The 144,179-nt window shown below is 32.4% G+C and overlaps 8 protein-coding genes across 11 annotated transcripts in view; 2 read left to right on the forward strand and 6 right to left on the reverse strand.

Moving 5' to 3' along the window:
• Nucleotides 1–292: 292 nt before the first annotated feature.
• LOC140059344 (plexin-A1-like) lies at nucleotides 293–25,951 on the reverse strand. Its single transcript, XM_072105229.1, has 37 exons — nucleotides 25,824–25,951; nucleotides 24,297–25,292; nucleotides 22,567–22,779; nucleotides 22,200–22,328; nucleotides 21,829–21,938; nucleotides 21,436–21,547; nucleotides 21,081–21,228; nucleotides 20,766–20,859; nucleotides 19,477–19,594; nucleotides 18,141–18,233; nucleotides 17,580–17,669; nucleotides 16,135–16,222; nucleotides 14,024–14,193; nucleotides 13,238–13,395; nucleotides 11,813–11,912; nucleotides 11,139–11,272; nucleotides 10,702–10,863; nucleotides 10,478–10,574; nucleotides 9,275–9,544; nucleotides 8,885–9,025; nucleotides 8,178–8,406; nucleotides 7,909–8,057; nucleotides 7,500–7,621; nucleotides 7,306–7,371; nucleotides 7,141–7,215; nucleotides 6,602–6,668; nucleotides 6,040–6,186; nucleotides 5,577–5,733; nucleotides 5,140–5,243; nucleotides 4,848–4,956; nucleotides 4,362–4,444; nucleotides 3,827–3,961; nucleotides 3,014–3,180; nucleotides 2,500–2,647; nucleotides 2,161–2,301; nucleotides 1,450–1,524; nucleotides 293–923 (listed from the first exon to the last, which is right to left on the reverse strand). The coding sequence occupies exons 2-37, from the start codon at nucleotides 25,272–25,274 to the stop codon at nucleotides 840–842; spliced, it is 5,463 nt and encodes a 1,820-aa protein (XP_071961330.1). The 5' UTR covers nucleotides 25,275–25,292; nucleotides 25,824–25,951; the 3' UTR covers nucleotides 293–839.
• A 3,525-nt stretch (nucleotides 25,952–29,476) lies between these two features.
• On the forward strand, nucleotides 29,477–77,499 carry LOC140059516 (calcium/calmodulin-dependent protein kinase type 1D-like). Its single transcript, XM_072105445.1, has 9 exons — nucleotides 29,477–29,710; nucleotides 39,636–39,767; nucleotides 40,576–40,650; nucleotides 60,660–60,798; nucleotides 61,485–61,684; nucleotides 62,019–62,131; nucleotides 62,589–62,667; nucleotides 64,142–64,229; nucleotides 72,969–77,499. Exons 1-9 carry the CDS (start codon nucleotides 29,643–29,645, stop codon nucleotides 73,077–73,079), a joined length of 1,005 nt encoding a protein of 334 aa, XP_071961546.1. The 5' UTR covers nucleotides 29,477–29,642; the 3' UTR covers nucleotides 73,080–77,499.
• Nucleotides 77,500–77,863: 364 nt separating this feature from the next.
• Nucleotides 77,864–79,664, reverse strand: LOC140059517 (NADH dehydrogenase [ubiquinone] 1 beta subcomplex subunit 11, mitochondrial-like). The gene is made up of 3 exons (XM_072105446.1): nucleotides 79,385–79,664; nucleotides 78,803–78,930; nucleotides 77,864–78,663 (listed from the first exon to the last, which is right to left on the reverse strand). Exons 1-3 carry the CDS (start codon nucleotides 79,640–79,642, stop codon nucleotides 78,513–78,515), a joined length of 537 nt encoding a protein of 178 aa, XP_071961547.1. The 5' UTR covers nucleotides 79,643–79,664; the 3' UTR covers nucleotides 77,864–78,512.
• A 3,188-nt stretch (nucleotides 79,665–82,852) lies between these two features.
• Nucleotides 82,853–91,877, forward strand: LOC140058572 (ATR-interacting protein-like). Of its 2 annotated transcripts, none has more exons than XM_072104251.1 (13): nucleotides 82,853–82,941; nucleotides 83,749–84,374; nucleotides 84,945–85,115; nucleotides 85,206–85,458; nucleotides 85,671–85,751; nucleotides 86,570–86,738; nucleotides 87,229–87,715; nucleotides 88,021–88,223; nucleotides 88,913–89,055; nucleotides 89,253–89,341; nucleotides 89,592–89,752; nucleotides 90,162–90,322; nucleotides 90,821–91,877. In XM_072104251.1, the coding sequence occupies exons 2-13, from the start codon at nucleotides 83,757–83,759 to the stop codon at nucleotides 90,919–90,921; spliced, it is 2,637 nt and encodes an 878-aa protein (XP_071960352.1). In that variant the 5' UTR covers nucleotides 82,853–82,941; nucleotides 83,749–83,756; the 3' UTR covers nucleotides 90,922–91,877. The 2 variants fall into 2 exon arrangements, with proteins under 2 accessions (XP_071960352.1, XP_071960351.1); XM_072104250.1 differs by lacking the exon at nucleotides 82,853–82,941 and adding an exon at nucleotides 83,070–83,167.
• A 6,567-nt stretch (nucleotides 91,878–98,444) lies between these two features.
• LOC140059397 (centrosomal protein of 83 kDa-like) lies at nucleotides 98,445–109,266 on the reverse strand. 2 transcript variants are annotated; one of them, XM_072105296.1, is made up of 12 exons: nucleotides 109,243–109,266; nucleotides 107,101–107,298; nucleotides 106,864–107,014; nucleotides 105,323–105,547; nucleotides 104,677–104,925; nucleotides 103,845–104,091; nucleotides 103,379–103,523; nucleotides 102,247–102,396; nucleotides 100,848–101,211; nucleotides 100,652–100,752; nucleotides 100,203–100,395; nucleotides 98,445–98,812 (listed from the first exon to the last, which is right to left on the reverse strand). In XM_072105296.1, exons 2-12 carry the CDS (start codon nucleotides 107,277–107,279, stop codon nucleotides 98,630–98,632), a joined length of 2,187 nt encoding a protein of 728 aa, XP_071961397.1. In that variant the 5' UTR covers nucleotides 107,280–107,298; nucleotides 109,243–109,266; the 3' UTR covers nucleotides 98,445–98,629. The 2 variants fall into 2 exon arrangements, with proteins under 2 accessions (XP_071961397.1, XP_071961398.1); XM_072105297.1 differs by lacking the exon at nucleotides 109,243–109,266 and adding an exon at nucleotides 107,461–107,565.
• Nucleotides 109,267–118,721: 9,455 nt separating this feature from the next.
• On the reverse strand, nucleotides 118,722–121,259 carry LOC140058954 (uncharacterized). Its single transcript, XM_072104749.1, has 2 exons — nucleotides 121,207–121,259; nucleotides 118,722–120,854 (listed from the first exon to the last, which is right to left on the reverse strand). Exon 2 carries the CDS (start codon nucleotides 120,852–120,854, stop codon nucleotides 119,139–119,141), a length of 1,716 nt encoding a protein of 571 aa, XP_071960850.1. The 5' UTR covers nucleotides 121,207–121,259; the 3' UTR covers nucleotides 118,722–119,138.
• Nucleotides 121,260–124,817: 3,558 nt separating this feature from the next.
• LOC140059267 (uncharacterized) lies at nucleotides 124,818–126,710 on the reverse strand. Its single transcript, XM_072105136.1, has 2 exons — nucleotides 126,688–126,710; nucleotides 124,818–126,551 (listed from the first exon to the last, which is right to left on the reverse strand). Exon 2 carries the CDS (start codon nucleotides 126,549–126,551, stop codon nucleotides 124,818–124,820), a length of 1,734 nt encoding a protein of 577 aa, XP_071961237.1. The 5' UTR covers nucleotides 126,688–126,710.
• A 13,446-nt stretch (nucleotides 126,711–140,156) lies between these two features.
• LOC140058476 (integrator complex subunit 13-like) overlaps nucleotides 140,157–144,179 on the reverse strand; it is a 5,275-nt gene continuing 1,252 nt past the window's right edge. For both annotated transcript variants that reach the window (XM_072104098.1, XM_072104099.1), the window contains exons 3-14: nucleotides 144,174–144,179; nucleotides 143,879–144,081; nucleotides 143,691–143,771; nucleotides 143,179–143,401; nucleotides 142,573–142,762; nucleotides 142,336–142,379; nucleotides 141,850–142,159; nucleotides 141,580–141,656; nucleotides 141,329–141,483; nucleotides 140,889–141,101; nucleotides 140,669–140,796; nucleotides 140,157–140,501 (exon numbers count right to left, since the gene is read on the reverse strand). The exon at nucleotides 144,174–144,179 is cut by the window's right edge and continues 69 nt beyond it. In XM_072104098.1, the coding sequence (XP_071960199.1) occupies nucleotides 140,353–140,501; nucleotides 140,669–140,796; nucleotides 140,889–141,101; nucleotides 141,329–141,483; nucleotides 141,580–141,656; nucleotides 141,850–142,159; nucleotides 142,336–142,379; nucleotides 142,573–142,762; nucleotides 143,179–143,401; nucleotides 143,691–143,771; nucleotides 143,879–144,081; nucleotides 144,174–144,179 (1,779 nt within the window). In that variant the 3' untranslated portion in view covers nucleotides 140,157–140,352. The remainder of the gene's footprint in view (nucleotides 140,502–140,668; nucleotides 140,797–140,888; nucleotides 141,102–141,328; nucleotides 141,484–141,579; nucleotides 141,657–141,849; nucleotides 142,160–142,335; nucleotides 142,380–142,572; nucleotides 142,763–143,178; nucleotides 143,402–143,690; nucleotides 143,772–143,878; nucleotides 144,082–144,173) is intronic.

Raw genomic sequence — 144,179 nt, forward strand, 5'->3', positions numbered from 1 at the left:
ATTAAAAACTATAATACCGATACGCGTTTGGTATTGATCAATGGTGCAAAAAACCCTGAGAAATAATGTTATAACGCGATTTGGTGATAGCTTAGCAATAATACAACCCATATACTATTATTATAAATACCTATTACAAATCCATTCATATAACTTTGATCGCGAACCGAAAATGTATAAATGTTACTCTACAGACAGTAATTATATATTCAAAAGCCATATTATTATTATTATCAATACCTAAATGCGATAGTAATAACCACATACATTATTCCCAATACAAGTTTGTGCGTTTAATTCTAGAAAGAAACGACTGTGCTGACAGGCCAATGACATAAATCACAAGTAAAGTCCCAATTGTTCACTTGCGTTTTGATTGGCCGACCTATTATATTAGATTAATGAAGACTGTTCTTACAACTGCCCAGTCAAAAAGTTACGCGTCGTTTTTTGTAAGAAATATTTCTTGTTCAATATGACTATAAGCTTATGTCCCAAAATATTTCTATAATTCAATTTGTTTATTTATATAATTAAATAAAACATACAAATAAATCTAATTATATTTTCTTTTTATATAAAGCAGAATGAATGTGCAAGTAATAAAACATTTATATTTTAAAAAAACTTTTCATTGATTTTATCTATATATATATCAACACTGTAAAAATGGTCGTAGCCAGCAGTACGGTTGGTAAGGTTTAAACCTGACCACTTTTTCCCTGACCTTTGACAGCCCAGTGACTTGAACAAAAATTGTTCCCTTTTCTTGCGAAAACCAGACCACTTTATTTTTCGTGGCTTCATCTCTGTTAACAAATCTAATTATCCTAAGAATGTTAGTCTTTGTCCAGTATCGCTCTCAGTTCATCAGTTATATCGTTGTTGCCTTCAAACTCATCCTCTTCCAAAGTCTTTATTAACTAAAGAAATGAAAAGAATGTATAGTCATGAAAATAGAATTGGATAATGAATAACTAATTAGTACAGTAATTCTAAAAGCATTCAAAAAAAAAAAATTCAATTCAAAAAGACATTTATTTTCCTCCATAGCAATACAATACAAAATAATAAAAGTGAGAATATATCTCAATCTTAAGTATCACACTCAAAACATAACACAAAATGATGATATATGAAAAAGACAACAAGATAATACAAGAAACTCCTGCCTATCAATGTTGCATTTACACAGACGAGCGGTAACGGTAAGCGGAAAACTGCATGCTTGTCCTACTTAGAATCTATCCTGAGCAGATTTCTGCTCAACCGCACATTCACTCTGCGTTTTGTGTAAATGGTCATAAGAAATAGCATAGATTCTATATTTTTGTTTTTGGCTTACGCTTACCATTTGTAAATTGGCCTTTATAAAAAAACTTTGACAAAGTTTAAGTAAGTTGTTTGGAAGTTATAATTGTAGCGGTGTTTAAAGAAAAGGAGACCTACCTCAGGGTAGTGTTCTTCGGCATATAAATGCAGGTGAGATAAGGTGCTTGACTTACTAAACAAACCACTGAAATTCTGTAAAAAAGAAAGAAAATATAAATAAATAAATTGACAAAACATAGTTATTAAGTATTGTTACTAGTATATTATTATATACATATATTGAATGATGTGTGCCACCAATAAAAATGAGATTTTACTGAATGAATAAATAAAAAATAAAAAAAATACTATAGGAAGAAATTAAGATAGTGATAGGTAAATTAAGATAGGGATAGGTAAATTAAGATAGTGATAGGTAAATTAAGATAGTGATAGGTAAATTAAGATAGTGATAGGTAAATTAAGATAGTGATAGGTAAATTAAGATAGTGATAGGTAAATTAAGATAGTGATAGGTAAATTAAGATAGTGATAGGTAAATTAAGATAGTGATAGGTAAATTAAGATAGTGATAGGTAAATTAAGATAGTGATAGGTAAATTAAGATAGTGATAGGTAAATTAAGATAGTGATAGGTAAATTAAGATAGTGATAGGTAAATTAAGATAGTGATAGGTAAATTAAGATAGTGATAGGTAAATTCCAGAAGTTGTAACATAACAATCAAAACCATATAAATTTGACAACACAACATAACGTCAAGACTATCTTAAATCTTACTTTTCTAAGGACTATATTAACAGAAGCATTTTATTGCTTTGACCTTACCTTGCCCGATTCTTCTAGTTCTTTGACAAGCTCGCTACGGGTGAAGTCTGGCATGTCACGTACACTTGAATAAAACTGATCAACAAGTGGACGGTAATTTTCAATCTCTTTGGTATAAAGCAGACGGTTTACAGGAGATTTCTGAAAAATGAAATGTTATATATTATAACACACCTGAGTGTATCTTTGTTATTTGATTGGCTAATTTCATATCACATTTCATTCAGTATCAAATAAAATTCATGACTGGTAACTGTTGCTGTCTCATTTAAAAGCCTGGCATGATTCAGCATGAAATAATTGAATGAATAAATAAATAGAATGTCTGTTATAAAATACCTTGGTAAATTTGATCTTCACAGCAGAACAAGAATCAAGGAACATACGAGAAATGATATCAAGAGCGACCTCTACCGACCTCATGGGAGCGATGTCGAAGATGAAATTGGGATGAGTGATTACTTGAACCCAGAACCGTGCAAGAAAACTGCAACAGAAATATCAAGATTCAAGATTTTTTCACTGATTTAATTTAATAATAAACTAATACTATGTTTATAGGCCCAAGTATTTACCTGGGTATGTTAGCAATATTAGTGTGCCTCTTAAACCAACTTACCCGGATAACTAAGCATTAACGGGCCCTATGTACCACTCAGTGGCATAGCACAGAGGCCCTCCCACACTGGATACTGAACGTTTTTAGATATTATATTTTGATATGTTTTAATGCCTGTTTTTTCTCTGTGCGCTGCTCAGGGGCCCCTGTGAGCTCTGAGGGTTTATCCAGAGAGCCATCATAGCCGTTACGCCACTCTGGTAATTCTAATATAAATGTCATATTCTAGCCCACCTGTTGTTCTTCCAGGTCTTCAGAATGCTTCCATCAACATCATGTGTTTTTCCTTCCTTGTCAAACAGGTCAAACAGGTACTTGATAGCAAGGGGAACTTTGTGTGCATCGCTGGGAGGCTTCATAATAGCTTTAAACATATCATCCACATACTCCTCTATAGTATTCTAATTTATAGGAAGAAAAGAAAACATCAGAAACAATTTCATTATGAAATATGTAATAATAATAATATGTAATAGTACAATGCAAACAAATAGCATAGTGAAAAACTGATTCAAAATAACAAGTGTCTTTATTTGGAGTCAGTTTTATACTATGCTATTTAAACATAATCAGTCCAACAAATAATCCAATAAAATTCTGGAATAATGGTGCAGAATTACTACATGCATCCACAGAAAGCACTCACTACGAACACAATCCACCAGTTTTTAGAATAATTATGAACATTATTAGTAAATATGCACCATTAATGTAAATATATCCAGCAGATTATCTAAATGATAAGTACAACCAGTTGAAAAAGAACACAGACAAGGCAGCATCATGTCCATCAAAGATGGTCATGGGGCCAGACTAGTTTGATTTAAAAAGTGCGATGTGCCCAAATATGGTAGTGATATGCCCAAATATGGTAGTGATATGACATCATCATGTCCATTATTATATGGACACATCACATTTTTTTGTCACATAAAGTTTTATTGTGTAGACAGAGCTTTAGGCTCACTACAGGTATATGGTAGATGGTAGGACAAAGAGAAGTCTTTACTGGTGTGCCATCTCTCTTTTTATATAGCCATTATGTACCTTTGTGGCCACCAGTTTTGGAAAATTAATCTCTTTCACCATCTTTTTCCTCTTGTACTGTATAGTCTGCCCTCGTTTGAATTCTTTTGGAGCCGCAGATCTGTCTCTGGTTTCAAGAAAGTCATCTTCTTTTACCTAGTAAAAAATAACAATAGGTAGTTTTAGAGAATTTTTTTTAGGTGGTAATTTATTTGGTGATGTTCAAGCCATTATTAACACCTAATAAAATGTGAATGTGTGGCAGTGTGTGGACATTGGACTTCTGATCTGCTTTTGTGCTAAAGCTCTGTCTACACTATCAAACTTTGTGTGACAAAAAAATGTGATGGGCCCATATATGGACATGATGATGTCATATCACAACTATATATGAACATATCACTACCATATATGGGCACATCACATTTTTTGTCCCATAAAGTTTGATAGTGTAGATAGAGCTTTAGGCAAGACATTGAGAGCTTGTCTATGCGCTATATAAGAATGAACTATTATTATTATTCTTATTATTAAATATTGAATTATCAAATCTTACCAGATGATAATATGACATGCCTTCCTCTGTTTGGAAGTCAAACTGTTTGGTATTTTCTGTTGTCAGTACAACGTTTTGGTACCCTAAAGCGCAGAAAGAATTGATTAAAACATAATTAATATCACTGCAACTACTTATATTTGCTCCAAGATTTTTTTACTACAAAAAGGAAACATAATAAAAAGAAAATACTGCATGCATTTACCAACCAGTGTGGTAGTAGGTCTGAAAACACAGATTACTTGAAAATTGCAAACTAACAAAATCTCAAATTTTATATTGTAGAAAATTCCTAATTCCTAGGTCCGAAGCGCTTCATAAATCTTATTATCTTATCTTAATTGACTGTAATAGAAAAGAACTGTTAAAGGCACTGGGTTTTCAAATGTGAAAAAGTAGTCAGGTTGAAACCTTGCCCACCATACTCATGGTGGCTACAGCCCTGTTAATACTGACATTATTACTCTGGCAAATATTTGAAAGTACCTTGTGATTTTGTACTGTTGTTACTAGTAGGACTAACTAGTTCAACTTGGACATCACAATCGATATCACTCTTCCTCATAACCAGTGCCATTATTGATCGATCTGTTACCTGGTTAAAAAACAAAGCAATTTTATTTTAGTTATTAACCTCTTTTTTTTTAAATGATGTCCTATCCGAAGGACAAACAATGGGAGTAAAACATAAATGGCACAGGTCTTAAACCCATGCCTTCTCAAGCCTGATGCGGAATTGATATGTGCAAACATTTTCTATCGTTAAATATCTACTTACACCAAAGTCCCCAAGAGTGTTTATTTTCTGCCAGCGACCCGAACGCTGTGATGTTGCATCTTTATCGTGTAGTACCAAATGACCATTTTTGCCGTTTCTCCACTCTAATAGTTGTAATAAACAATTTATTATTTATACATTAAGTTGTGAAGTTAAAGTGTTGCCTGTTTTTTTCTGTATTAATGTTTTTATGTATGTTTTAATATAGACAAGCCGAGTCTCTCATTTTATATGTTACAATATTATATAACAAAGTTTATCTATGTCTATAAATACTGTACTGCTAATAGTAAAAGGCCTTGATAAAGGCCTAGGATAATACAAGATAACATATGTGGATGTCTACAATCAATAAGTATGACTACTTTGACTCAACACTGTTTCATAGTCTTTAGTGTCCCATCATGCAACTAAAACGTCTCGCAAAGCATAATTACCGAGGTCAACTTCGCTTATCATTGGTCGGTCCGAATGGTTGGAATTCTTATACATTGCATCCAAAAACCTCATCTTTACTTGAGAGATGCTATCACATGTCAATACTTTGACCTCTATCTGTTCACCATCCTCATCACTTAGTACAACAACTAAAGTCTGAAAAAATGGATTTAGAATAATCAATGACCATTGGATAGCCACTCTGTTCAGTTTCATGGCACAGAGAAAATTTCTGTCCAGTATCATAGGCAAATACAGTATCACATAATATATCACACAGCGTGCCTATTAATTTTAAGGTTAGTTTAGGCTTATGTCCTATGATACATAAGTGACACTGTATTACAGGACAGGATACAGAACTTAGAGCCAGCTACTTATATTGTCAATATGATATATAGCTGTACAGCTTACAGTTTCTACATCTGCTGTTTGGAAAAATTTTTTTTAATTTGAACTTACAATTTCCTTATAATCAATTCCTGATGGCAAAATATGATCAATGCTGAGGGAGTAAGTGGAATAATGTGAAACAGCATCTACTGGTCCCATCTTGATACGGCATTTGATTGCTTGGAAGAGTAGATAAAGAGGGAATGCTGCGTGGTACTGCAAAATAAATACAAACATATCGTTCAAATAAATAAAGGTTTAGCTATAAATGATTGTGAAATTAATGTTCACCAAACAGGTATTTAGCTGTTAATGATATATATTATTTTCTGATCTTAAAATTTAGTCTTTACAATAAATGTTGTCTACCTAAAGAGAATGTTTAATTATAGAGCATCAACCTTATGGAATAATCTTCCTGTACATATCCGTAAAAATTATGAGACATTTAGTCAAGTTGAATTTAAACATCTTGTATAACTTCTATTGTACATAGTTTTAATATAGCTTTTACTTTTATTTTTCTTGTATTTTTTTCCAAATCTGGACCTCTTGGGAGACCAGTACTTGTGTATTGAAAGAGCTATTCCAGAATAAAGAAAGATTTGTATTGTATTGTATTGTATTGTACCTTTAGATAGTTGTACATAGATAATGCTATCCAGTTGGATAACAGTTTCTCAGTCACTGTCTCATTTCTGAAAAAAGTTGAAAATACACAAAATATTTATTTTCAGGAATTTTTGTGTAAGGTATACTGCTATCATTACAGTTCACGATCAAATACAATGCCACACGCATTGGCTACGAAGGATTATATGTGGGAACGGAGCAGTAATAGCTGTACTGTATGACAAAAATCTTATGAATGATAGATTTGTCTGTAGTACTCACAACACGACCAAAGCCACCAAAGAAAAAATGGGGCTTTTGTGTTATTTACATCTTTATGGAATACTGTGAAAAACTAATTTCTTTGTATCTTACTACAGTATTACAAACAAAAGGCAGTTTGTATAAAATATAAATATCATCATCTATCCTCATGATAAATTTAAGGTTATAATAAGAAAGCGTTCACAAAAAAATGCTTTATTTATAATAACATTATTTTACATCTTGAAAAGGTGGTAAAAGTATCACAAAATGCAAGCAGTTCTATAAATTTACCTGATTAAAACTTGTTTTGCTTTCTTGGAGTAAACATGATCTTCAATATACTCTTTCAGAAGAATCTCAAGTATTCTTTAAAAAAAACATATAAATCGATTAGTTTAAAAATAAATAACATTGCAGGCTTATTCATGATTTTATCTGAATTTTCAGTTTACTTACTCAGTCATATACTCCATCTTGTTCTCAATAATCATTGCAACGGTGAGTAAGGAGGCAAAATTACCCCTGTAATTTAACAAAAAAGTAATTAAAACACATAGTTAACTAAAATCTAGTTACAAATATATTTGCATATTCAAAGGATCTTTGATATCCCTTTGAATCAGAATCAGATAAGGTACATTAGTTCTTACTTTTCTCGGATTGTCATTTTTCTGTTATTGTTCATCATTCTTATGAACGCAAGTAAAAACTGCTTGTCTAACAACAACTTTGAGAATTTCAAAAGTGCGCTCGTTTTAACTTCATCTTCATCCTGGAATAAACAAAAATATTTATATAACAACATTTTTTGTGTCTTTAAAACAAATATTGACGGCATTGTATATCTTATTATCTTAGTGAGGGCAGGTGGCGCAGTGTGTTGGACGTTGGATAACTGATCGCAAAGTTCAAATCCAACTCTCGCCGCATTGCTTGTATCATTAGGCAAGACAATTTACTAACAATTAAATGCATCATATTGTTCTGGATATAAACATGTGCTCTACTAAGTCCATCATTTTTTGTGCCGAATTTTGAAAGTTCGCTAATGTCACCTACCCGTACATCAATTTCAAAAGAGTCGGGTACAATTTCAAAGCCGGTGAACAGCATACTACAAGCATAGTCACGATGGCTAAGAAATGGCATGCCAGCTCCCTTCAAATTGTCAGTAATGTCAGTCAAGCCGAGGGCTAGATCTGCTATGGCTGAAAATAAATAAAAGAAATGCTTTATTTAATGTGTATACCTGTACCATCACATTTTCACACACAAAACATTTTAAAATGTATTTATTGTAAAACGGAAAAAAGATATCAAGTACATACCTTCTCTGGCTTCTTCTTGCACTGCCATCTCTAATTCTTCCATCTCAAGACGAATGTTTTTAACTTCGCTTTTAATCCTGTGTGACTTGCGAAGATACCTAATAGTCAGAATAGCTATAATGATGATGAACACCACTACCGTACAAGCAATGATTATTGAAAGCAAATTTACTTTATTGGTAAGGTATCTAATCTCTCCAAACTGTACGTGAATATTATTATGATCTGCCTGTGAAACAAAAAAAAATACTATTATTTATAACAATTTAATATGAATATGAACAGTATGTACAGTGTTTTAAAAAAAAGAATGATTAAATGGGGTCTCAGGAAGCCGGGAAGGTTTGTCTTAAGAGACTTCTTTTTCAGTTGAAAAAAATTGGACCAGTTGAAAACCAATTGGCCCAGTTATAAACCTATTGCACCAGTTGAAAACCAATTGACCAGTTAAAAAACAATTGGACTAGTTGAAAACCAATTGGACCAGTTAAAAAACAATTGGGCCAGTTGAAAAACAATTGGGCCAGTTAAAAACAATTGGACCAGTTAAAAACTTATACTATGTATGCAAGGTTTAATGTACAGTTTCAGCTGCTCTGTTGGATAGGAATTTAAAATATAATTTGATGTTCATAAGGAATAACATAGATTCTATATTTATATTACCGTTATCATTCATATGTGTAAATTGGCCTTAATACTCTTACCGTGACCATGGTAGAATCAAGCCTTTCTTTAGGGAGAGCAACCCTGACATATGTTTTACCAAGTTCTTCGACCTTCAACTTGGTGTCGCCTACAAAAACGGTAACATCGCTTTTATCACTAGCCAATTCTAAATCAACACCCTGGGAACATTGCATTGAGAAAATAAAAAATTAATAAGTCAAATAGGCATACTGTATGAAACTTTGACTTGTTTATTTGTATTCTTTATAAATCCAAAAGAAAGTTACTGGAAAATGACAACGCTGTGAGTATCAGTGGCTGGATTTCAGTGGAGATGCAAATGTATTCTTCAAATCTTTAGTTAATTAAGTTTAAGAATAAATCGATCATTTGAAACGTCATTACTTTTATGTTTACTTTATACTTACAAATAGTAAAATATGTGTTTGATCTGACAATGTGTAAAAGCCATCATCATCTACAAGAGTATAAGAAAAATTCGTAAAAATATAGTATACGGGATCAGGAAAAAATGTAACACCACCAGTATCAGCACCAGAAACGAAAAAACCATCTAAGACGAATTTAACACTTGCTTCCTTCCCTCTATTGTCCGCTTGTCGTTTTCTGCGAGATGCGTTGAACTCAACAGCGGGAGAACTACATATCATTGATACTTGTGTTTTGTCTGTGCAATTCTGTTTAAGAGAAAATCAATATTATCATAGACTTCTTAAAAAACCGGAAACAACAAACAACAAGAAGATTGATTCAGAACACCTAATTGCAGACAATGTAACTTTACATAAATCATATCTCATATAATCAATGGCGTAATGACTATGAGCGCTCACTGGCTAAACCCATGGGCCCAGAGCTTATGGGGCCCCTGAGCAATGCCCAGAGGAAAACAGGCATTAAAATATGTCGAAAAAGGCCTTTAGGATTAAAGGGTGACTTTAGGATTCCTAAACCAGGGGCCTCTAGCCTCTGTGTTATGCCACTGCATGTAATCATCTATATAAACTGCAATCCCTCTATCCTTCTAGTTAGATTATGATGTTTGCATGTTATTGCTGTCCAATCATATAGTGACATTTCTTTTCATCAGTGGTGACTGTATGAACTCATCAGACAAAAATGGAGATCTACATCTACAATCCAAGAAGGAGTTGTTGATCATTTTGAGATACAACAAAAGGAAAATCACAAGGAGAGGAGAAATGCCAGGGCACCTTGTATCAGTTCAGTACTTAATGATACTGATGAGAAATGCCAGGGCACCTTGTATCAGTTCAGTACTTAATGATACTGATGAGAAATGCCAGGGCACCTTGTATCAGTTCAGTACTTAATGATACTGATGAGAAATGCCAGGGCACCTTGTATCAGTTCAGTACTTAATGATACTGATGAGAAATGCCAGGGCACCTTGTATCAGTTCAGTACTTAATGATACTGATGAGAAATGCCAGGGCACCTTGTATCAGTTCAGTACTTAATGATACTGATGAGAAATGCCAGGGCACCTTGTATCAGTTCAGTACTTAATGATACTGATGAGAAATGCCAGGGCACCTTGTATCAGTTCAGTACTTAATGATACTGATGAGCTTATGTAATATACTCACTGACTCAAAAATCTGGTTGTCTTTAAATTCTACTCTCATTTTGGCATCTTGTACATACTGAAAGTTACTACCATTCACTCTTACAATACGACCACCACTGTATCATTAATAGAAATTCAAATATCATTTTTTAAATTATAAAATCATATTTTATACCGTTTTTAAAATGTATAATAGCCTGTTTAACACCAGATTCAGAAATAGAAATTAATAAAATGTCTTACGCTTTTATGCTTGTTTTAGGGTTATAATCATAAATGGTTGGATTTGGCTGGTAGAAATACTTGACCGAAGAATTATACACAACGTTTCCAAATTTGACCATAATTGTGCCACTACCATTGACTTTAGTTCCAGTTTTACATTCAATTTCGTTGCTATCTTTTCTACATAGTTTGTAAAAATAAAAAGAGCATAAATTTTCATCTTGCAAATAATTAACATTTAGATATTGACAACCATGCAAATTAAGCAACATAACTAAGAATACAGAAAAAAACAAAAACATTTCAAAAGTTTTATAAAGCTCTGTTTACACTATCAAATTTTATGCGGACATGATGATGTCATATTAGTACCATATTTGGGCATATCACTACCATATTTGGGCACATCACACTAGTTTGATAGTTTAAACAGAGCTTTAGACCATTTAACATACCTTATAATATCACAGTCAGCTTTATCAATACTGACAGATGTGGAACTAAAGTAAAGGTTGTTGCCTCTAATCTTGATCACAGTACCTCCAGCCTCAATGCCTTCTGATGGTTGTACACTAGAAAATGTTGGTGTCTATAACCAATAAATGAGATGGTTTAGTGAAGGCAAAGGCAGATGTTGTAATGAGAAAGTTTGAAATAGTAATAGGGGTAAGGAGAATCAGAATAGTTTAATAGGGGTAAGGAAAACCATTTTATGTTTCTATTTTTAGCAAATTCTAGAAGATTAGATTGATTCAATTTTTTATTATCTACTGATGATAGACTTACTGTGTTTACTAAAGAAATACTCATACCAGAATAGGTACCTCTGACCTGACCCCTCAACCTACTCCATTAGTTACAATTCCGGTCATTTTTATACTCCAAAGTGAGGGCATTTAAATGCCAATTTGGCTGCTAAAGTGTATCCAAGATGGCGGATAATGTTCACATTACATTGCAGTAATTTTGATGACTTGAGTATAATTTTCATTATAAACTTAGAATATAAGTTCATTTTCCAGAACAAACAACATTCAACAAAAATATATTACTGAGAAGTAGATACTACTATCATTTTGAATAGGATTTCAAAATGATAGTTTCAATTTTAAAATTCTGAGATGGTTACCTGATATTTAAGATTTCCAATAATTGTTGAATGACCATTTATCATCACTTTAATGCTTTGAGAACCAGCATTAGGAAAACTTGGAGCCTCACAACAAATCCTATTTAAAAGAAAAATGTGGTTGCACACTTGATTGAGGATGACAACCTACAATTTTTAGTAATAAAATTAGAGAAACTAAAGATTGACTGAGCATTGTAGAAGTACATTTCTGATTATTTTAATCATTTGTCATTTACTAGATTTTTTTCTGGATTTTTTCAGAGTATAATATTTAATATACCATTATAACATTAAGCAATACATAAAATGCATATAAACTAGTTTGACAAAAAAAGTGTGATGTGCCCAAATATGGTAAAGATATGCTTAAATATGTAGTGATATGACATCATCATGTCCATATATGGGCACATCACATCTCAAACATGATAGTGATATGCTCAAATATGGTATTAATATAACATCATTATGTCCATATATGGGCACATCACATTTTTGTCACATAAAGTTTGATAGTGTAGACAGATCTTTTTTAAAGTAGTAGTATTTAGTAGCCAATAACCATATTTTGACATAAACTTATTAAAGAGGATATTCAAGATGGTATTAGACACCGTACACAATGCTGCATTGTGTTTACTTTTTAGTGTTTCCTTGTAGGTGTTAATAACTTCCTGTATATTAATATAAACCAAGGTTACCACGTTCTTCTATGATTTAAGGCAATTGAAACAGGTAATCAGGGTTTTAATGTTTTTACTATTTTAAATTGCTATTAAATTGAACTTTATCAGATTATGATGGTATAATGCAAGATGTTTCTATGTTAAGCAGGAGAGTGATAGTTCAAATCTTGATTGGAGTGACTTTTTTACCATCATAGATTTATCCCTTTGAGTTAATATTAAATTGAACGTCATTGGACTATGATGTTCTAATGTAGTAGTAGTGTCTCTATGTTAAGTTGGAGAATATTAGTTCGAATCTTTGTTGGGGTGATTATTTCATCACACTTATCCCTTTGAGTTGCTGAAATTGACCTTTATAGGACTACTATGATTGTCTAATGAAAGTGTGTCTGTATATTAGGCAGAAGGGTATTAGTATCAAACTTTATGAGACAACAAAATGTGATGCGCCCATATATAATGATGTCATATCAGTACCATATTTGGGCATACCACTACCATATTTGTGCACATCAAACAATTTCATCACATAAAGATTGATAGTGTAGACAGAGCTTGATTCACTCATGTTTATCTGTACTATATTAGAAGGGCTAATTACCAAAACCTCTTATATCCAGGGTGCCCTTTTATGGATGTAAAATGATTTGCATTACAAATAGGACAGGATATAAGTGGTTTTAGAACTAAACATTGTTTTTGATTATTACAAGAACAACAAATAACCACTAACTCTTTGGCAACTTGATATGATGTAGGCCTAATCTTGCATGGTTTTCCACCAACTTCAATATTCAGATCTTCAACTCTCTGCCCAAGATCTTGACCAGTCAGAGTGATTACATCAACATACTCATTGTCTGCTGACGTGGGAACAACTTGTGGTGAAATCTATGCAATAATAAATTTACTTCATATAGAATTATTTTTGTAATAAAACTGGTGAAATCTAGAGAAATGGAAAATGAAATAATTATGCAATAATTAATTTCATATAATGATATAAATAACACATGATTTTCTTGATAAATCAGTGCGACTTGATAGTAGCATCATAAATGTTTTGCCTTATTCTTGAATAGGATATAAAGAAATGATATACTTATTTATTTATTAAACTTTACAAGAAAAATACTAGAAAAAATGCCACATCAGGCGCAGATTTATGCGGGTGCTAACAGGCTTTGGCCCCCTAAAATTTAACAGTCATGTCTTCTAAAAATTTAATAATCACTATTTTCTTTTTGCACTGCCCGACGGATCGTTTTTATCATTTATGAAATATTTAGCTCCACTAATCTATAATGCTAGATCTGCCCCTGCACATGATGTTGTATACATATTAAAATACACGGGGAAAAAGCAATGGTGCTTTCCCATAAAAACACTGTGAATTTTAAGTATAAATAATTTGTTTGAATTTAAATTATTTAACTGTTTTAGTTGGAGCAGTTTATACCCCATCACAGAAAACACCTTGGGCCAATCAGGGAAGAGTGAAAATTCTAAAACTACTAACCTTGTTCACTATTGGAGGTGGACAAGAGGGTGGTTTTCCGGCTGAACATCTGGGCTCCAAAACACACATCGCTGGATTGCACCATGTACAGTTGTATTCAGGTGGAGTAGTTAGTGGAGATAGGCAACTACTGCAATCAGTTCGGCCCACTGAACAATCATACAAAGTTACTACAAAAATAATTTTAATTTCTAACTAGATTTAATTCGTCACTATGACGAATTATAGGTTATATGCATTGATTTAAATAAAGATAATTGATTTTTAAAAGATATTTTGATTCATTGATTTTCTCAGATTCTTTAATTATTTATAATATATGATAGGACCTTGCTAACGCGAATACAATAGCCAGTATCACAATCCGATCAAAGATCCCTCTGCGTATAATGTCATAAACCACATTTGCTGTTACATAATAATAAAGACATAAGTTATTTTTTATCTAGATTTCATTATAAATCATGTGTATAATATATACACTAAGAAATAAATTTGAACAAACAATACGGATAATAAAAAAAAAATCTTATTTCGTTTCCCAAGGTGAGACTCGATCTCGGTACCTTGAGTGCCATAGACACGAGCACACACCACCGAGCCATACACAACTGACTAAAAATTGTAGAAAAATTCCTCCGTGTATTTACTATGCAGTAACCACTTTGGTGCAGATAGATTATTACATACCGCAATGAATTATAATTTTTTACTATGATGACATCTCTAAAAATGTACAAAAAGGATGCACTGTCAAACTATATACTTTTAACTTTAATATATGAACTTTTGAAGGAAGAAAGTTAATGTTAAGTTTGTTATTTTGGCCTAAGAAAATGTCATAATTTGTTTGATTGTCGAAATGAATTTTTTTTAATTTAATATGCAATTAATTATGGCTTAATCAACTTTTGTTCCCTTAGTTTAATAATAAATCATACATAAGATACATACACTTCGATCTATATTAATTTTAAAATTTAGCATATTTTCACCATTTTGTTAACTTACACGTGCGTAGCCTGTCACTTTTGACGTGCTCGTATAAGGCAATTACGCGTTGAAAAGTGAATAAAATATGATGATATTATTAAAGAAAGGTTGTACAACCGAAATCGGACAAAAAGAGTGCGCATTAATGTATAACGCGCAGTGCGCGTGCAAAAATCTGCGCACTCATGGCAATTTTTTAAACGCTTAAAATTGCCTGAAACGTACTCTAATTTCATCGAAAATAAATTTTGACAATTTTGAACATTTTAAGCGCGCGTACGCAAGCGTTATATGCGCTACGCACGTAATTGTATTGCCATATGATGAAATATGACCTGAAATTTATGAGTACCAAATTTTGTTTAATTGAGAGTCATGCTTGTGAAGATGTGATTACAAACGTGATTTCGTAAAATCGCGCGTAGACCGCGTAATTTTTGATTACGCATCGTGAAAATATAACCACATCGATTCCTGGCCATAAGGAATATACTCTGAAAAATTGACTTAGATAGATGAAACTGATATCAAGATAATTCACGGACAAAATAGTGCTAAGGAAAGAATAAATAAATAAAGATTTTGACAGAATCAAGAGGTTATATGCATGATAATGCATATAACCTAATAAGTGAATATGTGAACACTATTTTTTTTTATTTTACGAAAATATACTGTATTGAAGGACGTGTTATTGCCCTAAAATGTTTCCAACTAATATTGCCATAAGTAGACACCCCTCATTTATTCTAGAATAGTAAGACAACCAATGTATAGTTTCATTTGACATTTTTTTCATTAAGTCAGTTCACCTAGAGAAATAAAAAATGTCACTCCATCTTACATACCAATACCATGACAGCATTCTTATTACACTGTGTTTGTTACCATGGTTACTAGTACACAAATATCATAACAGAAACAAACTCTAACTGCTTATTTTATCAATTATAAATGAATGAATAGTATTCAATCAATCTATATAATCAGTCAAAATATATAATCAACATTTTTGATTTCCATGAATTAATATTTAGAAAATTTAATTTATACTTGGTTGATAAATAAATGAAAGTAAATAGGCCCTTTTTGTATTTCATTGTTCTAGTTTTAAATACCTTTCCAACTGAAATCAATGTAGTTAACGTTATTCCACGCAACTTCAATTGTTACGTTTTCCTCCTGCGATACCACACCAGAAACATACTGAAAATTAGAAATCATAATTATTTATAATTGATTTCAATGTACACTCTCTTATCTATATAAATGAATTTTATATATAAATAAGATAAGATACCGTTGCCAAAAAACAATTATTTTATGCAATCAAATTAGTAAACTTAAAATAAAAGAAACTAATTTTCAGGTGATGTAATTCTTGATAGAAGATTAATTTCTAAGCATGCCTTCAGGGATCAGGGACTAAAGTTCAACTAGAAGGAAGTAGTGTATGATTACAATCATCTGGATAATTGATGAAATAAAACTTGGTTGTGTGTGAAGATAATAGAGGAAAAGGTATGGTAGAAAAAAACAGATCTTAATTCGTACGCCAGAGGAACATGGATATCTGCCAAGAAATGTTAATGCATACATCACATGATGTAGTTGGCACAAAGTTTGTTTAATAATAATTTAAACGAAAAATATTTGTATTCAATTCAATTAAAAAACATTTATTTACAAAATCTGAATACATAGGAAAACAAGAAACAGGATTGTACAGAATTATAAATTTAAAAAAAATATGTTTCAGAAAATGAAGGCAAGAGCCCTGAAAGATGTTGGGAAACATCTTGAGTTGGGCGAGTCTCGACACAAATAAAAAAGATGCATTGAAGAAATTAATAAATTTCATAATCTAAAATAAGAATAGCAGAAAAATCTGTTGGTACTGCAGATCGAGACATGACCGATTAATATATATTTAATAAGTAGAAAATGTGTATTTTTTTAATTTTTTAGAGAAGTATCTTTGGGGAAGCAGATTTTGAGATGGAGGGTGGTAGGTTGTTCCAAAGCATGGTATTATACTAGACCATGGGATTATACTCGAACATAGGATTGTACTCGAACATGGGATTAAACTCGAACATGGGAATATACTCAAGCATGGAATTATACTCGAGCATGGGATTATACTCGAGCATGGGATTATACTCTAACAAGGGATTATACTAGAGCATGGGATTATACTCAAGCATGGGACACGTGAGCATGGCATTATACTCGAAAATGGGATTATACTCAAACATGGGATTGTACTCGAACATGGGATTAAACTCGAACATGGGAATATACTCAAGCATGGAATTATACTCAAGCATGAGATTATACTCGAACATGGGATTATACTCAAACATGGGATTATACTCAAACATGGGATTATACTCGAACATGGGATTATACTCGAACATGGGATTATACTCAAACATGGGATTATACTCATATACTGTCATACAAAAGCAATACTAAAAATATAATATACTTAAATTGTTGTGAGACTTATTCATATATTATTTACAGTTTGTTAATAAAATATTCAAATTTAATTGTTTACCGTATAATTGTCACAGATAATGTTTTTATCATCAATCCTTGTAGCTGAAACCGAGTCAGCTCCATTAATGACGCAAATGTAATTCGAGACCTATAAATGATACATAAACAGACTTCTTTATCAGAGTTTTTTTGGGTATTACGAGAAAACAACTTATTTGTGTTCTTTTTAATAATATGATAATGATAAGTTACTATCACAGTTCACCAACTTTCCAAAACCAAAAGTAACCAGTTGGTTTGATAAATAATTGATATGTTAACATTAATAAAAGCATTAAATACAAATGTTTACTTTTACAAGATTGTATAGGCCTAAGCCTTGTTTTGAATTACATAGTGACTGTTACAATTAGCTCAGCTTCAGAACCTGTGTTTTTCCCATGATTAAGTCAATATCTAACCTCAGCAAAACTGAGCATATAGCTAAAACGCATAGCTACACCCTTGTAATAATTAAATAATTCATATATTGGATTTGATCAAACATTTAAAAACAAAATATTCAATAATTAATTAAATTAAAATAAATGTTACATACATTTAAATAAATGTTACATACATTTAAAAGATTGTTCGCATTAATCAAGATCTTCTTTGACATGTCAGTGTGAAAAAACTCTAGTTCAGTCTGTAACGCTATTTGAGGACATTGCTGAAAAATAAAATAACATTGAGAATATCATTAGCTGACATGAAAAAAAGTGGTTATCAGGTTGACTCGCAGTCAGAACGTTCCCAGAAAACTTACCTTATGTTCCAAAATAAAATTAAAGTATAGTTTTTGGTATAAAAATGTAACATGGTTGGACAACAATTTCAGAAAATGTTTAAGATGTTTTTTTAAATTTATCTCTATTGTTTCATCCATTGGCTCATGGTTTCCTCTTGGGCTATTTGCCAAGTTTTTAAAAAATAAAGATACTCTTCCAAAATTTACAGCCAAAATTCAATGATCTTAAAATAGATGAAAACTTAACAAAGATCATCTGTTAAACAAATTATTAAAACAAGTTTGAAACAAAAGATATCTGATATGGATATAGTTATCATTTTACAGAAATGTTCTTTGAAACTATGGCAACCAGACTCAAAGGTAAACAGTCTAAAACAAAATGAAACTAATATGACATTTTTTCCTTATGAGCGTTCATAACTTTGAGGAACTGTTTTTTGGAATCAAGATGAATTTCGAAAAAGTGAAGTATTTAATTTCGCATTAACAGCTCACTGACGATGAACAATGCATTATAGTTTGTTTAATTTTTGCTAATCTATGATAAACATTCAAAAGGAACTACTGTATGTAAGACAGGGTACTACCTCATTACTGAGAGGTTATAGGTCAGATTCTAGTCAGATCCATAAAATGGTGACAAATTATGAGACTATTTTACTGTATATTTATTGAGAGCTATGTTCTGCTAGCTGAGTTGATATTTTCACAGTGTTTTTTAGTTTTACATTATTTCCTGGTATAAACATATTAAACAATGCAGGAACTTCTAAAAGGAAACAATACAGTCTTTTAAATCAATTAGTCAGTTATTCAGATAAGGAAGCCGGATTTATACAAGTCTTGTAAAAAAACCTGAAACTTAAAAATATACAGACAATTCATTTTTCCTATGCCTAATGGTGAAAATGAAGTGCTACAGTTATCCTAATGTCTTATCTTTTGCATTTTAATTTGTACAATTTTGAATTTTCCTTTTTTGTTAGCCTTTTAATCAATATTAATAAAGTATATAGTTGATCTAGATATGTGTAGTTTTTATTTAAAACTTTATAAATATAAAACAGAAATATAAGATAAAAAGATAGTTGTAAATAATAAACCACTGTATAATCAGATTACATTCAAAACGTGTTTAGCTTCTATTATTATTCATTCATACCTGTTGCGAATTGACAGCAACATCTGCAATCATAGAACAGGACCCACTACCATAAGCACATGTGTGTTCCAATGGACACCATGAACAATCGAATGGGCTATCTGCACACTCGGAACATCTAATATCACAAATAAAAAATGAGGTAATATGTACATACTTCAGTTCAATTTTAGTGGGGAGATTGTTATATTGTTTTAATTACCATAAAATTAGTTTGTCAGGATCTCTTATTATTATTCCACTTGAATTGGTTTTTTTTTACTTTCAATACATTTGATAAAACTTAGGCCTAACTAGTCAATAAGAATTCTTGTGGTCTATGACTTAACAAATTCAATGGCTCTTACAAACTCACTCAAATTCTATATATTCAATCATTGTTAACAGATAAACACACTTAATACGAATTAAACTCCTATTGTGTTCTATGATGATTCATTATTTATAACTGTATAAATAATGAAGTTACCAATGTAAGTATTTATAATATCAATCTGTGTAGTAAATATTGCATTATTTATCTCCACACTGGCACTGTAAACACTATCAAAGTATAACAAGTAATTCTTTTTGTAAAAACCATAAAATTATAAGTGAACTTACAGAAAGTTTCAAAACCTGACAGGTTTCATTCTGTAAGCTCGCTTATAATTTGATGGTTTTTACAAAAAGAAATCCTTTTTATACCTATTGTAAAACCTGAATGAAACTATCTAAGTACTTCACCTATCTATTCATTATGGTATAATAAGAAAAAGATAATTATTGTTTTGTTAACATTCAGTTAAAATCTAATCATTTTTACAACTCTTATTACAATTACTATACTGTATTCAACTACAAAATATCTATAAATAAATTTTCTTTTTAATATTTTTATTTTTAAAATATCCATATATAGGCCTACATACAACGCAATTAGATAAAAGAATCGGCAACAAACAAACTTTAAGACAATAAATGGATATATCACATGGATAGGACACAAAATGTAAATTAAATCATTTTCATTGTGGTCTATCACCATAATATAGTATTTAGATAAACCATACTAACTGCTAAAAACAACATGATAGATAACACTTAGTATGTATTAAACAACGTATTATGCAAAGGTATTATGTCAATTAACCAGTCTTCTCAACAATACCGGTTTTAAGTATAAGGAAGTATGTATGTTTCCTTTAGGAATTGTAGTGGGAAGAAGATTTAACAAAGAAACGTTTTTTTTTCTGTAATCTCCACACCTTCTAAATTAAACCCAGAGCTTTAGAAAAATAGTTACTTACGATGTTATAGCACTGCAGTTATAGAATGGAAATTCCGTACTAATAATAGACAATCCAGACTGTATGTGAACAGATATTAATACACTTGTTTCGACTAAAAAAAATGTTTTAAATTTAGTTTATAAGTGATTTTATAAAATAATACACTATAAATGATTGACAAAACGACACAGTAAAATAAACATTGCGTGGCACTCTCAAGAAAATGAAAATTTTGAGTAAATGACACAAATTGAATAAGCACCACAATCAACTAATCAAATAAACACTAATAATACTACTCTATAAAGCAACAAAGTTTTATAATGAAGTTACCTTGTCCTGGAGGTATTACAGGTAGCTGTGTTATTGGGCCACACGCAAGCTTTAAATCAATGAAGAGTTTTGTTTCAACAACTTTATTGTCAAATTTACATGTGTAATTCTGGCCTGGTGGTAGTTGACTTATTGACAAGGATATTGTCTACAAAGTAAAACAAAATTATCTTGAGAAATCAGATCGTGTAGGATAATTAATTTTAATTTTTGTGATTCAATTTATATATTGTTTAAACTTTCAACTGATGTTGTAGTTTTTGGAATGCTCAAAAAAGAAAAACTGTATGAAAACTAAAAATTGACATTGTACAAAAAAATTGTCCTGGTGCATAGAAATATAGCAAAAACTTACATATGCCCTATTAGAGATTGGTAGAGAATCTGGAGCAGTTTGTATTGCAATACATTCACTTGAGCCACTTGCTATCCAGTAGCCAGTAGAACATTCACTAATACGACTACATCTGAAAACAGAGTAACATAATGCATAATAATATCATAATTGCCAACTATGAATGTAGTTTCCAAATTGATAATGATGAATGATTGTTTCGGTTGTCTAATGGTTATGGAACTTTATATTGCACATGTCTCTGGGTAATATATTTACTAAAGCATATTGAACACAGTAACAATGATGAACAACAAAATATAAATGTTAGAAGAAACTTGTGTTAAACTTTGAAATATTACATTACATCACATAACCATTGATCAATTATTTAGGTTAGATAAATGCCTCTACCTGCTTTCCAATGTACACCAACCACAGTATGGATCTGCCCCACCTTCAATCCCTACACACTCATCACAAGTCATATACTGGCCACAAATCTCACTTCGAATCTTTAACAACTAAAAGGGACAAAAATGCAAACTTTAAAAATATCATTCTATAAAAACGGTTAAATTTATACATTGAATAGGAAATAAATTTTGCCTTAAAGACAAATTATATATTATACATTAAATATTAATAGAAACTTATTACAAACATACTAATGAAAAATATGAAAAAAAAATACTATAAAAACCAGACTAGTTTGGCCCAAAATTGTTTTCTGTTTGGTCTGCTGGGCTATTCATGCCGGTATGGTATAATTATGGTGACTGTACCTTATTTTCAGTAAGAAAGGTAAAACTTGTTCCATTAGCATCAATTATAGTGTCAGGTTTGATGGGATAGCCTTTGTCAAGTGTCATTCTCTCATACTCTGTAGCTGTACTTCTGTTGTTTATGTGTACCTATACAAACAATTGCAGTTTTATAGTTTAATTATTCGTTGTTAATAAATACAGGAAATTCTACTCCAGTCATTCACCTTCCTCCACCCTGTTGTTACTTTACAAAGAAAACTACTATTCGAGTTATATCTCGTTCTTCGAGGAGAAAAGACTATCTTTGGTTTATCCAGGTAAGCTAGGCATGATGAGACTTAAAAATATGCTGTGTTTATACATGCAGTCAATGTGTATATTTTACCTTTATCAGATCTCCATTCTGTGTTCCTAGAATGCCTATTGTGTTATCATTCTCTACAGCCACTGAAACAGATGTTAATTCAGTGCTTTTGAAAGGCATTATGGACTGAGATGTGACAGCCTCACTTTCAATGCCTTGTGGGTACACAGTACTAATAAATGTAGTTGGATCACAGAAAGTTCGTTTAATTTCCACATCTGTGACATTTACTTCCTGTAACAAAACAAAAATTTATATAATCACATGCAAGCACACTACAACACAGCCTCTTTGGACCACTTATTTATATATTATTTTGTCGTATTCCATACATTGTCCGATTTAATATCATTATTTATTATTATTCAATAAGGAATGAAAGTGAAATTTTCAAAAGAAATTAATCCATTGTTTCCATCGTCTGCAGCTTTCTGTGTGAAAGAACTCATACTACCAAACTTGGCACGCACATTTCTTCCACCAAACCAATCTCTTGTGGAGTACCACAGGGAACCAAACTGGGACCCATACTATTCTTGGTTCTAGTAAATGATGCTGCTATTGAATAGGCGTTGGAAAATTGTGGATGACCTGACTCTAGGGGAAGTAAACAAATGTGGTGCTTCCTCGAACTTACAGAGTGTCCTTATTGTCAGTGAGTGGTGTGCATCTAATGATGTTCTACCTAAACCAGCTAAATGCCAAGTAATTAAATTTAACTTTTTAAAGCAACGGCAGCTTAATTTAGTATACACTATTGATAACTTTAATCTTCCAATAGTTAGTAAGTTAAAACTGCTTGGTGTAATAATCCAAAATGACCTCAAATGGGGTTCAAATGTTAATGATATAACATCAAGAGCCTCACATAGGCTATTCTCACTATGTATCCTGAAAAGGTCTAATGCACCAGTCAGTGACCTGGTTACAGTATCAGTATATCAGACCTGTGCTGGAATATGCCTGCCAGGTTTGGCATTCATCTTTAACTGTTCAGCAATCTAATTTAATAGAAAAAATTCAAAAACGGGCATTGCGCATAATTTTGAGCCCATATTACGTTAGCTATGAATTAGCCTTAGAGCACGTAGATTTGCCTTCTTTAAAGTCCCGTAGAGAACAGATTCTTCTCAAGTTTGGCAAGAGTCTTTTAGAATCTACCAAATTTAGAAATATGTTACCAGCATATAAATCTGATAGGCATTCAAGATCGTTAAGGAGCAATACTAGTTCAAAGTTGGATTCTTGCAAATGTCGTACTGAAAGATATAGGTGGTCTACTATCCGCACTTAGCACGAATCCTTTATGTATAATGATTAGTTTAGATCTACTTTAAGGTATTTTACTTCTCAGTTTATGATTGTAATCCAACCTTTTCAGCTTTTGCTGCTGGTTGGAATTTGATGTTTTTTTATACCTTAATAAATAATTAAATAAATAATTATATTGATGTTACTTAATTTTAGACTTGTAAATGTATATTTTAATGGGGTTTTTTTTAATTTAAACTAATAAAGTACCGTAAATTAAAACAGAGAAAAAATTATGAACTCTTGAAAATCATGTTTTTTTAAAGTTTAAGTTTATATACCCTAACGAGAAATGAAACACAAAACTTGATATCTAACTTACAATAAATGAAATCTCCTTTTGCATAAATAAATTTGTATTACATTTAATAAAGGTATACCATGCATTTATATCCTAATGTAGGCTTAACAAAGAAAGAAAATATTAACTAAATAATTACCCCATTTAGACACATAGCATCTTCTACATAGTTCAGTTTATATTGATCTCCACTTTTGTAACAACCATAAACAGCCTTAAAAAACCCATCCTCAATATCTTTTAATGTGAACATACAAAGCACAGAATCAGTATCTTTATCAGTGGAATTACTAAACACACCAAATAGCACTTCTTGCGAGCCAGTCAAGCCAAGCGAACTGGCCAATGATTGCCCAACCATTTCCAATTTCATATCATGAACTATATCAAATTTGTTATTTGGTCCAATGCAACGAAGATAAACTTCTGAAAATGTATCTAAGATGTCAATTGTATCGTCGTTGTTACTACTGCAAAACCTACTGATGCGTGACTGGTTTTTTCTGTTTGACACAAAATATGTAAATTCACCATGATTAAATGCTGCTACGTACTGAATGGAATCTTTTTTATCATAATCGTTAATAAATTGAAGAAACTTAACACCAGACAAAAAACTCTCATCTGAATTCACCTTTCTAGTTGTTACAATACGATCGTTTGAAAGAACAGATGCAATATTCAATCTGTTATTATTGCCACCAGAGTGGTGTGAGATGATTCCAACAGCAGCGGAACTCCCAACTATGTTGTCGTCACTCACACCATCCATCTCTAAATTATCTAATGAACGTCGTTCGCATCTCCCCTCATTGCCATCTCCGCATGTTATCAACCTATTGTTTACGTAATCAATAGTTAGGATTTTGTTCACGTTTTCGCAATCCGTATTCATATCGGAACAAGTACTATTTTCTTTTACCAGTTCAAAATCATTATTAATCAAAAAGATAAAATTAGTAGCTGCGATATAAATATTGCCAGAGACTTTATGGTTGGTGACATGATTAAAACCAGTGCCTTTGTGTTCGTGTATCAGGTAGTCAGATATATTCACAGATTTTGATAAAGCAACTGATATGATGAAATTTAACAAGAAAGATGTTCTAGAGAGCATGATGGAGCTAGAGATTGTCTGAAATTAAAAGAGTACACATTAATCAATTATTGTAGATCAATATGGCAGATACAGAAAATAAAATATGTATAAAACTATAAATTATTAATTTAATAATTTATTAATGGTTATACAGATAAAGGGGGCTGGTTTCCATATAGCATATAGCAATAAGCAAATGAAAAAAAAAATCTCTGAATTTAGATCTGCTTTATTTTTAAAAGAGTGAGTCAGGGAGTGTCAGGTCGGAAACTTTTCACCTGTTTAAACATAAACAATAATAAATAGTAGATTTTATTACACTTAACAGGGCGGAATTAAAAGGGGAATAGAAGCATCACCAATTACCATAGTTGAGTATAATCTCCAGCTAAGAATGTGTCTAAGCAAGCCAACCAAGTGGTAATATTCCCTTGGTCATCCTGTCCTGGCCTAATCTAAGCTATTAAATTAACAGAAGGTCTATAATACTAGCCTAAGTATGGGCCTAAGTCACTCAAGTTTCTGGTGGTGGTAGGAGAGGCTTAAATTACTTTAAACAGGACTTACTGTTCACCAATGTTATAATGAATACACAAGCATTTATTGTACAGTAGAAAAGAAGGCCTCCGTCATAATAATAATATATTATAATCAGTTTTACATCAGCAAGAGCTAAACTGTCTCCCTGCTGTCTCTCTGTCCAGGCAAGAAATAAACAATGAATAAACAAAAAGTTCAAGAAGTTCTCGCGGTCCTTACAATAGATGGCGCTGTCACAAAATATAATTAAATCAATGTAACCAATAGTAATTGTTTTTTCTTTATTCTCTTAGAATTACATAATAACGGGACACATATGGTTCTGTTAAATAGAGATTTACAATCTGTAGATATAGTCATAATCAATTACTAAAGTGTATTATCTACATGGGGACATTTTAACATTTTATTTTTAAAATACAAAATATATACAAAAATTAGAACCGATATTTAATATAGATTTTAAATAGACATATTATATATATGAAGTCGCTATACTGGTAGGCAAGTTTAAAATTAGCCTATGGAAAATTAGGCATAAAATTACACTACATATTTAAATTTTATACAGTCAATATTTGAAATCTACAATTACGTTAAATATTCACTAAATGTAACACTAAATTATGCTATACGGTATCTTATGAGTAACTTTCATTTATGAATAAAAACCGTAATAATGTCTATAGGCCATATACTACAATATACCGTGCCGTGACGTAAATTATGCTGATTGGGACAAGCCTATTAATATTGACAAATGTTTACAATTTCAAATCGTCTCTGTATTTACATCTATCATCTGACATTTAATGTAACATATTATTTCTGGATTTCGGAATACATAATGTTTGAACTTGAAGAAACATTCGAAGTATTACTTTTCGAAATGGTCACTAGATCAGCATATAATGCATTCTTTGTTTTTATATTTTCCTTTAATTCAAACTGATTTGATGATATTTCTTCATAATGTTTCGTTGCAGACAAAGTAGATATATTTCCGCTGGTAGGCTTACAAAGAACGTGATAGATAGGCTCGACATTCTTCACCTTATGTTGATGCACGATTTTTGGTCGCTCTGCGTCTTTCGCATACGCGCTTTCAGACATTTTATATTTTACAACGTACGTAAAAAGTGTAGTTAAAAGTAAACACATTAATAAAACACAAACGAGAATTAAGATTATAGTGTTTTTTGGATGTCTGTTGATGCTTGTGGATGTATCGTTTTGCGGAATGTACGTGGACACTGCATCGGTGCTGTTCAGAGCTTGCCCGAAAGGATCTGTTACCGTGACTGTAACTGTAGAGACCGTCTGCTCGACTGACATTGTTGTCAATGTTGTAAGAATTGGAGTAGGCCTATCCACCGTTGGATGACGGATGACGTGATCAATTGGTATTGTGAAAAGCAGACTTGTTTCTTCCTGGCCATACCTATCAGAAACTTTACAAATCGCCACACCCCTTACATCACTGGAATCAATGTTCTTAATAATCAGTGTTTCAGAATAGACATCCTCTACTTGGTTCCTGATAACACTTGACAATAGCCATGTATATGAGAATGGTGGAGAACCAGTAACCTGACATCTTAAATGGATGTCCGAGCCACCAAATGGAGGTATTTGGAAAATAGTAGATATAGGTACTGGAGGTGGTGCCACACTTAAAGGACCAACAACACACTTCCGACCTGCAGAGTTAATGGAGCTTGAACTATGACATACGAATGAGGAATCATCCATGTCCAGAGTGGCATTGAATTGATGTGTTAGCACAACATCCTGCTCACCACTTGATTTGATTGGCTCACCAATTGGATTATTCGAACTTAACCATTGTAGAGTAAGTGGTGGTTCCATAGCTGGTGAGACACAAGTTAATTTAACAGAGTCACCAATGTTGACAAATGGTGGTTGAAGCAAACAGGATGGTATTGGCATCGTGTTTGCAGATATTTCTAACGAACCAGCGGACGATTGGTAGCTAGTAGTCGACCCAGCATTCCCTGAGAAATAACACAGACTACATCTGAAGCCACCTTCGTCTTGTTCACTGACATCAGATATGATCAACTTACTAGATAACGTGATAGATGCGTCTGACGACTCTTTAGATGTATTCACTGCGTATCTTGTGTCTGTCAGATAGGTATCACTGCCACTGGCAATCAAGAGGTTGCCTTCTCCAGTCTCCCATGTAATCCACGTTTTGTAGCCAGACTCTGGAGATGTTAGTCGAAGAACACAAGAGAAAGATACTGTTTCACCTTCTGTTACTTCTTTAAATTCTGGCATTTCAACGAACGAAATTTTAGCAGAACAATCCCAAGGCATTAACAATATAAACACGAGTACTGCTCCAACTCCTGCAGTTGACGACATAATGAACATTTATTATCGGAGTGATATTATATATTGAATGTTCTGGTTTTAGGCCTGAGTTACAAAATACTGCGTAAGTCTTACAATTGCAGTTTAGTTTTATACCAAATAAATTTTAAAATACAAACAAAAGACAATTGACGTTTTCTACTATAAGTGACACATAGCTACAACTTCCGATGAAGTCATCTAGCATACAAATTGTTATTGTATCTTGGTATAGGTTCGGGTAAGTATCGTGGCAGCCAAAAAATTACTTTCGATAATCAATTAGCATTGGCGATTGACCTTCTACGACGTAAGACAAACAGTACTCACAAAGGAGATAGAAAATTGAGGCAACCGATCATAATTTGCAAAGATATGAGCCAACTTTGGGGTGGTGGTTATACAGTAATCAAATAGCCTTGAACACCAATTTCAGGCGGTAATATGAAAGGTTTGTTTATTAGGAAAATTGTATATTAATTTTATTCAGGGTCAGATATGTTTCGTAAGATTTTTTTTTAAATCACGTTCATTAAAAAACATAGATGTTTGTCCGACGTGGAAATGGTTTTATATCGTAAAATTGGGGACGGAAGCAATTCTCAGTGATTAAAGAAAGTTCGTTCAGTTTGAATTTATAATTTTTGTATCATCATTTTGAGTTCGTAGGCTCCTCTACTCCAAATGAAATGAAAATGTGTACGTTACTGGGTCCGAAAATGACTCAACTAGATAGATTACCTTTTTGCTATACATTAGACGTGGTTTCGATTTTAATACCGTCGCGTGCGGAAGTACATTGTGTTTTGATATTAGTAATCTATGTTTTTCTTTTACAATAAATGTTATACAAATAGGTTTGTCCCTAAAGTTATTTTTGCAATCTACTTTTCTACTACCAATCACAATTTCTTTAAACTAATAATATTTAGCATGGATGCCTTAGTATACGCCTACATATTGCAGGTGTGTGCCAATTTCTTTAATTACATATAATTATTATTATGATAATTTATGCATCTATTAAACAAAATGAAATCTTTGCACCCAAAATACGGGTAAGGATGTCTATCCTATTCAACAACACAATGTTGGTAATTCATGATGGGACAAAACTTTAAAATGTGTTAATTGTTACATATTTTGGTGTTTCTATTCATCTTTGTGTACCGTTTATTTTTTTGGCGAAATAAAAATAATACATCGCATTCTGGTGCTACTTGGAACCACAAGTGCGCCCTCTAAGTAGTTGCTTAATTATGACGTCATTTGTAAGTCTTTGTTTTTTATTTACCAAAATTCTACACACCATCTCTGACAGGAAGTTCCCGAGATCAGGTGTTAGCTAAGTCCGGGTACGAAAATTCACAACCCATCAGTAGTGACGCTTGTGGGGGTTAGGAAAGAGGCTAAGCTCTGTTATCATTTTGGATAGTAAAATTGTAGTAATCTACCATATAACTAATCATGCCGATCTTCCAGAAAAGGAAGGAGAAAATAACCGAGAAATACGAACTGAAGCATGTCCTTGGAACGTAAGTTAGTATGATGCTTTGTTGTGTTGTTGTGTGTTGCTGAGCTGGAGGTGAGAACATCACCCTTGGAAGCCTGTTTGTTGTCTGCTTTTGTTAAGAAAGACAGACGTTTGTGTTGGGCTAGCAATCGGGCTAGGCATGTCATACCCATACATAGTAGGCATGTCATACCCATAGTAGGCATATTCAGTTTTAGACCTACTATGTATATAGTCCTATGTATTATGTAATGTTGGTATTCACTTAATTTGTAGTTATATAAGTGTGTGGTACCAGTACAATATTTTAGTGAAATGAAGGTAATGATTATGAATCAACATTGTCTTTTGCAATAATGTTTATATTCTCAATAGTGATTTACGAATTTAAATGATTTATTCTAGAAATAGACTTATTAACCAGAAATAACGATGATCGTAACACCATCGTCAGTCAGGATTTTCCATAAAAATGAAAACAAACTCAAACATAAAGGCAAAAATATATATATTATATTCTTGTTAAGCGTCAACCTCTGAATAAATTTCAGATGAGGGAGGGCAAGTTTAAATATATATTATGTTTTTTTCTTAATGTATACTTTATTAGGTTAACGACATTGGTTCATGCAACCATTTTGAAACATGAACAAATTAATCACTACAAAAATACATTTAATTCACTAAAATTATTCCTGTGATAATCTATATTGTTACAATTTTGAAAGATTTTTGCAAATTTTTTGTCATTAAAAAAAAAGACGTGGCCCGAAAAAAAGTGGAGGGAGATGTTAACAAGTTTTTGTTGCCAATCATTTCTTCACTTGCTTAGTAAAATGTTATAAAAGTACTTGTAATCTTGATATGATTATAAAAATAGTAACAGACCTAAAGTACAGATACTGTAGTATAGGTTGATGCGTTTCAAACAGATGTCTGTATACATTTCAACACATCTGCTTGTCTGTATTTATTTAATAGATATTGTGATATATCAAAAAGCTATTGCCTAGGTCAGTTGAACTTTACCTAGGATATTTTCTAGAATGTTAAAAAATAGTTTAAAATACTATAAATTCGACTAGGAGGAAAACCCAATTATTTTTTTGTGAGGAGTTAAAAATAATATATATTGTACATATTTTTCATTCTATTTAGATTTTGTTGTTGTTATATATTTCCACATTATGTTGTTAAGCTCATATATGTTGCAGAGGCTCCTCCAGGAGTCTAAGGCTATGCCTTGTGAGGAGCCCCTGTTGCAGAGGCTCCTCTAGGAGTCTAAGGCTATGCCTTGTGAGGAGCCCCTGAGTGAAATATTTAATTTAAACAAACAAAAACATTTTTGGTAAAATGCAAGGTTGATGGTACCAAGTCTCCAATAATAGGTCTTTAACTCCAAGATTCAAATATTCAAAATTATCTATCAGGATTATGATTATGTTATAATTATTGTCATTAGTATTATTATTAATATTATTATTATCACAGTAAAACTAATTAGGCATTTTAGCTTATCATGGACCAGTGATTTCTTACAAATATCATGGAGCTAATTGAACCTAGACAGGATAAAGTACTCTACCTGAAAAGTGTACTAATTAAAACCTTTCACGTACCAGGATGTGACAGAAATGTGTTTATTATCTTTACTGATTGCTATTAATTGATGTTATTACATAGCATAGGTTAGAATATGCATGATTGTCTAGTAGTTGGCTATCAGTCTTCAAGTGAGAGTCATGTGATAAGGCAAGGACGAGACACTTTGATGCTGGCTAATTAGACTGGTTACCAGGTTATCGGCTAAAGTCAAAGGCAGATTTTGTTAGCAAAATTGGACGTCGTCTTTCAATTCTCTGGTTATGAGGATGTAACAATGTTATAGTGGAAACAAATTGTCTGTGATTGCAAATCATTATTTAAGATATATAATTTGTTGTACGTTATGACATATATGAGCACATCCAATATTTGGTCACATAAAGTTTGATAGTGTAGACAGAGCTTAATAAGAATTGTGAATAATACTGGGAGTAGGTATTGAGTTTATCTACTTCTTTGCCTTGTCTAATCCCTATACTCAGACAGTAATTTATGGATAGTAAATCATTTTAAAAGTGTTAAGAAAGTTCAAAATACATATTAATGATGACAGTTTTTATTGGTTCATGTCAATCAATGCTAAAGGTAAAGTGTATAATTTAGTAACACGTAGCCAACAGCTAAACTACAATAACGTGATCTACTGTACTCCAGCTAAATTTAATGTTACTTAATGTTATTTTGGAGTGATGTAAATTGATTTAAAAAAAGGCTTGTTGTTTTCATGTTCTTGGCTAGACTAACACAGAGGTTGAAGATACAACAGTACTAAGGGAATCGGTAGGGCTGACAGGTCTTGACAGTATGTTGGAGGTTATACCGTAAAGTGCCCTACACCATCAAACTACAGTACTGTATATGTGACAAAATGTGATGTGCCCGTATATGTCACGATGACATCATATCACTACCACATTTGGAGATACTACTACCAAATTTTGATACATCACAATTTTGTAGACAGAGCTTTATAAGGAGTATGGGTGAAAGATCTTTAACAGTAGTAGGAGGGTTATAAAGTGGCCTATTGCTATTACTTTATCTTTAAATAGTACTCTACTGTACTTTAGTTAAAAGCAATGCTTGTGGATGTTTTTTATGTTTTATTTTACAATATTGATGAAACCCTGAAGTATCTATCATCCTTTGTTGCTGTAACTCACATCTAAGAACCCTAATAAAATGCAACTTGCATTAGAAGTATTCAAATAACAATAGAATTCACAATTACTAAAAACTCTAATACTGTTAAAGTACCCTTAGTATTTTACGATATATTTTGCTATTAGCAACTTTCTATTGTATTTCTAACATACATTACTGAAATGTAACTAAAAACGTTTATTAAAGTAGGTAATAATGATTAATAGTATCTATGTACAATTTAAGTACTAGCTGCAATTCTAGCTTTACCAGAATACCTGTATAGGTTACTTTTAGGCCATATTTTATATCCATATTTATTACTATTTTACATTGTGCATTACTTATTTAAGAAGGAATACTTCTATATATTTAATGAATCGTTAAATGCATTCTAGCTACTGTAATACTGTACAGCATATGACCAATATATACCGAAGTATAAGTGATAAAGTTTGAGCTACAAAGATGAGCTTGTTGTCCAATTTCAAGATCCAGGGTTCAATCCTAACCAAGTGCCAAGGTTTATATACTGTAGTTTATCCATCTTGTAATAAAGCAATTTGTATATGTATATGTGTATAAATATTTATAATATATTTTTTCATCTTTTTCAAATTAAAGACAATATACAGTACTGTATGAACCAGGTTTTAATTGAAGTGAAGGAAGTCATGCAATATTTCATGCTTTAAAAATTCAACCCTGATTATTTCCAAAAGAACCTCATTAATCTAAAGAATGGCACGAAATCTACTAATAATCATTTAATAATATTCGCATTATTACTGAATGATTTTACGCTATCTTGCTAATTGCATCAATCTTGCTTGAGTAGGCTGTTTGGTACGTGTTCGTGCCCAGTCTGTGGTTTATTTGAAAGGCACAATTGTCTGCCAGGCTCCACTCAGATAATTATTCCCTTATGAATGTTCCAATTCATTATCTTTCCTAATAATGATATTACTAGTTGGCACTGGTTTCAATGAACTGAATATAAATATTATTTTCTTATGTACGGTATAGTTGCTGTGTAATGCTCTGTACGCTATCATTGACAAAAAGGTGTGATGTGCCCAAATATGGTAATAATATACCCAAATATGGTAGTGGTATGACATCATTATGTCCATATACATGGGCACATCACATTGTGTTGTCACATCAAGTTTGATACTGCAGACAGAGCTTTAACTCTGTACTACTGTACAAGGTACAGATAGACAAAGTATATAGTATACTGTAGGAAATATTTAATATTGTTAAACCATACATATTTATCTGTAGTGTAAAATAAAAAAATGCTACTTTTACATAATATAAATTATTATATGCTTACCATTATGTAAATGCACTTCTATTGAAATTGCCTTCAAACCATTATTAGTGTGTTTGTGCTTTTGTATTCAGAGCGTTGATAGATGACAATAAGTAACTAGCTGACAATAATGCGTAGTTTGATTGCCTAATGCTAAAGTGAAGCATGTCATTATTTATTGAACATAGACCCTGGCTCATCAGGAAAACACAAATGTTTACATCACCTTGTTGTTAATAGGCAAACTATAGTAATGAAGAAGCCTATATTTATTTTGTAGACTGTTATTCATATGGAGACCATATACTGTATGGAGACCATATACTGTATGGAGACCATATACTGTATGGAGACCATATACTGTATGGAGACCATATACTGTATGGAGACCATATACTGTATGGAGACCATATACTGTATGGAGACCATATACTGTATGGAGACCATATACTGTATGGAGACCATATACTGTATGGAGACCATATACTGTATGGAGACCATATACTGTATGGAGACCATATACTGTATACTGGATAACTCCATGCGAGAATACTGTACCTTCTTTTGAAAAATGTTAATAAGGGACAGAAAACATTAACTTCTATACAGTCATACAGTAGGGTAAACAAATTTCTACTTATAACTTCTCTAATTGGTATAAATTTGTCAAACATGACATTCAGAAATAGATTAATTAATGAATAAAAACAATATGCTGACTTTCACAATGATAAAACAAATATTTAGTTGGTTAAATGGAATATTAATTATTGGATTTTTAGCAAGAATCAATTGTGTAAACAGGTTTAATATCAGGTTTGCAAGCGGTCGTTTACTTGTTAATGCCAATTCCTTTTAATCATTTAATCAAATATAAATATCCGCCTACATTTATTATTATATTATACATTTATTTAAGAATATTTGTAAACATTCATAATAATTAACTGATTTTTTTTCATTTCCTCCAATTTTTGCAATACTATTTCTCGAAGACTGACATTTTAAGAGTGGAGTTTGGTGGCTTGCCTACTGGTCCCAGGCTCCTCAGTTCAAATCATATCACACACCATACAGTATTTTTTTATGACAGAAACAATTCCCCCTGAAATATTTTGTTTATATCTTATTAATGTTCTGTTGAAAGTGTCATCTGTGAGAAGAATAATTAATGAAATCACTTGACAATGAAAATCACCTTTGGCAATATGATTAAATTGTAGATAATGGCAGTGCCTGCATATCATACAAAAAAGATGTCGGTTTGAACTTTATTTTCCTTGATATATTCATCTTTGCAGTTTTGAAATCATTTGATGCTAACCTGGCCAATGAACCATTTCATAATGTCACTTTTGTCTTCACCATTAATGCCTACGAACAGGAAAACAGAGTTCGAGTCACGGTTGAGTCAATTTTATTCACAGATTTTCTCACATTATATCTACTTATTATATTTTGATACCTTATAATATTCATATTTAATGAATAATTATTACAAAGTCTTTGATGTAATTCTTGAATACCGTAAACATACCATGAGCGTGTCAAAGAAAAATATGAATGTGCAAACATTACAATAAATCAATAACACTGAAAATGGAATTAAAACGCTTCTTAGTGTTCTACTGAGGTCGCTTGAGCTGTATTGGCTGAGCTCACACGCTAACCGCGCTACTCTGATCCCATGAGAGCAATGGAGAGGCCATAATTGACTCGCTATTGCTTACAGTATCAAATTACCTTCCGCTAGCTTATCACTTTTCTTACAAATTTAGAAAGAAGTTCTCCATAAAATATGTAGACTAAATATTCATGAATGTGAAAAACAAAATGGAAATTAAATATTATTAATAATAATAATAATAAAAACAATAATAGAATACAAAATCTGCCATTTTATTGTATAAATAATATTAAAATGATTAAATATATGCACACTTTAGGTCATCTTGCATATTACTCAAAATGAAATCAATTTGTTTCTGGTGTTTTTGTTTCTTGGGTTGGATTCTATTATAATAAGTATGGGTGTGAACCTTTCCATGATTGAACCTAAACATTAGTGTTAGAAGGAATGAACCCAAGTTTTAAACTGGCATAAAATTTAACCCCGAACAACACATGTGTAAATACTTTATTTGTCACTTTCATAACATAATAACATAATATAAAAACTTAAGTGTATTAAAATTAAAGAATACTGTAATCATGTTGTTGTAATCATAGATAACGTTTAAATTTAAAAATAAAGAGTTTCTTTGAGGATAGTTTTATAGTATTTTTCTATAAAGTAAAGGTAGACTGTTACAAAGATTTGCGCTTCAAAGTAAAACAATAAATGAACCAAATGAAGTATAAAATCTTAGTATAATTACTGTAAATTAAAATTGTTTTCAAGCCTTTGATTCATTTTTCATATGATATAATAGTAATAGCTTAGGTTCATTTCATGTTTATCTTATCTTGCACTCCAATTTTAAAAGCTTCTTTAGTAGCATTTAATGATAAATGTCATTTCCATAGCTTTGTAAAAGTATCAAAATGAAAAATATGCAATCTTTTTATCAGGACGTACATGTATACTTAAAAAAAAAAAGTTTAAATATTGATGATTCCAAAGTTTGTGTTTGTTCTTTTTATTGATGTGTAATCCAAAGTCAGCATGGTTTATAAAGTCACTATATATACACATACCCATTGATCTTGGTAAATCAATACGTACCTCGATTGACTGCTGAAGTGTAAACAAAGGCTCCACACAATATGGTATGTCCTGTGTTCAGGATGATTTATATGGATGTACTGATGGTGCTGCTGGACATTGGTCAAGTAAACTTTGTGACCGTGTACTTCCCAACGACTACACTATATACAGTAGCATGGACACAGTTTACTAACTAGCTTACTTTATAGACTACAGTATATCGTGCCTTGCTTACCTGGATAAACCGATCATATCCCTCTCTCCGAAGTATACAAAATAATATAATTTATTCCTTAATGAAAAATATGCTACTGTAGCATTTCATTTGGATGATACCTCTAGATATTGAATGCCATGCGCGCTATGCGTGTAGTTCTTCAAGCTCCGCCTCGCACCAGCACTCACATTCTTCTAACATCTCTACACATCATGAATGTGTCACAGAGGGTGCAGTACCAGGTAGGCTGCCTAGCTTTTAAAGCCATGAACAATATTGCCCCTCGATACATCACCCAACGATTTTCCACTGTTCCGATACACTCTATGAGGACTAGGGCTGCTTCCAGGGGAGACTTACTGGTACCCAAAGTTAAATTGGAATGTTTCCGGCGCTCTTTTATTTATTCTGCTTGTATTTTATATAATGTATTACCTTCTGTTTTGAAAGAATGTACAAATATTAACTCGTTTAAATTTAATTTTAAAAAACACATTTTATCGTAATTGTTTAATTGATTTTTTTTTTGGATAATTTTTTTTTTTTATATAATAGTTTTAAATTTAAATGTATATAGTAGATTCGTATTAGTTAAGTATAGTTTTATATATTTTGTCATTTTTAAGAGGGCCCCTGAATATCAGCTGGCCTGTGGGTTCAGCTGGAAGGGTTACCCTCTATAAATAAAGTTGAAATAAAATAAAATAAAGGTATAAAAACATGAATTCTATTTTCAGAGCACATACAATCTGAAATATACTATAGTGTAGGATATTTGTAAAGTGATAATTATGTTCATAGAACAATTATTGCAGCATTTGCACCCTATATTGATGATATCCCATTTTATACATAGGGTATGTGGCCGAGTGTTAGTGAGTGTAGTGAGTGTGGCCGAGCGGTTAAGACAGTGGAACCTTAATCCAAAGCCATAACATCGGCAAGTCTTCTCGGATAAGGACTATAAACCGTAGGTCCAGTGTACATCTGGCTCATGTGCACTTTAAGAACCTAGTACATCTTTCGAGACGAGTAGGGGGTTACCCCGGTGTACTAATTCATACATACACAATGTTGTGGACAGACGTAATGGCGCCGTAGTTGGCTGCTGATGACACGATGTGACCCTTAGGGGAGAAAAATGTTGTTGAAAAGATGTTAACATCTAAGTCCACAGCGCCTTTGATCACTAATTGTTGCTGGAATTGGCGCTTTACAAATTTGTATATATATTACATCATACTGTATGTACAGTATATTACATCATACTGTATGTACAGTATATTACATCATACTGTATGTACAGTATATTACATCATACTGTATGTACAGTATATTACATCATACTGTATGTACAGTATATGGTTACATTCCATCTTTCTGTTTAAAAGACTTTTGAGCATAAAAACCAGCATTATAGTACAGTATAATATCCATGAAAAGTATTCATGATCGATACAGCATGACTATGAAATAACATCTCAATAACTATGCATAATAATTCATATTCTAGCTGCAGGCAAGGGTTCCGTTTTTAATATGCTCTTCGGCAATCTAAGACATCGAAGGGTTGTTTTGAGAAATAATTGAAAATAAACGAGAATTGCAGACGTAATAATATATGTAGAGCATTTTGCATGTATTCTATTCTTTGAAAGGTTTCAGGCGATTATATTTATATTTATATTCATTACTTTTTTACAGAAAAATATGTAAAATTTGATAAATAACTTTGTCAAAATATTATATTATATAAGTTGATAATTACTGTATTTCATTACCAAATTAATTCCATTTCATACAATGTTCTTTTTTTTCTTTTAATGAATTAATATTTTTATAAATTGGTTTTCAATTTTATTTTTCACTTTTCATTTATTAAAAAATAAAGCAAACTAATTTGCAGAAAATTAAGTAAAAATTTGAAGGAAAGTTAAAATTGTATTCAATTTGGTTTGGATCCTTCATTGTGGTAAACAAAGTTATTTTCATTTCATAATCCTATAGTATATTAGGATTATTATTAAAACAGTATAATGTTACTTTGTGTTAACATTAATTTATTTTTAGTGATGACATTTGTAAAGTATTTTCTTAGAAATTAGACAGGACATTAAATCTTAAAGCGTTGAGCATACTGACCTACTTTAGTGTTAATGTCTGTAGATCTCATGTATTAGTTGGTCACTATCCTTTGTTGTATGTATAAATATAATTTATGCAATGAAATTGCTTTTAATATTTGAAGCATTGTATACAGTAGGAATAATAATATAATAATAATGATATATTCATTCTTTAATAATTAATTCTGTTTTATGCATACTCTGGAAGCACTATGTTGTGTGTGCACACACCATTAATATTAAATCTACATCCCAAGATGGTAGAGAATTCAAATTTGAGAGTTGAATCAAGATGAAATTGAATTATTCTGGGTCATATTTTAATGATCATTGAATAATTAATACATTAATTAATTCTGAAGTATTATTTAAAATAATTAGATTGTTACTTCTTACACCATGCAATTTGTAGACAGATCCATTAAAGAACAGCTCAGATACAAAATAACAATATTATACCTTTTTTAAAAACACCATCTACACTGACAATTGTCTCGCATGCTATCTGCCAACTACAGTATGCCTGTCATAACATTACCAACATGTCCCAAAGCTCTGTAGATCGAAGGGTTTACCTGTGGCTGTGACATGATCAGTTCCACATGCCGCGGAGAATGTGTACATAGTACAGTACTGCTGGTATTTGTCGCAGCCAGGCATAAGATCAAAGGACTGTTATGAGTTCCTATATTGGCAAGGGGAACTCAGTGTCCTGATGATAGATTGTCTTGCATATACTAAATAGAGGTATCTCTAAAACACATTAGTATTAAGATACAGTAGTATATCAATGATAAAAATAATTTGTGTATATATTTATTTCTTTTTCAGTGGTGCCTTCAGTGAAGTTGTTTTAGCTGTTGATAAGGTTACCGGAGAAATGGTTGCAGTAAAATGCATCGACAAAAAAGGAATAAAAGGAAAAGAAGATGCCTTACTTAATGAAGTAGAAATATTAAAAAAGTATGTGTATATTTAACATTCAGTCTGTTTCATGTCCACTGCAGTACCTGGATGAACTAACATTGGCCTATCTTTCTTAAGAGGAAGAGGACACATTAAAGCACTAAACTGCCACCCCCATCACCAAGTGGTAGCAACCCAATGATAATATTTTTTTTTCATTAATATACAATATTGTAATAGCAGTACAAAATGTTCGACAAGTAATTAATCTTTGTCAACTTGCTACTAAAATATACATGTATTGCTACTATCGATGTATTAGGCATGTTATTATTGTTATTCAATGTAGTTGATATGGTAATACAAGTTACAGTACATACAATGTAATAGCTATAATGATAATGCCTACGCCTACGACTGGTTAATATACCTTTTACTAAGTTATTGTTACAATCCATTAACCTGTCAGAAAATGTGCATAATAAAGCATTAATGATTTTAGTGTGTTGTTGTTGACCAATTTTCTGTGATGTATACTTTGTCGACAAAATAATCAACAATTATGGAGATAATCACACCCCATAGGGAATGAATTTTCTACTTAAAAATACAATATCAAATAGTTATATTGTTGGCTGACCTGGTGTGAGGTCTAGCCAAAATATATCTGTATGCAATAACTTCAAAAGCTCTGTCTACACTATCAAACTGTATGTGACAACAACATTTTCTGTGCCCATATATGGACATGATTACATCATATTACTACCATATTTGGGCACATCACATGGTTTGATAGTGTAGACAGAGCTTAAGGTAAAAATGATGATTTAACATTGCATATTGTTTGTGTTTATTATTCTAGAATCACACATCCTCATATTGTACAGCTGAAGGAACTGTTTGAAAGCAAGAGTAGTGTTTACCTTGTCATTCAACTGTAAGTTTTTTATTCAAGTTTAATTTAATTAGTCATGTTGTGGCCTGGTGGTTCATGATAAGAAATACATTGTAATGTAATGTAACCATTTGTTTGGTAGTCTAATCATTCTATCTCCCACCCATCCCATGTTCTCTCATCTCCAAAATGTCATCTCATATTTACCCTCCCCATCATCCCTCTTCCTCATATTTTCCCCATTCCTTGTATCTACCCAGCGCTCATCTCCAACACGGCCCATACAGTATCTCAAACATTTCCTCTAATTTCCAAAATATCCTTTCTGTTCATCATCGCTCCTAAAATCCCTCTCCCTCAAATATCTCCCACCCATATATCCCAACCCATTATACTGTATATCCCAACCCCTCATATGTCTCCAGCCAACACACCTCCTACATTTCCTCCACTTCCCTATATCCAACAGAGGTCATTTACTCAAGTACAGTACGACAAGTCTCAGGTTTTCTTTAGAAAATTAATATAATAGTTTTATGTACTGTAGTTTATTGTTCCAAATACTAGTGTCGCCAAAATCTGTGTTGCCTATTCACATTTCAATGTAAATAACATCATTAAATATTTTATGATATTTTTCCTTGTTTTGCACACAGCATAAGTCTATTTTATGCTTTGCAATAACAGTAGGTAAAAGAGAGCGACAACATCAAAATGTATAAGTCTATTTCATGCCTAGCTTACCGGGATAAACCGACAAATGACATTATTCCTAATTGTGTTAATCGATATTTTGCATACAGGTTATTTTTGGAATAATAACACAAGTCTGTTTTTGCATTTTAAAAAGAAATTGGTTGATGGATGCGCCTTATGTAAGCTAGCATCTAAGAAAAAATATTAAACATAAAAACTATGAAATATTGTCAGTCTTGTCAATAAATTAATGATTTCTTTCATTCCTCCTGAAAATTTCTTTTCAAAAGGTTATTTTTCTTAAACCATACTACTTCTTTTTCAATCAGGGCTTCTTTTCAAGATGACCTTTGACCTTTTCTTCCAGTGGTCCTTTTAAGCTTGGTTCTCACTAGGACGTAACGCAAAGACATATATTTGACCAATGGCAAGTGACAGTTCAAATAATACTTTTTTATATGAACTTTTCAATCAAACTCCTGGTCAAGATAGATCTATTTTAATACAGGATTTTTACCTATTCTGTACAGTGGGATTTTTACCCTTTTTTGTAATACACTACAGTGTTGCTATATCAGTGCTAAGCTCTTACAGCAGCAGCTGTCCACGTGTGTCATAACTAGCAAACTAGCAATTAAACTACAACCATGCACAATTACCATAATTAGAAACGTTAATTATAACAAGACTATATTAATCATTAATTATAATGGATCTTTAATGCTTTCTCTTCTGTATTAAAAATGGTAGTATGATTAAAAATTGATTATTTCTTATAATATATAATATTATGTACTTAATAAATTGTGTAAAATTATAATAGATTTTTAACGTTTCAATGAATGAAAGGTCGTTACAGAGCTTCACCCCACCCCTGTTTAATAGTGATATAAAAAAGGTCATTTTGTACATTATTTTCTAACTCTGACCTCCAATGCTCCCTCTCCTTCTACCCTTTCTAATATCTTAGTTCCGTTTCTACTGCCGTAACAAGCACTTAACATTTACTAGCAGTTTGCAGATTTCATCTCTCATCTTTCTGTCTAGCGCCAATGTCAATTGAGTCTATTGAACCAACATACATATACCTGAGTCTTTCACCTGTTATGCAAATTTTGTCATACAGGTATTAGTGATTTTTAGTGACTTCACTCAGATTATTTGTTACAAACGCTGTAGATAATGTATGTTTTGCTTGCCATACAATTGACATACTTGATTGGTTGAAGGTCACAGTTTCATTATTAAAAGATTGCGATCAGAATTCAGGTCATCAATGTTGTGACATCATCAATAGACTGGACAGTATCAGTGATATTGATTATTGATGACAATGATTTACTTGCCCACCAGTGACAATTGGTGATATACTAGCCCACCAGTGACAATTGATGATCGAATAGCCCTCCAGTCACAATTGATGATTGGCTAGCCCACCAGTGACAATTGATGATTGGCTAGCATCAAGAGGTTGTGTACGCCATACTACAGTATTCCATAAGGTTTATCACAAATAGCTTGATTTTGGGAGGAAGGTCATTGCACAATGCATGATGGGAAGGGTTCGGGAGCAAATATCACTATGCCTACGCACAAACAACAAATCATGTACGTACAGTACAGTTTTTCACCATGTGTCGCGCACGCTATTTGCGATAAACCTTATTTATTCAGGAATATAAAGTCAGTTTATAACATATTGTCTAGGCACTGATCAGTTTTCATATTGAGCCTGCTAGCACATTACTAATTAGGAGAGGTACCAGATGCTTGGCAAGTACTAAAACGAGACTAGATTTAACAGCTTGTCTTTTAGCCTCTCACGATATCACACATTATACAGTAGAAAACAATTGCCTCACTACCAATTGTTGTAAATCAAATCAATATTGTAAGGTGACTTTAATACTGATTGCTAAAATTATGATAATGATGAAAGGAGTGCAAAATGCAGTCATGTTCACTAATTTAATCTTTCAGCATCATTTCGTATATGGGCGATCATCCATGAAACGTAACTTGTTCGGCCATGGGTAATTAATTCAGCCATGATTACATAATTACATAAAAGAAAGCAATGTAATTTGCAAAAATTGGTAATGCTGATTACATCAAAATTGTTGTTGTATGCATAATTGTGGGATACTGTGTTAAAACCTTTTTTCAGATATCCAATGATTATCATGATAAAATAGAATAGAAGGAACCGTCAAAATTATTCTACTGCAGTTACTGCAGTATCTACATTTTGTTTACTCTTTAACCTGTTTATGCAATATTTATAGTAAGCTGAATAATCATACACACTTTTTATTGCAGTATTTGCCTCATAAACTTCCTTATTCAAACAAACTAAAATCATACATTGTTGCAACCAGAAAATGTAGTTACTGTACTTCAGTAAATGCAGTACAATAATTTTAACACAATCCCTAGTAAAATACTTTTTTTTTTAGGCAGAATTACTATGGATATTTCATTTATATATTCTTATAATATATTTGATGTAAATTGAAGATAAATACTTACACTTAACACTTGTAAAGCTCTGTGTACGCTATCAAACTTTATGTGACAAAACAAAAATGTGATCACTATACCATATTTGAGCACATCATACTTTTTTGTCAAACTAATTTACTAGTGTAGACAGAGCTTAAAGTTAGTACTTAAGTAAGTAAGTAGGAATAACTCCCGGGAATGATTCGTCAATCTTGGGTTTTGCCATTTAGAGGAAGGGGTGTTGGAAGATGTTTATGGAACTGGGAGCATATTGCACTATGTATTGTGTTTATGATTTTACATTGATGGTTGTGATAAGCATACAATAGATTTACCATCCTTACAGTGAAGGTGTAGTAGGTCTATTTGTGTCAAGAAGGAAGGAAACACAGACTTCCTTATACCATATATGGTTTATGGCTATACTTTTTCTGTGGAAGGTTTGTCTAGTGTGCTTTAGCCTAAAAATCTTAAGTTTGTTTAATTTAATTTTGCTTACGTAAGTTTTAAAAATAACCTAAGCAAATAATTTGACTTGTTTTTTAAAATGACTAGAACCTCTAGGTAAAAGAATTTAATTAATTTTTTTTACATAATTTATTTATGGATATTTCTGGATGGAGTAGGAGGACAGGAACGACATTTATGCTTGAAGCCCCGCCCACCTTCACCAATCGCCATGACATTTATGCACAAACAACTTCATAACTTTAATTATATTTGATAGAAATATATCAACTTTCACTTGCAGCAGTTTTAATTGTAATATATTTAATCCATCTTCTCTTAAACTTAAATCGATTTATTATAGATTTTTTGTAAGATTCAGAGGTGAAGTGCAAAATGACTTTTTGTATTGCGAGATGTAAATCATTAGCACTAATTAGGTGAAGTCGTCAACAAATTTGTCAAGTCGATAAAATAAGGGGTTACATTTATCTCTGTTGACAGTAGTGGAGTAGTCTTGAGAGGCTATCGCAGGAATTGGACATGTTGAAGCCTTTGATTTACTGCACCATGTTAAGAGTGTCTGTCAATGTTGGAAATGTACCAATTTGTATTCAGGAATTAAGTAGCTAGACGACTTCAGTACTATTGACTTATAGTAGTAAAAGACTCATGGGTGGAACAAAAATATCTCCTTGTAAATGTAAGGCTGACAACATTTGCTGTATATGTGGAGTTATACAGTAGATCTTCATACAAAAATATAAGAACATAAATTTAGTACTTAGGAAAGAAGGCAAGTGTCATTTGTATCAAAATTGCGGTTTGCAAGCCTTAAGAATTAAGAATTGTGGTTGAATTTTTATGATAGTGTTTCAAGAGGGAAACTATGTAAAAAAACCATGTCATATCTGGTGTAATAATAGTGTTCTCAATGCCCAAGTAGTATAAAGTACAAAATTACGTCAGTAGGGCAAACATCTGACCAATCTTGTAACTCCCTGGCACAAAGCTACTCCACAGTAGTTAAATACAATAAGTAGATGCTGTGTTTGAATTGAATTTGTAATAACAACATAATACAGTAATCGTAGTGTATTATTGTTTCCCTTTATGAAACCAGCCTGCTTACATACAATAAGTATTGAATAGAGAGACCTCAACCTGTTCTTTTATTCTCCATTCAAAATGTATCAATAACTAGTGCTAGTTGCTATTCTTGTAATGCACAGTGAATAGCAGTTCTGAAAATAATATACAGTACTTAGTATTAAAGTTCTTATTATATTATGGCATTGTGGCGAGAAGAAAGGTTTATTTAGGGTTTAGTTCAGTCAAAAATTGCTATCTATTTCATTCTGATATGTTACAAGCACAAGAAACAAACAAAATATTATCTTGACATTTGTATAAATAATAATAATACAAATTATATCGTTATTCCAAAATACTAAAAGACAAACAAAATTGTTTGTTGTATGAAACAATGTTCCAACTGCTACCTGTACTTACAAGCATGGAGGTATATATATTTATACCTCCATGTTACAAGGAAAGAACATTGCATGCCATTTAATATGTAACATTACTACAGTATGTATAGGCTTTCTGTAATGTGTCTAACAAAGTATTACGATCGCTTTTTTACAAACTTGTTTTTCCAAACACCATTGTAATACGGATGTTGTTCGACAATGTGAATTTTCATTAAGGTTTTAATATTTCAAAATGCATTTAAATAAAATGAAATAAGTTGTTTTTTTCACGCATACATGATGTCGTGAATTACTTAGGTTTTTACGTGACTGAAATGTATAAAAGGTGTTAAATTGATGCGCACATAAAAATGTGTCTATCTTTAGTAAAATGTCGCGTCAATGTCTTATGTAATAGGTGAAAAGCATTTTACACTCTAGTACAAAAATGAAATAAATATTACTGTTCCATGGTTGTCACAGGTAGTCATAAATATTTTCTGATACACATATATGTAAACAATTCCTAATGGTTGTTTTTTTCATATATTTATTAATTTGCTTTTTACAAAATTTTTTGAAATTACAATTTTTTTATAGTGTTATAATAAAACAAATATTATTCCAGCTGTGATTTTATAATTTTTTTTCATAATATTTATAAATCAAATCAATTTATATGTGTTGTTGTGTTAGGCTAATGCTATACAATAACATTATATTTCCTAATAGATTTTTTTCATTTGATTTTTCCCAATATAAAATGACTAATTTGCTATAAAAAAATTTAATAATTTAATTTATACAGTTTTTTATATTATTATTATTCCTGCAGTGAGAGTGATTTTATATTATATTTTGTCATAATATTCATAAATCAATTCATATGTGTTGTTGTGTTAGGCCATATGAAATGTGTGGATAATCATATCAGAACAATTTTCTATTGACGTCAAAGAATAAAACAACTGATGAGGTGGCCTTGACTTGTTCAATCCTCCATCACGTCATCCTCTCAATAACTAATTAAAGATTCTGCTAATTAAACATTTATATTGATTTGGATTTTTTTTATTCTATAGAATATAAATTTGTTGAATAATTTTTAAATAAATTATATCCATATTCTGCCAGTAGAATACAGTAGGATCAATTAATGTCAACATAATGCTTACAAACAATCAATTATATACAAACATGTTTTCACGGGCACTTCTTTTCCATCCCACTTCTAACATATTATTTTTATTTATGTTAATTGATAACAAGCGTAGGATGGCTTTGCTTGGCATGTGACAAATTTTAACAAAAACTGAAATTAATTAATAAAAATAACTTGCATACTATAAGTATTTTAAGTATGAATATTGATTTGGTTTCTCTTAAGTACATTCAGAATGTGAACATACCTGAGAACCTGGTGGTCTAATGATAGAGTGTCTGATGTATTAAGCAGAAGAGTTTGAATCTTGGTTTTTTTAAACTTGCATATTATCATTTGCAGATTGCATGTTTCATATACAATAAAGCTGATTAAAACTAGGGAACATATCAAAAGTATTTTACTGCAATTACTGCAGTAACTATACTATATTTGGTTTACTCTTTAACCGGTATTTGCAATTATCTTAGCTATCTTTTTTGGTAATTATCAATTATTGCAATGACTGCCTCATAAACTTTTACATCAAAATAACTTAAATCATACATTAAATTGCAGTAAAAAATGTAGTTTCTGCAATAATGTCAGATAACTTAGCTGATATAAATTATTAAATATTGTTTGTATCCTTCAATGATATTAATTTTGAACTGCTATGACCTAGCGCATCAATAGCAATGTGAAGGAGAGCATACAACAAAAGAATGAACTAGAATTTAATTCTAACTTATTATGAGAGCTGGTTAAATGTAGAAATGAATTCATATAAAAATTAATGAATTAAAACATTAGACCTGCTAATGTAAAAAGTGTATGAGTGCGCTACCGAGTTAATACTGCCATACAACCGCAGTAAGCCATGATTGTGATGATTGACGCACATCACATGACCATGTACGCCTGATATACGCCTGCCGTGTGGCAATAGACAAACGACACTAAGCTACTTATCTTCTACGTTGTGTCTTGTACTAAGCCGTGCATGGCTTCAGTGACGTACATCCAGGCAAGGAGATTTGTGATGTTGCTAGAATATAATGCATAAACTATATACACCTGTTGGGATATAGCTGTGTTATTTGCTATATCACTCAGCAGGCAATAGCAGATATGATAGAATAGGAGAATCAAAGCATCCTGTATGCTGTATCTTAATATGCATATAATACTTTATAAATTTAAAAAAACCAACATGGGTTAATGCCCTAACCTGATCTGAGTACCGTAATGTCATAAATTGTCATAGATTATAGGAATTAGTGTTTCCAACAAAATGCTATATCTTAATACAGAATTTTTTTAATGAACATCCATCAAAATGTAATTTAGATAATGGATAATGGTTGGTTGTCATACTATCTTACGGTAAATTGATTTATAAATACTATATATATAACTTACACATTTTTATTACAATCATTATACTGTATCTGGCAGTGATTTGAGCTGTTATGTAATTAAAGACCCCTTCCCTGCAATTTTGGACGTTTTTTTGGAAAATAATACATATATATCACTTTAAAAACATTAAACCATGTCATTCCTTGTCTTAAATGTACGTTTTATGGTAAATTATGATAAAAAGTGAGAAACAATGCACTACCTAAGTAGCTTGCGGCAATCGACCTCTTGTGGACGGTCTTAGGCCTAGCCTAGCTAGGCTTAGTTTTGTAGGCCTAGCTGGTAAACATCGATAACGTACGAACATCGTACGCTAGCTATATACCTAGCCTGACGTTGTATAGTTGCTGCATTAATTGTCTTTCTATTTTTGCCAGATTTCATTGATACAAATTGGGGAAAACCCGGTATTTTCGCTGAAAAGTTAGGAGTCTTCCATTTGTTTTGGCTTCACGATCGATCGAAAAGTGGGCGAATTACAGGTGAAAAACAAAAATATCAATCCGCGCGCAATGCATTTGGGATTTATATAGCGGGCCGCTATAATTATTAGAATCAATTTATTTTTCACATTTTTAACCGTTTAAAGACGAAAAAAGTTATCGCAATAGGACCATATATTATTATTTTTACATTAAATATAGTTTGTGATCTTAAATTAGATCTAAAAAACGTAGGGAATGGGGCTTTAAGCAATTAGACAATGGTCATCATTTGTATACCACCTTTTTAATATTTATGAATTATATAACTTAATATATTAAATAGCATAATATGATTTAAATCTTTTATAACATTCATTAGGCATATATGTACTGTATAGTATCTAATAATGATTTTACTAGCTATCAAATTTTTAAAATCTTTGTGGTCTAGTGATTAAAAGTGTTCTATATAAAGCAAGAGTTTGAATTTATCCAATAGAGTATACATATAAATAATAAATGTAATAAGATCTTTTTCATACAATGTGTATATAGCAACATATAAAATGTTGAGTCAACTGTGATTAAAATGTGACTACTGTTTTGCAGTGTAGACTGAACTATTGGACTTGGAACATAGCATGAAAGCCACGATGCTGTTATAGTAGCATTTCACAGTATATCAAGTCAAATCAGGTCAAATCATTACAGATACAAACATATTTTATCATGAATTATATAAGACTAGATGGTACGCTCGCTTCGCTCGCGTACCATCTAGGTCGTGCCCACAGATGGTTCTCGAATACACAGTAATTTCAGCGTAAAAAAATTCTTTTTTTTAATGTACGTACTGCAGGATGATAATAGTTATTATTGTTTACAGAAACGAATAAATAGACACGATGATTTATGTATTGAACTGAAATTAGCACACTGGAAATTACTTCCGAAAGAGAAACTTGTCACAAAATGAGTCCAAATTTGTTATTTGGACTCATTTAAACAAACCCAATTTGTGTTTTGTGTGTAATATTAGGGTTGAGGGATGGGGAAGAGGATATGGGTACAAAGAAGAACAATGTTTTAATATATTCTTTATCTACTCAGTAACGAAATATGTTTTTCATGTTTGATAGGCCTATAAATAATATACCACTTGATACAGTAACACATTTGCGATTTAATACTTTGTTAAAACTGTCACTGTTATAGTCCATTGAAATAGCATGTACATGTAACGATACACGTACCACTACAACGTTTATATTCTTTGTAATTATTAATTAATACAAACATTGAGAAGCAACTGTCAGTAGTACAGTTTATTTGTATATTGTACGTTTTGTATAACAGTAGGGCCTACTCACAGGCCTATAAATAATATACCACTTGATACAGTAACACATTTGCGACTTAATACTTTATTGTTAAAACTGTCACTGTCATAGTCGATTGAAATAGAATACGGTAGTACATGTAACGATACACGTACCACTACCGATCGTCAGACCTAGGTTCGAATCCAACTCTCGCCGCATTGCTTGTATCCGTAGGCAAGATACTTTACTTACGTTGCCTCTCTCCACCCAGGTGTATAAATGGGTACCCAGTTAGATCTACACACAACTTTGCGCTGGTTACCGGCTGCATTATGGGAGTATGTTTCCATACGTGTTTGATCCCAAAAAAAATACTGGGGTAATAATGCTTGTAAAGCGCCTTTGAGCATGATTACTCATGAAAAGGGCGCTATATAAATGTGGTATTATTATTATTATTATTATTACTTGTGTTAAAGCAAAGAGTTATTATTGGAATGTTCCATTCATCGGAAATCAATACATTTGTATAAATGTATATTAAATCTATCAAAATAGTATGTTTTTAAGAAAATAGGTCTGTCTTCAACATTATGATGCTGTACTCGAGCTGTTCAACCGGTTTTCATCCATTAAAAACAATTATCATAGGAGGAGATAGGAAAATGCGAAGCATCCTCGTATTATTGTATGCGGGTATTTTTCAAGATAGACATGCATTGGACAGTGTATACCACGATCGGAAAACACCCCTATTTGGGGCAAATCTAAATTCGTTTTAATCGTCAATAACTAATTATCGAACTCCATTTAATTAGTAAACAGGGTTACATCAGGTGGTTAAAATCAGTATCGAAAGTACGAACCAACTTTATATACCATCGAGTAAACATTCTAGAAGTAAGGCGCGATTTACCGAATTTTGCCCTTACGTAAATTTATATATAGATGACCACAAGAACTTCTCGGAATAGTGTAAATTACCATTTCTACATGAAAAGCAAACCTTTGGGCGTATTTTTATAAAATATGAAGTTTAAATCATCACTATCTTTGCGATAGATATTGAGATTATAAACAACTTAATATTGCCTTAAATATCATAATTATATTGTCAATAAAAAGGTAATTAAAGGTATATCAAAATTGCCTGCAGCTGAATTTTGTTTTTTTTTCTAAACTGGTTTTATAACAAGAATACAGTAAATCTCTAGTTTCCTATGCTTTTTTTTTTGGAAATATCAACACTATTTCATTTCTATAATGTACCCCAGCAACAAATGATCTCACATTTTGCATTGTTTGAAAACATATTAGAAATTTTATGTTATAATATTCACCTGTTTCCCTTACTTTTTTCATTTAAAGTTTGCTCATACTTTGCCTCAATTTCATAATTATTGCTTTATCATTTCCTTTGCATTCTGTCTTGTTTTTATGATTTCATATATAAAAAGTAGAAGTATATCTTGTGCCGAGCTTACCTGGATAAACCAATTGAGGCCATAGTTCATGGACTATACTATTTGTAGAAAGGGAATTCAATGAAAACTCCTCTTTTTGAGGAGAAATGCTATTGTTGGTTTATCCAGGTAAGCAGCATTCATAAACTACCAACACCACTGTTGGTTTGATTTGCATAATTTACACATTAATTTTACATAATTTACAACAAAATTAATTTTTTATATGTATTGTATGTGTTAACACCCAGTAATAAGGAAATTTAGGATATATATTTCAATCAGTTTAAAAATAGGAAGACAAAAAAGTGTGTCAGATGAGACTTGAACATAGTAGCTTTAGATCACAAGTCTAGCATTCATACCTGTAGCATTTAATGTTTAATGTTACATTTGAAACCAAAGTAAATAAACGTGTAAAATATTAGGGCAATTCTGTTTTAAGACACTTGATGAAGAAGAATAATTAAACAGTAAAAAGTGTATTCTGTTTCCTTTGTCTGTCATCCCGAAACGAAAGCTTGCAAATTTTGTACATCTGAACACACCTTAAGATTCTATACCATCAATCAAACCGACATTGTTTCCATATCTTCTGTCTGAAAGCAACTTAAGACTCACTCTCCTTTGGTCATTGCTCTGTTTAATACTGCTAACTCTTTCTAATGCTACCAGTAAGCCGTATAAACCACTTTCTTGATCGTAATTTTTGTTTCTATCTTTTTGATCTCTGGAGAGTTTAACACATCAAGTTTACATTATCATTATCTCATACAGATTTTAAGTATTAATTACTTTTCAAATAGTTAGTCTACCAGTTTTGTTATAAAAAGAAAATATACTATTTATATAATATTTAAAAAATTGACTATTGCTCTTCTGAATTAAAGCATGGTTTTATGCACATGTGTATTCATATTTCCATCTACTTTTGTGATGTAAAAATAATGCGCAACCAATCAGAGCTCAGAAACATTTGATTCATTTAAATATTGAATGTAGGATAAATAATACAACATAAATATTTTAAATATATTTTATAAAATAAATTTTGTTGATATTATTTTCATATATTCTGTATGATTGTCTAGATATATATTTTATCAGCGGAAATTAAATCTAATTATGACAACTATTAAAAATTGATATGACAATTTAGACAAACACCTGATATTTTATTGATTTATTTTTGTGCAGAAGTTAGTCGTTTGACGACGTTACAGTTAACTAGACTGTAATTTTGTAAGTGAAGTATGTAGGCAGGTTGTCCAAATAGGGTTGTGTGGTTCACGCTAGATTGTTGATATCCTGATTACATGGTTCACACTATATTGTTGATATCCTGATAACATGGTTCTCGCTAGATTGTTATTGTTTAGATCCGGATAACATGGTTCACACTATATTGTTTAGATCCTGATAACATGGTTCTTGCTAGATTGTTTATATTTACATCCTGATAACATGGTTCATGCTAGATCGTTATTATTTAGATTCTGATAACATGGTTCACGCTAGATTGTTATTATTTAGATTCTGATCACATGGTTCACGCTAGATTGTTTATATTTAGATCCTGATCACATGGTCCTCGCTAGATTATTTATATTTATCCTGATCACATGGTTCTCGCTAGATTGTTATTATTTAGATTATGATCACATGGTTCACGCTAGATTGTTTATATTTAGATCCTGATCACATGGTTCTCGCTAGATTGTTTATATTTATCCTGATCACATGGTTCTTGCTAGATTGTTTATATTTAGATCCTGATCACATGGTTCTCGCTAGATCGTTTATATTTAGATCCTGATCACATAAGGTTTTATTCTGAAGATGCTAGGCTAACGTTCAATATGGATTTGAGATGGTTCACTTCGAACAATGAATAGTGTTGATGAATAATGTCCAGTATTATTAGATGGTTCACAAGACCTTTTCTCCAGATCATGGACTAATAAGAGTTTTATTGATTAATCCATTTTTTTCCATTGATGGGACAGAAAATGTTTTTTCATTGGATACATAGAAAATATTGCTTAGGCAGCTCTGACTTTCTTTCCTGTTGACCACCACTCCTTCATTGAAGACCTCACCACACAACAGATGAATGAGTTCTGAATTAAAATCTAAAGCAATCAGAGTGATTCTTGTTAATAATACTGTAACAATGTTACAGTAGTTACGTCTTTAAATTATAAATGTTAGGTTGATTGTCATCCATCTTTGTTTCACATTTGTATCCGCAAAGTACTTAAACTATGATCAAACACAAAACATTCAATGTTTTTGTCGGCTCTTGAGATATATAAATTGCTTTCACACTGTAAAAAAAAGTGGATAGTGGTTGGTTTCCATGGGAATACTTGCGTTACTGAATACACTGTTTGTGTATGGATTTCCGAGAGGCTTATTATGTGGATTACATCAAATTGACCTGAATTTAATATATGTAAGTAGTATATGTTAGCTTTGATTAAACATTTAACATGTGGATTTTTAATAATAAATCATATAAAATAATTTTCGCAAATAGACACAATAATGTTAATAATTAATTGAAAGCTTTACAAAAATACGTCTGTTAATTTATTTTATAATATTATTTATTATATTATCAATTTTATTTCTTTTTTTCAATAGAATTATTATATCATTGTTTTGTATACATAATATCTAATATTAGTGATAATTAATATTGGTGAAAGCATTTTAATTTTTGTAATTTATTTCATCTATACAGTATGTTTAAATAATGATTGCCCATCCAGCCGAAGCTGATCATTTGGAAGTATGGAGTTTAAGAGTTGTCAGTATTGTTATTTGTGTTGTTCGTTGTCTTATCATTTGAAAGGGATGTTAAGCTGTAGGTTCATACATACAAAAGTCATGTTATCTACGAAAAAGGATATTAATCAAAAAGTGTAGGGGTCGTCTACTGGTTTAATGATTGTCGTGGGCGCAATTCCCAGTGACTACAAATAGCCTGTGAACGTTTATGATCAACTGCAGTATTGGTACATAAATTATATATTGAACTATTAATATCAAATATAATGTGTCCCGTTATTAAATCCTTATTGCATGTCATATAATATGACATTTTTATATAGATTTTTTAAACCTTTTTATTTTTTTTACTGTACAGGTTAAATTTAGCAATACACAGTTTGTTTAAGCTATACAAGTAATTTAATGATAGAAATGATGAATATCACATTACTATGACATCTCTTAGTGTCAAAATTGTCAGATCTGATGACATGAGTGGACTAAGTTTTAGAATCAATGGCAATTTATAGTATTAAATAGGTATTACTCGTCTATGGCATAGTCAATAATAGGCTACACTGTTCCAACCCAATCACAGGGTTCTATAGTCAAATGTTTCAAAAGGGTATATAGTCAATAAATTAATTATTTATAGCGGGGAAACACTGGGGATTCAATAATGGACTGCTTTGGCTAGGTTTAATGGCAGATAATTTAGGATAAATGCAATCTTGATGGCTATAAATAAAGTTCTACAATATGCTTTGGGAAATAGTTGTCATTTGCTTAAGATTTACATAAATATGCTCATGTTAAGTAATGTTTAAGTAGTGTAGTACGCCATGTAATTCCTAGAAGGAAGTAAATATTGAGAATGTCCTGATGAGTTTAAATTCAACTGGAACATAAATATGTTATCAAGTTATCTTTTTAAGAGTTAGCATACATGTGTCCCGAAAGATTTTTAGTTCAAATTTTTCTTTATTGTCTCTAAGGCCATGTGAACAATCTTGGTAGATTAAAATTGAGACAAGTAACATTTCATCGGTTGAATCATACCGCCATTCATATTTAGATTTCATACACCCTACATTTAAAACAAAATGTTGTTCATAGTCTAATGATCTAATGATCATTTTAATTGATGTAACGTTTTTTGCAAGTGTGTGAGATGTCTTTGTAATGTCCGACAAATCGGATTCATGTAAATTAAAACAAATAGATTGCAACATACTGTAGCTCGTGCCTAATTAAAAGCCTAAATATAAGGACTACATATTGTTATCACATTAATGTCTTCATAGTACATGCCCAGAGAAAAGAACAATGAACAATGTATATTGATGTTTGATTAACAATTAACAGCTGCAGCTAAGACCACTAAAGGCCTGTTGTTTTTTAATAATTAAATTGGAAATTATTTTTCTCTATTTCGTTCTCTGAAGAAATATCCGTTATTTTATGTTATACTGTATTCCAGTATATTTGATTGTAACACTGTGCATTTTATTATTATCGCTCAGTGTCATTAATTTAAAACAGAAATAGAACAAATTAAAATGTAGCTGGCATGTATGTTAACCGAAAATGTCACTACTTTAATGACACACAATAAAAAATGAGTACGCTATTGTCGTCTAGAAAATCAAGCTCTAGTCACTTATCGCTATCGAAAATACAGACAATTTATTTTAATGCTTTTCGAAGATTACTTTAAAAAAACTTTTTCCTATAACAGATACGATACTGTAGATAACTGATTTATTTTGATGTACATATTATAAGATGTTTATAGTTAAATATTTATGTTTACAGAAATAGAAACTGTATAGCACCCTGTCACATTGTCATATTATCTAGCTAAGTTGCTATGAGTTTTTTTCTATGGTTAGGGTAGTAGAAAGCTATAGCTTGGTGGTTAATGTGCTTGCCTTTCAATCCCAATGTCCGGGGTTCAATCCTGAGCTAGTGCCAAGGTTGTAACTCATGACACTTTCAACTCCACTCCCTAAGCCTCAAATGAGACTTGGTTTATAGGCACGATAAATTATTAAATAGTTTATCCATCCTGTAATTGGCAAGTTACTCGCTTTTGGATGTGTGTGAAATTTAAAAAAAGTAAATAAAAAAGTACCGTAGAACAAACGCTTTATACTAACCATTTGTATTCATTTTATTTCTTCTGTTCACTTGGGATATGTTTCGTATACAATATTTAATTAGCTTAAGTTTTGATTGATGTTCACAGCAGCTGTTGGTTATTTTAAAGCTAGATAGCTAATTGTGAATTACAAGACTATAAGTGATAATAAATATTCCAAGTTTCATTTATATGGTAAGGTGTAAGTGTAGTACAAAAACTGGCAGATTTTGTAATTAGTGCAGGTTGGAATCGCAGGCATTGTTCTGTTGGTTACTCAACCCACAGTGTTTAAACGATTCTTGTGTCTCATATACACTAAACCAAAGAATATATTTGGTAAATAGTAGGTAGGGTACTGTCTGTGTCTGTAACAAGCCCAACCCCACTTGCAAAACCTGCCTTTAATATCATCTTGGAAGGGAAATTTTGTTAGTGTTTTTAAACCTTTTTTGTTAAAGTAAAGCCATTGAAATAGAATGTTGCAGCTAAAAGCCAATTGTAGTTTAAATTCTGTACAGGTTTAATTGATTATAATTAAATATAGCATAGTGAGAGTTACAAAGTGAGTGAGAGAAAATTACAGAGTGATTGAGTGAAAACTGGCAAGTAATTGAGGCGATTGATGAGTGAATTAAGTAGTTAAATATGTAATAATGATGTTAGATGGTGACTCTAATTTGAACTAGTGAATATTTCTTGCCCATCATGGGTGAAAAACTAGGCATTTTTATTGTATTACTACAATTCCTTCAGTATCATGACAAATTATATGATACAGCATCACATGTGTATCACGTATGATATATCTAGGTACGGTACACCTTCCATAATAGTCAAATTCTATGATACAGTATCACATGTGTATCTAGGTATATAACCTTTCATGATACAGAATTATCATGCAATGCTTTATCACTGGACAAATAATGACATAAATTATAGAGAGGAATAAATGTAAAAAGATGTTTATAGCCAACATACAAATGTCGGTCTATAGTAATTTAATTTGACTAATTTTATGTATATGAATTGTTGATTTAGCGATTTGTCTTATTCTCACAGGTTTTCTGATCATGTGTATACCGTTTCACAATAATATTTTATTTCAGTGTTGTCAGAAATAGCTAAGATAGATTTTCGGTGTCATGTTGTTTTAGATGTAATTTATCCTAGATGGACTGTATTTACATAGCATTTATCTACTTGACAGAGAAAAGTTATAAGAAATTGCCCTAGTGCTAGGATACAGGGAATCCCATTGGACAATATTAATGTTTCTGTTGGTTAAATGTGAAGGATTTAACCTTAATCCCATTGGTCAACGTCAACATGCTACGAAGAGGTTCTAAAGATATGGGTGCCATTGAATATGTTGATATATCAGTCGCCTACAAATAATGTGATGTGAAGTTTTACAATATGGGTAATCCCATTAGCTGATGTTGACATTACAGCTGTCTAGTAGTATTTCAAATACTTCTCTGAAGTTCTATGATATATATAATTCCATTGAATAATATTGATATTCCAGTCCAAGCATTTTATAATAGGGGTAATCCCATTGGCCGATATTGACATTATTGTCTGGTAGTTTTTTAAATGTTTATCCGAAGTGCTATGGTATGGATAATCCCATTGGATATTGACATTCCAGTCCAAGCATTTTATAATAGGGGTAATCCCATTGGCCAATATTGACATTACTGTTTGCGATAATTAATAAGTTTATCCATAGTGTTATGATATGAGTAATCCCATTAGTAACATTACTATCTATATTGATATGCTGCTAAAATAATGTTTTTATTAGTTGGCTTGTATGTCCATAGATTGGATAACATTACTGTAGACCATTAGACTGGTAGATTCTTCTATTGCAACAAATGCTAATGGAGTTGTACAAAGTGATATTATACAGTCACGTGTAATAAATATGATATAATCCCAGGAGGCCAGCTGGGATTATACTTGGATATTTCTTATGTAAAAATTGATATTTTAGTTCAGGACTACGATTATGCTGATGTACTCAAGCATGGTCTCTGAAATTGTTGAGGTGGAATTAAATTTTGCACTGTTTAACTATGAATATTTTGTTATCATTAGAACACTGTACAGTATATTTCAGTGTATTGAACAACTTAAAAATAAATGCTATGGTAACCATGTCTAAATTAGGAGATGCGCGGGATTCAATATTTGAGCATATGTTGTTTTGCGTATTTGTCTATTTTCAAATGAAATCCATTCAAAAAATTGTTAGATTTGTCAATAGGTAGGTGTTCTAAACAGTGTAAGAATATCCCTTTAAATGGGAGTTATCCTGCAGTTAGGAATGCTATCATATACCATATTACATATCATGTGTCAAATTGCATTTCTTCTCATATTATTATTTTTTGATAGGTTGATTTTGTAATTAAGCCTTGACGATTTATCATATTCTGCTTTAGTATTCATTGACAGAGATTGTCCTCAAAACACTATTGATCTGTATATATTAATTATGAATATAAGTCTACCTTGAATTAATACATTGTAAGTGCATTGTCCTTCGCAGGGATGAATCTAGCATTTTTTTACATATAATAGTAATAATCTAAAATAGATACCAATATGTTAATAATTTCATTTTTAGCTGTCAAAAGAAGAGCGTATGCAAGGGCTACCTCTGGATCTGCCCCAGATTCTCCCATATATTTAAAGTAGAGAGTATATCTGGAAGTTTGAAAATAAGTATTTGTTGATTAGAAAAACTCTTTAAAACAGGTGGGAGGAGCAGACAGAGGTGCCCTACGGTTTACTTTGTCTCATGTCATCTCCATCCATCAATACATTTTATTTTGTTGAAGTTTTTACTGTGGTTTCTATTTTAATTTTGTATTTAAAGATAGAGATAAACTTTATATGAACAGTTTTATTCAACCAAAAACGATTAGGATGCCAAGGTCTGTTTATTTAAAACACCTATATTTCCTCTTTTATACATATTTAAATCGTTTATAATAATAACAATTTCCTTTAATATATTTTAATAACACTGTGAATTTGTCGGTTAAGCCCAGTGATATGCTAACTAGCCTAGAGTTTTCTGATAATGATCAGTCAGTAGAAAGCTCTGTCTACACTATCAAACTAGTTTGACGAGATAAGTATGATATGCCCAAATATGGTAGTGATATGCCCAAATATGGTAGTGATATGCCCATATATTGTAGTGATATGACATCATCATGTTTTTTGTCACATAAAGTTTGATAGTGTAGACAGAGCTTTCTACTGACTGATCATTATCTGAAAACTCTAGGCTAGTTAGCATATCACTGGGCTTAAGAAAGCCTGGGTAATATTTAATCAAGTAATTGATTGAACCTAAGACTGAAAAAAAGATGTTTGATCCCAGAAAGAAAATATTAATTATTTTTCTGATCCACTGTTTTGCAATCAAACAAATAGGTAGATATGTAGATCAAACGGTTTACAAGAAAATATGACCTTTAAAAAATCATTTCTGCATACTAATGGGTCGTTATGCATGCCTTAAAACTAACATTACAAATATTAAACATGAACATTTCATAACTAATACAGTACTTACTTCTTAAATGCATACATATCATGATATAATAAACAACATTAAATTTAAAATTAAATAGTTATATATTTATTTTTATTTGACTAATACATATACTGTATATTTCCATATTTAATTTCATATTACATTCTGGACTTGTATATTTAGTCCTTGCATTACCAAACTAGACACAACTTTTTCTAATCTAGTCAGTTGATGTCACAAAAACCAAATGCAACCAACTAACAATTTACCATTTTGCCTGAAAGTGGCATGATTTACATACAGGTGTCCTCAGTTTTCAGAAATTTCAGAAATATTTCCCTTCCCTAGTTTCAATAATTTAACCTCATTTTAAAATATCAAGGGTAGCACAAAAGGAACATAAAATATTGGATAACTTTATGATTAATGTTAAAGAATGTCTATTTTATGCCTAGCTTACCTAGATAAACCAATAATAGCCATTCTCATTGAAGAGTGAAATATAACTCGAAAAGTAGAAAATTTTGTATACTATTAAGATTATTAGGGCATTGTTAATGTTAATATTGTAAATGTTATTCTATTCTTTTATACTATAATTTGATCTATAAGTTCAATTTCAAAATGTTGTTTACGTTAACTGCTCATTATGTAACATTATTTGCCCTTTTATTCTTACAGAGTGACGGGTGGAGAGCTTTTCGATCGGATTATCGAGAGAGGGAGCTACACTGAAAAAGATGCAAGTTTTGCAATTCATCAAATTCTTGAGGCCATAAAGTTTGTCCATGATCTTGGAATCGTGCATCGAGATCTAAAGGTACGTTTACAAGACAAATATTTACCTTAGCCTAGAAGACACTCAAAGACCACCAGTCGGTTTCATAATCATAAAAGTGATTTTATCTTGAGATTTTTCGCTGATATACCATTGAAGATTTAGATAAACATTCTTCAGTTTCATCATGTGCACTTGTAATTGATACATTCAATATGTTTATTTAGCCATTAAGTAACACAGTAGGAAGTCTTTTATAGCCGTATAAAGTCTGTATTATCAAGATCAAAATGAACAAAATATATACATAAACATTTCCTTATCCTTTTTTTTATGTGGTTGAAGTAAAGGAATGCTATTACATTAATGAAATTGAAATATTCAAGCCTTAATGTCATTGTTCATAACCTTTTCAATAATCCAGGGTCCATTAATGTGAACCTCAGAGAAACTTAGTAGTTGTAGGTTGCATTGAAAAATGAAACGGTTTCACTAGGTGGCTGTGTATATCATCAAAACATATTATTTTATTACCTGTGTATTAAATTTTATTTGATCAATAATTCGTATAATTATTATTTTTTTTCCAAAACTAATTTTCTGCTTCTAAAAATGTTGCTTTTGTACTTACTGTATCATCATCATAGATATTGTGTTTGCTAATCATTTTTATGATTCTCTTTCGGCCCTATCAAATGAAAATTATTATTATTATTACAATTTTGTAGCCTGAAAATTTGTTATACTACTCCCCGGATGAAGATGCAAAGATAATGATCAGTGATTTTGGGTTGTCGAAAATGGAAGAATCCGGCGACATGTCAACAGCGTGTGGAACACCTGGATACGTTGCTCCGGAAGTCTTGATGCAAAAACCGTACGGAAAAGCCATAGATATCTGGTCAATAGGAGTCATATCGTACATTTTGTAAGTTATCATATTTGTGATGTACTAATAATAATAATGACTATGAAGAAACATAACATTATGAGTTACTGAGCATGCTTACAAACCAATTTCTGTTGTGATAGCTTTTGTGCTTATTCCATTTTCAGACTTTTTCATTTCATTCCATGGATTAGATGGAAATCTATATAAACATGTACAGTTTATGCATTTATAGATTAGTAGACTTTTAGATATAAGTAGTGCTACCACATCTGATCAACAGGCCTACTTTCTCTTCCAGCCAGGGATTGTTTTCATGCGAAACAATGTAAATTTGTTCAAAAGACGAAACTTAACCTTCTTTCTTTTGCAGACTATGTGGGTATCCTCCATTTTATGACGATGATGACAGTAAATTATTTGATCAGATTTTGAAGGGAGAATATGAGTTTGACTCACCGTACTGGGACGATATCTCAGAGTCTGGTATGTCTTAAAGTGCATCTTTGGTAGATATATTTTCTGTGTATTGCTACGTGTTAAGACTTGTGGTTTGTTTACACATTGATACTTTGTATATGTGACTAAATTAATTTATGTTGTCTGCCTCAATTAAAGACCATCTAAATCTGAGAATAGAGTTAATATATTACAAATAGAGAGTAAACTAAACGAAATGATTGAGAGTAAATTGAGAGAGCACATAAAAATAGCAATCTCCTCTAATGATAACCTAATCATGCCAAGAAGTCAATGAGTTCGTTCAAGAGTTTAAAGACCCAGTATGTCTTTTAGATGCCAGAGAAGTCTTCCTCTCGGAGCTTACTGGCATCAGTTGGAGGAACAAACATGTAATGTAATGTTTTCAAACCACAATGAAAATTGTCCTGCATTGTGTTAATTTTTTCTTCAATATACCTTTCTCCTCTTTTTTTCTAATCAGCAAAAGATTTTATAAGGAACCTAATGCAAGTTGACCCAGACAAACGATATACATGTGACCAATGTATAAACCACCCATGGTAAGCAATTGATAAATTTTTAATTAAATTTCAGCTGTTCATTAATGTTTGCCTGATGTTATCAAATGTCATATTGGATACATTCAACATACGCTTCGTTTTTGTGCATGTAATTTGAGATTCTATACAAGATTGTATGTATCGTTACAAGTTTAAAATTAGTTATGGTAAATAATTTTAACATTTTTTTATAATTTATAATATTATAAGTGCATAAACAGGTTTAAAACAAAATAATGTTACCAATTTAGGTATAATACTAATGTTATAATATTTATTTATATTTTTAAAAATGTATTTTTTATTTATAATAAAAAATTAAGTGTGTATAACGTATATTATTAAAAATCTATACGCCTTAAAAATTAAAAAACATAACATATGTTCTGCTATAAACTCACACCCAAACTTGATCACTTATTTTGACTACCAGCCAATAATTAATCATTTATTAATGTATTATTTGTGGAAAATCAATAAACAACAACAACCCTCATGTTCCAGGGAGTGGCCTTATATCCTACCCAGTATTAAAAGCCTATGTGATATTCCAGTGAATTTAACAATGTGCCAAGATACACTATTAGCTTGATATTAATAATCTTCATCTATAGCTGACCTATTTTTGTATCAAAATGATAAACCTTTAACCTAACCTATACATATAACACAACGGTAACATTTCCCAGCTGCATTGTGCGGCAGTCAATTTGAATTAAATGATTATCGCCGCGAGGCCTGGCTTGTCCATTCTGGTTACCATAAGCAGTATTCTAGAGGTGATGTTTTCTTCACTAACTTTGTAACCCATCTATATCCACGTAATTTGTTTTTTCCCTAGTGGCATGAAACGACAGGTAATAATATGCTAAAATGAAAATCATCACCTGAAAAATCTTCAAAATAATCTTTTTCAGATCATAAAAGGAATATTATTCGATGGAAGTGGTTCAGTGCCATCTTCAAATTGATTATCTATTAGAAAATATTATTTACTTTTAAATTAAAAACTAGATATTATGGAAATGGACGTTAAAAAGATTACACTGACCAATATCATCAACAAATCAATTGAGCATTAAGAAGCCAGGTGTTTGTAATTTCATCAGTAAATACACACGCACATAATTTCTGCAGATACTTGAACTTTGAACTCATTTACAGAATTACTTCTATATTCTATGATATTAATAAATGTGTGATAACCATTACAGAGAAAAGCTAAATTGGTTTCTCGGAAATAACAGTTTATTGGGCCAAAACAATTTAAAAGAATATAATTAAGTGACTATTTCAAAGAATGTCATTTTATTTTTATTATTTTTAACAGAATTCTATTTTACTATTTGTCATAAATGGTTATTAATATTTTTAAATATTTTTCCTTTTTGCATCATTATTTAAATAAATCTGTCATCAATGATATTACTTTTATCAATTTTCTTCATCTGTTTTAATGTATTGCCTCTTCCAGGATTTCTGGCAACACTGCTCTTGATAAAGATATTCACTCAACTGTTAGTGCACAAATGAAGAAGAATTTCGCACGGAAGAAGTGGAAGGTAAGAAAGAAATAAAGCTCTGTCTACACTATCAAACTAGTTTTTGAAAGTATGATGTGCCTGTATATGGTAGTGATATGCCCAAACATGGTAGTGATATGAGATCATCATGTCCATATATGATCATATTACATTTTTTTGTCACATAAAATTTGTTAGTTTAAGGAAACTGTAAAGTATAGCCCCTCCTTTGGGACACCCCTTTTCAGGAGACTAGACTTCTGCAACTAATGAGAGATAATATATGTCTTAACACTACAGTCAACCCCTATTCAGGGTACACCTCTATTAAGGGTACACTTTGTTTCCCAAAATGTCCCCTTAATATAAGGGTTCTACTTAACAAAACATAGCGTCAAGACAATCTGTAAATGGTAAGCTTTAAACCACAAACATCACTCAATTTGTTCAACATTAGCTCAAAATTCTGTTCAATTAAACTACCGAATATCAAGAATTTAAATAATTTATTCATAGCTTAATTCAATACATCTGACAGATTTTATTTAATGCATGATTTAATTTGTTCTTTTGTAGTGCCTAGGAAAAAAAAATTTGTTGCCAATCATGTTTATTCATGACGACGATAAATCAAGCAAAATGCAGACGGAATCAATAAAGATTCATTTCAATTTATTATTATGCTGATTTAACAAAATGAAACAAATTTCTGTGAGATTAATTCACTACGATTTTTTATGAACCTAAATTTGAAAATCTTAAGAGATATTTTTAGGTCGCTGTAGATTTTACACATGTCATTTAAAAATTATTATTATAAATTGCTGACAACTTGATCTCTAGCAGTTTATCCTTATATGGCTCTTATTGTGCATATGTAGATTTTGAATAGAAACTCTTGAGAGAACATTTGTTTTTAACTATGCAACTCGGTAATATATGTTTTTCGTGCAACGTAGATCATTCATTGCCAATTCGTCAGCTTTGTTTTTTCATTAAACAATTGTCATGTGACATCCGCTTTACAATTATTCATCAAAGATCTTCCAAGTCAGTAAATCGGTAATTGCGTAAGACCTTTGTGTGCATGTTCTTTTTCAGATTCATAGCACAATGTCACGCAAGATCCTGCTAGTTATATTTGTTATTCTCGACAATTGAATACTGCTCCAAGTAATAAGATTTTGAGTTTGAATTTAATTAGTAATTACGGAATCTCGTCAATAAGGAAGTATTGTTACCTGGTTTGATCACGAAGCAAAACAGGATTTCCAAAATATTATGTTTATGCACTTGAGATTATGCAAGCTTTTAAGTACCACACGCCTTTGATACGGTTTTAGATTTGACCTTGTTGACATTTTCTATTTGCTGTTGGTGCTGACTAAGAGGGTCCACCTGATAAAATAGGTCAACGTTGTAGTGTTGTGGTCTTTTAAAGATACAAGATTATTATTCCAAATATGTCTCATGAGCTTATATTTGCATCTGTATTATTGAATGCGCTGCTTCCACAACATTATTGTCCAATATATACATTTATAGAAATTTATTTTTTTTGTAAACTGTAAATTGTAAATTTAAGTTGTTTTCAGTGCTTTTTTTTCGAATATGCTATCAAGTTCGCAGAAAGGATTTCATAATGTAACTGGAGTATAAAACGATAACAATTCCTCCCACATTTAATTTGTTCCTAACTTCGCAGCTAATTCTTAATTTTATTGTCAGCTATCAGTAGAATGGTAGATCACCATCTGGAATCGGTACAATAGAAAATAAAAATCAATGTTAGTCACGATGAAAATTGATTAGTGATTTACATTCAATCTAATCTTGCATCACAAAAAGTACAAGCTCATTATGTTTGAAACATGTTTACTAAGAATATCTGAATCTACTCTATCAAAAGAATCGGCCTGCTACTGTAGTTCTGTTTATGTGAGGAGATCAGAAAGAGATTATGTTAACATATTACTTAACAGCAACAATGGAAGGCAGATACATCAACACACCTATTGTCCCTATTGTCTCTCTTTCCCCTTTCCTTAATCCCTCTTCCCCTTTCCTTAATCTCTCTTCCCCTTCCCTCAATCCTTCTTTCCCTCTTTTCAATCCTTTATCTCTCCCCTCAATTTCTCTTTCCCTTCCCTCAATCCCTTTTCTCCCAACTCTCAATCCCTTTTCTCCTCTCAATCCTTCTCCTCCCCTCAATCCTTCTCCTCCCTTCAATCTCTTTTCTCGCTCCCCTCAATTCCTCTGCTCCTTCTTCTCATTTTTCCTTCTTCCTCTCCTCAATCCCTCTTTTTCCTTCCCTCAGTTTCTCTCTCTTCTTAATCCTCTCTTCTTAATCCTCTCTTCCCCTCTCCTCAATCCGTCTTTTCCTCCCCTCAATCCCTCTTCCCCTTCCCTCAATCCCTCTTCTCCTTCGCCTCAATCTCATTTCTCCCTCTATCAGTCTCTTTTCCTACTCCCCTCAATTCATTATTTCCTCCTCTCAATCCCTCTTTCTCCATCACCTCAATCCTTCTTCTCTCCTTCACCTTAATCTCATTTCTCCCTCTATCAGTCTATATTCCTCTTCCCCTCAATTCATTTTCCCGCTCCCTCCACTCACCCTTACAGTTTGTGTTCGCAATGAAAGCACTAGGATGAGATTCAAAAGATATTTTATACAGTAGTTGCATTATGGCTGGTGATCACTCTTTAATCAGTCCTCTTGGATATAGGATCCTTGGTTTGCGGCGATTCTTGGAATCTGATTTCTCATTGCGATTGCCTCTCCATAGCTTCAAGTGCCTATGGTAATCAAATTTCAAATAAATTGATATCGTTATTGAATTTCCCAGACTATTGTGCTGTGACAAATTACCGGACATTCCACGTATTGATTTAGTTATCATGAAAGGCACAGAAATTGAGAAAACTTTCCTTAAAGAAATTTCAGACATATTGTATTAAAGTTTTACTTTTAGGATTTTGAGAAGGGTTTTGTGAGTTTCCTTTGCTAGATATTGGTTTCCAATATTATAGTTTCGTACAATTCTTATGGTTTTTACATGTTTTGAGACTACGGTACTTCATACTATTCTTATGGATTTTACATGTTATTAGACTAATTCATGTCTAAATCAATCTTCCAATTCCTATAAAACATTCTTTGTCACATGACAGATCTTATCCCCACTTTCGTAGCTTGTTTGTTTTAGGTTGTGTTAACATTTTATGTTCAGGATTTTCAGAAGTGGGTGGCAAGTTTTTTGTAGTTCTTGCTTTCATATTGCTTTTCTTGCTTATATATCATGATTTGTTACATTTTGTCCGACTATTTCATGTTTACATCTGTCCTGCGATTCCTAGAAGACATCGTATGTTATCATATTCTGCGCCATGAGAGATCCTGTCCTCATTTACTTGTTTAGCTTTCATCTTACTTGTCAGTTTGGTTAGCAAGATCAATCATTTAATTTGGTTAATAGGTTGTGATTACAACCCAGTTTAATGTGTACATTTCTTGTCTGAGCAATGTCTGCAAACCTCGGTTCAAACTGAAAGTAGGCTGCATTTGCAGTCTGTGACCCTTTCTTACAGATTCACTTCTTAATTATAATGTTCTTCTTGGTTATGTGCTCATTGTTTTAATTAGTCTGCTTTGTTTTATAAATAACTTTTTAGAGTTATTGTACTCGGTGAAATCTGGAGCACATAGGTTTATGGACATGCTTATAAAACTGGTTGACTAATACTAATGTGCACTTTCGCAAGGAGATGTATTTTGTGCATCTGGACATCAATCCAAATTATGCTCTTTTACCAAAAGTTAGTTAGAATGTGCTTATTGAAACAGCACATAATGTAAAAGTAGCTATGGTTTTTCTCCACCTTTCCCTCAGTTTATTATCATCTTTTGTTCTATTCCTATTCTCATCATCATTACCATCATCATCTTCATCATCGTCATTTAATATCATCATCTTCATTATCTTCATTACATCATCGTCAATATCATCATCATCAACATTCATTTATATTAGCACACTGGCCACCTTTAATATTCTCTATTGATATACTGCAATTTGGTTCAAATACAGAGGTCATAGGTCAGTGTGGAACAATATTAAAGTTTGAAGGGACTCTACTGTAATCAGCCTCACACAAATTATTTAATTATCCCGGTCAGATGTTAATATCAAGTCTCTGAAGATTTCAGAACTCATCCTTGCGCTTAATTAAGAAACCAGCGTGTGTGTAATGTATCATCTCAAAGCACAACCCAAGACCGAAACTACCCTTTGCTAATTAAAAAACCTTAGCCCCTACCTGAGCCTAGATTTAAGCAGTGATGCCTCCGGTATATCACCCATTAGTATCATGCTCAACACCATCCAGGGGCTTAGATATTGCTGTCAAGGCCTAACATCTTCACTGCTTGACTCCTGATTAGTCGTACCAGATGAAATAATAAAAGTGTGTATCTGTGTCATGCTGTGTCATTTGAGGTCACAAACTTTTCCCCTTCCCTTCAAAGTGCACCAGATGGTTGGTTTTATATTTTGTAATTGTACATGGCAGTGTACATCTTAATGTTAATGGCAGCTTTGATTATCTGTACAATATAAATATATTTATAAATAATAGCTCTTAAAGTCTTATTCTCAATGTTATATAATTAAAAAATAAAAGTGTATAGCATGGTATAAACATAGATCTTGAGTACCAGCAGTGAAGTCAAATGATAAAGTATCCATCAATGACGGCAATGTGTCTTCAGAAGAAAACTGATACAAGAACATAAGTTAAAACCAAATATTTAAGTTTTAATGTGTATGATTAATTTGTTGTTCAGCAATGAACACTGGACAACCCCTAAGTTTTAATGTGTATGATTAATTTTTTGTTCAGCAGTGAACACTGGACAACCCCTAAGTTTTAATGTGTATGATTAATTTGTTATTCAGCAGTGAACACTGGACAACCCCTATTTGGTGGACACCTTCAAGACCCAACAAAGTGTTCTTAAAGGGTGTCCACTGATTAGCAAGTTGGTTGTAGTTTTAAAACATATATTGCCTCTTGTTCATTTCACGGGAAAGGGTCCTCTTCGTTTTACATCCACCGCACCGCTCGTTGAATTTTTGCTTTTAACTATGAAACTTATTCAACTCAGAGCTGCTTTATATTGTTCGATAATTACTGTAATCTATTGTGTGATTTTCAAGCTACATTTCAACCATAGTTTCATTTTCTTTTATATATTTTTGACACTTATTTCGTTCACTTAGGAGACTTCTTGTTAATCAGGATTTTTGTAATTTATCCTAGAAGGGACAATCTCGTATTCTTATCTTCACACATTATCCTTGTTAAAAGTGATTAGTTTTTATTTCCAATTAGTTATAAAAAAGAAAAGCAATTACGTTTTCTTGCATCATCATTTAATGACTTTATGTAAAATAGCATTGTGGGATTCATTTATTCGTGATTGTACAATATCTGTACGGCAACACCATGGTTTTTTTTCTAGTATACTAAAGATCATCTTGTTTAGCAATTTGAAACACAAAGTGTTTTGTTATCGCCTGTTCTTTTGATATAAATACTGTATTAAATTAGTCTAGACAAATAAGTATAATTAATTAATACATTAAAACAAAGAAATACACATATTTTTAAACATTCATTAAAATGTTGAACGTATTAAATAGTGTAGACAAATAAGTTTAATTTATTAATAATAAATTAAAACAAGTATACATTTGTTTAAACTTTTCATTAATTGTAAAAGTACATAAAGCATTTTAAATACAATACTGTAGCTAAAATGAAAGACACTGATTACAAATTAAAAATGTTAAAATCATTTAAATAATGGTTGGAAGCAGGGTAATACAGCTACCATTACTGTTACTACTGAAACATAATACTTCCCTCTTTCTTTTCATAGTGGTGTAATGTAAACATCCATTCATTTTAATTATGAGTTACTTTTTAAAAAAAGACAAATAAACTTGTATAATAACTTCAATATGATCATTTCAAATTTGATGTCTTGGCGATGTACATGCAATAAATTTATATTTTTCATAGCAACTGTTTATTCAGGAAAGCTTTCGCAGGCAAGAAATTAATAATTGAGTTGATTTGCATTGATAGATCTTTATGGCTTTGAAAAAAAAACATAAAGATATTACAGAAATAGACATTAAAAAATTTGGATTAAAAGGGGAAATCCCCAATCTTCAATATCAAATTGTAATTCTATCATAATACCTTGCTGCTAAATAAGCTAACTTAAACACGTCAGTGAGGTGTTTGCCTCCAGGCGCTCATCTTAAACTCATTCACTCACCCTATCTGCATTGTTAATCTAAAATGGGAGAAGGGGGTAAAAAGCTGCTGCAAGGGGAGTTAGATATTTTTTCCCTTTAAGCCTTAAATTATGAAAATATTCTAAGAAGGTAATCTACTTCAATATTAGAAAAAATATCATCAAATTTTTTTCCTCCAGAGTAGAATGTGATAGTATATAATGAAATTGCATTTATGAATAATGTCTAGACAGTAATTCCTATTATTACCATGGGTGTATTTTGAAGAAGCTATGTATAATGTACTTGTCATTACGGGAGCATTACTGAGTGTAGTGGTAGCTACCGGGTGCCTGCAAAACACACTGCCCACAGGGATATGGCTATATAATGATAATAGAACAACGATACTGTATAGCTATGTCATCTATTTCATTAAAAGAATAGAAATTGTATTATGAGCAGTTTCAGTCATTTTTTACTGAAATCTTTAAAGATCAGAGAATAGTATATTTCATATACACAGTATATTTGATAATAGTTTTGCATGATTTATCATAAAATGCATATTTGTAATGTATTAATACCATACCATTGACGACCACTATATAATAATTAATATAATAATAACTATAATACTATATTTTGAAAGAAATATGACAGTTTTTTTTATTTATTGAAAAATTATTGATAATAGTAAAAAAAATCATGCTGCTTCAAAATTTTATAACGAAGTGGCCGCGAAACTAAGCTTTTTTTATTTTATCAAGAAACTAAATTTTGTAGAGGCCTATATGGTTTATGAGTTTCTTCAATTCGGAACATGATATTGCTTATTCTCTATCTTGTGACATTAAGTGATTGTATTAGATTATAGAAGCTGAACCAACGTGCAAATGTAGTACTTGTACATTATTTGTGATTACTGATATCTCAGATTATATATTACTCAGTTAGCGTATTATGATAAATAATCGTTGAGACTATTAACAAAATTATAGAGAAGCAAGTCAGGCATTCATAATGCCCTTTGACCTCATACTGTGCTCTTATTATTTCTACACCTGACATCATAAATCAACTCAATTACTTGGCAATATTCTTTTTCTGGCAATGATAATGAGACTATTTAGCTGCACCTCTTCTCAATTACGTGAAATAGAATGAGGTGAATAAAATGCCATTAGAGAAAGATGGATAGTATAAATGAAAGATGGAATGCTATAAGGAAGAGATTGGAGAGAAAATGGAGATATTGAAAGACAATGGCTTACTGAAAGATGAACTGCTATTACACGTAGATGACAGATGATCCAAGTGAAAAAGGATTTGACAGATTAGATGAAAGATATTAATATAATAATATTTAATGATATAATTTTCGAAATATACAATATTATAAATAATGTAGAGTAGCATTACTGTTAATAGAGAATACACGAGATAAATATTTGATATTTAAGACAGATCGGATATATCCGTTACTAAGTTAATCTGCCAATTATAAGATGAGAATTAAACCTTGTTTCCTAATTGGTGTTTTTCCCATGAGACTACGTTTCTTGGAGAGTACTTTGATATGTTTGTGTGAGTAGTTGTACAGTTGTACCTCGGTTGTACGTTTGTGTGAGTATGTTGTACATTTCAGTACATACCTTTTAGCAAATATTACGTTGGTGTGCATTAAATGTACACTGTGCATATACACATTTCTGCAAACATGGTTCTGGTGTTTGAGTATGCTGTGCGTTGATGTGATTATATTGTATGTTAAGGTGACTATATATTGTACGTTGAGGTGAGTATGCTGTACGTTGATGTGAGTATGTTGTATGTTGATGTGAGTATGTTGTACGTCGATGTGAGTATGTTGTACGTTGATGTGAGTATGCTGTACGTTGAGGTGAGTATGTTGTACGTTGATGTGAGTATGCTGTACGTTGATGTGAGTATGTTGTACGTTGATGTGAGTATGTTGTACGTTGATGTGAGTATGCTGTACGTTGAGGTGAGTATGTTGTACGTTGATGTGAGTATGTTGTACGTTGATGTGAGTATATTGTACGTTGATGTGAGTATGTTGTACGTTGAGGTGAGTATGTTGTACGTTGAGGTGAGTATGCTGTACGTTTAGGTGAGTATGTTGTACGTTGAGGTGAGTATGTTGTACGTTGAGGTGAGTATGCTGTACGTTGATGTGAGTATGTTGTACGTTGATGTGAGTATGTTGTACGTTGAGGTGAGTATATTGTACATTGATGTAAGTATATGTTGTACTTTCCGTGAGTATGTTGTAAATTGTAAAATTTGTGCAATTCATGAGAAAAAAAATTGCAAAAAATCATGCGATATAAAGGCAAGAATATAAATCACCTAGTGACAGGTAACTGTGCTAAAAGAAGCCTTTCAATTCAACTTATCTTCATTACTGCTAATTTTTATTAATCATTTTATATATATTTCTATCTTGTAGCAAGCATTCAATGCCACAGCCGTAATCAGGCACATGAGGATGTTGGGGCTAGGAGGAGCAGGAGGCTTAGCAAAAGCAGCCGCCGCTGCCAGCAACGGTGCCAAGAAGTAGTCACCTCCATCAGCTGGATTGCTGTGTTATTGTCAAGTACTAGTTTTTTTTGGACGAAAATGAGAATATTGATGAGTTGTTACATCAGCTCATGATTTAAGCTACATTTACACTTGTTTCATTTCACAGAACAAAATACTGCTTTGTTAAGGTCATTCACACAGACGAGCGATAACAGTAATAATAATATAGAATCTAGGTTATTCCTTATGACCATTTACATACAACATGGATAGATGATTTCTGCTCAGGATAGATACAGATTCTACGTGGGACAATCTAGGTGGTTTCCCACTTACCGTTACTGCTCGTCTGTGTAAATTGGCCTTTAAGCCTTTTTATTCTTTTCCTTACGAATGGATAATCATATAAAGAATTTACCAGCATCGTTAGCTGAAACGAGACAAGTGTGAATGTACGTATAATCGAGTCGTCTATGGGTTGGTGTTGTTGGGAGGGGGATCGATGTTTTTTAAAATGCATTTTACAATTTTAATTATATTATTAATTGTATAAAGAAACCGCAATATACTTCTAGTCTCAATAAACTGGACACTTTGATTCCATTGAATAAAAAAAACAGTTAAACATTCCGAGTTGACGATATCAAGAATTTAAATGCCTACAAAACTAGAAACAATACCAATGGAAATAATGTAGTGGTCGATACCAACACGATCTCATGCAATTAGAATTTCAGCGAGTCATAATTCTTCTTATTTCTTGATGAGTTTGTGTCAAGCGTAACACAGTTAAGCTCTCTACACTATCACACTAGTTTGACAAAAAAAGTGTGATATACCCAAATATGGTAGTGATATGACATCATACGTAAACACAGTTAGTCTTAATAGGGTTTTTGTATCATAAAGGTGAATGGGCTACTAATACTGTATTGATGTTTACAACTAAGCTACTTTTAATTTAAACAATCCCTATGTTTATGTAAAATGATTCATGGGGTATAGGCCGACTTTTACATTTGAAAGTAAGGGTTGGTGGGGAAGGGTGAAGAGTTTAGTGCTGTCATTAAATTAAGTACAAAATATTAAATATCCATATTTTTCTTGGTATTGTTTTCTTTATAGCTACTGTATTGTGGTTTGAGCACGTAGTAAAGTCTATCAACACTTTTTCATTCTTAAGTGACACAAAATCTGTAAAAATACAAATTTCACACGGTCATCAGAATTCTTGAGGATGTACATTTATAGTTTCCCCAAAAATAAAATATATTTACTTGTTTATTTTGAGGCCTTCTTTGTTATTGTAATTACTGCAATAATGCCTTTTACTTCTTTATTCACTAAAAAAAGGCGAACTTAATAATTGAAAACTTTGCACTGCACAATAAAAATAAACATTAATTTCTTTGCTCTATGAACTTGATTTCTAGTAATAATAATAAATATTTTTTGAATAGAGAATGAACCAATTAAGGTTAAAATAATTAAAGAATTAAGTATTTATATATTGTTATTAATTTATTTTTCAGCAATAATAAATAAAATTGTATTATGGTAGTAAAATAATGCTATACATTAGATTGCTTAAACTTGCCTGGAGTGAAATTGATGTTTCTATTATGGCAGTAGGTCTATACTTATACCATGAATAAGGATAGGTTATCTAAACAAACAATACATTGCATTTACATGATACTTGATGGTCTAGGATTTTAGGTCAAATGTATGATAATTACAATACACATTCATAAAGCTACTATTAATTCATATTTTATAAATACTTAATTCCTTTAAATGAATAAATAATTGTTAAATTTTAATGAAATTTTATTGTAGGTCACTCATTCTATTACAAATTTTAAAATATTTTATACTTTTAATGTAGTTTTATGAATACGATTTTAAATGAGAATAAAAATATTTATTCTTAATATTTTAATAATTCAAATTAATATGGTTGATGTTTGGTATGTAACACAATTGTTAATTTTATAAAATAATAATTGTAGTAGTAGTAGTAGTAGTATGATATACAGTAGCTTTAGAATGAATTGATAACACTATTTTTTGTTTAATAGGATAGTAGCATAACTATATTTTTTGCAATGTTATTGTTGATTTTATGATATTAATGTTTAAATCCCACCATTGTTAGGTTTGATTACACACTCAGTATTAACCCACCATCTGTAGTGATTGTAGGCAGTGGTGTAACGGCTATGAGGGCCTTACTGGCCAAACCCTGGGGCCTTGAAGCTTATGGAGGACATGAGCAGCGCCTGGAAAAAAAAGGCATTAAAAAAGGCATTAAAACAGGCTAACAACGCCCAAGGACTCCAGCGTTACAGGGCCACTTAGCATCCCTACACCAGGGGCCTCATTCCTCTTGCCACTGATTGTAGGATGCATTTTTTATTGTGGTATTGTCATTCATGCATCTTGCTTAAGTGAGGTACTACATACTGCAGGTCATCTACAGTTTTTATTAGCAGCAAGACCTTATAAAAAATCAAATATTTACCTCAGTTCACTATGACTAACTGGTTGAAATCGTTAAGGTTCTAAGAAAATATATTTCATATATTAAGGTTGATTTGGTAATGTTCAAAGATGGTGTGTGGAATTTAGAAGACATTCCTGTCGTCCCTATGACGACTATGCAGTACCTTAGATGTTAATTTTGATACATTCATCAAACAGCTGGTGTAATGCATGCATAGCTAGTAACCTCTTCTGAAGGGAACAACAATTTAATTATATTTATATATGTTCTTTAATAGTTTAAATTCTACATGACACTTTAGGCCAAGTTTAAAAGCATACATTAACGGCTTTCTGTATAAAACGTGGTGGTAACGTACAGTAACTGTCAACCTTAAGAAACAAGAATAACAGCGTAGCTATAGAGGGAGTATTTGTACAAATGTATTGAATGTAGATTTAAAGCAATTTTGTCATACAAATTTACTGGATAAAATCATGATTTCATTCAAAACACATTTTGTATAAATTTTAGACAGCAAATATTTGTGGACATAAAAATGTATTGTCCAGTCTTACAACTGACAGGTATGCATATTAGTCAAGTAGTTTATTATTAAGGAGATAATATAAAAATACAACAGTAAACATAGATGCTAATACCATAGCAACAGTAAACAAAAATTTCTTTCATGGCAACAGTTACCATAACGCTACTTTTAAAGGTTATTGGATTAAAACATAGACTTTGTATTAATTTATTGATGTTTTTTTTTTCGTGATATATCTATTTGCAATATGGTGGTGTTTTTTTTTATTGCAGTGATGTAACAAAAGAGTGGTATGTTTTTGTATGATATAATTAAGAGAACATTTATAACTTAGTTGAGCTTGTATATGGTGTCCCATATTTGGGCATAGTGTAAATAGATTTGTAAAAAAAAGGTAATTTTGGGTTTTTTTTTCCTATTTTTTTTTAAACAATTTTTTGAAGTGATTGTATTCCTGTTTGAATTTAGAATTGTGGATGCATTATTACCAGTAAGGTTTTTTTTTTGTTTGCTTTTAAAAGTTAGTGCAATTAATTAATCAATCAAGTTAACTGAAAATTATGAAAGTGTAACCATTATAAATATGCCTTATCAAAGTAGCAATTTATTATATTTATTTGTATCTGTATTGAGATCTAGCCACTGATACCCACAGCATTGTCATTTTTTCAGTAATTTGCTTTTGAATTTATTTTTTAAGCAATACTTGATAAGGGGAACCATCTCCAGAAATGTAGTCGCAGGTGAAACTTTGCCCATAATAAAGTTAGGAGAGAGTGCGAAAGGCTATGAGTAACTTGGCCATACTATGGTTGAGCTGAAATAAGATAAGGCAATAGGTCCTACAGGACATGGGTCCTTATTAAAAACATGTTTTATCTTCTCCCTGAAAAAAATATGATGTGCCCATATATGGACATATCACTACCATATTTGGGTATATCACTACCATATGCTCTAGCCTGTCTTTAAATGCTGCACAAGTATTTTTTGCATTAGATACTCTCATTATATTGTTTAGTGAAATTGTATTATTTATTTGTAGTCTTTATTCCCTCATATTGCAATTATATAGTATTCATCATAAAAAACTTTTGATTTTGCCATGACTTATGTAAATGAGGTAAAACCTAATTTACATACAATTCCATGTGGATCTAGGCCTTTTATTTTGTTTGTAACCAACATAGCTTGTTGGTACTTTTAAGATATGCACAAACATGAATTTCTTGATTGTATTTTCCATCGTGTTGCAAAATCAAAAACTACTTAATTACAAATAGCCTTTCTCATGTGTCTGTAACAGAACAAAGTATATATAAAATGAAATATATGAAAATAGAGAAAGTGATATATTGCTGGTTAAATACACACTGTAAAGCGTGAATTATTATTAATAAAAATGGTTATTATTCCTATGGACTTGTATGTTTCATTGAATTTTGTATTTCTGTGAGTAAAACATCAGTGACCCCCACCCCACACACACCTCTCCTCCAGCCCAACATACACCTCTCTCTCCATATTGGGAAGCTTACAATTTACGATGGCCTAGGACCTACGTCACCTATAATTAGAATCCGCTAAAACCGTGTCAAGAAATCGAGTGTGGAAGAACAAAGAACAGTGTCTCTGCATACACATGCATTGCAAATTGATAAAAGTATACTTCTTAAGGGGTCGCAAATTGAAAGCTGAACGGCAAAGAACTACTGTACAGTATGTCCACTTTTTAATTTAAGCTAAAGACAATTACTATACACAATTAAAAAAATACAAACAGCAGTTAATATTTGTCATTTATTTAAACACTTTACATCATCACAATGTAAACATTTTTACTGGCAAATTCAATCTTAGCTCTGTCTACACTATCAAACTAGTTATGACAAAAAAGTGTGATGTGCCCAAATATGGTACTGATATGACATCATTGTCGTGTCCAATCCATATATCGGCACATCACATTTTTCTTGTCACATAAAGTTTGATAGTGTAGACAGAGCTGAAGTCATGTCAGGGGTAGCCAGATTATTCGGACATTAAAATATTTCTGACCTCCTTTCCCACCGTGCGTACTAACATAAGATTTAACTTGTTGTAACACAGCAAATATTTCTATATACTTAAACACTAAACTCAGAAAATTCCAAAATGGAATATTCTAAAGCAATTCCCATGTTATTCATTCAGTTGAATGAATTATTAATTTCACTACTGGAAATGACATGTCTGATTCCGCAAGTCCAATCTTACAAATCAGTTTTGTTTGCAACCAATATATTGAAAATACAGCTGATATTCTTGCTGAATAATTTGATAAACATCATTCGTGAGTTTGTTCCATTTTTTTAAAAGTTTCATTATAACTTTATAGCAGGTAGTCTAAAAATCTGTACTGTTTATAATTTGTTGCTCCATCATTTACAATGTCTTTAAATTCGGCCATGTTCCTCAATCCATTCGTCTGATGGCACAAATACTTTTTCTGGGGGGCAAAAGTTTGGATCAATTAGGAGTGCACCTTGTTCACGACGCTCTTGTAATACAACTTTAGCTTCTCTTTGAGCCCATTGTCTTCCTTTCCTGTAAAAAAAAACAATATAAATTTATGATTTATGTTAAAATTTCTCAATTTTAAATGTTCCACAATATCTGTAGCATCCTTTGCTGGTGTTTAGTTAGCTAAATCAATAAAAGTATGCAATCTTTGAGGAATACTTACGGATCTGGTGTGTAGTATACCAACACACTTCCCAGGACAATTGATAATGATATCATTCCAAAAAACACAAGTCTTGATTGAATTCTATCATAGTAAGGATCATCATGAAAGCCAAGTTTTACATAGTCCTGAAAGAAAAGAAAATTATTATTCAAACCAGTTTGTACCATTTACTTTTTAAAATATGAACTGATTATTTTTCAGAGTAATGACATACCCTACATACAATATTAATTAGCTTAGGCCTATAGCTAGCTAGGGCATTGCCAGTAAGATGTGAAACAAACAAATTTCAATAAATTGGATGCACTAGTAGTAGGCCTACCACCACTACTACTAGGCCTATAGCCTATACCAGCAGCCTGCTTATTTCATCAACTTTTCCCGCAAACAATTTACAACCCGCAAACAATTTACAAAATTTGCCCAAAATTCAGGCAGGGGTTTAAATGCTAGGCTTAGACAAGGTAGGAGTATTTTCTATCTATATTTTGAGACTTATTACTAAATTGGACCACTATAAATGAATTATCAATGAAATATATTTAGGCCTAAATGCTAGGCCTCGGCTGGCAAACATACGGGGTGGTTAATGTCGTCCAGGTCCTCTTTTCCCCGTCTGATCACTTCATCAATTTCCTCTTGCGTGACTTCGGTTCCTTTTCCAACAACAAATTCTGAACTGATAGCAGCTTGATCGTTTTTACTTGTTGAACTGGACAAAGCATGTTGTAGTGTAGGCAGCGATGTTTTTAAAATTGTATTTGAAGACTGAAAATGATGAAAATGACGAACATTTTTACACAAAATTATTCTCGACAACCGGCACAGAGCAGCCATTTTGATACTTTTGTTGACCTGACCTTTGGAGATATCTTTTCTAGTGGGTGTGTCGAAAGCGAAGACCTCGAAAGCGAAGATCGAAGACCGAAGACCTCGAACGCGAAGACCCTACGAAATGGCAGTGTGCACAAAATCCGACCAAAATCATACAAAATCGTGATAACACCTTGAATTTACAGATCCTGAAAAAATATTTCAATTTTAATCGTTATATTATAAAAAATCATGACTTTATCTATGAACAAGCTCACGTGTTTTCGCCAATGGAGTTAATATGTGATATAGTTTTACGAACAAACACATCGCGCTATTTGCAAGGCGACGGACGCACAAGAAGGACCTCGCACATTAAATGTCACTTGTTCCGATAACAATTTAAAATCATAGCCAATTGTTTATAAGTATAGAAATAAACTACAGTAAGTAAATTGTAAGAAGTAAAGGATGGCGGTAGGCCCGGTATTTAGGTTTATTTTAGAGCCTATAGGCCTATAAAAAGTGTCCGTATCATAGATTTTACACTTGCTTTTAAATGTTAGGTACAGAGATCTTTTTTGCATTTAAATATGTTGCTATGTGTTTTTTATCTATAATATTTGCCTATTGTTTATTATCTAAATGTATGAATAAATACAATAAGATATTCATTTTCCTGTATTGTATTTAAACTTTTCCATTTTCCCATTGTAACTATTGCTATTTTACTTAATCGCCAGTTTCAAAATGTTTTCTAATGTATTCATAATAGACAAATAATAGGGCCTATATCAGTATCAGAATATTTAGTGTGGTTGGAGAAGCGACCGATGATGTAAAGAAAAATGTAAATTTTTTTTGGTTAATGAAATATTTATTTTCCTTTTAAGGAAAATAAATATTTCATTAACCAACGTATGAACCACTAAACAAAACAAATTCTGCCGCAACGTATCATTGGCGCGCGCAACAGAAAATCTATCTATCTATCTTCTATCTATTTTGCATCCCCTCTTAAGATCGAGAATCATGATGAACGTAATAAAGCAGAAACGGTGTTGAACACATCGGTTCCCACTTGTGATGACACGTCACGCAACGTTATTTTCTTACGGCGCACTTTGCGTCGATCTGAAAACCAATTTCAGCTCTTAAAATATTTCCCGGGCCAATGACAGTTCGTCCCAACAGCTTACCGTGAACTAACGGAACTTTATTTTATATCTTTGTATTGTCAAAGTAAAAAATAATACTGTATTCAAATTATGATTTGACGAAAGGCTAATACTGTAGAACGAACGATAGACATCACACTCTGAACATTTTTCTTGATCGTTAACCCGTTATAATAGTATAATTCTGTTAGATTTGTTTGTATTAGTGTCAATTCTATATTTAAATGGTCAACAACCGGTAACCTGTTCCTTAATTAAAATGTTATGTTTTCTTTTGTTAATGGACACTCATGGCAGGGATGCAAACATTTAGAAGCGGGACGTCGACAATCTGTTGAAAATCGGGAGACTGTTGAATAGTCGTCTCAACCACAAGCCTGTGAGATAGAAGGTTGGGGGTTAGAGTGGTTAAGCCCGATAAACATTCACCATCACTTAATAAAGATTTATAGAGAGTATCTCTTTTTGTATTCACCACGGGCAATGCTTGAAAACAAAAGTCAGTTTTTTATTTGATGATGAGGAAAATTGTGGTTGGCGGAACTGGAACTTCATTAAACTAATCTTTTGACAGTGTCGGTAAACGTAATACCGATATGAATAAACACCCGTTTTAATATTGAAAAATAAATTAAACGTGAACACACTATCGTCACTAATCATATTGTAACAAAATCGGCAACTTGTAATTTTGGAGGGAATATTTTTTATTTCAATCTTTGTTTTGAATGGCTTTTGTCTTTGTGAACGTTCACATAATGGCATAATTATTCGGAATTATGGAAGCCGTGAAACAGATGATATGTCGCAGGAAACGACCGATTTATAACCAAAATTTGCAGAACGCTGATGCCTATATCGTTCGTTCTTTTTACTTCTTGTCAAATCATAATTTGAATATATTCTGCCAATTTTGACCCGGGAAATATTTTAAGAGCTGGAATTAGTATCCAGATCGACGCAAAGTGCGCCTTAAGAACAAATTTGCGTGTCATCACAAGTGGGAACCGACGTGTTCAACGCCGACTGCTTTACGTTCTTCATGATTCTCGATCGTAAGAGGGGATGCAAAAATAGATAGAAGAGTATTTTCTTATGTTGCGCGCGCGTTCAATACAATACGTTGCGGCAGGATGTTTTCGTTTAGTAGTTCATACGTTGGTTAATGAAATATTTATTTTACATTTTTCTTCTTTACATAGTACTGTCGCTTCACCAACCACACTAACCGATACTGATAATATTATTTGTCCATTATGAATACATTAGAAAAACATTTTTAAACTGGCGAATAATTAAATCAGTAATACTGTAGTATTGGCTACAATGGGGAAAATGTACAAGTTTAAAATACTATACAGAATAACTCCAGGAAAATAAATATCTTATTGTATTTATTCATACAAATAGGCAAATATTATAGATAATAAACATACATCAACATAATAATATTTAAATGCAAAAAAAAGGATCTCTTAGTTGTATTCACGCGTACGTATAACATTTTTAAAAACAAGTGTAAAATCTATGATACGGACACTTTTTATATAGGCTCTAAAATTAGGCTAAATGCCTATCGCCATCCTTTACTTCTTACAATTTACTTACTTTAATTTATTTACTTTACTGTGTAGTTTATTTCTATACTTTTCTATACAGTTGGCTATGGTTTTAAATTGTAGGCGACGTGTGCTACAATACAAAGTTATCGGAAAAAGTGACATTTAATATTGCATTCAATTCGAGGTCCTTCTTGTGTGTCCGTCGCCTTGCAAATAGCGCGATGTGTTTGTTCGTAAAACTATATCACATATTAACTCCATTGGCGAAAACACGTGAGCTTGTTCATAGATAAAGTCATGTTTTTTGATAACATAACGATTAAAATCGAAATATTTTTTTAGAATCTGTAAATTCAAGGTGTTATCATCGATTTTGGTCGGATTTTGTGCACACTACCATTTCGTAGGGTCTTCGCTTTCGAGGTCTTCGGTCTTCGATCTTCGCTTTCGAGGTCTTCGCTTTCGACACACCCCTTTTCTAGTAAACAGCAGCCGGTACACAATCGTTTAGAATAACTAAAATCACGATTATCCTTGCCTATTTTAATATGTTTCCATTGCTTTTTTCTGATAATTAAATAAGGTAGTTTTGTTATACTTCACATATAAAATATTATTATATAATAACATTTAAATAAATTAGGTTTGAATTTATTTTCATTGATTTTCATTTTTTTCCACCAAAAATATTATGAACACGCGCATGGGGCCGGGGTACTGTTTTGCTCGTAGGCTGCTTTGTAGGCCTAGCTTTTATAAGCTATGTATTCGTTTAATTAATTAATAACATTATAATTTAGAATATTCTGGTAAGGGTTTTGAATTTGATATGAATGATCGTTTGCGTAATGTGTAGTTTCCTTAAATTAATGTAGTTTTTGTAGGCCCTCGCTTGTTTGCCATATTAATTATTATTATCGTCTGCCATGCCAATTCAATTGCTCTTCTACTACTAGCCTAGGCCTAGACCTAGGCCGTAGGCCTAGGCTAGACTCTGGTAGACTGGGTCTGAACTGGCAAAGGCAGTGCGGCTAGGCTAGGGCCTATATGCCTATCTAGACGACACAACCACACACAGAGCCTGGATGTAATATATAGGTATTTATTCATAAAAAAAACACATAAATAGTACAAACAGAAGGCAGCCAACGGCTAAATAATTCTGCAAACAACGTACAAAGTAAAAATTCAAAAGAATCTAACAACAATATAATATATACAAGTACACAGTAAATCAAATCATTAAAAATCCGTTAACATTCTTTAAAATGTTATGCGCAATTACTATTAATACTAATAAATTATTTTTTCAGGGGTACAATATAATGTTGGCTACTCCTAATCTAGGCTAGTCAAAATCATATAAAAGATATATATTTTTTCATTTCAGTATTCAAAATGTCTGCGAACTCAAGTACATGGAACAATTATCGTCATGATAGAAATATACAGACAAACATAAATCATGGATCGGCACCATTCCCAAAGCGCCAAAGGTTAATGACCGGAGATGGTACGGATGAAATTGACGAGTTCACAGAAGACGATGACGATTTTACATCTGAAGATTTCCTCGCTATGGATGAACTGGCCTCGCAAGCGCTAACTCAAAATACAAATAGTTCCAAAAGCAAACTCCAGAATGAAAAAACTCCACTTAAAAAATGCAATTCCAATCGGGAAAATGCACCCTCTCCATATAATTCAAAGGTGTACTATCATCAACATTACCCACGTTCTGTCTCTTCTAAATCAATTCCATTTGAAGGGAAATCACAAAAGGTGTATCCGGTTCAAACTAATATACCGTTTGGAATTTCTGGTAAACATTCCAAAACGCAAAAAGGTGCACCAGTGAGTAAGACCAACATGGCAAGAGGTACAACAGCTAGTCTTACGCCCCCTGCAGACCAATCTACAAACAACGGTTTATCTGAAGTATCTGTGGAATCGCACTCTGTTAGCTTTCAGGAATTTGAAAATATCAAGAGAGAATTAGAGAAAACAAAAAGTGAGGTAAATTTGGAAAAGTATGAACAAAAGGGATTAGGTCAAAATTATTTTTATATACAGTACATTTATATTTACAATAACGTATTCATGATTTATTTTTTTTCAATATAGTTTACTGTATGAGACACAGTCACTGCAAACGCAGCGTGTGTGTGATTAGTTTACTGTATGAGACACAGTCACTGCAAACACAGCGTGTGTGTGATTAGTTTACTGTATGAGACACAGTCACTGCAAACACAGCGTGTGTGTGATTAGTTTACTGTAGAGACACAGTCACTGCAAACACAGCGTGTGTGTGATTAGTTTACTGTATGAGACACAGTCACTGCAAACACAGCGTGTGTGTAATTACCCAAACAAACATTTGCTAAATAATTGCATAAACAGATTAAAAAGTAAACAAAAAGTAGTTACTGCATTATCTGCAGTAAAAAGTAACATTCTTTTTATATTAATAAAGCCCATTCCCATTTGAACACCAGCATTGCCATCACATCTGCAGTAATAGAGAAACCTAAACATAGCTTAAACTGTAAACTATTGGTATAAAAATGATTTATTTTTATACAGATGAAAACTTTGCAAAGTGAGAGGTTTGGTAAAGATGGAGAAATTAAAGTTCTACGACAAAACCAGACCAAGTTAAATACTGAATTGAATAGAATACACCTTGAAAGAATTGAAAAAGAACAGGTAGCCAAGATGCAGAGAACAGAAAGAGAAAAAGAACTACAAACTCAGGTAGCATATCTTATGACCTACTGTATGACCATCCACTCGATCACATATTTAAAATTGGTGTTACATTTTTCCTGTATGTTTTTTTTTTAGCTCGAGAAGCTAAAAACAGAGATGCATTTTAAAAATCAAGAACTACTCGAGACACAGAGTTTGTACAAATTATCAGAGATGAAACAACAAAAGGCTAATGGGTTACTGATGTCGCCAACATCTCCAAGACGAAGTCAGCGGCGGGTGAAAGTCAAGTCGCCTGGCACACCTAAAGGATTTCCGACTTGTCGATCCTTTATGGCTAAGGACGGTGATGCCGATACTACGGAGAAAATGAGTACAAACGACACAGGTAAAAATTATAGGAAGCTTGTAGCTACTAAAACCCTTTTTGTTTATCTAGGTTTAACACTAACTTTGGCATTTTCAAGATTCCAGATAATTGTTATTAAAGAAGAAATAACAAATTTTTATTTAAAAATTGAAACAAATTGAATTGAAATACTGTATGTATTAATTTAATATGTATAAATGGGGAACATTAAAAACATTTTCTGTTTACAGTTGAAAAGGATGAAGAGAAAACAAAAGGGCCGACATTACCTTTGTCTTACAGAGCATGCTCATCGGACAAAATGTTCACAGGTAAGATAAATTGAAAAAGCTGTAAATCACTCAACACTCTATTTCCTTGTCACCATTATCTTAAATGTTTAAATTTATTAGTTTTGAAGAAGAGAAACTTCAATTTAATCTAATCCATTAGGAGAAGTCTTTTAATTTAATGTTTAAATGTGTTGTTAATAGCAAATTGACACCTTACATCCATGGTGTGAACTTAAAGTTAAATGTTTAAATTGGTTGTTAAGGGTGATAAAAAGCAATAAATCTGTCGTCACTCTCTGACTTTGATTCTAATGGGGGAAACGATAGCAAATCTGACCACTTAAAATATTTAAAGGTGATTTAGATAAGTGTGTTAGACCTACAATCCTGTTGTTTAACTTGCGTGTTTAGAGTTACATGGAATTAACAGATATAACACTGGTTGTTTATCAATTAATTACAGCCCAAATTATAAATTTTGGGACCAGAATTATTGGAATGCCCTGCCCAGTTAGGTATAATATAATAGACACTAACCATAATCAAAAAATAAGTATAAAGCTCTGTCTACACTTTATGTGACAAAACAATTTGATGTGCAAATATATGGACAGAAAGATGTCATCACTACCATATTATTTGGGAAAATCTATTTTTTGATACTGTAGACAGCTTAAGTGTTTCTGAATGGAGCTCAAATGTGTTGGCTGCAGAAAATTCAAATTCTAGAGAGATCTTTCTAGATTGTTTATATTTTATATTCTTATTTACATTTTATTTTGGATGTTGATTATTTTTGTACTTGATATTTAATTTTTTTTACATTTATTTCTATATTTTGAAATTTTTTTCACCAGGCAACTATTGTGGGGCCAGACTGCTGAAAACTGTTCTAGAAAGACCAGCATCTTCAGCATACACAGATAACAATAATTTCAATACTGGGTTAGTTACGTTACTAAATCCTACGACGACTCGTTTAGACCAGTGTTCAATGAAGAAGGACAATGTTTCCTCTACAGGGAGGCAAGTATAAAGATACAATTTACCGTTACATAATAAGTAATGAGGGTCAATGTGAAAGAATGCCTCTATATCTGAAATTTGTTTTGTTTTTATATATTCAAGATTACCATACAGTAATCAAATTAATTCACTATCCTTAACAGGACAAACATATACACAAGATGCATAATGATTTTTTAAATGTTTTTGTTGAATATGCCATGTTAATGTCACATACAGTAGTTATTCACTTTGACCATAGAGATATTATAGTGTTAATGCTTTGACCAATAATTGGATCGGAAAAAAATATATTTACCGGAAAAATGTAATATAATTTAAAGCAAAAAATAGTCAAATTGGCTGGAAGTAAATAGTTTTTTAGTTTAATTTAACCATTGATTTTGTCTTTTTATAAGTAAAAACTTTTTTTTTTAAATTTTTTTTTTGGGGGGGACAATACATCTTTAATACAATGTTGATTATATTTTGTTGTTTTCTGTTTTAATAGGTTGACTTCCTTGAGAGAAGACACAGTCAAGAAGTTTGAATCTTCATTATCTGTTTACTCAGAAAATGTTGACTTAGCTTTAAGGACAGTTATAGATCTTTTGAACAGTACTACTACATCTACTGATGACAATTTGAATACCTCAGAGAAAAACACTGCCATCCAACTATTGCCATCTCTTGAACACCATTTGACACTCTATGTCGATCATCTGGACAAACCATTTGACATCCCGACATCCTCCACCACGCTGACATCCACCAGTAGTCTCAATACCAGATCGTTGGATATGTATCAAAGCTCTTCTATGACTTCTAAGGATTTCTCTTTGACCTGTTTGGAAGATAATGTCTTGAGTGCCTTAGTGGTGCTGCAGAAGTTGGTCGGATGTTGTGATGCTGTTGCTAATAAGATTCTTGCACAAGATCTGTTGGAGGTTCCATTGTCAATTTCTACAATAGATTTTGATGTATCCGCACCTCTTATTGTTAGTATTACTTTTCACTTATTTTCTAAATAATGTAACAGCGGTATAAGTGTGAATGACCTCCACTTGACCTGCTCTTTCCTACCCTTCCATTTAAAAAAAAGCAAAAATACTTTGGTCAACACTGATGAATGTGTACACATATGGCATGTGTGCACTTTAAAGAACCCAGTGCATCTTTCAGAAGAGTAGGTTACTCTGGTGTACCTGTACTCAGCCCAGTTAGGCTTCGAAACACAGGTCACTCCCAACAAATGTACTGTTTAAATTTAGAATATATGACATAATGTTTCTTTATTTTGTAGAGTCAATCTGGTACATGCAAGTCTACCATTTCAGTCCACGACAGTTCTTCTGGTTTGAATTTTGTGAGGTCACACATTTTTAAAAAGCTTGTTAGACTTATTTGCATCCAGCAGAAAGCTTGCCAGCATAGTAAAATCATGGAAGAGGCCTTGAAACTGTTGGTTATCCTCACAAGAAGATGTGAAAAATCTATGCTGATAAGGTAACTTTGTCAAGTAAATTTTCAAACTAATCATTGATAACATTTAAAAATCAGAATGATTTAAAATAATTTATTTTAAACAAAATCACACCCTACTGTGGAAAATCTTACAGAATTTAAACAATTATTTATTCATTCGGCTCGGGAGTTTCAAAATCAAGAACACACTGTCGTCTGAATGACATGCGACTCCCTAGATAAATGGATGTGTGTGGCTGTGTGTGTGTACTAGTACACCAGGGTAATCCCCTACTTGTCTGAAAAGATGTACTAGGTTCTTTAAAATTCACACGAGCCAGATGTGTACACTAGACCTACGGTTTATATTCCTTATTATCAGAAACCATGGAGGGAGTGAACCTCGGACCCTTGCCGATGTTATGGCTATGGATTGTGGTTCCACTGTCTAAACCATTCATCCTCACTCTCACTTTTAACTGCTTGGCTACTCACTTGCACCATGCAGATTAACTAAGTAACTTAAAAACATTTAAAACTATATGAAAATATCTATAATGAAATCTCTTATAATACATATAAATTTAAAATCCTAGTAGTACAAGTTATGAAACCATGTTTTAGTCATACATTCAGGAAACCATGTGAAACCAAGTTTGTACTAAAGGACAATACTTAGTTGAATACCATTAGTGTTCTGTGCCTTATTTTTTAAACCATATTTGTTTCAGATTTAAAGTACTTCTTATTGAAGAACCCTTTCCGAATCTGCTTGATCTTGACATCACTTTTGAACAGGTTCACCTTGTTCTTGATTTACTTGTGAACTTAGCTGCAAACTTTGACCTAGCTAAAACATTCTGCAATCAAAAAGGTGATTAAGTAAATTAAATTTTCTTTGATATTTGTTTTTGATAGCCTATCCTGAATGATCTATACACTTAATATTTGACAAAATGTTTTCTTTATTTCGTTATATATACTTTATATTATCAATTTATTTTGTCTATTTCTATCTATTTTTATTTCACTGTATTTCCTGTATCTTATAATTTACTTTTATAATTTCAGATTCATGTCTGCTGCTAAAACTATATGAATATGCTGTATATGGTCTGCAAGATTTTTCTCTCTGTCAAATAACATTGATAAGGTCAAAGGTTAGTTTTCAATATTTAATATTACTATAATCAACTGTCAATCATTCAATGCTAGCACAACTTGTCTAATGAATTAATTTGATACCTTGAATTATTGTTTTGAGTTTTTTATAAAGTTTTGTTCTGTTTTTAAAACTCTTCTTCTCACAGATTTATAAATCATAGCATTGTATGATCTGCTATCACAAACACTTTACTGATGTTTAAAATCCATCCTACATCTTTCACATATAATGGTTTTTTCATACAGGTGTTTAAGTTGTTATCAAGTGTTATATTTGGACACTCCTTGGGTTTGAAGCTGCTCTCAGAAGCTAATTGCAGATGCAGCCTGCAGCTCGTTAAAACGGTAATCTTGACTTTAGATAAAGAGTACAGAGAATTATCAACTACAGAAGACTACCTTATTAGGTGAGTTATATTTTCAAAATATCTCACAACTCTTATGACAGGCAGTTCTCTTAAGCTCTGTCTACACTATCAAACTTTATTTGACAAAAAAATGGGATGTGCCTATATATGATGATGTCATATCACTACCATATTTGGGCACATCACACTTTTTTTGTCAAACTAGTTTGATAGTGTAGACTGAGCTTTATGCATAGCTTACCTTTGTGCCTAGTCCATTTCACTTGATGTCCTATCTGAAGGAAAAGGAAATGAAAGTTGCACAGCTGATCCTTTCCGACACACCATTCTGGTAATGGTGCTGATCGCAATCTCTCTCATATTGTTTTTTGATTTTAAAAACTCCACACTGGGTGTTTAAAACAACGTGGACATATCTATCTAATTTATTTTTTTTATATTTTATTAGACTTGCATTTCTAAGACAGGGTATTGTGTTACTTCACACGCTGTCATTTAACGATCAACTGTTTCATGAACACCGTATAGATGTGGAACATTACTATGTGCATCTTATAACAGGATTATCAAAACTGTTTAAACAATCTGATGTGATTCCAGACCAAGAAGGTAAGACAGACTTCCCTAATAAAGTGTGGCTCCCACTAGCCATGCAACGCAACATAACCTACGCAACATAAGGAAATGCTATTCCAATAATTTTGTTTGCCCCGCCTGCGTGAAATCAAACCTGCTTAGTTGCTCGTCAACATTAGTTGCTGTAGACTTGACCTGGTACACCCAGCATACTTTCGAGTACGCGCTGTACTATATTTTCCTGTGTTCTTACGTTTGTTGCGTGAAACCAAACTGAATTGATTTCCCATAGCGATTTTGCAGCACTGTTGAGTCGTCTGTTCCCACTTGTGATTACGCAATACAGCACTTTGTGTCATTGCGTTGCATCCTAGTGGGTACCATGCTTTACAGACACTGTAACTAGAGATCCCCCCATTTAAGGACCCTTTAATTACCCACCCCTCTTATCATAGGCAATCTCTATTTTTTGGCCCCCCTATTCAAAGACCCTTTTAAGGAATCCTCCAATAGATAATTTTTGTTTTACAGTTTATATTGTAGAGGAATTGTGGGATTTTGACCAGTCTGACGATAATGAGTGGGAACAGGAGGGCGATTATGAAGCGCAGACAGATATGGACGTGTCATAAATACTTTTGATATAGCTTGCATATATCAAATTCATATACAATAGAGTAATAGATGCAGCCATTAGGCGATCTAACTAAGTTTTTCAACTTATGATTACATGTAGTAAGTTTTAAGGTGATAATGAATTATAGTACCATTATTATAGCCATATTATAACTATAATAATAAGTATTACCTCAAAACCTACTACACTAAGGGCCAGGCCAGCAAAGGTTGTGATCTTCTAGCTAGCTAGTTAAGCCAGGCCAGCAAAGGTTGTGATCATCTCGCTAGCTTGTTAAGCAAAGCCAACAAAGATCACAATCGTCTGGCTATAGAGTTATGCCAGACCAGCAAAGATCGCGATCGTCTAGCTACTGTACGTAGTTAACCCAGTTTGTGATCACCTAGCTACATAGTTAAGCAAAGCCAGCAAAGGTTCTGATCGTCTAGCTACGTAGTTAAGCAAAGCCAGCAAAGGTTCTGATCGTCTAGCTACGTAGTTAAGCAAAGCCAGCAAAGGTTATGATCGTTTGGCTTTGTAGAAAAGCAAGGCCACCAAAAATCGTGATCATTTAGCGAGCTCATTTAAAACTAAATTCTTTTCTGATGTACGTACTTAATGAATTCTTAAAATCATAATCCTCAAGCAGCTGAAAACAATTATACAGTATTTCTATAATTCGCTGTTCTTAAAGATAGAAGTTATCACTTTTTTTTAAAGAAAGCAAAATTTACCTAAATCTGCATTTTAGGATTCAAACGAAATAAGGCACTTATAGAAACTATTATTGGTAGGTTTCAAACTTTTATATGTGTAGAAATCGTGCATATGTTTCTATATTCTCTTTGTAAAACTTCTTTTATCTGCTCACTCAGGAGTATAAATGGGTACAACCAGACATTTCCAGATTTTAATAAAAAGTTGCATTCCATAATCATAATTGATTAACTTTTTGTTACAATTATAGATTAACTTTTTGTAGCGTTTTTTTAGAAAATATTTAAAACAAAAAATGTACATTAACATAAAACTATATTGGACATTGTATGTTTCCTTTCTGTTTTATTTTGAACTTTCAACGTTTATATGAGTTTTTTGTTGAAAGTTTTAAGATTCAGCTGTTACAGTAAGTGTTTTTTCATTTGAGGTGTTCATTCAACCATAACAAATGTCCGTGTATGTTTGAATCCAGTGGCGGATGCTTTATGTTGTGGATGTAGAACTGTTTGGTTGATGGTCATGATTATCGCTCTCAAGTTTGTATTTTAAGCTGTAATTTGATGTGTATAACACTGGTCTTTGATCAAGATGCTCGCCCTGTAAGTGAAGAGGTACTGGTGCGAATCTTCCCAGATATCTTAATGTATTGAATTTGTCCAATAATGTTCTATGGTTATACTGTCTATGTATTTACCTTCATCTTCAGCTATGATTCAATCAACCATCTGTGGTCTTCTGATTAAGCACCTGTATTATAAGTGAGACGTCACAGGTTCGAATCTTACTGGAAGATATGTATTATGTATTTTTATGTATTATTTCCAAGTCCATTCTTCTAATTCTCTTTTTACTATCTTCTAATCTCCCTTCTAAGTTCCTTCTTCTAACTCTCTTCCTTCTTCTAACTCTCTTCCTTCTTCTAACTCTCCACTTCAAACCGCCTTCGTCCACCTCCTTACTCCCTGTATTCTAAATTATTTCTTTTAACCATCTTCTTCCAACTTCCTTTTTTAACTGCCTTTCTTCCAACTTCCTTGTTTTATTCCTTTTTTTTATCTCCTTTCTTTCTTTTAACTCCTTTCTTTTAACTTCATTGTATCTCACTTCTGGCAACTCCCTTCTTCCAACTTCCTTGTTTTAACTGCCTTTCCTCCAACTCCCTTCTTTTATTCTTTTCCTTTATCCCCCCCTTTTTTTTAACCCATATTTAATGAGGGTGATCCATCCAGCTATTGCTGATCATTAGGGACCCTCAGAGGTTCACAAGACAAACATATACACAAGATGCTCTACATAAACAAAGTCTTATTACAAGTCTTTGGGAGTGGAGTAATTTGGTCCTTAGAAAAAATCCTGACATGTGACGGGACTTGAACCCAGGACCCTTGGAGTGGTAGCCAAGCATCATAACCACCAAGCCACAACTCCACTATAATGAGTCCCTTCTTTTAACCATCTTCTTCCAATTCCCTTCTTTTAACCACCTTTGTCCAATCCCTTCTGCTAACTCCCTTCTTCCAACCTCCTTCTTTTAACCACCTTCGTCCAACTCCGTTCTTCCAACTTCCTGCTTTTAACCACCTATCAACTTTTTTCTGCCAACTCCCTTCTTCCAACTCCCTTCTTCCAATTCCCTTCTTTTATCTCCCTTCTTTCTTTAGACTCATTTCTTCGAACTCCCTTCCCACTCCTTCTTTTTTCCCTTCATTTATTCCCCTTCTTTCTTTTAACTCCTTTCTTCTAACTCCCTTCTTCAAAGGTCATCATGTTGAAAGCGTCACGTTGCCACGGCTCCAAATGGAACAGCATAATTATTGTTAATTAACGATAACTTTGTTGTTACATTGTCGCAAAGAGCGGCACCGGTAACGACTAATTACCGGTTATTTATTATATAAATTAGCTCAAATTAAATCCGTTTTATAAAAGTTGATTGTAGATCATTTAATTGAATGCTTATTCAATTTTCGCCTTGCGTGAGGTATAGTATTTACAGCAGTATCTTATCTGTGGTTCGACACGCTAAATCCAGGTCACTGGTCTTTAAGACACTTGCACTGTAAAGAAGATCACGGGTTCGAATCTGACAACTATATTTTTCTTTTTGTGAAAATGTTCCATACCGTATGATACAAATATCCGTTACAGTTAATACAAAGTGAAATGATACGAATAGAATTACATAGGTGATATTCCAAATGTTTACACTAATTATTAATATGGAGATCATACTTAAGCTTGGTTCCCACTAGAACGTAACGCAAGGACGTAAACGCAACGCAAGCGTTTTAACCAATGACAAGCGAAGTTATAGACAGTTAGCAATCACAAGCGAATACGACATCGCCTGTGATTGGTCAATTCACTTGCGTTGCGTTACGTCCTTGCGTTGCGTCGCTAGTGGGAACCACGCTTTAGAAGACAATCGCCATAACCACGTCGGCAATCGTTATCTTTTCATTTTATTTACCTTTCTCAACATCATTGTTTGTTAACCTCATTTTTGCCAGTTATAACGCATTTTCTTATAGTCTATGTTTACCTCAATAATGTTCGAAATGTTCCGTTTACAAACTATGACTGATTGAAATGAATCTTTTTTGCTGTTTTCATTCGTCGTTTGTGATTGGTGACATTTACCACTTTCTCCTCATTCATCTATAAGCCTGTAACCTCCATCTTAAGCAGTATTCTAATTCGTCAATTCCTCTCATCTATTTATAAATATTCATGTACACCGTTACCGTCCCCGTAATTAGTAGCATGATCTTAATCATCTTACATAGATCGCTGGTGTTTATTTGAGCAACAGAACCTCGCATCGAATCTTGACAATGATTTTGTTCTTGTTGGTAAGTTTTTCTTTATATCTTTAATATTTAATTACTTGACGCATTAAGGTGTCGTACGTTAAGATAAATTTAAGAAAAATTATTATATCATACATCTTAATCTATGGAATGGCGGGATTAATCTCTGAACGAATGGTGCGTCTGTTCCAATTAAGATAAAGTAAATGATAAAAAGAAAATTAGTTACATTTATTATACATTCGAATGATTCAATCAATTGAATACTAATGCTTGGTTCCCACTAGCAACGCAGCACGTACATCGACGTAATCGCAACGTCTTTCTGCCAACTCTCTTCTTCCAACTTCCTGCTTTTAACCACCTTCCAACTCCCTTCTGCCAACTCCGACGACGTAATCACAACGTAAGGGATTTGACCAATCGCAAGCGATGTATTATTCAAACTGTCGCTTGCGGGTGCCTACGTCATTGCGTTGCGTCCTAGTGGAAACCAAGCTTTAGTGGAAACCAAACTTTAGTGGAAACCAAGCTTCAGAGATATGTGTACAAAATATATATTCTTAGATGAAACAAAATAGACAAATAATATCCATACATAGTTACACATTTACATTAAAAGATAACAGTCAAATATTAGAACGCCAACATAATATGGAAATATTTAGTTATTCCTTGTTTATGTCTCTAATATTTGACTGGTAGTAGGCCTACGAAGATAAGACTTTTCATCAACACTTATCATCAGAAAAATTATTAATCTGGGAACTAATGGTTGTTAATAAATATAAGTTCAGCCTTAGCTTGGTTCCCATTAGAAACGCAACGTAAGGACGTAGACGCAACGAAAGTGAGTTGACCTATCACAAGCGTCTATTCGAATAATCCATCCATCATCCAAGCTTTATATAGCATATATGTTTATTAATTGATGGTATATAATATAAAATATGATAATTATCGATTAGCGATTGTTTAACTGTTTATATTACTCTCTTCTCAAACAAACAGGGAATCAAATAAAATTGAATACAATACTTTATTATCCCTAGGAATTATATTGGCTCAGTCATAATCAAGACACTATAAAACAACATTATATATCAAGATTATGATTTCTGTAGACGCATGCGTTTAAAGTTTTGGTTTGTTGTACAGTGGCTATCTAGCATCAATTGATACTTTACGTTTGTCTTAGACAGTGTATCTATATATAATTCATAATGATTAAATTTATAAAACAAAGTGACACGGAGAACAAAATAAACGTATAGGCAAAGAACTGAACAAGAATATTACAATGTTGATATACAAACGTTGATTCACGAGATATACAACCCTGTCCTATTAGTATGCAAGTACTCTAGGCGTTTATTTCAGTTCGGATGATGATGAGAATAGTTTCTCGAAACATGTCAAGACATTATAAGGCAGTTTGCCTGTTTATCAAATGCCTCACAATCGTTATTTTAACTCGAAAGATAGGCATATTAAATGAGGGGGCCTAACTGAGAGCTATTGGGTTTGGCATAATATCTATATTAAAACAAAATGTATTTGTTTACAGTAGACCGTGGCTGCTGCTAAAAATTGTATCCAAATATTCTATCGTATTTCATGTGTTACTATTATACTTAGAAGCCCTCTGTGAAACGAAGGAGACACTTGCTCTAACCCTATGATCAACTCCCTTCGGTGGTGACATTACGGAAAGCAAAAAAGGGGAATAAACTATGGTTCGTTTTCAGTGTTAACTTCCCGATAGCCGGAAAGATAGTCATAATATAAAACAGCTTAGGCCTTCATTCTTAAATTACTGTACTATAAAATAAAATAATGTATTTTAAAGAAATCAATCAATATACCGGTTGAGCTGTAGGCCTAGTTTTAAAATAAGACAGGCTAACAATAGTAAAGAAATAACGATACAATCGTAGGTAGGCCTGCCATAGAATTAGATTATAATTAATATTAACAGGATATTAGTCGTATAGTGCTTTTTAGTGGTAGAAAAAGTAACTAGATGAAAATTAATCGTTTGAACGAATCTTGCGGGAAGTAACAGATTAACAAATTGGAAGTTTAAATTGGATGAAGATAGATTGATTCTAAACGCTTTATTCTGATAATCGTGGAAGACGGAGCTATTATAGGCTACATTGAGTATGCTACTTTTAAAAGTATAGATTATAACAAATCTGACGCTGAAAATAATTGGAAGATTAAAATGAGAAAAAGATGGATTGATCGTATAGCCGGCATTTAAACGGAAATTTTTTTCACATAGTGATTCTTTTAGCGTCTTGGCCTTCATTTCTTTCTGCACCCAAGAAGAATAACGGGACCATCACACTAATGTATATATTTTTTTCTTTTTTTAGGTTTTAACGTTTGTAACGAATTCAGTGGTTTGCCTCCAGGGTAAGATATAAACACTTTGATATTTGAATCATTTAAAGGCACTATCCTATTTTATGAATCCAAACAGGATGACGTTTACTTATTGCATTTGTTTGATATACTTTCGGTCGTGTGTCTTCTGTGCCTATACTTACGTCTCACGTGAACATGGTTTTTTTCGCGTAATATTAAAAACAAACCGTTTAATAGGCCTACACTTCTGTCGATAAATTTTATTTTACGGCAACATTAATAGAGAATCTTCGGAAGACGTTTGATAATCATTTAGTTGAAAATCAATAATGACAATATTAATGAAAGGTAAAAAACTGCTTAAGAAATCCTACTTCAAAATTGAATTATTGAGTACGGTTTACGCTTATGATGTGCACACGAAACAACTTTATAATGACATTATGCATTAATCACTTTTATATTGTACGAGATGAACATTAGTCACCCCGTGGCGAATATTAGACTACACGTACTGATACTGATCGTTATTGTTTTAAACTGAAATTAGAAATAGCGCACGAGTCACTCATTGTAGATTATGATATTGAACACGTTTTCATAAAGGTTAACAAAGGTTAACTAGAACTAGAGGGGACGCGCGAATTACATAACTAGAAATAGAGTGTACGTGCTTATTACGTCAACTAGAACTAGAGTTTACGCGCAAATTACGTCAACTAGAGCTAGAGGATACGCGCGAATTACGTCAAAACTAGAGGGTACGCGCGAATTACGTAAACTTAAACTAGAGGGTACGCGCGAATTACGTCAACTAGAACCAGAGGACGCGCGAATTGCGTCAAGTAGAACTAGAGGCTACGCGCGAATTACGTCAACTAGAGCTAGAGGATACGCGCAAATGAATACGTCAACTAGAGAGTACGCGCGAATTACGTCAACTAGAACGTACGCGCGAATTACGTCAACTAGAACTAGAGGGTACGCGTGAGTTACGTCAACTAAAACTAGAGGGTACGTGCAGATTACTTCAATATCGTTAAGCATCCTAGATCCGCACCCTTACCTCTATCTTTAAAGCGGACATGGTAATCATTTAGAAAGTACGCATATCCACTAAACGTCAAATTATTATGAACAATATCATTCAAGTGACTAGAAGTTATTTTATGCATAAACAATTGACACAAAAATAATCATAACCCATGGACAAACAAATATATCCTATTAATTGAATTTAAATGACTAATTATCCTACAAACTAAACAGTGTGCCTCAAATATGTAATTACAATCAGCAAGGACATACTGTATTTACAATTAAAATGAAATAATTGGTCAAATTAGATTACAACAAAACGAATCTCCCACAGAGGGATCTGGTTTATTTAATATTTCATATTTTATTGTATTGTTGAAAAAAATTCAATAAACAATAAATTTGGAATAGAATGTAGAGTAGTGTGGGATGAGGATTTATAATCAATTTGTAGTCAATAATAGTGCATATTTGTAGAATGTATACGTCTTGAATTGAAATACATACAAAAAACTATTATAACTCGTAAGCAATACACACTTGTTATGAACATTTTTATTTCCAAAATGAAAAGTCGATATCAAAGATATAAATTCAGTATAAAAATGACAATAGAAAATAATGTACAAATTATTAGTACAATATTTAACATAAAAATGAAAAGTATATTACAACTTATTTTGAAAATTAACATAACTATTGAAATTTAATTTCTTTATTCTCATCTAAAATATAAAACATTGATTATACATTAAGAAGCATGAAAGAATATTTTTATAATCTTTATTCCGAAATATCATCCAGTACTATATTATTTTCTTTATCGGCGTCCGATTTGATAGATATATTATCGGATCTCGCACTTTGTGGTGGATCACCTAGTAAAATATCTAGCTGCTGCTTCTGGTTGTCACCGAGCTCCTCAAGGCGTCGTTTAATCATCGATACATCGCGTTGGTGCTGGTCCTAAAAGATAATGAATTAATCAAATTATTATATTAAGGAGGGCCCGCCCCTCTGTTTGAAAATCAGCAATGAAAAAAATATTGTGTCAAGTACAGTAAAATAAGAAATTATTAAGCATATTAATGAAATAAAGATAATTATTTTATCATTAAATAAGTGAGCTAAACTGAATAAATAGCACAAATGGTAACGACAGGGCATTTCCTCAGGAAATTTATGAGAAAATATAACACAAAGACAAAATATATATATTAACAGCTGCTGTAGAATATATAGCCACATGTTTTATACAGTGGACCATTTTAAATCACAAGGTTTGCATGGTACATACAATTGAATAGCCACTCATTTCAGCAGCCAGAATGCGGACCATAGAACAGCATTGCATGCATGCTTAACAGAGGTCGAGTCGTTTGACCTCTGTTAAGATACCACTACTTTATAAAATATATAAAGAGAAAAAGACTCCAAAATGCCCAGCAATGATGTGCAGAATATGCAGGTTTTTTTTATACCAAACTCAACTCCCAAAGTTATATTAGGCATATCACCAAGCACTATTTGGTTGAGGGGGAGTTTTTGTGGAAGTTTAAAGCCTATACTGGGCCACATAATTTGTGTACAAAATGTTGTTTAGCATTGCCCACTATGCAACCAATGGTAGCTGGTAATTCATTCATTGGTGTCTGTCCCAACCAATCCAACATTGTATATTAGTAATCATATATAGTGTGGAAAAACATTTTGAACAGTAAGAAAATGGTGATAACTAAAATTATTATTTGCCCCACCATCCTCTGTTAGGTAGAAAAGTACCACATATACACTTACTGTCCAGTATTACGCCTCTGTGTATGATCATACAACTGTAAAAATGTTAATAATTTTATACCAATTTGTACTGATAATATGGGGATGTATCTAAATTGAGAACATCATAAAAACTGAGTCCACATTAGTGTAACAGATACTCTTCTTTAAAGCCTGTTTTCCTGTCGACGTTATTCGACGCTATCGTCGTTGATCGTTAACAGTTCAACGACAATCGTTTGAAAACGATCAAGTTGAAATGATGACAATAGCGAGTACCTTTTCCTGTAAATCGTTACCATTTCAATGTTTACGTAGAAGATCGCCGATTATTGTTAACGATAGCGTCGACGTTACAGGAAAACAGGCTTTACAATGAATTTCTTAGTTTGAATACAGTAGTTTTTTCATAGTGTTGTAACTTTTTTCTAACGAGTTCAATTTATACTTAGTCCTAACAACATGGACCATAAATGATCTCTTGTCCGTAACTATTACACTCTAACAAAGTTGTCCCTTGATTTTAAAGTCTACAGTCTGATCAGACTGTAGACTGACCTCAACCCATATAATAACCTACCTGGTCTAAATAGCTTTTATGATGGTATGGTGTTGAACTACTCGTAGGCAATACTCCCGTTATTGACAAGTTTGCGATTGGTCCTAGGCTCATATCTGCTCCGGCAAGTAAACTTTTAAATTCACTTTGTTTTCTCTGCAGTTCACGTAACTTGCGAACAGCTTTTGAGTAAGTTTCTTTCGGAATCTGCTTCCTGTAAGATTAATTCATGCTAATTTATTCGGAAGTTATGGCAATTTTAGTATCTTAGGAATAACGTTTTCAAGAGTAGGAAATGTTGAAGCCCTAAAGCTCTGTCTACAGTATCAATGTGATGTGCCCATATATGATGATGTCATATCACTACCATATTTGGGCTTATCACTACCGTGTTTAGGCACATCACACTCTTTTTGTCAAAGTAGTTTGATAGTGTAGACAAAGCTTAAGACTGTCTTACAATTGAGTACCTTAGTGTTTGATTCTCAAGCTCCAGTTGTTCTTGTTTTGCTTCCAGTATTTGAATCTTATCTTTCAACCGGTCTACAACTGTTTGATACTTCTTCTTTTTCTACAAAATTAGAAGCAAACAAAATTTAAAATGTCAATCTCTGTCATGCATGTCAGATCAGAGCCTACTACGATCATGAAATAAACCTTTTATACCTTTTTATGAACTTTTTCTTGCATTTCCAAGTTTTTATTCATCTTTTTTATTTGATCTTCTAGTTCATCTAGCCTCTTCTGCAGCTGTTGCTTTTCATCTAGACTTGCTAGTCTTTGTTGCTCCAGTCGTTGCTGGGCAACATCTTTAACTTGTTCTAAATCATTGCGAGTTAATCGTAGTTCATCGTTTAACATATCTATGGAGTTTTTAAATTTGTCATTTTCGGTGTTCAGTTCTTGTTCAATTGTTTGCAGGCTTAACAGTTCTGTTTGATTGGAATGTAGTTTTTCTCGCAATTCTGCATTTCGTTGTCTTTCTTGGTCCAGTTCTTGGCTTGTATTATTATGTTGATCAAATTTTGCTCTGAATAATTAAAAATATAATAAATAATAATATAATTATCATTTATTACAAATATTATTACACAAAGTAATCTCATTTGAGATCGCAAACATAATAAGGATGGAAAAATAATAGAAAAAATTTAGAAATTATGCAAAATTTGAAAATGGTACATCTGAAAAGGAAAATCAATATTCGCTAATTGCAACATTTCAAACTAAAAGATAAATCTTAATCATTTCTAATAGACAGAATAGTAACTAGTACTTACATGAGCTACTTGTGTGGCAAACATAATTGAAGCTTTTGCTTGTAGCAGACAATGACGTACTTAACACAACATAAGTACTTTTAAGTTTTATTATTATAAATAACTCGCTAATTTACTCAATTTGAAACCGTACTGTTGTGAAATGTGTGGTAAATGGACAGTTTAATGTTACCGGATCTTTTTACAACAGTTAATTGCATATAATAAAAATTCATGGAAATTAGTACATATATTAACATAATAATTGAAACCTTGAAGTTATTCATTAAGTACTGTTTAGTTGTTCACATGTATTGACAAATCCTTCACGTAATCATTGGAGATGGCAATGTTCTTCATTAGAATATTTACTTTCTAATTATTGTTATTAACTCATTAAGTTAGTCATGGAAAGATTGTGCCATTATTATATCCTAAATGTGTAATTGAGGTAGATTTTGTTCAAGGTTTTGCATATATAAATTAACATAAAATTAAATGGAAAGAATACTGAAAGAATACTGAAAGAATACTGTAAGTTGAATAGAGTTACTATCCAATCAGAATTGAATATACCATAAAAGCCCTATTGGTTTAATGGATGGGTATCATTGGCATGAGGCAGAAGACTTTTGTGTCCAATAAATAAAATGTTTTTCTTTTTAAATAAAAATTATTTTATTAACAATCATAATTAAAGAATAAACAACACTGTTTTATATTTGATATATTTTTAAAAAGAATAAAATGGTTGTGTCCACTACAACCTCTTATCACACTATGTTTTTATGATTATGATTGCCTACCGTAGAACAAGGAGGTCTTTCTCCACTTGATCCCGCCTTCCTTCCGCCACTTTAATTTGTTCTTCCCACCGTTCTTTTTCGGCATGAATTTGTGTTTCTTGTTCGATTTGTAACTTTTCCCTTTCCTGTAACTTTGCTTCTAATTCCAATCTACAAATTCATTAATGCCAGAGGTACACATTTGTTTATTAGTTATTGGGTAACACATTTCTGTTCGTTATCTATTCTATACTAATATTATCTTTATTTTTACTTACAAGCCAATACCTCTTATTCACAAGGTACTATAGTAAATCATTTTCACATTACATTTGTAGTTGTCAACAAAGTTTCTTCTCATTCATTTTATTTATTGATTTTTTGTACAACTATACCACAAACATATACTATTAATTGAAATAACATTAATCATTAAGGTTAACAGATTTCCTGTATTCTGTACAGATTAATCTACAAAGTAATAAGTTAACATAACTAGCAGTATATTGTATGTGATTACAAATTTATTGCTACAAATGTTCCTCAAGATTGAATCCTTGTTTTGAAAGCACAGCAATTTATAAAATAAAACCTTCAAGCAATCATGTTCTGAAACTATTTCAAAAATAGAATTTTCTGATAAATTAGCTGAAAAAATACCGATAGTAGGATAATTAATCTTAGAAATCTATCAACAGGGTTGTTTGATTTGATTAATATACAAAGGTGATTTGTAATTGAAGGAGTTGAAAACACGGTAGCACCAAGCAGTTAGCAACATTGTCACCTGCCTTAAGTTAGATTCACACAAGACAGTGCTCTTTGTTATATTATGAAAAAAAATTATATAAAGAATTGAATGGTGCTGTGTGAATGTGGCTTTACTGCTATGAAATAAAAAAGATTTCTTTTATTCACATTTAATGTTATATACCGTTGAAATTGTAAACAGACAAGCGTCCAACGTAGAATATGTATCTATCAAGTGTTAACGGTAAGCGGAAAACCGGTTCGCTTGTCCAATGTAGAATATGTATCTATCCTGACCGAAAACTGCCCATCCACTATGCATTGTATGTAAATGGTCATAGCATTTTTATTACCTTACCTAACCTAACCTAAAGAAAGTATTATAACTAAGAAATAGACTTACTTTTCAGTTTCTAATGTGTTGTTTTTTTGCCACTCTTCTTCCCGTGCAGCTTGAACTTTTCGAACCATTTCTCTCGCTTTGTCCGCCAAGCTGTTGCTCTGTGAATCTACCGACCGTTGTAATACCTCAATTTTTGTTATATAACCTAAAAGAAGTTTAAATTATCCATTAAAATCTTTTATTTAAATAAAATACAACTTGTATAAGCTAATGGTGGATGTGCTTAAATGTTGCAATATAGCACAGACTAATTTAAAGCTACTGTATTCATATCTGCATCTCCTAAACTTTAGTAAGTGGCAGTGTTTATTATGCTTGGCTATCTATTGCAGGGCTCAAATTTTCCCTCACAATTCCACTCAAAAGACTTTTTTATGTAAAGTACTGATCTGTCAGGTCATTGATTAAATTATTCCCTTATGGCAATTGTTGACAATATAACCTGAAAAAATTCAATTACGCTTACCCTCAATTTGATTGGCTAATGCGTCTCTCTCGCGTTCTAGCTCACCCTTCACTTTTAACAGCTCCATTTTCATGTTTGTTATCTCTATCTTACTGTTGTGTGTGCTCTCATCCACCTGGCCAGACAACGACATATTCTCCTTCTCCAAGTCATGTACTTTGGAATTTAGAAGTCGTTGGGCATCTAATGATGACTGTAGTTCTTTTTGTAAATGATTGGCCTGACTTTTAAATGATTCAATTTCTGCCTATAAAAACAAATTGTATGATTCAATTATGTATTTGTTTAGATTTTTAAATTAAATTATTTGACATTTAAGTTCTTATAACAATGATTTTTAATAGCCATCAACTATTTAATAAATAGCTCTACAAAAACAGAAAACCAATTGATATGTAGTCATTCAAATGGGAATAGCAGAAACATGGGTCTTATCCAGAAGTATTACACAAAGTGGAGTTGTGGCTTGGTGGTTATGATGCTTGGCTACCACACTCCAAGGGTCCTGGGTTCAAGTCCCGTCACATGTCAGGATTTTTTCTAAGGACCAAATTACTTCACTCCCAAAGACTTTTAATAAGACTTTGTTTATGTAGAGCATCTTGTGTATATGTTTGTCGTGTGAACCTCTGAGGGTCCCTAATGATCAGCAATACCTGGATGGATCACCCTCATTAAATATGGTGTTCAAAAAAAAAAAAATAAAAAAAAAAATAAAAAAAAAAGTTGTTATGACATGGCCTGATATTATGAACGTTCTTTACACTCGCTTGTCTCATATTTAATACTGTGTGTTTTATGGGATATAATGTAGTAATACTATCGTACTTACTTCTAGCCCTTTTATATTAGCGACATGTTCGGACATTTGCCGCGCTTGCAGTCTTGTAACGTGATCCGACTGTAAACCGACTTGTTCACGTTGAGCTCGTAATTCTTCAAGCTCTGTCAAGAGACCTTTGACCTTTAGATTTAGCTGTGCATTCTCTCTATGAAGATTGCAAACACGCTGCGTGTCATGGCTCCCTTCGGTTGTGTACTTGGCTACTATTGCTTCTCGGTCCTTTCGCAAATTTTCAATCTTAAAAGAAACAAATTCGAGCTTCTATAAAATTTATTTGTTAGTTAGTACTTAAATAATAAATGCCGCATTTTTAAATATAGATTTAAATTAAAAGAACATGAAAAAGGCTCAAAGAACCCAATAACTAAGTAATTTAAAGTAATAAGCCCTAACCAATATTAGGGGGTGAAATTATATCGGAGTTTGACAAAAAAAAGTGTAATGTGCCTATTAGGATAGTGATATGCCCAAATATGGTAGTGATATGACATCACACTTTTTTTGTTGAATAAATTGTTAGTATAGATAGAACTTAAGACTTCCCTTTTCTTACAGTTGTTTACCTCTGTTTACTCAATATTTAGAGGGCTAGAATTAAATACTAGAAAATGTTTTCTCTATAGAATAATTTTACCTCTGTTTCATATTGTAGTGTAGTTTCCTCCAATATTCTTTTGCTCTCCACTTGTGCATGTTCAAACTCAGATTTTAAAAACGAGTGTTCGTATCGTAGTTTATTATAGTCGCTACGATAATGATCCATTTCTTCATTCAGTTGACCGACACGTTCTCGGAATGGTTGTTCCAACTCAGCGGCCACTTGTGATTTGATTACTTCTATTTTATCAGGTGTGATGATCTTAAGAAAGAAAAAAATAGTATTTAGCACACATGTGACAGGCCTTGTCATTTTAAAATTGTAGGTGGGCTACAAATTGCACTCCTCAATACATTCAGGGATGCTGTAGGTGTGCCATATTTTGGTGTGTAGAAGTTTACCAGATTTAAGTGTGTTGTAAATCAAACTCCTCAAGGGCAGTTTAGAGTGTTTTAGGTGATCAAAAGAAAAGGCTGATATTAGAGCAAACATACATTACATTTAAATTACCCCGTATATTTCGGTGTATAAGTCGCACTTTTGACACGCAAATTTGACCTCTAAATTAAGGGTGCGTCTTATACACCGAACATAAATGCCTCACCACACAGATTGTACATATAGGCCTACTAGGCAGGCTAGGCTATCGTCACCTCGTTTGCTACTGCTAGGCCTAGCTACAGTAACTAACTAACGTAACGGCAACCTGCTTCTGCCTAGTTTTCAAGGCATTTTAGCATGATGTTATACTAAATATGATGAAAAGATTTGTTCATTATGGCGCTCCGATAAAATTTCATACAGTATTTATAGGCACGATCGCCGTACCCCCAGCGCAAGCCCTTTCTTGGCGGCCACATGGTGTATTTATAGTTATACGCACGACCGCCTTACCCCTAGCCTAGCGCAAGCCCTTCTTGGCGGCCACATGGTGTACGGTATTCGACTAGTATATTCTCCAGTTGATTATAGCATGGACCTAGCGTATACACTTCTTGGATACATAGATACTATTATCGAATACGATTGTCCGTGAAAACGTGCGCCCTCTCGAAATGATCGAGCGAGGCTAGCCCACACACGTACGTGTTACACACACGGTCATGCACTCGATGTTGCGGCGAAACTCATGAATAACAAGTTAGAAAGAACTTGTTGAGGCTGGGCGCGGCCGAGCCTAGGTATGAAAAAACCTAAATAAAGGACTGCGTTGTAGATATAACAAAATATATTATTACAATAATATTGATTACAATTTAAAAAAACATTGTTTTGATGAAAAATAAGGTGCGTCTTATACATCGACGATATAAAAAATGCCGATATTTTACTCTCAGTTAGGGGGTGCATCTTATACACAGGTGCGACTTATACACCGAAATATACGGTAGTTTGACACCCAAAATAATTTTACCAAGTTGGTGGAAATTTGTTGCAAAACTTTGACATTTGTTTAACTGTATATTTATATCATTCTGTGTAAAGTGACCTCATTAATATAATAGGATCAAATTAGTACTAACACAGAATTTTTGATAAATATACTGTAGTATTTAAACCATGCCCCTGAGACAAACCTTTCTTTTTAGTTCTTCAACCTGTTGAATCTTTTCTGATAATTCTTGTGATGTTTTGGAGATTAGTAACTGTAATCTCTGTTCCATAGAGGCTTTTTCTTCTTTTAACTCCTCAATATTCATTGTTAAACGCCTATTTTCATCTTGTACCCTGAAACAAAAAACATGATATAACTTTAAATTTAATAATTTAAAATATGTGCATTAATTCGTTCTAATTGTATATTATAGTTTTACCTTGTATGTTCAGCTTTTAATGTTTGATAGTTTGTTTTGTGTTGTTCAGATCTTATCTTTTCGTCTGTCAGCATCTTTTGCAGTTCACTTTCCTGGGTTAGCTTTGGAAGAGACTGCCCTAATGAAGAAGGGTTCGTCATTGCTAGGCCGGCGGTACCTCCAATGAAGCTTGACGTCATTATATTTAATATGTGCCTGCTGCATGCAAAAAATGTATATAAAAATGCAACATGTTTACATCATTTTTAACTAAAAACGATCATTTTCAGTGATGTTTTAGGCCTTATATTTTGGAATCTACAAGTCAGATTTTCATAATTATTTCTTTAATTGTAATATTTAATAATATATACTAACAACCTTGATATTTAAACTTTTGAATATAGATAGGCTACATCGTTATTCCTAATAATATAAATAACTTCTATTAAATCAAATCAAAAAATCAAATCAGTATTCGTTCCATATACATAGAAAATGTACATGGAAAATTGTTTTCCTCGACAGAAAAATATGGTAAAACATTCACAATTACATCATATATAGAACAAATTTATAATTTAAAAACATTAATTAAAACATCCATCAACTGTAAAACTTTAAAATATATATTGCATATGTGCTATTATGATCTAACAATCTTTGAGTTAAAAATATGAGTTGAATTTGGTACAAAAGACAGTCGGTTTCTTGACGTATCAGCTCTAGGAGCCCGTAGCCGGCCTGACTTGTTCTTATAAAATCTCATATCATATGTAATGGATGTTTCTTATCTTCTAAAATTTTACTTAATTTACTTAAAATTTAAAGAAACGAGCACCAGCAAAAGTTAGCATTTCATAGAAAATAACGTTTTTCTGGCGGAGCCTCAACTTGACCTAATCCGGGCTAGATACTAAGCCTAGCAGGTTGCTGAATTGATGGACCATAAATAAAAACAAAAATGGATGCTGCCATCATCAATCAATATTGACAATATATTAATTTAATTATAATATAATAGTAGCCAGCTAGGACTAGGTTACTAGGTTGTATAATGTATGTTCTTTGTAGGGGATATGACCGGTTGGGCCGCCGACAAGTTGAGCCGCCGGTAATTTCTATGAAACGCCCGCAATTTTGTCGGTTTGAACCGCCATAACAACACAGCAAAGGAAAGTAGTCATATTTAATAATTTAATTGTTTTTAATCTTTCAAGGTAAAAATGCAGTGCACTCCATAATATTTTTCTCGCGTAAAATCACGTTGTCTCTCAGGACTAATAGAGTATTGATACTCTTCGAATGAGGTTAAATAATTATTGTTTTTTATCTACTATCTTTTAATAATAATATCATATTTTATTGAATTTTACAATGTTAATACACAAAATATTTTACAAAAAAACGGTGATTTTATGCAATTATTTTACCGAAAAATGGAGTAGGCCTAGTTCATACAACTGCCGCCTAAGGGGGCAACATGTTTATGTCATTTTTGGCTAAAAACGATCATTTTCGGTCATGTTTTAGGCCTTATATTTTGGAATCTACAAGTCAGATATTCATAATTATTTCTCTTTAATTATAATATTTAATAATATATACTAAAAACCGTGATATATAAACTTTGGAATATACATCGTTATATCTAATAATTAATATAAATAGAACTTCTATTAAATAGAAACGAGCACCGGCGAAAGTAAGCATTTGGCGTTTCATAGAAAATAACGTTTTTCTGGCGGCGGCTCAACTTGTCGGCGGCTCAACTTGGCCTAATCCCTTTGTAGATAGGCCTAACCAACCCACTCAAACAGCCTGAATTTAGCCGGGTACTGTATTCCCTAGCTAGGCCGACGGTATAGTAAGCCTAGCGCCGCCGCGGGAAGGCCTGCCCTTCTTCTTGTGAGTGTCTAGGCCTAGTCACTAGGGACTAGCCTAGAGGCCTACTAGGGCCTAGGCCTAGGCCTATAGCTAGTGGTGGTGGTAGGCTAGCAGTAGGCCTAGAGGCCTAGCCTACCAAGAAACCTAGCTACGTTATTATATTTAATCAAGGAAAACATATTTAGTAAGTTGAATGTCTAAATAAGCTTAGGATCTCCTAAGCTTAAATTAACCGATCATTTCAACACTATTTTAATTGCTATCCTGTTTTTTTACCTTTTCCCAACCGCTAAAACGCCGAAAAACTTTTGGATCAAAACAAACATTTGTTATAAAACTGTAGAGGGCGTTGTATTTGTTTATGGTGGGTACCGGTATTGGAGGCCAGTGGTGCCTTTACAAATGCTAGTTAGTTATAACATGGAGGTATAAGACCATCGTCTCTCTCTCTCTCTCTGATCGTCATTACACTGGAACTCCTCTCAAAGAATATTATGTAATTTGAATGTATAAACTGTTGTGCATGAAACCACACGTGGGGGTAGTTTATAAGAGCTTTATCACATGCTTTATCACTCTTGTATAAAAAAAAGAAGAGTCTCTGAACATTTTTTTGTGGAAGAATTCAATTGTAAATGTAAGTGACCTCGTGTTAAATGCGCCCTAGATTTAGGATGGAAGATATTGAAAAACCGCTGAAATTCAATATTTTCAATCTGGTGAATGAGTTTAAAGACCTCTATCATATCGCCTGGGTTCTTCTGTCTTTAAGTGAGGGCAAATCAAGACCAGTTAGTCTTTCCTTTGCTGTAAAAAGTAAGTCTGGTACAAGTTTGGTGGGTGGCACAATTTTGAGGGTACCAAACTTAAACAGCATATTCCAAAGGCCTCACAAGAGTTTTGTAAAGCGGAATAAACATTTGTTTGACTTTCTGATTCTACCATAGAATTTGCCTTAGCACACACCTTGTAGATATGGAGTGATGCTTTAAGATCAGAAGTGACAATAATTCCAAGATAATATTGATCACCTTTTATATATTTAGTTTAATTTTGAGTGCAAGGTGGGAAGGGTGCCAAACAACTAGCAAGCTTCATCGTTATATATCCACCCCTGATTTCAATCTATTAATATGGAGATGCATACGGTAATGTCTAAAATATAGATTTATTTTTTTTCTTCAGGAAATGTCACTGGTACATCTGTATCTATTTTAGAAACTGTGACATTAGTTACACAAAATGTATTCGACTTCAATTTACAGTGGTGCCACATTCAATGTGTACAACAAATCACAAACCAGACGTCTGCACTTTGTTTTTCGGCTGGCAACGAAGTGATAAACAACAACTGTGACTTGTCACCACTGGCAACGGCATATAATACTTCAGATTCAACATTGTATTGTTATGATAATCGTTGCCCAGGTCAGTTTAAATGCCCTTGTCAGTTTAAAATTTCAGGTCAGTTTGAAATACACATATCAGTTTAAAATACCCAGACCCGTTTAAAATACCCAGACCCGTAGTACCCAGGTCAGTTTAAAATTCACATATCAGTTTAAAATTCCCAGGTCAGTTTAAATGGCCTTGTACCCCAGGGTGGGTATATAAAAGTTACTTTGAATTTAATCTATTGTTCATTCATTTACAGTGTACTATGATCTAGGTCCTTGGTTTATGTTTTTGCCTTGGAGAATAAAGGATACATTTTCACTGGAATCAACAACCTCAAATGAAACGTTTTTAGTTGGCAATGAAACTAACCGTCACAATGCGGACCTTCGCTGTGCTTTGGAGGCTGACGGAACATATGACTTCTTTGTCATTGATGGAAATTATTTACATTGCCTGGGAAACAACAACCTTCCAGACTATATTCGTCCAAGAGATAATGAGTTTAACAAGAAGTTTGAACTCTATACCTTCAAGCAATGTAAATTCAATCATTTTTAAAATAATATAGATAGGAATTTGTCAATGTTGCATAAAATAGCGTGAAGTATAATTATGTTCATGGTAGTTTACAGTATGCTACCCCCAGGGGCCCGAAGCTTATGGGGGCGCTCCTGAACAGTGCCCAGAGGGGAAAAAGGGAAAAAATTATGTCGAAAAAGGTTAAAAACAACCGAGGCCACCAGCGTTGGAGGGCCACTTGAGGTTCCTAAACCAGGGCTTCAGGTCTATAAATTACACCACTGCCCTGATCAGACTTTTCTCAGACTTCTCTTGTAGGATTAGGAATAAAAAGCAACAATTTTAAGTCTTGATAAATTTGTTGCATTTTTGGCACAAAAGTTTAAAGTGCATGTGGCAGTGGAAATGGCAGCTTGGAAAGGGCACTGTGAACAATTATTGCCCTTTTTTCGTCAGGCACTAATGGTTTTTCCAGAATCCCCCTTTAATTGATACTAATTATTAATGTATCAATTATTACAGCATTCCTGGATGATTGGACGTCATGGTTATCGTGGAGTTCATGTGATGCAGCGTGCGGAACAGGAAGTCAAGAACGATGGCGTTATTGTTTTCCGGATGTGAATGGTGTTCAGAATTGCACAGAGACAAACAGTTTTGATAATAGAACCTGCAACACTGAAGAATGTCCGTGGAAAAGTGAGTAGTTTGTTTTGATATTCACAGAGAGACTTTATAGTTAAAATGATGCTAGAGCAAGTCGGCACAAAATAACTAGCTTAGCATGAAATAAAGTACTAATCATTGTTGAGTGGCTGAGAGGTTAAGGCAGGGGTGCCGTAAATCCTAGAAGCCATACAATCAGCACAGGTTCAAGCCTCTCGACCATCGATATTTCTGGTGGTAGAACAAGACTTCTCAGATAAGGACTTGTTTGCACTTTAAAGAACACAGTGTATCTTTCGGAAGAGTAGAAGTTACCCAGGACTGGTCCTTTAGCCCTTGTTGTTTATCTGGGTAGGACTGCTGTGAGTCCGTAGAGGGCCTTGTCCAATTTTCCTGATAAGCTTCAGGACGCATATAATTACATTTAAGTTTAAAATTTAATTTAAGATTAAAATTATTAGTTTACTAATTGCAAAATATTTTAGATTTTAAATTTTTATTTACAGATGGAACAACTTACAAACATTTAGGCTGCCGAAGTAGATATAATTATGAGTACTTATTTACGGAAGAAATGGAAAGTAAACATAAACTGTTAGATTCACCAGCAGAAGAGCGTCTGTTTCCAATAGAAAAATGTGCAATTGTTACTTTAAATTTTAGTAGAACAATCTTTGCACTTTCATCCTATGCATGTCTTAATTCGGTGAATGAGACGTACACGTATGACACGTACCTAAATGCAACCAGTACGTATGATTGCCAATGGAATTCGGAGAACGCTTTTGATATTTATACCTTGAACAACGGTAAGGTTTTATATCAAGAAGAGGGAGATGAAGATTCTAACTTCCTCACTGAATTTACAAGATATGAACAGATTTAATGACTGGCTCAGAATAGACCACATAATTAAAATATTGATAAAGAAGAACCAACTATATGTGTGGATGTGATTGATAAAATACAAAGCCAACCAACCCTATATTAATTATTGGTATAGACCAAACCCAACGTTACCTTAAGGGTTTTTGCTCTTATTTAGTTGGCTATCTTCTTTCTAGCAGCCTGACAGAACTCACACCAGTTATTAAATGTCTTTAATGTTATGGCTTCCACATCCCTCTACCTTTATTTTTCTTTCCAGTTGTGTCATCTGAGCTTGAAACATCCATTTGCATAGTGGTCAAGTTTTAGGCTGTGTTTTTTTTTCAGATATTGTTGATGGTCAGTGGGGGCCATGGAGCTCTGGAGGATGTAATCAGGATTGTGGTGGAGGTAATTCCACCGAAGCAAGATTTTGTGACAACCCACCAGTCTTTGATGGAGTTAACTGTACAGGAATTTCTGAAGTAGTGGTCAGTTGTAATGAGCATCTTTGTCCAACAACAACTGAAATGACAACAGAAGGTAATGTAATATTGCGGTACTTCTGCTGCTAGACACTAGTATAAGGAGGACACTTCTCTTTAAAAATTGTGTGGGGTGGAGGGCTTAGGAGTGTTTATTTAAACCCTTGAACCCTCTGGCTAGATATGTCTAACCAAACGTAGAACTACAGTGGCGGATCCTGTGGCTGGGGCCACTTCTTCCCCTTGGATCTGCCACTGAACTATATGGTTTAAAATATCTGCAAACCCACAACAGCTAATAACATCATTCATTGAATAAGTCATACAAATGTAGAAGGAATATGGTAAATGATAAATAATTTTATTTGTACAGATCCTTCGTTGAGTGTCTTGGACAGCATAAACTATTTGGAATCTCTCGTCGTTGGTGTGAACCGATTATGGAATGAAGAAGAAGTGAATAAATACATTGATGATGTCACCTCAGAAGCCAGTCAAATTATTGACCTTGATAATGCGGCAGAATGGCAACAGGTAGGTACTGGGGAGGTCTGCATTATACAGGTAGGTACTGGGGAGGTCTGCATTATACAAGTAGGTACTGGTGGGGGGCGGGGTCTGCATTGTTCAAAAAGTAGTTGTGATAAAAGCAGTTGTCTTTTGTGTGTGTTATGTTTATAACATTCACATTCATAATGTGTTTTTCCTTTGATTTCAAGGCAGATGATTCTGAAGTGATACATTTGATAGACATAATGGAGAAATTTGCCTTGGATCTTTTGACTGTAGGAAATTCATTTCATATTGTAAAGAAAAATTTAGGTAGGTTGCATAACAATAACTCTATCCTCTTCATGTATTATCAATCAATGAAGTCTTGATGTCACTCTATCCTCTTCATGGATTATCAATCAATGAAGTCTTGATGTCACTCTATCCTCTTCATGGATTATCAATCAATGAAGTCTTGATTTAATTTGTTATTATCCAACAGATATGTATGTCTCTAGTCATATAGTGAACTCTGATTTGGCAGAATCTGGATTACCAGTTAACCAGTTAGTCTCCTTGTCACCAACCAACTTCCAAAACCTGGAAACATCAGGTCAGTTGTAACTTCACTAAAGCAAATCACATTTAGATATGCATCAAAGTCCATTGCGGTTAGTATAACAGATATGCATTATCATGGTTAGTCCACAGTCAAATAAGTACCAATTAAGTACAAAAATAAGTAATTTAGGCAACACAAAATAAGTATGCATCGCACGCTACTAGTCAAGCTAGTGCTGCGGTCATACAGTGCTGCGATCAGATAAGCTCTACAGTCAGACAGTGCTGCGGTCAGATAGGGATGTGGTCAGACAATTGCTGGATCAGACAAGCTTTACAGTTAGACAGTGCTGTGGTCAGATAGGGATGTGGTCAGACAATTGCTGTGGTCAGATCAGCACTGTGGTCAGACAAGCGCTGTGATCAGACAATTGTTACGATCGGTTATACACATGCCAGAATGATTGTGTTATCTCAATCTCTATCACTTTATTTTATCACTTTTTTCTCTTGACAGTCGACTCTGAATTGGGTGTTGCTACTTTGCAGTTTAACAATATAGATATGTGGATCAAACCAACATCAAATATAACAGAGTAAAGTATACAATTAAACATCAGATGTATTTGTATTTATATACAGTAAATAAATGGCTTAATACATGATTAAGTAGTCGCGAAGGCTTCAAAGCTCTGTGTACACTATCAAATTAGTTTGACAAAACTGTGATGTGCCCCAATATGGTAGTAATATTCTCAAATATGGTAGTAATGACATCATGTCCATATATGGGCACATCACATTTTTTTGTCACATAAAGTTTGATAGTGTAGACAGAGCTTTAATCATAAGTTTCTTGTACACATTTTTTGTTGTTGCAATATGATAACACATCATCCATAATTGGAGCTAATTGTGCCAATAACATTGAAGTATTCTTTATTGTGATCATGTCATGATGTTACAAACATTTTTTCAGTTTCTTGAAGAAAATAACAAATATTTATTTGTTTTTTAAATAGGTCTGGAGATTCAAACTTTACTTTGATAAATAGCAAGTTGCTATCGATAGCAACGTATCCACATCTTACAACCATATTCACTGACATTGATGTCGAGTTAAAGCTTGTCAAACTTCACAATGAGACGAATGAAGAGAAAAAGATTGAACTGCTATGTTCGTTCCTGGACATCAACCAAACAAAGTGTGTTTGATTTAATCACGCAAGTAATATACTTTACTGTTTCAGGAATAAGGCCAGACTGAGGTATCAACCCTTTTTAAAGTATATAAGCCTCGCTTCATACAATTTGGAATTGAATATTAAGTTACCCACTTGCCCCAACGATAGGAGTGGAGTAGAGTAAGTGTACTTATGCTATGCCTACACTTTAATTGGTGTGTTCATCACAGTGCCAACAAAAAAATGTGCACAAGAAACTGATGATTAAAGCTCTGTCTACACTATCAAACTTCATGTGACAACAAAATGTGATGTGCCCATTTATGGACATGATGATGTCATATTATTACCATATTCGGGCATGTCACACTTTTTTAATCAAACTAGTTTGGTAGTGTTAGGCCTCATATTGCTTATGATTTTGATTTCCAAAATTGTTTAACTGCTTGGCAATGTTCGTAATTACACCTCTCTTCTTGACACCCCACTCTTCCAATCCAATACTATAACATTGATTATAAAATGGTTTGCATTGCAAGGTCTTCTGAGAATTTGTGGTCTCAACGTGGCTGTCATTTAATCAATTCTGACGGGCTCTATATCTTGTGTAAGTGTAATCATCTCACAGCATTTGGTGTCTTGATGCGAGTCACTGATGTCCCGGTAAGTAACATACGTTTTGATGATTAGGTATAATATTTGATTATTTAGTTCTTGACTTTATACCCATTTGAACTAATATCCAGGGGACAGCCTTGAGGGGACAGCCTTGAGGGGACAGCCTTGAGGGGACAGCCTTGAGGGGACTAGTAAATGCAAGGCAAGCTTTTTTACTTGATTCCCACTGCAATGTTTCCTGTATACAATGAATAGAGATGTTCTAATGAACTACTTAACTGAAGAAAGATTAACTTTGTAGACATTGAATTAGATGTTTCTCTCATCCATGTTCATAGCTTGTAGTGGAATTACGTTTTTAAAATTGTATACGTCCTTTAGGCACATGGATTATCAATAGTAATTTAATCTCTGTGGTAATCCCCCTAAAAGGCTGGGGCTATTTTGTAAAACAGTTCACTGGAGTAACCCCCTAATCGTCTCAAATGGTGAACTTGGTGCACACTGTGTACACTGGACCTATGGAGTATACAATAGTCCTTATCTGAGAAGACTTGAGACAGCCTTAAACCCATGCCAAAGTTGTTGGACAGACATATACACTCACATTACCAAAACTATTGCCTTACCTATGATAATATACATGCATTATTTTATGTGTTTGTTTCTAACAGATGGATCCAATACATGAGGAAATACTGAGCTGGATCACTACTGTGTGTTGCTACCTGTCACTCACTTGTCTTCTGGCTGCATTTGTCATATTTGTCTTATTCAGGTAAAAACTGTAGGCCTACTGGTGGCAACATTTTATTATGTATAATTTGTTGCAATGTATATAAAGGTGGTCACAATTCAATCTTATTTATTACTTATTAAATGAGAACCTCTTGTTCCAATCTCAAATTCAAATTGATTATAACTTAAGGCTGTCCTGTACACCGTTAAAGACCCCTCCCTACAATTTGTGACGTTTTGTAAAAATAATACATATATATTACTTTAAAAACATTAAACCAGGTCATTCCTTGTCTTAAATGTACGTTGTATGGTAAATTATGATAAAAAGTGAGAAACAATGCACTACCTAAGTAGCTCGCGGCGAATGACCTCTGGTGGATGGTCTTTAGGCCTAGCCTAGCTAGGCTTAGTTTTGTAGGCCTAGCTGGTAAACATCGGTAACGTACGAACATCGTACGCTAGCTATATACCTAGCCTGACGTTGTATAGTTGCTGCATTATTTGTCTTTCTATATTTGCCAGACTCCGTAGATACAAATTGTGGAAAGACCGGTATTTTTGCTGAAAAGTTAGGAATCTTCCATTTGCTTTGGCCTCACGATCGATCAAAAAGAAGGAAGAAACACAAAAATATCAATCCGCGCGAAAAAATTTATCGCAATAGGACCATATATTATTATTTTTACATTAAATATAGTTTGTGATCTTAAATTAGATCTAAAAAACGTAGGAAAGGGGTCTCTAATTTGCGCCATACAAAACCAATCTTCTTTATGGAGGAAGAGTGGAAAATGATTTTTAAAGTTAAAGAAAGTTTATTTCATTCTTTTTTGAATGAATTACCAACTAAAAATTAAACAGGAGGTAGCATTTTGTGTTGCCCTTAAATTTAACAGGAGGTAGCATTTTGTGTTGCCCTTAAATTTAACAGGAGGTAGCATTTTGTGTTGCCCTTAAATTGAAAAAAGCACTAGCGTGAATGTCACAAAATAATTATAAGAATAGGATTAAATTCTTCAAATAGTTTATAACAATTTTTCAGAAATTTACTTGGAGATCAGTTTATTATTCACAAAAACTTGATAGCATCTTTATTTTGTGCTCAACTTCTTTATGTCACCGGAATAGGAGCAACAAATAATGAGGTATGTTTATGTGTTCATTTGTTTTTAAAAGATAATTTGTGCTTCGCACAAATGAACCATAGTCAGACAAATATTTTAATTCTGGCCCTGCTTAATTTGTACCAAATTTATGAAAATATTTGTCATTAATATGTTAACTTGCTTATGTATGTTTACCAAATGCCAGATAACCTGATAAGGAACTGATTTGATGAGAAGGCATGGTGTCCAAGTAAGGGGTCCAATAAAGCGGACCAAGGGATTTTCAGTACAAAGACTAGAGACATTTGCTGAGATATAAATGTTAGTTAATGGTCTCATTGCAGATAGTGTGTAAATTGATTGCGATTTCTTTACATTTCTTTTACACTGTGTCATTTTGCTGGATGCTCATTGAGGGTGTTAACTTGTATTTTAAGTTGGTAAAAGTTTTCAATAACAACAACAGGTTTCCTTACTACTACATCATTGGATGGGGTAAGTCAATGTAGAATATTTGTGTTGTCCTGAAATTCCACTCTGTTGATATTCTTTGTTCAGCTAATGTGGTCTATACAAACTTTAATTAACGCAATTGCATCATCTCTAGATAATGTCCTGAGATTCCATTATCATACGAGGTAGATTAAAATTAATATGTCATGTAACGCAAAAAAGTGAGTGAAGTAAAACTGTTTATGGCCAACGTCTCGTCGTGAACGACAATGTCAATTAGTTTTACATTCATCTGAATGATGGATGAAACTAAGCCAGGACTGATTAAAGCACCTTGATTGGTTCTAACATTGATCAAAGGCTTCTCTTGTCCAGTGCCCACCTTGACCAGAGGAAAGGCATGGGCCAATACGTCTGAGGCAGATACTAGATGCAGGGGCTGCCATAAGATTTCAAATGCCTACCGGGACCCCAGCTCCACCAGCACCCGATATTCTCCCATCCAAGCTCATAACCAGGTCCAACATTGCTTAACTTTGGTAATCTGACAAGAACCGTTGTTCCAACATAAAGTAAACTATGCTTAAAGTAAATATACTATATATTTACAGTTCAAATGAAAAACCAGAAATTATTAAAACGGACAGAATAAAAATGTGCAAGTGTTCGGTTCAAAATCTTTTATTAGTCTAGTTAATTTTTAGGATAAAGTAATTGGGAACATTAATGTGCATGTAATTTCTTACAAAGGCAAAAAAAAAATTATACTAAAAACAACAACCTAAAAAAATAATAATGTTTTTGGCCGGACCGATTTTGCTGTGACATATACACCAGTTTTTATATATGATTTTAAAGATTCTGATTTAATTTTTCCAGATACTATAAAGTTTTGATTTTAATAATATTAAACATGTTAGCATACTCTAATTTCATTAACATAAGTATAATTTTTAAACATATAACTAGTTATGTATTGACCCTGGAATTTTGTGCTACAAATTCACCTGATTCAATAACTTATGACGTTGCTATACAACCATCTAAGTTTAATAATACATCTATACTCCTTTCTGCTTTGTTTAATAATTGAATATTTTAACACTGTTATCTTTATCAGCTACTGCTATCATTTGTGGTCTGTTGGAAATTACAGTGATTCCAGCTGGATTTTTTAGTGCATCATTAAAATCATTTATTCGTTTTAAGAAGATACCATTTCTGTCAAATAACTGCAGTTTATTCATACTGGATATTATTATGTTTTCATTCATGTCCGTTACTATAGCACAAGGATACAAAACATTTCCATCTTCTTTACCTTTATTTACAAGAATTTTAACTAAAGTACCATTTGCATCAAACACTTGTATTCTATGATGACTACGGTCAGTAACCATTAAATGACCACCTCTGGTTAAAGTGATATCATATGGATGGAATTTACCTGCACCCTGGAATCCTATCTTACCCAACATGCTGCCATCCTCAACATTAAATTTACAAACACAATGAAGGTGAATGTCTGCAACATACAGAACTTCATTTTTTACCTTCAAACCCATCGGCCATTCTAATATTCCCTTACCAAATTGAGTATGCTCTTCAAATTTATTATTAAGCATCACAACCATCTTTCTTTGTATATCACTGTACACAATGTGACCATTACCCATGTTATGCATTCTACTGATCATGGCATTTTGTGCCAGTTTGATATTGGCAACAAATTCACCTGATTTGGTAAACTTCAATAACTCATTGCAGTCACTTGATACTAATAAACAACCATCTGAGTCTAACACTCCATCTGATATTTTGTATTCAATATGTTTGTGTGCTGCAATGGTTTGTACTAGTCCTATTGGTTCTACTTTGATTTTCACTGGTGTTCCTTTAAAGTGTGCTACTCCAGCAGTGACCTCCATCTTCCAGTCACCTACCTTATCACATCTTCCTTTTATTCTGTACTCTCCATTTCCCATGTCTTCTACCTCAGTGGCAGTTTTTTCACCTGATGGAGTTATCAGAGTAGCAGCTACTTTACATGTATCATTTTTATCCAGACATTCTGCTTTCACTACAAATGTTTGTTCCTTTGATACTGTAATGGATCTATCATCTTTGTCAAGGATGAACCTGTTATCAACACTTGCGATTTCACCAAGGCCTTTTGTTAGCGCATCATCCAGTTCGATATTAAATGTGAAGTTTGGTTTGAGATTATTTCCACAAGATGAGTATCTGGAATTCATTTCCTTTATGTTTTGGTTGACTGCATGGATATTTGTATTGATATCATCAAGTGTTTTTGTCTTTTCTGGTTTGTTCATTGTTTCTAAACTTGACCTCTTCAGACTTTGCACTTCCATTTGATGTGATTCTAGCTCTTTCACTTGACCTTCGATGGCATCATTCCTTTGCTTACATACATCTTCAAGATCCAACAATAGTTTTTTTGTTTCTTCTTCAACTTTAGAAACAATAGTTTCTTTATGCATGTTAATAACATCTCTGATCATCTTTACATGTGATTCAAAGTCTGCTTTGTCATCCATTATAGAATGAAATGTATTCTCTAATTCCTGTTTGACATCTTCAGCTGACCTGATCACTTCTGTTACTTGTTTGTTAAATGCTTCTATAGCATCACTCATTCCTATCATATCATGATGATCTTTATAACAGCTCATAACGCATTTCTTACATACACTTTTTGTACAAGTTGTACAAAATCTTTCTACTGTGTTATCTGGATGGTCTTGGCAACAAGTACCTTTTACTTCTTGACTTGACATCTGTAAAATACAGTATGCAAATACGGTTCTGGTTTTAATTAACAGGCCCATTAACAGGGTGTGGGGAGAGGGAGGGGTTCAAGGGGTTCGAACAAACCCCACCATTTGCTAGCTGGCTGTGCTTGGCAAAAAAATAATAGAGAAAAAAGAATAAAAAGCAATTAAAAAGAAAAAGTTAATTAGATATTTAAAAAATGTAAGAAAGCACAGAGGAGTATAAAGTAGAGGGGAGAATTGAGGCCCCGTCTGCCTATAGAGTGTCTGAGTACATTTGAAAAATTGTAGTTTGTGTCCACAATCACTTTTATTTGCACCCTAAACTAAATAACAATGTTAAATATAGTTTATTTACCTTATTTCTTGAATGTCTTCTTCTTGCATAGACAACATACACTATGGGCACGGTGGCTTCACAATGAATGACGTTGCATTTAGTACTTCCTTTATTATCAACAATAGGACTTCCTGATATACTATGACATGCCAGTACGGTCATAATTATATCTAGTTTATAATCATTACACAAAACTACCTATCAAGTATATTACCATAATTTTTAGGGCCGACCTTGATAATTCTTTTACAACTGGTTATTTAGTAATTTATTATATTTTTTATAGATTTGAAATAAAAATAACCTTATGAAGGACATCTGTAATTTAGACCTAGATATAGTTTACATAGCACTTACATCATGTTTTCCCATCAAGTCATCTGGAAGATTTTTAAAACCCAACATATTGTACTACAAAACAAATAAATATATATGTACAAAAGCATTGATATATCAATGGCCATGGTGTTTTACTCACTGAGATAGCCGTTATTTTTTAAATACATTATGATCCAAGGATAGCTGTAATTAATTAAAACTTCATTGATGCGATCAGTCAATACTTTTGTTCGGCTGCCGAAACTAAACACTGTTTGAATTTGGTGGCTCGGCAAATGTCAATCTTCAGATAAGGTTATACAATGTTATGTTGAGAATATTTAGAAATACACGCGCAACAAAATTCGTGGAAAGAAAAAAGAATAAGATAGAAGAAAAAAAAGATCCTGACAATAACAAGTGGTTATACACCAATGGCGGATAACCAATAATTGTTTGTGAATGCAATACAACCACCATTTTTACTAGTTCAAACTAAAATTGCAAATACTGTTATTTTTGTAGCCTTTTGATATTGAACATCTAATCAAAATAGATAGGTTGAGTTAAAATGAAATGAATTACTCCAAGTAGCAAGGAAAGGTTAGACAACTTTACCTTATTTTGTTCTTCTTGTCCAGTGCCCACCTTGACCAGAGGAAAGGCATGGGCCAATACGTCTGAGGCAGATACTAGATGCAAGGGCTGCAATAAGAGTCAGCAGTGCTGATTTCAAATGCCTAGCGGGACCCCAGCTCCATATACAGCACACGATATTCCCAGATGGTCTCCCATCAAAGTTCTAAACAGGCCCAACATTGCTTAACTTCGGTGATCTGACGAGAACCGGTGTTCCAACGTGAAGTGTGCTTAAAGTAAAATATACTAAATATTACAGTTCAAACGAAAAACCAGAGATTATTAAAATGGGCAGAATAAAAATGTGCAAGAAACATAAATGGGTGTTCAGTTCAAAATCTTTTATTAGTCTAGTTAATTTGTAGGATAAAGTAAATTAGGAAAATTAAGGTGCGTGTAATTTCTTACAAAGGAAAAAAAAATATGATCAACAACTTAAAAAAATAATAATGTTTTTGGTAGGACCGATTTTGCCGTGACATATACACAAGTTTCACATTTAATTTTTTCAGATACTATAAAGTTTTGATTTTAATAATATTAAACATGTTAGCATACTCTAATTACATTAACATAAGTATAATTTTTAAACATATAACTAGTTGTGTATTGACCCTGGAATTTTGTGCCAATTTTATATTGGCTACAAATTCAGCTGAATCAGTAACTTATTACGTTGCCTAATATACCACCATCTGATTCTACATCTGTACTCCTTTCTGCTTTGTTTAATAATTTAATATTTTAACACTGCTATCTTTATCAGCTACTGCTATGGTTTGTGGTCTATTAAAAATTACAGTGATTCCAGTTGGATACTTTAGTCCATCATCAAAATCATCTATTCGTTTTAAGAAGATACGATTTCTATCAAATAACTGCAGTTTATTCATACTGGATATTATTATGTTTTCATCCATGTCCGTTACTATAGCACAAGGATAGAAAACATTTCCATCTTCTTTGCCTTCACTTGCAAGTGTTTTAACAAAAGTACCATTTGCATCAAACACTTGTATTCTATGATTACGACGGTTAGTAACCATTAAATGACCACCTCTGGTTAAAGTGATATCATGAGGATGGAATTGACCTGCGCCCTTGAATTCTATCTTACTCAACAGGCTGCCATCCTCAACATTAAATTTACAAACACAATGAAGGTGAATGTCTGCAACGTACAGAACTTCATTTTTTACCTTCAAACCCATCGGCCATTCTAATATTCCCTTACCAAATTGAGTGGATTCTTTAAATTTATCATTAAGCATCACAACAATCTGTCTTCCTGTATCACTGTACACAATGTGACCATTACCCATGTTATGCATGCTACTGACCATGGCATCTTGTGCCAATTCAATATTGGCAACAAATTCACCCGATTTGGAAAACTTTAATAACTCATTACAATAGCTTGATACTAATATACAACCATCTGAGTCTAACACTACATCTGATATTTTATGTTCCTTATTATCTACTCTGTGTACATTTATGTTATCAATGGTATGTACAAGTCCTATTGGTTCTACTTTGATCTTCACTGGTGAACCTTTAAAGTGTGCTACTCCAGCAGTGATCTCCATCTTCCAATTACCTTCCTTATCACATCTTCCTTTTATTCTATACTCTCCACTTCCAATGTCTTCTACCTCCATGTTAGTTTTTTCACCTGATGGAGTTATCAGAGTAGCAGCTACTTTACATGTATCACTTTTATCCAGACTTTCTGCTTTAACTTAAAGTTTACTTTGTTAGTTTAATGGATCTATCATCTTTGTTAATGATGAACCTGTTATCAACACTTGTGATTTCACCAAGGCCTTTTGTGAGAGCATCATCCAGGTCTGTATTAAATCTAAAGTTTGGTTTAAGATTGGTTGTGCAAGATAAAAATATGGAATTCATTTTCTTGACGTTTTGTTTTACTGCATTGATATCAGTCTTGATATCATTAAATGTTTTCGTCTTCTCTGGTTGGTTCATTGTTTCTGAACTTGACGTCTTCAGACTTTGCACTTCCATTTGGTGTGATTCTAGCTCTTTCACTTGACCTTTAATGGCCTCATTCTTTTGCTTACATACATTTTCAAGATCCAACAATAGTTGTTTCGTTTCTTCTTCAATCTTAGAAACAATGGTTTCTTTATGCATATTAATAACATCTCTGATCATCTTTACATGAGATTCAAAGTCTGCTTTGTCGTCCATTATAGAATGAAATGTATTCTCTAATTCTTGCTTGATATCTTCAGCTGACCTGATCACTTTAGTTACTTGTTTGTTAAATGCATCTATAGCAATACTCATTCCTATCATATCATGATCTTCTTTATAACAACTCATAAGACATTTCTTACATATTGATTAAGTAATATATTCAAGCAAAGAAAAGTTATACCATATATTTGAATATTAAATAATATTTAACAAGTTAATTTTATTCATATATTTTAATGAAAATAACTTTCAATTATACCTACAGTATAAGTAATTTAATCAAACCAGAGGAAGCTTATAAACAATGTCATATAGTGTATTAATCTTATACTTAAGAAATAATAACAAAGCAAATGAATAATAAATTCATTCATTCTGAAGACTCTATTTTATTATTTATTAATTATGAAAATTGATGGTTCATTAAAATTATAGTAATTTCATATGTTTTAGAAATAGAATATTTTAACATTGTTATCTTTATAATCAAATACTGCTATTGTTTGTGGTCTGTTAGAAATTACAATGATTCTAAATGGATATTTTAGCCCATCATCATCAGTATCTATTCGTTTCAAGAAAACACCATTTTTGTCAAATAATTGTACTTTATTATCACTGGATACTATTATATTTTCATCCTTGTCCGTTTCTATAGCACAGGGGTGGATAACTTTCCCATCGTTCGGACCTTTACTTACAAGTGTTTTTGTAAAGGTGCCATTTGCATTGATCATTTGGATTCTACTACTACTCCATTCAGTAACCAGTAAATGTCCTTCCCTGGTTAAAGTCACATCATTTGGGCAATCAACGTCATTTCTATTCTCTAAAAATATCTTACCCAATAGACTACCACCATCAATATCAAATTTACAAACACAATTAGCTTTAATATCTACAACATACAAAACTTGTGTTTTATTGTTTACTGTCAAACCTAGTGGACGTTTCAATATTTTTTTACCAAATTGCATACACTCTTCAAATTTATCATTAAGCATCACAACAATATTCCTTTGCCTATCACTGTACACAATATGACCATTACCCATGCTATGCATTTTACTAACCTTGGCATTTTCTGCCAGTTTAATATTGGCAACAAATTTACCTGATTTGGTAAACTTCAATAACTCATTACAGTCACTTGATACTAATATACAACTATCGGAGTTGAACACTACATCTGATACCCCATACCAGATTTGTTTGTGTGTTGCTATTTTAATGTTATCTATAAGTCCAAGTGGTTCAACTTTGATATTCACTGGTGAACCTTTAAAGTGTGCTACTCCAGCAGTGATCTCCATCTTCCAGTCACCTTCCTTATCACATCTTCCTTTTATTCTATACTCTCCACTTCCCATGTGTTCTACCTCTGTGGCAGTTTGTTTACCTGATGGAGTTATCAGAGTAGCAGCTACTTTACATGTATCACTTTTATCCAGACTTTCTGCTTTCACTTCAAATGTTTGTCCCTTTGATACTGTAATGGATCTATCATCTTTTTCAATGATGAACCTGTTATCAACACTTGTGATTTCACCAAGGCCTTTTGTTAGAGCATCATCCAGGTCTGAATTAAATGTCACGTTTGGTTTAAGATTATTTGCACAAGATAAATATTGGGAATTCATTTCCTTTACATTTTTTTTAACTTCATTGATATTTGTATTGAAATCATCAAGTGTTTTTGTTTTTTCTGGTTGGTTCATCGTTTCTGAACTTGACCTCTTCAGACTTTGCAATTCCATTTGGTGTGATTCTAGCTCTTTCACTTGACCTTCAATGGCATCATTCTTTTGCTTGCATACATTTCCAAGATCCAACAATAGTTTTTTGGTTTCTTCTTCAACTTTAGAAACAATAGTTTCTTTATGCATTTTAATAACTTCTTTGATCTTCTTTACATGTGATTCAAAGTCTGCTTTGTCGTCCATTATAGAATGAAATGTATTTTCTAATTCTTGCTTGATATCTTCAGCTGACCTGATCACTTCAGTTACTTGTTTGTTAAATGCATCTATAGCATCACTCATTGTTAAGATGTCATGGTGGTCTTTATAACAACTCATAATGCATCTCTTACATACTCTTTTAGTACAAGTTGTACAAAATCTTTCTACTGTGTTATCTGGATGGTCTTGGCAACAAGTACCTTGCACTTCTTGACTTGACATCTGTAACATTACAAAAGAATGCAAACAATTAATTTTACATTGTGAAGTATTAGTAAAATTTATGATTTCCTAATTTTAACTAATATTTAATTACATCTAATTATTATACGAAACTTAGAATAGGCCTACAACTTACCTTATTTCCGATCCTTACCTTCACAGACAATATTCAGTTAGCGATATAAGTGCGATTTACAATTGATATTTTTGTGTGGTATGCTGACTTCTTTCAAAGTATATACAAATTACCAAAGCATAAAAAGATTTCTCATCCGTAAAATTTGAACTTCTAATAGATGAATAGATTGTTTAACTGTTATTGCATACAACAACAATAGTGAAATCATTGAGGAAACAAAATATAATATAGCCTATGCCTACTGTAGGCTTGCTGTTTCAGCAATCGTTTCATTCTCCTTTTCTTACTTTACATTTATTTTAAATAATTTTGAAGCGGATTACAAATGCAGACTTCAAACATGCAATTTATTACCATTATGTTATAGGCGTCACTTTGTCTTATTTCTTTTTAAGTTATTCAATTCTAATTTAATTATTACTGACAATTTATTTAATATTTGTAATCCACATGTTACTTGTAGCTCTTCTTCTGTTGATACTCTTTTTGAAATTTGTTGCTGCAGAACAGATTGTTCTTTTCAATCATATATCCCACGTGTTACCAGAATTTGGAATAACTTTACCCGGTGAAATTTGTACCCTATAGATATATCTCAGAAACATCTACAAAACAATGCGCCGACTGAATAAATGTTACGGTTCAGTCTGCCAATTTACAAATATTCTCTTCCAGCCCTGGACGTCTATAACGTTATATGGATATTTTTTTACGATGAAATGGGATCTCAATTTTAATTTAATGGCAGAAAAAACATTTAGTCCTGTATGATGATGTCATGATGATCTTTAAAACAACTTGTAATACATTTCTTGTATACACTTATAACAGAATTTATTTTATGGATATTTTTCCCCATAGTGAAAAAAATGTAAATAATCAACCAATTATTAAACCAAATTGTCAGTAAATAATAATGGTCATACTTGCAGATTCAGCAATGCTTTGTTTGCTAAATATTCTTTATGACATCGGATCAATTGGTTGGGATTCGGTTCCCCCTTCAATATATGGGTTGAATGACTATGTTTTTAAAGATTTTCAGTGGGTAGTGCGTCTCACGTTTGGTACTGTATTATTTGTTGATTCCAACTATACCTCAATGTGTGACAGATATTTAGTATACAAATAATGAATGAAGAACAGGAAGCAGGCCATTAAAAAGGCAGTGCTCCAACTTTAGATGCAGAGTAGAACAGTTATAGACTGCGCACACAACACATACTTTTATTTCTGAACTTGATCAGTCAACAATATTGTTTGTTGTCTGTCCATCAATAATGTGTCTGTAGTAATACGGGATATTACAGGGCATGGTCGGATGTCACAAAAAGAAACGGCAAAGCACTGTTGGGTTCATATGATTTTATTTGAATACCAAGAAATACAGCAAAACGAAAAAAAAATACCTTTTTCTGAGGCTTAATGAACGTTGTTCAGTCAATCAGATCTCAAGATAAACTGACGAAATTTAGGATAAAACTGTCACAACTGGACACAAACATAGCCCCACAGAACTTAGGAACTTCCTGTTTGTGTGTTAATTGGTCACCATAGTCCATTTCAACTTTTGCCATGGACAAACACTGATTGATTTAATGTTACTGATAATTAAGAAAACAGTCCGAACACTTTACTTTAATGAAAATATTACTTCGCAGGTTCCATACTTTGAACTTAACAATTAAATTGCAGTCATTTGGGTACTGTTAATGATTAAAACACACATATTCTTTTAAATCGTGATTCAGTCAATTATAGTTTTTAAAAGGAGCTTACACCTGTCCCTCTGTGTAAATACCAAAGTCACCTCATGGTTACTCTAAATATTGATTTGTAGTGTAATAATCTTTATCATTTCACTACATGTCTATTTGTTTGGAAAAAAAACAACCTAATTATCAAGGATATCTGTTAGTTTATACCTAATATAGTTTACTATACTTGTTTTTTTATGCCATCATTCTTTTGCTTACATACATTTTCAAGATCCAACAATAGTTGTTTCGTTTCTTCTTCAATCTTAGAAACAATAGTTTCTTTATGCATGTTAATAACATCTCTGATCATCTTTACATGTGATTCAAAGTCTGCTTTGTCGTCCATTATAGAATGAAATGTATTCTCTAATTCTTGCTTGACATCATCAGCTGACCTGATCACTTCTGTTACTTGTTTGTTGAATGCATCTATAGCATCACTCATTTCTATGATGTCATGATAATCTTTATAACAACTCATAAGACATTTCTTACATACTCTTTTTGTACAAGTTGTACAAAATCTTTCTACTCTGTTGTCTGGATGAGCTTCACATCCCCTACCTTGTACTAAGTTTTGACTTGACATCTGTAACATTACAACAGGATGCAAACAATTAATTTTCTGTTATGAAGTTAAATAACATTTATGGTTTCTGGCTTCAACTAATTTATATAATTACATTTTTAACTGTAATACTTAGCATACAACATACAGTACCTTGTTTTAAATGTAATTACTGCTGAAGCTTTAATACAATTTAAATCTTACCTTCACAGACAAAATATGTTAGCAATGTTGGGTGTGAAATGCATATTTTGATATGGTATTCTAACTTCTTTTCAAAGTCTATACAAAATACCGATTTCTCATCCGTTAAGTTTGAACTTGGACATAATAGATGAATATATTGTTGAAACAGTTATTACATATGACAAATGAAATAATTGAGGAAATAATAATTCAAATATATATATTTAGTCTTATGATTATTAGTATTATTGTGCTGTTGAATAAAAATGAGACATTAAAGTTCAGCAATTGTTGCATTCTTCTTTTCTAATTTTATATGTTGCGAAATGTCTTATGAATTCATTAATCAAAAATTTAAATCACAGGAACACTAAATTTATTTCAATTCAATATTTAACAGTTAATTATAAACAAAACAATCAGATTTATACTTTTTTAATTATTTTTTTCATGCATTTTTGTAATCCTAATAAAATAATTTTAAAGATGTATATTGTCCCCAAAAACATGGAAAATAAACATTAATTAAATCAGACTTTGAATGTGTTATTTTGTAGTTTTGATAAATTAGTCACTTCCTTAGAAAAAAAAACGAAATGTCAAAATAAATGGTTAAATTCAACCCATTGACTGGCAGCCAATTTGACCATTTTTTACTTTAAATTACAGTTTTTTTTTCAGGTAAATACATTTTTTTGGATCCAATTTTTTGTTAAAGTGGATAACTATTATGTTACATAAAAATGTTATATTCAACAAAAATGTTGTTAAGAATTTTTTTCAGGTGGACAATACATCTTTAAACAAACTGTATTAATTTAAATAACACAAATCATATAACATGCAGTAGGGTAACAGTAATTTCTGATTGGTCAATAAACATTATAACATCACTGGCGTTAATGATACGACTTTTTATTTCTTAGGTATCCGTGACTGGAACAGGCTCCCCAATTCACTCAAATCAATACAAAATAATGCAACCTTCAAAATAAAACTTAAAGAATATTTTAATAATGAACAGCTTGGAATTTCAGTTTAATTAAGTTATTTTTAATATTGTTTTTTGATGTTATCTTGTCTTGTATGTATTTTCTTGTTTTTTCATTTTTACTGAGTCATACTTAATGATAATTGTACTAGGCCCAACCACTCACTTTTCAGTCATTACGGATTGGACCCCATTGGAAATAAGTTTACTTTTTTGTCGACTTAATGGGTTATTCTCTTTTATACATTGTATATTTTAACTTTTATGTATGAATATCGAATAAAATCAATCAATCAATCACTGCCTCCCAGCACCACACCGCATCCATCATTTATATATCTATATAGCCAGATATATTTGAGTTAATTATGACTGCTCTTTGAGGTTTGTTTTTGTATCATAAAAGGCCTGAACATTTTATAAATATTTTCAGATTCCAAAGCTATTGCTGTTGTTGCCTTTGGATATTCAAAATATGAAATTACATTAAATATTAAAAGATTTGAGGGTATAAATATAATAAATTATAAAAGATATACACTAAGAAAAAAGAACACCATTAAAACTATACAATTAAATAACTAACGTTATTATGATGGAACTCTGCATGTATGTTGAATACTTTTGCCACAAAATAAGTACTGTCCCTATAATACTGAATCAGAGCCATATATATAAAGAGTTACAACATTGAAAATTAGAAGCCATTTTTGTGTCAAAGAATTCGCACGCTGAGGGCGCGCGCGTCTCTTTTGTATAGCGTTTTCCTGTAGTTCCATGCATTATTTTTAGATTTTGTTGTTAATGAAATAACGCTTAGATTCCGTTTTTATTTTAGTAAATAAAGTTATTAATGGTATTAATTTGGTAACATATATATATTGTGTCTATAATAACAAAAGAATAAATGCTAGGGCCTACATGCAAGTCAGGATACATCAAAGCATGAACCAATACAAAAAACACACAAATTCACCCCTCTTTTTATACAGTATATGGCTCTCTGTGTGTTTTTGACACAAACTTTCAGAGACTCGTTCATCATTTCATTTGTAATAATTTGCCTTTATTATTTTAATATTGTTCATACCTATTCAATATATTAACAAATATATCCACGACACTTTATTATTTTATTTAGTCATCAAAGCATGCATTATGAATTGAAAATATTACATAATTGTTATTAATGGGACGTAGTTATGGGATGTTTTGTTCCAAAATCAATCAATCGAACGTTATAATGTACTAGCGTACGCGCGCGCAATATTCTTTGGCGCAAGTGGTTCTGTACGCTGTGCACGTCGATATTCCACCGTAAAATGTGCAATTACATTTTTTTTAATATAAGAAAAAGTTTAAAGTAATTTCTTGCTCCTATACTTTACATGCATTAACGGAGACAAGTTTGACACATTTTGATCTGCATATCACGTGACTATAATCCAATGTCGTAACTCTTTATATATATGGCTCTGTACTGAATTATCATATACTGCCCTCTCCTGTTCAATAAGATATGAATAAAAGGACACAACATGCTCTTGTATAGTCTGATTATAATTGTGTATCCACAAAACACGTCCACACTCAATACATGACTTAGATAGAAACTACCACGCTGCTGTATAGTCTGATTGTCAAGTGTCCACAAAACACGTCCACACACAATACATGACTTAGAAACTACCACACTGTTGTATAGTCTGATTGTCAAGTGTCCACAAAACACGTCCACACACAATACATAACTTAGAAACTACCACGCTGTTGTATAGTCTGTTTAATATTGTGTGTTTACAAAACATGTCCACACACAATACATGACTTAGAAACTAACACGCTGTTGTATAGTCTGTTTAATATTGTGTGTTTACAAAACATGTCCACACACAATACATGACTTAGAAACTAACACGCTGTTGTATAGTCTGATTGTCAAGTGTCCACAAAACATGTCCACACACAATACATGACTTAGAAACTACCACACTGTTGTATAGTCTGATTGTCAAGTGTCCACAAAACATGTCCACACACAATACATAACTTAGAAACTACCACGCTGTTGTATAGTCTGTTTAATATTGTGTGTTTACAAAACACGTCCACACACAATACATGACATAGAAACTAACACGCTGTTGTATAGTCTGATTGTTAAGTGTCCACAAAACACGTCCACACACAATACATGACTTAGAAACTAACACGCTGTTGTATAGTCTGATTGTTAAGTGTCCACAAAACACGTCCACACACAATACATGACTTAGAAACTAACACGCTGTTGTATAGTCTGATTGTTAAGTGTCCACAAAACACGTCCACACACAATACATGACTTAGAAACTAACACGCTGTTGTATAGTCTGATTGTTAAGTGTCCACAAAACACGTCCACACACAATAATAAGCAGCACATGAAATAACATTCTAAACAATGGTTATTTTGAGGTCATTTAATGTTGACTTTGCTATGACTTGATTACAATACAATACAAATCGTTTGAAAATGTTACGAGGAATACAGTAGTATGAATAAAATAGAATAGACACCTCCCTTGAATAAAGGCCCCCAAAAGACCCACCTGAACAATAAGCGTTTATTCGGTTTAAATACAGTATAGATATTGTAGTGTTCAAATAAATACAGTATAGATATAATATTGTAGTGTTCAAATAAAGTTATCATATATATGAAAGGTGAATAATTAATTATTATATTCAAATAAAGTAAAGTTAGATATATAATATTTGAATATTAAATAATATTGAGCATGTGAATTTTAATTAGGTATGAAATTTACATAAATATAACATTAATTCTCAAACATAATATAACTACAGTACAGCATGTGATTATTATTTAATTAATAAAATTTACATATAATTTATATGAAAATAGAGATTCATTAATATACAAAAGTAATTTAAATTAAATGAATATTCATCTATGAAGTTTGCATGCTTATAACTACAGTATTACATACTTCCATAAATACATACTATCAACAAGTAACTTAATAAAGAAATAAAAACCGTACCGTACATAATATTTTTATAAAAAAAATGATAGTGATTTGTGTAGACAATTTTAGTAATTAAATATTTTAACATTGTTAACATCGAAATCAGCTACTGCTATCGTTTGTGGTCTGTTAGAAATTACAGAGATTCCAATAGGATATTTTAGTCCATCATCAGCAGTATCTATTCGTTTTAGGAAAACACCATTTTTGTCAAATAATTGTAGTTTTTTCCCACTGGATACTATAATGTTTTTATTCATGTCTGTTACTATAGCATGAGGATACTTAACTTTCCCATCTTCTTCACCTTCATTTACAAGTGTTTCAAAGATACCATTTTCATTTAATATTTGTATTCTATGTTTATTACGATCATTAACAATTACACGACCTTTCCCTGATAAAGAGACAGCACTTCTGGATTTCTTTTCACCTGTACTCTGTAAGACAATCTTATCCAACAGCATACCATCCAAAATGTCAAACTTCCAAACACAATGAGCAGTACCATCTGCAACATACAGAACTTGTGTTTCATTGTTTACCGTCAACCCCAGTGGCCATTTTAATATTCCTTTACCAAATTGAGTGCACTCTTCCAATTTATCATTAAGCATTACAACAATAAGTCTTCCTACATCACTATACACAATGTGACCATTACCCATGTTATGCATTCTACTGACCTCAGCATTTCGTGCCAATTGAATGTTGGCAACAAATTCACCTGATTTGGTAAATTTCATCAACTCATTACAATAGTTTGATAGTAATAAACAACCATTGGAGTCCAATACAACATCTGATACTGCAAATCTTCTTCTATACACTGCTATGCCAATGGTATGTACAAGTCCTAGAGGTTCCACTTTGATCTTCACTGGTGAACCTTTAAAGTGTGTTACTCCAGCAGTGATCTCCATCTTCCAATCCCCTTCCTTATCACATCTTCCTTTTATTCTATACTTTCTACTTCCCATGTCTTCTACCTCAGTGGCAGTTTTTTTACCTGATGGAGTTATCAGAGTAGCAGCTACTTTACATGTATCACTTTTATCCAGACTTTTTGCTTTCACTTCAAATGTTTGTCCCTTTGATACTGTAATGAATCTATCATCTTCATCAATGATGAACCTACTATCAACACTTGTGATTTCACCAAGGCCTTTTGTTAGAGCATCATCCAGGTCTGTATTAAATGTGACGTTTGGTTTGAGATTTTTTGCAAAAGATGAATATCTGGAATTCATTTCCTTGGTATTTGTTTTAGCCCCATTGATATCTGACTTGAAATCATCAAGTGTTTTTGTCTTTTCTGGTTGGTCCATCGTTTCTGAACTTGACCTCTTTAGACTTTGCACTTCCATTTGGTGTGATTCTAGCTCTTTCACTTGACTTTCAATGCCATCATTCTTTTGCTTACATACATTTTCAAGATCCAACAAGAGTTTTTTGCTTTCTTCTTCAACTTTAGAAATAATAGTTTCTTTATGTGTTTTAATAATGTCTCGGATCATGCTTACATGTGATTCAAAGTCTGCTTTGTCGTCCATTATAGAATGAAAAGTATTTTCTAATTCTTGTTTGACATCTTCAGCTGACGTGATCACTTGAGCTACCTGTTTGTTAAATGCATCTATAGCATCACTCATTGCTATTATGTTATGGTGATCTTTATAACAACTCATAACATTTTTCTTGCATACAATTTTAGTACAAGTTGTACAAAACCTGTCTGCTTCAGTTACTTGTTTTTTTGATATATCAGTGTCCCGCACTTGTGTAGTAGTATGTTGTGCTCTAAGACAAGTCATAAAACATATTGTACATAAGGTTTTGTTACAAGTTGTACAAAATCTTTCTGCTTTGTTGTCAGGATGGTCTTTGCATCTAGTAGCTTGCACTTTTTTACTTGATGATCTGTAAATTACAAATTGATTCAAACATGTCATGTGTAGTTAGTTTATAATTGACAGTCTTTGGTTTTCAATCTTAGGTATAAATTGTTTAATGTTTTACACATTAACTTAGTTAGATGATTGCCTAATTGTTTCTGCATATTTCCTGGCATATTTTTCTTTTAATACTTTGTTACTATTTCAATTTAAAATTTGAAATCATTGCATTTAATTTTATGTTCAAAATATATAATTTAACTTATTAATAATTAAAAAACAAATTGTAGTTATAAGTTTGGACAAGATTAGATAACTATACTGTACTAGGTTATGTTTAATACTAACCTTGATTTGGTCCTCATAATAGTCCTACCGTTATGATTATGTTGGGACAGCTGACAATGTATACATTTATAGGGTAATAGGGTACAGAGTGCAATATTTTATGTTCATAATTTTGACAAACAAATGTTGTCAAAACAAATAGCAATCAAACAGCATTTATGATTTGAGTTATAACTTTGTGTACTAATATTCCAAGTTGATACTTCCCCACCAACACTTACAATCAAGGGTGAACTCTAAATGAACTCTAAAATCTTTTTATTGCTGTTTTATTATCTTATTAACTTATTACAACTTCATATGTTTATTCACATACTGAAAAAACTTATTTTTATTGTTTAGCAAACTTATTTTGATGATTAATGACCCCTTAATGACCCCTTAATGACCCTTAATGACCCCTTAATGACCCCTTAATGACCCTGTCAATGTGCAATTAAAATTTGAAAAAAAGAACAATGTATAAAGTTCATATAATTGCATCACTGTAAAAGTAATACCAACATTTTTATATTATATTTTTAAGGTTATTAACTAATTAATTAATTTTGAATTTTAAACTTGACAATTTTAAAAAGTTCCATTTACAAAGACAAAATTATGCATTTTTTAAAATACTAAATAGGTATGCCTATTATACTGGTTGGAACTTCACTTGGAATTGCTTATGATGGCTATGGGACAGCTGAATAGTAAGTATACACAATAAGGTATACAATAATGCATGCATCCAAAAACTATGAAACAGATTAAATTATTGAAATTAAATATATACCGTATTTATTTGAATAAATGCCCCGGGTGTTTTTTTTGTTAAAGGTGGTTTATTGAAGGGCCATATATTTGGGGAGGCATTTAATTTTTTGAATGTATGGTAAGACGTATAATGAAACATATACCCTAATATTAAAAAAAACAAGAAATGCTTGGTAAATTGTAGATCATGTCAATCAATGAATTCTACTACAAGTAGAAATTATTTGTTGTAAAATAACTTGTGTAACTTGTGTATATGCAAGTGGCAGGGCATTTGTTTGAGGAAAAAATTAAATTCCATGGGACGTTTATTCGAGTAGGGCGGAATTTATTATAATGTTCTGTGGGGAGAATTTTGAAGGGGCCTTTATTCAAAGCTGGCAATTTATTTGAATAAATACTGTAACTTTCTTAATTCATATTGTATTTTCTATTATGGTTTTCTAATAACTTGTGTTAAAATTACTAGAATTTGGGATGTGTCCAATCTGTGGGTAATAAAGATGGAAGTTTGCAACTTCATAGTCAGGTCGACCTTGAATAGTTATGGCTAAGGTTAACTATTGAATTAATGTACATAATGTTGTTATTGATACTTTAATTTTTTTTTACTTTTACTTTTTAGTTGCTGGTTATCAACAGACATACGCTGGTTTTTCGTCGGGCCTGTATTGGTTGTGATTGTAGTAAGTGATACACGAGGGAGTGTATTAATTTAATAAGATTCATATTGCATGTGTACAGTGCAATTGACAACTACTCTAGCTGTACTATCACAATGATGACAACTACTCTAGCTGTACTATCACAATGATGACAACTACTCTAGCTGTACTATCACAATGATACATGTATCATTTTGGCTGACCAAATCTAGTACTACCCCTGCATCAACATGACATGCTGTATAAAAGAACAAAGAGACATAGTTCTTTACATAAATCAGAAGTTTGATTATTGTTTGGCGATTTTCTTGTCTTGTCAAATCAATATTTGTTTGTTTATTTATTTCAGATAAACACTGGGATTTTGATTCTAGTTATTAAAATTATCATTCAATCTTCAATAAATCTGCCAAAAGTAAAAAACAAGGATGGCTCGCCCAAGTTCAGGTAACTTTTCTAAAACCTTTCATAGTAATAACTTCAGCATTTTTATTTTAAATGTTCAAATAATAACTATAAAGCTCAGAATCTGTTGCCTGACTAGACTACTGCATTCTCTAGAAATGTTTATTTGTTTTTCTTGATGTATATAAAATAGAACATTAACTCATTAGATTTATTATCTGCTGTAACTCTGTTATTTCTTTCCAGCTCCATTAGCATAAAATTATTTTTCATCATGTGCAGTTCTATTTTAATATTTTTTCTTTCCAGCTCCATTAGATCTGGCATAAAGGGATCCGTCATTTTATTACCAATTCTTGGAGCAACATGGATATTTGGAACCTTGTCGCTCAACTCTGATCTCTTAGTGTTTGAATATTTGTTTGCAGTTTTAAACAGTCTACAAGGCGTATTTATTTTCTTGTTTTATTGTGCTCTGAATTCAGATGTAAGTATTTTTGTATTTAAAAGTTTGTGTATGTTTGAGGGAGCTAGTGTTGCTTACCCCAATGTATCTTATGCACTTTGTGTACAAATAAATCGTTTTCAATAAAAGAGGCCATATATAATCAATTTTTTATGTTGTGTGTGACGAAGGCTGTAATTCAAACTAAATGTTCTTTTTTTAGGTACGACGTGCTTTCAAATTAAAATGGACTCAAAAAATTTCAAACAGTATTTCTCCAGGGGTAAATACAAGTTGTTTATTTAGAATTCACATCCAAGTTTCAAAATTCTATTATTTAATGTAAAATATTAGCATATTTATCTGTATGTTTTATTAATATATTTTGAAAATGTACTCATATTATTTCCATTTTAATTGGCAAAATAAAATTGAACCTTGATGTTGTTTGTTTTGGAAACAAACAAAAAATGTTTGTATGAGAAAGAATGTAGCTTGTTTGGACCGTATCGACATTGATGGGGAGGATGTTGCCTTCAATCAATAACCAATAATCTGTAGATAAAACTAACTTAGATTGGTAAAATAATGAAAAAATAGCTTTTGTTGTATTTATTCTTATTTGTAGATGTCCAATGTTAGAGATGACCATAGGTTAGCCAGTCTCATTCTATCAGGTAACAGATATAAAAAGTCAACGCCATCAACCACAAGACCTATACCACCACGTCCTGCACCACCTTGCAAGGCTATTAGTATGCATGTTGAGGATTTAGAAGGTAACGTACCGCATCATATGTGTTCTTCTTTCCCCCACCCTCTTCTACTAAATTGATATTATATAGGTCTATAGGGTTCTAGTTGAAAGGTACCAAGTCATTTCTCATAGTCATGTATCCAGTCCATTCTAAGTCACCACCAAGAAGCCTTTCTTTAATAGTGCTTGTATGACTGGATAACTGGTTGGAGTAGGAACGTTAGTAGACCTAGTAATGTTTTGATGTTACGGCCTGTCAGGAAATTATCTTTTGATGTTAATGCAAAATTTGTATAGAATTATTCCATTTCTGAATTCCCAAGGGAAAAATAAGATTTAGATTTATTACATGTACAACACTGGCTCAGTAACTTCACAATATTTAAACAAAGGCGCTCTTTGATCATCTAATAATATAACTGTATGTTATAGTCCTAATTCTATCTGTCCCAACTTCATATCCATCAACTTAAATTCTACTTTATTTAGGAGAAATCAAGGACCACAAAGAATTGGTAACATCAAGTGATGTCAACCTGAATCAATCACAGTCCACTTTAGAGAACAAGCCCAAGCATGTAGGTTGATCATATTTAAATCTCAACACTATAAAAAATGTGATGTGCCCAAATATGGTAGTGATATGACATCATCACGTCCATATATGGGCACAATAAATTTGTTTTTCACATAAAGTTTGTTAGTCTAGCATTGTACAGGTGCCTACAGATTGCTAATATATTTACATACAACTGAAAATGTAACCCAGAAATACTGTATGAAACATACCCAGTGAAGGTAAAATAAATTTTTTTTCTTCTTCAGAATAATTCAGAAAATCCATTCAAGAAAAAACCTGTACTGTATCGCAAGAAACCATCATGGAGGATTTGAGTTTGGAAGAATTAATAAAAAAAACACTATAAAGAAAAAACATGTTCTAAATAGCAAAGAACTGCAGTTGGTTTGTTTGAGCTAATGTATAATTTATCTCAAAGAAAAATGTGCAATACCTAAAGTTCTTTTCTCTGACCAGATTGAATGACACACTTTGCGTTTACATACTGCCTGCTCGTAATACTACTCGGCAAGCGTGTGCTTTGAGGAAACTTGGAAGGATATGGATTGCACTCAGATTAAGATATGTCAAATAGTTTGTAGCTGAGAGCATTAATTTGTGGAAATTCTTTCTGCTGTAGCTTTTTATTCAAATTAATCTTTACCTCTTATTAGGGTTCTCTGGTTGGCAAAAGTTTCACTCAAACCACTAAATCCCACTCTCTATGGAACAAATTAAGTTATTGACAAGAGTATTCAAGTAAGAAGTTGTTATGGTAAGCAGGATACTTAGATTTTTACTTTTTGCAGCAAAAAATATTTTGATTTTACTCTTCTGATAAATTAAATATCTTTAAAGACTCAATTAGTAGCATCTCCTTTAAACATTAAAAATGTAAGACATATATATTTTTCCATTATTTCTAGTAAGTTTAGCTACTTGCACTTATTGTTTTTGTGAATTAACTTTTTCTAAACAATTAAACTTGAAAACAAGTTAAAGCTACAAAACGTTGATTTTGATATTTTTGTAGGTAGAAGATGTGAGATATTTTGTGAACAAAATAATGAAAATTAGAATTTGAATTTTATGTGCATTTATTTACTGAAATAAATATGGTACAGAAACATGTCGTATTGTTATTTTCTGTCAAACTATTGACATACTATAAAAATGTTTTGGTTTACTTAATGTATTTTGGTAATAAAGTATTTATATTTTGTTTCCATTGACAATAATTCAAACCCCATAGTTTCATCCAAAAGAAGATCTCTTATTTCTTTGTCTCTTGTTATTCATTTTCCATTCTCGTCCTTTTTCAAATGAGTATATAGTTCTGTTTTGTTATTTACAGCTTCTAGTCTCCCTGCAAACTCTTCGTGCCTCATTGTGTTGACTGCTTTAATCCGGCTACTCCATAGTGACAGTAAGGAGACCGGCCCACCTTAAATAATAAGATAAATAAAAGATAATTCTTTATTGTCATGTATTACCAAATAACTTGAGTTTAAATAATCCACATAAACAACTCTTTATCATTAAGTCTTGATTTTCAATCATTAATCACGACATCAATAAAGCGAATTTAAAAAATGCACAAAATATGAATACCTTTTTGTCTGTCCCTGCTTTCATCTTTTGATATCCTAAGTTTCTTTATTGGCGGTGCGCCCTCGGTTGTCCTTGAATCAGCACTCGATAAGTAGTCCTGTTTTTCTCGATGTGTCATACTTTGCAATCTGGATTTAAAAAAATGTTTAACAATTATTTTTATAATTACATTTTATGATTTCATTTTCTACTGCACACTTATTAAATATCAAGTTCTTACTTATCTAAGTCTTTCCACGCCTTTTCTGTTTCACTGGTTTTATCTGTTCCCTTTGCCGTCGTCTTGTCCGACCCTTTCTTTGCATTGCAATCGTTACTCACTGGTTTACAATCGTGTAAGCAGTCAAGTACTTGTTTGTGTTCAGGTGATGTGCTACTGTAGGCTTTGAGCAACGACTCTAGCTCCGCCCACATTTGCCTGTAATGTTCTTCCCTGATGAAGTAAAGTGGAGCTTTATCAAAAATTTCATGCATAACATCTAGATTTAATTGTGGAGTAGGTTTGCGTCAGAGTGTTTTTTTTTCGCAAGTATTCTCAATGTACTTGATGTATAAAGTACAAATTACGTCAGAGTAGGGAAAACATCTGACCAATTTACATAATTGGCTCAACTGCACTGTGGTGTTTAGTATTACTGTAGTATTCATAATAAAACTCACTTTTTGGGAGCTTTGCCCCTAATACCTGGTGGTAACGGTAAGGGATCACCCTTTGCTTCGATCCCAACCAAGTGAAATATGGCTTTCTTGCACTGTGTTACATCTTCCTCATCCAGGCAAAGTTTAGCAATTATTGTTGGTATTGGGTCTATGTGCTGAAAGATAAAATGTAGACAAGTTCAACTGACGGATCATACATATATCAAATCTGTACACTGATTACAGGTAGTAAAGTGTAAAGAAATACTAACCGATGCCATGTTGAATATGATAGTATCGCTAATTACCATTGGCCAATGTCTAGTTTGTCTTTCTAGCTGTGTTTTGGCTGTAAGATACAAATTATGCTTATGAAGAATGAATGAATTAAAGAGTAACTTATTTGTTGTTAAGTGTGAGATAGTCATTGCATCTTTATCATCTGTTTTGGCTAGTTGGGTTGGTATAATTAATGTATCGTAGATGAGTACATTGCTTGTAAGGGCTATATTAATTTTATATTTGTAATGTGGAATGGATACCCTTTGAAATTGGCACTTCCTTTTCTTGATCGTCTGTAATAGTGAAAGGTGCAAGGCGGTTGTCTTTCATAAACTCGCCAAAATCTGTGATTCTGTAATCGGTCACTCTCCCACCACAACCTTCACTGATCGACGGCGGATCTTCAAGATACGATCGGGAAGTTGATAGGCAGTGGATAAAGATTTCTCCACCATGACTCGTAAGCATATGTGACATGACCTTTGCCCCAGGTTTGCGAGGTTGTTCAAGCATGACCTGACGACCATTGAGGAGGAAGTTTGTCAGACATAATGAAGGCCTGCTATTCACCTACCAAAAAGATATTTGAACATTATTAATTTCATATTATGGTATTATTTAAATATATTGTCATACAGTTGATGTACAGTGCATGATAAAAACATTTGGAAGTATTCCTAAATGAAAATTTGTCCGAAAATATATTGTGATAAGAAATTAACTTATTTTATTTTGTGGATACTCACATCAACTGGTGAAATTCTATAGGCACCTGTACAGTAAAGTAATTCTAAAAAAAAAAAAGATAAAATATTGTAATGTTTTGGCTTTCACTGTCACTGCAAATTTAACATGAAACCATTCAATGAGCTCATAGCCTCTTTAAATCACTAAAGATAAGAACTGTCACAATATACAGTAAGAAGTAACAAGAACATTTATTGCATGCATGGCTGCAGTGGATCTATTGTATTACAACTAACCATTTGACATTCCTCTTGGTGAACACCATTTCAGTAAGATGTTGTTCTCCTCCTGACTCAGTAATTTATGACCAGCATCACCGCTGGATGAAGGACTTTGAGAAGTGTTCTTGCGAACCTCCTTGTGGCCGTCCTTATGATGTAGTAATTCTACGTCATAGTTGGCTGAGCTACTAGAATTCTGCTCTTCCTGTTGGGTAAATAACAAGTAAAACGTTAGCATGTATTTGAATATATTAATATAATAAAATATAATAATTAATACAGTATGTGAAATTAAGGATCAATTATGGAAGCAGGTTTTATTTGTCTTCAACCTAAATCAGTGTCATAACAGATAAAAGCGCTTACTGGCTAAACCCAGAGAATGAGCAGCCCAAATGATCCCTAACGCAGCATTGGAGGGCGCTGTTGCTCCCCGCGTTATGCTTACATAAGTAAAACTATTAAAACTGCAATGGGACATTAGATGTTGATTATAAAGCTGTAATTTCTTAATGAGAAATATATTATTCAATGGTATATATTATTCAATGTTGGTATACAATTCAATGGTGTATATTAATCAATGGTATATTCAATGCTTTAAAAAGCTCATGTATTTACCTTCATTGGAATACCTGTTATCGTTGTCATAACTAAATCATGATGCAGCTGAACTAATTTGCATAAATGACTCGCAAGATGCTGTGCAGATACCACCGATATCAACCGAAACGATAAATTTGATGACACATTTTGGCGCGCTTTTGATGATAGTGATAACGACGAATCTTCTGGAATGTGTACATGGAGTACAACAAGTTCGCAGTGGTTTATTAACAGCAAACTGAAAAATCAGAGTTGGTATCAATTAACAGTTTTTTTTGTGGGTGTATGATTTTTTAGAATGAATAGATTCTGATCATTTTTTAATTTTGTTTCAGTTTTTAGCGTCAGTAATAGAAGATTTGCACAATCTGACAAACATTTCAAGACTGAAGTGAGAAAAACTTATTTTTTTAGCACTACTAATTCACAGTATTATTTTCACGTTCAAGTGGAAAAGATTTACTACATTACATGGGTTAATTTATTTTCCCTAAACTTGAATGAATCAAAACTAAACTATGTCTTACTTATCAGACCCAGCAGCGATTTTGTTGTGTTGTGTTAAAGCATCTTGTACACTTTTCTTCAAAACTTCAACATGACTTTCACTGTAAACAGAAAAAAAAGTTTATACTAATAGCAAAGAACGATAATTTTTTTCTAATTTTCTTACTTATTTGTAATTTAAACATATTTTAATGAAATAATGTATTACTTTTTGACTGATGTAAAACAAATAATTCTGCCCTTATTTGAAACTTTTGAGGCGACATCTGTCATAGATGTGCGCACTCTGTGTTGTTCTTCGGTACACTCACACAACACCTCCACTGCTGCTGCAAGGCCGTGTAGTATACTGCAATTCTCATCATTACCCTCTGGGTTTGCCGGGCCTAGCTCCGCAAAAATCTGCATCAGCTGAAAGACAATATATAAAATGTTTTTTTAAAAATGATACTTGATTTATAAATATGTAAATTCATCTGAAGGAATATTTTGTAGAATCTTACGTCACT

Source organism: Antedon mediterranea, chromosome 9, assembly GCF_964355755.1.
Source record: "Antedon mediterranea chromosome 9, ecAntMedi1.1, whole genome shotgun sequence".
NCBI classification, from domain to species: Eukaryota; Metazoa; Echinodermata; class Crinoidea; order Comatulida; family Antedonidae; genus Antedon; species Antedon mediterranea.

Bases quoted from the DNA above. Each gene is read 5' to 3' on its own strand.
- LOC140059344 (XM_072105229.1), bottom strand. From the start codon at position 25,274: ATGCTCTCTAGAACATCTTTCTTGTTAAATTTCATCATATCAGTTGCT. The intron at 10,864-11,138 runs GTATGTTAAATG...CAAACTATGTAG, and splicing joins GCTGACTGTGATATTATAAG to AAAAGATAGCAACGAAATTG. The intron at 8,058-8,177 runs GTATGTACTTGA...ATTTATTTTCAG, and splicing joins GCAAGAAGAAGCCAGAGAAG to CCATAGCAGATCTAGCCCTC.
- LOC140059516 (XM_072105445.1), top strand. From the start codon at position 29,643: ATGCCGATCTTCCAGAAAAGGAAGGAGAAAATAACCGAGAAATACGAA. The intron at 29,711-39,635 runs GTAAGTTAGTAT...TTTCTTTTTCAG, and splicing joins CTGAAGCATGTCCTTGGAAC to TGGTGCCTTCAGTGAAGTTG. The intron at 60,799-61,484 runs GTACGTTTACAA...ACAATTTTGTAG, and splicing joins TCGTGCATCGAGATCTAAAG to CCTGAAAATTTGTTATACTA.
- LOC140059517 (XM_072105446.1), bottom strand. From the start codon at position 79,642: ATGGCTGCTCTGTGCCGGTTGTCGAGAATAATTTTGTGTAAAAATGTT. The intron at 78,931-79,384 runs GTATGTTTGCCA...CTTTTCTTTCAG, and splicing joins TGGACGACATTAACCACCCC to GACTATGTAAAACTTGGCTT. The intron at 78,664-78,802 runs GTAAGTATTCCT...TTTTTTTTACAG, and splicing joins GTATACTACACACCAGATCC to GAAAGGAAGACAATGGGCTC.
- LOC140058572 (XM_072104251.1), top strand. From the start codon at position 83,757: ATGTCTGCGAACTCAAGTACATGGAACAATTATCGTCATGATAGAAAT. The intron at 85,459-85,670 runs GTAAAAATTATA...TTCTGTTTACAG, and splicing joins AATGAGTACAAACGACACAG to TTGAAAAGGATGAAGAGAAA. The intron at 89,342-89,591 runs GTTAGTTTTCAA...TTTTTCATACAG, and splicing joins TAACATTGATAAGGTCAAAG to GTGTTTAAGTTGTTATCAAG.
- LOC140059397 (XM_072105296.1), bottom strand. From the start codon at position 107,279: ATGACGTCAAGCTTCATTGGAGGTACCGCCGGCCTAGCAATGACGAAC. The intron at 103,524-103,844 runs GTAAGCGTAATT...AACTTCTTTTAG, and splicing joins ATTAGCCAATCAAATTGAGG to GTTATATAACAAAAATTGAG. The intron at 100,753-100,847 runs GTATAAAAGGTT...CTAATTTTGTAG, and splicing joins AAGAAAAAGTTCATAAAAAG to AAAAAGAAGAAGTATCAAAC.
- LOC140058954 (XM_072104749.1), bottom strand. From the start codon at position 120,854: ATGTCAAGTCAAGAAGTAAAAGGTACTTGTTGCCAAGACCATCCAGAT.
- LOC140059267 (XM_072105136.1), bottom strand. From the start codon at position 126,551: ATGTCAAGTCAAGAAGTGCAAGGTACTTGTTGCCAAGACCATCCAGAT.